At 40.9% G+C, this 144,179-nt stretch overlaps 1 protein-coding gene across 2 annotated transcripts; it reads left to right on the top strand.

Moving 5' to 3' along the window:
• The first annotated feature begins 31,416 nt into the window (after nucleotides 1–31,416).
• LOC133005357 (metabotropic glutamate receptor 4-like) lies at nucleotides 31,417–141,880 on the top strand. Of its 2 annotated transcripts, none has more exons than XM_061075013.1 (10): nucleotides 31,417–31,950; nucleotides 95,179–95,395; nucleotides 113,898–114,033; nucleotides 117,083–117,237; nucleotides 117,333–117,473; nucleotides 127,453–127,653; nucleotides 131,797–131,933; nucleotides 133,412–134,347; nucleotides 138,349–138,595; nucleotides 141,831–141,880. In XM_061075013.1, the coding sequence occupies exons 1-10, from the start codon at nucleotides 31,417–31,419 to the stop codon at nucleotides 141,878–141,880; spliced, it is 2,754 nt and encodes a 917-aa protein (XP_060930996.1). The 2 variants fall into 2 exon arrangements, with proteins under 2 accessions (XP_060930996.1, XP_060930997.1); XM_061075014.1 differs by having other exon boundaries at nucleotides 31,516–31,950; nucleotides 131,797–131,939.
• The last annotated feature ends 2,299 nt before the right edge of the window (nucleotides 141,881–144,179 follow it).

Raw genomic sequence — 144,179 nt, 5'->3', positions numbered from 1 at the left:
GAACCCAGAAAGATGGAATCAGATCAGAACTTGAGGAAGTTTACTTTACCCACACATGGGCTCTTCAGCTTTTTTCAAATGCGGTGTTACTCCCCTTAGACCGGTAAACAGACTTTGATGCATTGACCTTTAACTCTACAGACGTTTCTTTACTCACAGTATTTAACGGGGACAGGATACATAAACTCACCCTGAAACACAGTCTTAGTCTCAGTTGGAGCACTGACAGTTGGGATCTGTCGCTTTTAATGACTTATACAGTAGTTTATGTTCTTGCTGGTCTATATGTTTCCCAAATGAGGGAATAAAAAGAAGATTTAAAGTATATTTCATTTACAGACCGGGAATCGATAGAAGAGAAAGTCGTCATTTTGACAAAAGAGAGAAAAATAATTTTGATAATCAATTCATTATTTCAAAACATTTTCTGCTTCCATTGTTTTATAAAAGAGAATAAACCGATGGCTCATCAGATCCAGATGAGGAATGAGGAGAGGATGATGAAGATGGTGAAATGGGTTAAAAGTAAGAACATTAACAGCAGCAGCATCAAGAGAGACGGTAATGACAGGGATGTTATTCAAAGGAGGAAATTCAAAGCTTAATTTCTTGGACAAATGTTATGGTGAATTCATTTAGAATTGTAAAGATATATAAAGATTTGTTCTAATATTTTATCCCAAATTGTAATTATTCACAGATGACAATAATTTGAATTTAACTTTTTCATTCATACTTTGGGAAGAAAGTACATAATAAATTTAGGTTTTATGGATCCTAATGATTTGTAAGATAAAAATAACAACAGTTGTCCACCTAGGGTTTACGATCAATACATTCTTATATGATGTGGACTGTTGGTAAAAGCGTGACATTGACCCTTCTGCTATCTGACTGCTTTCCTTTTTAAAATCCCATTCTCTTTGGTAAACACCGACCTCAGCAGATTAACACCAAGAACTGCAACTTTTGACAAACATTTCACGCATTCGTACAGTCGACATCCTGTAGCATTTTCCACTTATCATCAGGACCCCGATGCTGCACTCTGGTCTCAGCGCCGCTCACAACAACCATGATTGTTGTAAAGAAACACAGACAAGACACAGTGTTATTCCCCCTATAGCGGAATGATAATGTGAGCAGCCGGAGAATTCTCCAGCGCTGACACAGGGCTGTGAAGATAAGTGTGGCTCTGCGAGACCAAATTCAATTTGATGTAAATGTGCTGAATGTTGCCAAAAGGCTAATTTTCATCTGCAGGTTGATGTTTTGCAGCAAATGGAACAAACAAGCAAAAAGAGAAAAAGCAGCACAGCGTCAACGGTGCTGCTAAGTCACATCTTCACAATGCTGCACGACTGTTTAACCGTCTCTCACCGTTTCAAACCATATCTCGCTCAACGCTCGGTTTCTAAGTATATATGTCATGCCTGGCGTACCAACGACTATATTTCATTACAGGGATAGCTTTTTGAACATTTGCTGCACACTTCACTTTCTGCCAGTAATGAGGCTTGTCGCCCGGGGTTGTGCCGACACAAGGGAGCGTGCTCTCTGCTCAGAGTATAAGTGCCAGGAGAGGGAACCTGGGGTTGTAAGGAGGAGGCACAGAGTGTAAATGCCTGCGCTCTAAATCCCGAAAGCTTTATACAAGATTGAATGATCAAGAGTGGATATAGCCTCCAAACAAAAGTGAGAGACACTGACGTTTTAGGAGATTTGTGAAGAGCTGCTTCAAAACCCTCCATACGGTTTTTAAAAGAAAGTTTATGATGTACGATGTGAAGTGCTTGTCTATTCTCCGCTGACCTTTATCACAAAGAGCCGCGGAAGTGAGTGAAGTTCGGTGGATTCTTGTGGGCGGGCGGGCTGCGGTTTTCAGGGAAACATATCAGCCTGGCACAGTGACACTTGTCATCTTGAATGGTCGGCCGGGAGCAGGGACGGGGCAAAGTGAGCCCCAGCTAGTCTGTCACCTGTCTCCGCCGGGCCGCCCACAGTGATTAAAAATGGCAGGGCAGTTCAAACCCTCAACCACAAGCGCCCGTCAGAGTTCCGTGTCATGTTCGTTCGGCTGCGTATTGAAAAGGAATAGAAAAACCTTGAGTTGCCTTTGATTGTTCTCACACTTTAAATAGAATCTGTGTTTTAGATTAACACAGAATGATCTGCTGTCAACTAGGTGATTATGTCGATGTCTCTTTATTAATTCATATTCTGGTTAAAGAATCTGGCTATGCCGAAGAATTACTAAAACCAGAGTTAACCAGAGTTTAACCCATGCACAACACATGCAAATCCTCTGTGTTATTCAGCTGGGTGCAGCAGACAGAAGCAGGAAGTGACGTATTAACTCCACTGTGTAGATCACATGGTTTCATTGACAGCACTCCAAGGCCGTTGTCAGCTCTTATCACCACAGACTCCCTTTAGAATTGCGCCTGTGTGTTCTTCATTTGTGTCGCTGGCTATTCCCCGCAGTGAATCCAGCGGAGGACCCCCTGCTGTGTTCACACATCGACTTCTCCTGGATTTGTACGGACTTTATACCAGGAGCTCAGGTGGAAAGAAACTTTACGGAACCTCTCACTCTGATATTTGCGTTCACACATGGACCTCCTTTGGGGGAAAAAAATTGAGGATAAGTGGATATTAAAACTAAAATGTAGTTGTGTGGTTGTAGCAGCAGCATCTTCAGCTTCCTCAGAGTCTCTTCAAATGAAGTGCAGCTTCTGGCCTCAGGACGGGATCAGAGCCTTGAGGGACATCAGAATGAATCTTCTGTATTGAGGCTCGGCAGCACCGAGTTCACCCAAGTGCCAGTTTAAAGGATTGAGTCAGACTTTCCCAACGTGCCAGAGACACAGCGAGTTGCCTTGTTGGTTGAAAGTTCGAAAGATGGAGAAGAGGTTGCTTTGTTCCCTGTCCATTTCTGTCTCTCTCTCTCTCTCTTTCAATCCCGTTATCAGTTCACTCCATTTACTGCTCGGCTGATAGATTCATTTATTCACCACGAGACAAGTAAACAAAAAAGGAGATTTAAAATACTGTAGCTGTCACTCAATTCAACATGTAGTTGGTCCTGGTGAGCGTGAAGTCAATACTGCATAAATTAGCACATCTAACTTTCTGATTTTTCTTTGTCTTAGATTTCATAGTCATGAATTTATACATTTTCAAACACAATTTAATACCCTGAGGAGATCCAGCTGAGGAAACCCTCCATCGACTAAATTACTAAATGACATCACAGTACAGTGAATTTCATTATGCAGATTAAATATTACAGAGAGTTCGATAAAGAATTACATATTTATCAACGACAACATTTCTAAACATCAATAGTAGTAGTAGTAATAGCAGTGTTTGGTGCAAAACCATTAAACTGCACAGTTACTGAAATGGGAAGAAAATAATAATTTAAACAGCAGATGAAAAACGTCTTTAAGAATGAGTCCGAAGCTCATGCAGATGATTCAAATGAAAGTGAAAACCAGATTCAGGTGCGTCAGCAAGTCACAGCAACGTGAACGCAAAACTAGCCATGACGTCAAATGCTAAATATACCAAACTGGGAAGAAGATTTATTTTAATTGGAACAGATTACTACGGAACAAATATTTAATTAAGCCATGTTCAAATGGTAGTTTGAATCTCTAATAAGCAAAAGAATCACAGCACTGCTGCACACGCTGTAATTAAAACTAATATTGTGCCTTTGGCGAACGGCAAACCTAGAGAAACTGTTTCACTAAAAAGGAGCAGTTGTCTTACGGCTTGTTGAATCAACAGGAGACATTACGGAGCCTGGTTTAAATATCACACAATCGGAACTACACTTCTGTGTCGTGGTGTAAACAAACGTCACATATTACCAAAAGACAGAATTGTGGCATAAAAAGAGAGGCAGCCATTAGGAATCTGCTCAACAACCAGTGTGAGTGGTTGATTGAGATTAAAGCACATTGGGATCATTCAACAGTGGAAAAAACCCACTAATCACAGTGGGTTCAGCTTTTCGTTTTAAAACCAGTGCCTAGAATGGCCTGGGTCGCCATTTGGTCGCCCCGACTGTTTGCAGCACAGCAGCCAAACATTGTGAGACTTGTTTTAACAGCACCGAGTTGCAAAAGTCACAATGTTCCGGATATTAGGAGAACACACTGTCACCTCGCACACAGCAAGACGGATCCAGCAGCAACACTTCACAAGTCAAACTGCTTCCACATGAACCCTGAACGAGATGTGGTGGAGACCCACCCGCCTCAACCCACAAACAGCTGGAGGCTCTCCCTCCAAAGGTAGGTCACTGCCACACAGCTCTGCAGGGAAAAAGAATCCTTCACTACTTTCCAGATATGTCAGTATTTTGTCTTAACTTTAGAAAGAACTTTCCCAGAGCTGTAACTTAATAAAAATAGAAGAAACTGCTGAAATCTGTGGATTTCGTCAACAGATAAAATGTGTAGAATAATATCCCATAACGGTTTAATTATGAAGAAAAGTTGACATGCACCTGCTATAATTTGACATGTGTTCATGACTGAAAAAGCACAAAGTGTCTTTAACGTAACGCGATGAGGAGATGAAGAGAATAAGGTTTGATCAGGAGCTAAGTGAAATTTAATGAACAATTTATTTGTCCTCTTAAATATCATCTCATAATAAAACCACTTTATAACAAATTTCTGAAATCACATTGAGTTTTGGGAATTCAGGTGATGAGGTGCTTTAACAACCATCTTCCTGTTTGTAGCTACATCTAATGTAACTGAAGAAACATGGACCCTTACAACCAGTGCACTTCATTTTATGTTTTGCAGGAAATGCTGCACTGACAAAGACCTTTATTCGAATCTCACGATACAGTAAAACAGGAGGAGAACACCCCAGTTCACAAATTGTGTGTCAATATGTGCAAATGAACCCTCTTTTAACAGAAGGTAAAAGGAAAACTCAACCCCATGAGTAAGTGCTTTGAGGATGTAAAGTGTCTGGGAAGTGTCTGTTTCTAAAGAAAAGGGAAGGAGGACAGACGAGTCTTTTAAATTGGCTCCACAGCGAAAACACAACATGCTGCCTCGTCGCTTATAATAGAACTCAAAAGCGAGGCCTAACAGTTTTAATTAGTTGTCAGGATGGGGACTGGGGTTGTGAATCTTGCCTCCACCCCTCCTCTCTCAGTTCGGTCTCCCTCTGTTCCCCCCCCTTTAGCCTACTTTCTCTCATTGATACGCTCTGCGTGTAAATTGACGGAGGCATTTCAAGGTTGTCTCCATCTTTGATCGTCACACAGCGGAGCCCATAGGAAATATCAAATATTAAAGCAACACAGCTCCTCAGGAGTGCACACGTTGGGACGCGGCACGCCAGGAGAGCGCATGGCGTGATGTGGAAATGCAAAGCAGGAGTGTAACAGACTCTTCAACGCAGATCCCAAGAGAACTTCTTTCCACCTCTTTGAACAGTTTGAGCGCACGAAACATTCCTGGAGCCAGGAGCAGGATGACAAAGAGCCTAATCCAGGTTTGTCAAATCATGTGTCGAGAAGGGCAGAGAGTTTTCAGATTAGACTTGGTGATCTCACTAAGAGGATGAGGAGAGAGGAGGAAGTAATTAGTCAAAATCATATGGGGTCATGTTCACAAACAGTCGGGAAAGTCTCGAGAAAAGCTGTTTAGCATGAAAACTTCCAGCAGACAGTTGCAGTTTAGATGGGATTTTTTGCAGGAGATGAAAACTTTTCTTAGGGAGGAGCCGTGCACGTCTGTAAAGTATGAGCTGGCACTTCCAAAACTCCCAAATCTCATCATACAAGGCAAGACAAGGCATTTATTTCTGTAGCACATTATCATATATAGAGGTATTTCAATATGTTGGGGGAAAAAAGTACAGATAAGCATAGAGATTAGACAAAAACTGTTAAAAGTACAGAAACAGTAGAAAAGCACAAACAGCAGAGGGAGGAAGTAACGTGTTAAAACCAGAGATCATGTGATTCTCTGATCACACAGACATTGTGATTTGATTTCAGCAGCTTAGTGGAACAGGGCAGTACTTTACTATTTTATCATCTTGACTGGAATCATTCTTTTCTGAAGATGCCTCCAAAACACACGTCTCTCCCAAGTCCTCTTTTAGGATGAGGGTCACAAATGTGACAGAAAAAAAGGACGTAAACATTAAACTCATTAACATGGATGAGATTCAACAGACACTTCCCATCAGAGACTCAAACGTACTCTTCACTTCATCTTGGATCACTGCAGAATATCAAAAAAAAGGATATTAAAAGGGAAAATGCATCAGGGAAATGTTCAAGATGGACTGGAAGCTGATTGCTTGCCAGATTAAAAAAAAAAGGTCTATATGCATTTGTCTCCTGAAGACGTACATTGTAATGCTCACTCCTCCCAAGTATTACTTTGTCAGCAAGCGGTCTGTGGAAATAACTGCTCACTGGTCGGTCCCCTGTGATAATGGCAGCTGAAGTGACTCTGAAATTACACTGAAATCTGCCTTTTCTTCCTCTCAGCTTGAAAGCGTCAGGGAAAAGCGGCTCTGTCAATTCTAGACACATTTGGTGTCACAGAGAAACTGCTGCAAACTGTTGAGGAGTTTATTCGATCGCTGGTTCAGGGGAACGATCTGTGTGGGCGTCTTCCTTGTTGTCCACAAATGCAAATTATCCATGTGTTAATGTTGGTTGAGAGCTTATTAATGAGCTGGTTGAACTGTGAGTGTTACGATACACAGGACTAAAGAGGGAGCTGGACTGACAGGACGGATTTTCATTTGCATTAAAACAAAAGCAGTTACATTTTCTTCCCTTTGATGGAGAGATTTTCGGTTTGTTTGATTGTGCACAAACGGATTTCCATGAAACTTTGTGGAACACGGGGCCAAGTAAAGAATCCATTAAATTTTGGCGTTGAGCCGGACAACTTTCTACAACAACACTGAATGAAGGTTATTGGTAGTTTGAGCCTTTTTCCCAGGGAATCCTTCATGGATCCTGATGAAAAACCAGACACATTTATAAACCTGATATCTATGAGTGTTTGAAATGTGGAGCTGCTTGATTGAGTTTAACAGTTGGGCCTTGGCTGAGGTATAGACACTCTTGAGGGTTACTGATGTTGTAAATAGGGCCGACATGTGTATTTCTGTATAAAAGATATTTTTTTACATCCTGCCATAAAATCATATCTCGATTATTAACCTGATTTTCTTATAGTTTTGCATTAAAACCTACATCTCTGGGTTAATTGTGTGATTCATTACACTTCCTTGACAAAGACTCATATCAGGGGGGTGGTGAACATGAGTCACAGCTTTGACTTTATCTTTTATTTCTCGCCTGAAGTAAAGCGTCAGCCCGATAAAAATAAGTTCATAGTTGGTTCGTCTGGTGACGCAGTCGTGTCTGATATATCCACGAATGCGTCTTCGCTGGCTCACAAGGGGCAGACGTCCTCTGGTAATGACATTTACTAAAGCTGTGAATTCCTAATGGAGTCAGAGCATTGATTTATGAACATATCAAAACAAATGTGGCTCTAATTAGACGGAGATCAAACACAGATATCAACTGTGTACGATCTAATTTGAAGGACCTTCCAGACTTTTTGTTACTCGGGGTCTGAGATTATTCTTTACGCTCATTAAAAGACTCACAGATCAATGCAAGTCCTTCTTCCCACTGTTAAGGTTTTTCTTTATCATCCGTATAAAAAGCTTTATATTTACTAAGATTTCACCTTTTGTCTCAGAAATTCCCTACAGCCTGAACTCACTTTGAAAGCCTTGTGAATACAGACTGTGATGCAGAGATGGTTCAAATGAAACCTGCCACTTGCCGGTACCGATCACATGACTTCACACCCCTGTTGGAACCTGTGATGTCGCCCAAAGACGGTGCTTTCACCGGGGTGTGGATATTCCATTTTTTCTGGGTCAAAGCTCCTCAGTGAAACTTACACTCTGAGTTTTCGCTTTGTTGCCGACAGAGAACTTCTCCAAGGAGTAACTTGAGCAAATCGCTTTTTCTGTTGAGACAGTCGCTGTGAATAGGAAGCAGCATTATTTGCGCCTCCGACTGAAATCCTTTGAAAGTCATCGAGCAAAACATCACCGTAGATCCGCAGGAACTCGCTGTGAAGACCCGGAGCAGAAAAACCCTTCTCTTGTTTACCAGTTTCCATCCTGTGCGACAGATAAGGAAGAAGTGACCTGACCCCCCGCTCCAGCAGCACTCGAGAAGATGAGAAAAGCTGAAGGGGTTGACAGAGTTCATCTGATGGTTCCACAGGGAAATGACACTGTGAGCACATTAGCTCTCTGCTCCTCTCACTTCTGATGTCAGATGTCAAAGTGCTAATAACCACAAATCTACGTCAATAAAGCTCTCAATACATTAGCCAATAGTATGCGTGCTTGGCTTAGTATCAGCGCTTCTGCAGCATTGTAACACCGAACCTCCTCAGTATTCCCATGTGCATGTGGTTTCCCTACAGCACATGCAAAGGCAGATTGGATCTGAAGAAACATTAAAGTTTCAGAGAGGGTTCCTGGTCTCTGTGGAGAAGCAGCAGATGCTGGATGTATGTTCTGTGGTTTTAAATCACATTTACAAACCCCCCCGGGCTCCACCTAAGTGAGGGGATTGTGCAATTGTTGGAAATGGAGGCCCGAGCAGGATGCAGTTCCCTTATGGATATAGCTGCAATTCATGAAGTGAGAATATGTATTCACCATTTTTTTTTCTATATTCAATTATAAAAGAGGTTCTTGTGACTTTAAATCAGAATAAGAAGCCCAGGTGTTTGTTACTTGACAAGGAGGTTATGTTTTTGCCTCCGTTTGTTTGTTGTTTGGATTATTTGTAAACATGATCACACAAAATCTAAACAAATTTTGAATTTTAGGACTGAACCAGACCAAGAGGTGGTCTTGGGAATTTCTTGATCACTTTCTTTAACATTACGAGACTGAACAATTCTTTTTTTTTACATTTTCACAGATTTATCAAGGACTTAGACATGGATATTGATGAAAAAATGCAGGCACATTTAGGGAACTGATATCTATGAGTGTGTACCGGTGCAGCTTGATTGAATATAAGTAGAGTGGTGGGGGAAGTATTGGCTCCACTGAGTTCCATTACTTTCGAAAATGGATGTTTTGTTTGTATATTATCTGCCTTTAGCAGAACTACACATAAATGAATGTGATGATTACCAGAAAACTTGGTGGAAGATGCGGTTTGAGTCAGGAAAGAACCCATTAAATACTTTGGTGTGCCACTGGATCACCGGTTGGATCCAGGATTTTTTTTCTCACTTTCAATCAAATTTCTTTGATTTCTCAGGAAATATTTGGGGAAATTATATCAATGAGTGTGTGAAATTTGGCACAGATCCATTTACAAATGTGGATCTAGCTGATTTAGATGTGGTTCCCAGGGAGGACTGTCTGCTGTGTCGAAGGTCCCAGCTCTACCGAGAACCAGTCTGGTTTGATGAAGTGACAGCGTGTCAGACAGGCACAGATTTAAGACAACCATGAACACACACATTTCCACACATAAACGATAAATCTTACTACTGTATGTTTAAGGACCCTGAAGGTGGAATTTAATAACAGCCATTTAGTGGAAACTTTGATCCAAAATGCCATTTCATACCATGAAGGGATTACATTAAAGTATGGCTCCAACCCAGCCCTCGTAGTCACATGATTGACCCCGTGAGATCTGCTATATTTATAAGCTCAGGGTGTCAGGAACTCAACTCCCGCGAAAACTGGTCGAGCCAGAGATCATGCTACATCAATGCAGAACAATGGATTCAAGCCAAATTACACATGGAAATTAAGAAAAAAATTCTATATTGATATGATCCTTCCCGTATGAAACTTTTCTCTTCTCCACAGCGCAGTGCTTCTTGCTAAAGTGCCACCTTGTTTAATTATACATCTGCTTCCAACCATGGCAACGTTCCATCTGCAGCTTCGAATTGCACTTTGCCAAACATGCAACAATAGTCTGCAACATGCAACCTGTGATTTCCATTCCGTTCATTTCCACCTGCCTCGGTTTCGATTTTTCGTACATCAAAACAGATTCCATCTCTGTGTCAGATAATGGACTGTATCCAAACGAGAACTGAAAAAGGCAGTGGGAGGGATAAAAGCATCCAACATATGCACATACTGATTCACACACACTGATATACACACACGCACACAAAGTCTCCTATACCTGGGATTCTATCAGTGGGGCTGGTTGACTGGCCAAGCGTTAGGTGTTTGTGTGTGTCTACCACAGCATGGTTTGTCCATCTGCTGCAGTCGCGAAGATTGATGCTGAGATTCCCGTGTCCAGTGGAAAGTGAAACAAAAGCAAAAATAATTGCGGCCCATATGCTTAAGGACAAGAGGAACCATTAAGAGCAGAGAATCAACCTCACTTCAAAGAGACAAACAGCCGCGCTCTGAGCGTTTTCCTCTTCTTCTCGTCTCAGACATTCCCCGCCATCACCAGACCATTAATAAAGTGGCAGAGAACAATGCAAGAAGTGAGACTTTTATCGAAACAAGAACACGGAGGGAGCTGCTGCTGTCTATGAATTTAGATATCCAGCATATCTGATTGTGTATTCAGCGAGTGTCGATGCTGAACCGTATCAACGACAAAGAACTGCTCGACTCTGGGGGAGGTCGTCTTCTTCTTCAACCCCGTTGCACACAAACTAAAGACGCCTCTGATTATGTATGGAAATGAAGGTGATTACTGTAATGTGGAAACCTTTGTGGCCCTCTCATCTGTAACAACAGCACAGACCTTTAATAGGAGCACCGCAGATAGAACAGCTTTATTCCTTGTAGTAATTAAAGCTCTTCAGAAGTGTGGCCTTGTCTTTCAGGAGAATGTTTCCTAATTGCTACGTTTGTCGCGACATTGCTGCTGTTTGAATGGAGGATAAAGGCCAGTCGGGGTAATTGTTGCTTTATGAACTCATTTGTTGGAACTGTGCGGGAATGTTTCTCCCAAGAAACAGATTATTGTTCCGCACTGAAAAGCTGCTGCTTCCGTGCACAGGTGCTGCCAAATATTCTGCTTGGCAAAAACAAATATGCTGAGAAATTGGGATCGTGTGAAGAATTGATTGAATAATTTGCGAGGAGGCGATTGGGATTCCAGAAGCTAGGACAAAAATACTTGGAAAAGAGTCTGGACCATCTGTGAGGATTAAACAACGCAGTGATGTTTGTGAGAAAGTGTAGATCTTTAAGTTTCATCTATAAAGGCAAGTAGAGACCTGCACCATGGCCTCTGGAATTGATATGCTGGTCAGTGAAGGTGATTACTGTGCCCGAGGTTCTCCCTCCCACTCGGTTCCTGCCAGCACTTCACAGATAATGAGACAGCACACATTATTTGGCCTTGTTGTGATCAATTCAATAACTTAAGACAAGGAAAGATAACCGAGGTATTTCAATTGTCCTGTGCCGTCAGAAAACTGTGATACACCCACCACCTTGCTGTAAGTCAAACATGACGAAAGACACGTCATCGTCTAAAGACTCTAATCTATCTTGTTATTATCAGTGGGAAATTGATTGCTACAGATGCAAAAACATTGCAAAGTCTGGGTGAAAGCTGCAAATGTGTGAGTGTGCACATGCAAACTCTACATATAAATATTTTCTATTTGACATGTAGAGAATCATGAATATTCACATTTATTATTCTGCCCACTCCCATTTCAAAAACAGCTCATGTGCCCTTTTCACTGAAGATGTGATTGTTGAATTAGCATGGAATATTTCAAGTGTATGATAAGAAAAATAAAAAGATGGGAAAATAACCATCCATGTCACCGTGCTCCATTAACATTAATCATATATGAAGGATCTAAAAATATCTACAAAGGAGTAAAGAACTGACGTGTGGCTTATAGAGGTAAAAATAGTTTTAACCTTTTAATATAACACGTCACATGTTGTAAGATTTCCTCTGAAAGTGTATTTTCAATTCCTTGATCTATTCGGGATCAAAGAGTTGAAGAAACGACAGGTGACGTGGCTGCGCGATGCAAATTTCACTTTTACCTCAAATGGACTCAGGTATATTCACGTAGCAGCATTGGTATTTTAATTTGACCTGTTCTCTCATTATTTTGTTTTCCTCAGAGAAAAGGAGCATAATGAATGTCAAAGAATGAACTGAATGTCACATTTATGAGACGAGAATCAACAGGACGCAGACACACACACAACCAAATGTAAACACAACCCAGACACCGACTACAATAGCTGTGATTAAATTTGTTTAGTGTTGAAGTCTGACATTACGAGAAATGCACTATTCTCTTTCTTTCAAAGAGTTGGATGAGAAAATCAACAGCAATCTCATAATTGCTGGTTAAACATAAAGCTTCTTTTTTGAATTTATATTTCCTATCATTATTATTTGTATTATCGCGGACACCATTGTTTTCACTATAGGATTATCATGGTTAGTTCAGTTGATTTTGAGTTGTCGTTGATTCCTTTATTGGACAGGGACTCACTGACAGGTATCAGAGCTTATGAGCAAGAGAGACACCTTTACCCTTTGGTTCATTGTTTGCTTCCCGAATGGTTAAATAAATAACACAAAGGTGCAATTAACCTCTTTGGAATTTGACCTCTTTCCCTACGATTTCCCTCCAGGACGAGTTTTATGATTTCCTACTTTTAAATAGCCACGACACTACTGCACTAAACTTAAACTGAACAAAACGTTAAACCTACATGCTGTGGTTTCAGTGGAGACTTGATGACCTAAGTCTTTGTCACGATTCAACAAATAACATTTAACATTCTAATAAAACCTCTTTACGAGTGGAGTTCTCTAGCCTCTCCCTGTTTCCAATCCAAAGCAAAGATAAGCTACTGTATGCTTAGCTGAGCAGCTTTACCACATATAAATCTACAGGGAATATTGAACTTCTGACAAGACAGCAATAATATTTACATCTGAATAAAATCTAAGTTAATGAGGCGTCCTCGGGACATCAATCACATGTCAACCCTTTGGATTTGTCCTTTGTCGCAAACTTTGGTGGACAAAAATGAAAATACCAGAAGACATAAAGCAGCCAGAAACACAAAAGCAAAACACGTAATCCCCTAAAAAGGTGAAACACGGAGAAGGGCGGGCCTTTACACGCGTTGCATGCCTAATCAACATCCACTGAGTGAGTTCTGGCTCATTAAACAGGCTCTTTGTGCCGGCATTAATAATGCAGAGGCAACGTGAGAGTCATGATGTGTTCAAAGACCTGCCGCCTCCTCGATGCTCCATTAATCACACAGGTTAAGACAACAGCCTCGAGGGCAGTTGACCCCCATCTCTCTTTAGGGGGCGGGGTCAGAAAACCAGGGCGCGTGTTCCCCTTGTCATAGAATTCACCTGGCACCCCCCCCCCCCCTCGGACGACTCGCTGGGCGACCCAACAAGGAACCAAATGAATTCAAATAAGAGAGGCAATCAAATGTGACACTTAAAATGTCGTGCAGTAATTTAAAAACATATTTTTCACAACACGCCTCACCTTGTTTTTTTGTTTGAATCTTGCAGTGGCAAAATAACAAGGTGGCAGAATCTGGGTAGAAAAATGGCACAAGAGGAGAGAGAGAAGAGCGCTTTAATTTAGGAAGCTCTAAATTTAATCCGTCCTTCTCTCTGAATATATTTTACCTGCTTAATCCTCATGTAACTGGAGAGGAAAATACTGGAAGATTGAATTTAGGCAAAAGAAAAAAGTAAAAATACTAAAATGTTCTCATAAAACTACTAAGTCAGACTCTTGAAAAACAGCAGAAACAAGGACCACAGATGTGTCTTAATGTTGGTTTTCGCTGATTTCAATATATGAAGTGTGAGGATGAAAGAAGGAGCAGAAGTCGTCTTCAGGGACCAGAACGTGACCTAAATCTCCTCGGCCTCAGCCCCACACGGACACTACCACACTTTATCTGACTACAGTTCCCTCGGCCAGGGGTGCGCTTCTCCTTTAACGGCTTTTCTGACTCGCTCCTGCTCCCTATTCCTCCCACCTGCTTCTCCAACTGGAATCAATGTTCCAGCTCCTTCATCCTCTCTGCAGATTGCTCCAACCAGAGCGGAGTCTATCAGCCACCACCAGGCTGACATGTCCCTCAAGCCTCAGCACCAACGGAGGAGGAGGGGGGAGGGGGGCTTCATAACGGACTCAGCCCCCCCTAGGACAGATAATCCCAGGCTAAAACCCACAGATTCTGTGATTAATGATATGTCTAGTGGTTGTGACCCTTGTTCTCTCGCTGTGATGCCTCATGTCGGGTCCGGGGAGCTTTGCAGCGCTGACAGGGGAGACCTGCACAATTATGCACTGGCAGAGCCAAGCAGCCCCCTGGCAAACACAGTCCCGGCCTGACGGACCTTTATTAACAACAAGACATACGGCGCATATACTGTACAGTGTAATAAGAAACAAAGCCGGGATGTAGCGAACGGTTCTTTATGGGACTGGTCTGCGGCGTCAACACACAGCGCAAATTTATTCAAAATGTGAACTTGTGTGTGGTTCAATTCTCTGATGTACAACACAAATGTATTCCGCAAATGATCACCCATATTTTAGAGGCACCTTGTGGAGTTTTATTTCAGATCAGATGCATTGTGTTGCGGTGCATCCTTGAGGCACAAGAACTGCGATGAATGAATCGACTCCCTCATGAAACATTTGTAAGGCAGATTTTTGTTTTTAATATTTTCAAGCCCGCATTGTTTGCATTCACATTTACATCACCTTCGGCACGTGCATTTTATTACAATTTTTTTAAAGCATTACTGCCACCAGCAATCAGTCAGTGTAATACATGTCATACAGATTGTATACAAGTAATACTGCAGTGATGTGCATCGCCTGCTTGTGCATGTGTGCATCCTAATGTAAAAAACAGCTCCATGTTGCTTCAAGTGGTCATAACTCCTTAATAACTGCATCTTTAATGACCCCTGTCGAAGAGGTTCTGTTTTCACCCGTTGTTTCTTTGTGCGTTTATTGTTGTTTTTGTTCGTCAGCAGGATTTCGTAAAAACTCCTAAAATGATTTCCACGAAACTTGCTTTTTAAGGACTGGACATGGGTCAAGAATGAATCCGTCACATTTGGGTGGATGCAGGAATATTTTTCACTTTGTTAAACAATGCAGTTTTCACTCTACTGAATGCCATCCTGGTTTACTCTGGACTCGTGGTGTCGTTGTTGATGCTGCTTCTGTTTGGTCTGCAGAGACACAGGTTAGCTGAACTGGAAAGCTGAAACTGCCTCAGGTCTCAGTTTCAGTCTGAGTGTGTTTGTCTGGTGTGTCTATTCAGAACTAGTGATCTGTCCACTGAACTCCTGGTGCACTGCATGCTAGAATACACACCACTACAACACTGGTGGTCGGTGCACTGGCTGTTTTACATTCAGGCACCAGGAGGTTTGAAGGATGTATTTCCTTCTGTGGGAATTTTGTAAATGTTTCACTTTCATCACTCGCATCAAAAGCAGTAAGTCGGAGGCAGCAGCTCCGGTGGGGCTTCTCAGTGACCTGCAGATAAAACTGTGAGACGACTCTGCTGCCTCCCGCTGTGACTGTGTGCAGTAGGCCACAGGTGAAACAGAGCATTCACGCACAACTAACCTACACACTCACTGAGAATTTCCTTCATTTTTCACAGATCTACAACAACTGGTACATACTGGGTCCAGATGTAAGTCTTTATGGCTGAAACTACAGTTACTACTTAGTTACATCAAGTCTCTGCATCCCTGCTTCATTTGCTTCTGACTTGGCTCAATAAAACACAACTATTGGAAAACCAGTGGGGGGTCATGTCCTGGAAATTGGTTTGGTCAATAGGACCCAGTAAACTTATGCCTACACCCATCCCACACTAACATTGATCCTTAGAACTAAAAACCCCACACTGTAGAACAATATTTCTAAACATTGACTGATAATGTTGTTGTTTAAAGGCATTTTTCAAATATTTGAGGTTCATCACTGGTGCAGATTGAAGAAATAGTATCATATTTACAACTAAGCAGTGTAAAAATGTCAAATCTCACTCAGAAGGAGAGTTTGCAGGCAGACACATAAGTTGACAGGAACATGATAAATGTTTGAGAGACACTCTGGAGATAGTGCCACTGAAATCCTGTATGAATATGGATACTTGTCTGCTCTAAAGTGGAAAAATGAAAGTGCTCGTTTCAAGTGTCACCATTTCACTCTTTAGCAGCTAATCTCCTAAATACATTGGCTTCAGTTGTAAGTGGGACCAATAAGCTGATATGCAATAAATCTATTTCAAATGCACACTGACATAACCCTCATGGGCTTAGTGGTGGGCTTTTGTTTTCTGATCCTGACGCAGATCAGCGTATCACAGGAAGTGACGTGATACTTCCATATAATCTGCATCACAGCATCGCACAGGATCCGGTATAAACATACTCGTACAAAATCTTCTAAAGTCTTTTTCAAAGCTCCCCTCTCCAAGAATCCCGATTGCTCAATCAGACACCTACTTCTGCTGAGGAGCCTGGAGTTAATGACCCCGTTTCTTATCTGGGCTCCTCCCTGTTTTCCTCTGGCGATGAGGGTGAATGCTTAATCTTCAGGGGGAGCTGTCAGAACATGATGAATGCTCGCCGAAGACAGGCTCTCAAAACGTGCATTAATTTTTAAGCACAATTAGTAGAACAAAAGTTTTTAATTCAGCTACGCCAGATGACTGCAGAGGCAGAGGGAAGGCCTGGAGTCTCACACAGGGGAATATCTAAACTGTATTTTCTTTGCATCTTTGAAGACAATCAAGCAGGTTTTGTTGTCGTGGAACAGGAACATGGAACTGAGAGTTTTCACCTTGTTCTCTTGGCTTAGATGGAGGTTTTGTGGGGTTGCTAACTCATCTATGTCCCGACTACAAGCTGTGGTTTGGAGTCAATGTCCCACGAGTGCTCTGCCACATCTCTTCTGATCCAAGAATCAACAACACAGATGAAAGAAACTATTTATCACGTTCAACGCTTCACTTAAAGGTTGACACAGTAACACTAGTGGTTAGTGGTGGGAACAGCAAATGTGGTTTAACACTACAGATCACAACAGAACAAACTGCTGTTGTTTTCATAAAGAAATCCAAAATGGACTTTGCTCATCCCAGGCTGGAGTCTGTGCACAGCAGGGTGCAGCGACACAAGTTGTGTTACCTGGCAGAGAAGTTGGAGGAGTGAAGCATGTTGCCTGAAGCTCTTCATCTAACAGCTCCGTGTGGCTGCTCCATTACTCACTGCACTATTTCAAACTGACCCGCTGTTGAAAAATGGGGGGAAAATGACCGTTGACTTGTTTTGTAGACGCGTGTTTGATGAACGACAGCGCCGAGCTCACTGGCAAGAAAAACATCCACACCTCTATGTTTTACTTTTAAATGCATCACTGTTACTACATTCTCACCTTCAGTCCATACTACTCTAGTATCTCCACACTAAGTTTTCTACTTAAAATTGAGTAAGCAGTGTTTCCCGACTTCTCTGTCTGGGGCTGCCTTGTAGTATGAACGTACAAACACGGAGACGTTTGGAAACAATGACGAAGTAACAAGCATTCCCTTCCTGATGGGTTCTTATCAGTCACGACTTGACAAGCAGCAGTGAAGGCTGAATGTTGTAAACACAGTTCCACGTTGTTGGCGATGAAAGAAAAGAAAATCCCTCGTCTACATTTCTTGTTCGTTATATTTTCTGCAAGTGAGCAACCAGCTCCAGAGAAGAGAATCTGCTTCCTGTTTACACCAGCACGCACACGCCCAGTGAATGATCACGTGATACGCATTCTCAGGTGTGTTAGTGTGGATGGTGATCAATGAAGTAGCCTGTGACTTCTTCAGAATAAAAGCCAACTAGCGGTTTGCCAGTTAAACGCTTTAAATGTGAAGCTGCAGATGTAGAAAATGTGCAGTTTGCAATTTGCATTTCTAATAATGTTGCCACTGAAGCCCAGTTCTTTACATTGCAGATATCACAGGAAAAGGCTTATTCACCGTCGTGTTCAGCAGGAGCGACTTCGACGACATGTACTCAAATACAAATCTTCGAGGTTGCCACTTACAACACTGCCTTACACCAAGTTAACCTGGCTTATGCTAAGCTTTGCTACAGGCTGAGGTTTGTATCCTCTCACTATGTGCTGCTGAGGTTTTAACAAAAGAGACTGAGGGGAGAGATAAAGAGAACTAAGGAGGCTGTGAAAATCACAAAATAAAGCAGAGCTGGGCTGAATAATTAATAGGTTGTATTCAATTGCAAACACCCAAAGATGCTTTCAATAAGCCTTTAAATATGAATATTGTAAAGAGAGAGAGCGAGAAGGAGAATCAGCATTTCAACAGTCCTAGTGTGTCATGAGTCAAGACCCTGGATTTAAAGGTGCCGTCTTTTATCCCAGTGAATATTATGTTCATGAGGCACAGACCTTGAAGTTCAGACACAGGGATTTAACAGGAAGAACCCTGGATTCAAGTGTGTTTGCTGCTCAAAGCCACAGAGGAGGCACAAGGCCGTGCTCAGAATATCTGCTGTTGCTGTGCATCGACATGTTGTATCTTATTAAAGTCTGCAGAGGAGAGCCACAGCCATTTGTCTGCTTTATTATACTGTGGCCGTTTTCTAACGCATGCAACAATACAAGGATAATCAAGGTGTTGATATGTAAGTGCAACAAATTATTATTTTCATTCTTGATTAATCTGCCAATTCTTACCAACGTCAAGGAGTTTACGTTTTCATCCATGGTTTGCTGAGGAATGAGTCCTGAGAAGAACATATTAAATGTTGGTGCACATTTGGAGTATAGGGCAGATCATGAATACTTTTTCACTTTCTCTTTCATATTTCTAAGGTTCTAGTATAGTTCTACAGGTCTTCATTTAGCATTCTAGCTTTTGGATTAATCCTTTGGATCAGAAAAGGTCAGACAGGGGACATCTTCAAACTGCTTTTTTTGTCCACGAGTCCAAATCTTGAAGTTATTCAATCTGCCATACATTTTTAAGGTTTTGAAAATTGTTGAAATGATTCATCAAAACCATGATTCCCGTTTTTTTCCTATGATAAACGCTAAAGTAAGATATGCAAATATTTCAGCTTTGTGCCACGTTATGGCTACAATCTATGTTTTGACATTGTTAATTAAGTGTAAAAAACAATACTGGATGCATTATAGTTTGTTTCGAGAACGCAGCATATGGACAGTGTTGGCTGTGGACACTGAGCTCTGCTGAGATTGATGGACAGCTGGACATCACGTCTCATTTGGCCATTAACTCCTTCAGAGGCTGTAGATCAGCGCCACTGATTCAAAGCTCCTTGAAAGGTTCCTTTCAGTGTAAATACTTAGGGCAAACTAAAATACTTCTCTGAAGCAGAACGGGTCAGAGGCTCCTGACAGAAGCCGAGCTTTAGTGGAGGAGCCCTGTGGCTAAGCTCCGGGCCATTGACCCGAAGCCATGTGCTGGACCTTCTCTAAGGGATGGATTTGTGTATCGTCTTCTGAATCACTGTTTCCTCGACTGAGCAGCTGCTGTCAAATTTCCGATTTTCTGTTCACAAAGTCATATGAAATGTAGTTGCATTGGCCGATAATCTCGGTTATGGCCCTGGAAGACAACAGCAGGGGTAATAAAACAGTAAATGAAAAGGACAGACCCTTCACACCGACATCAAACTGTCAACGGAGAACAGAAAATAACTGCTTTGCAAACATAAAGTGGACAGAAAATGGTGTCAGAGACGACAACAGCAGTCATTAAGCACCGGCAAGATCTCAAACTGCCATTTAATACTGTTTCTAGGCTGCTGCAGCGTTTGTTTGACTCTAACAATCACCATGCACTGTTTGCCTGCAGTGCTCAACTGTACGTCTCTGATGGTTTGCAACACACTCCGCCAAGAATCACAGAATATGAAAGGGAACAAAAAGTGGCACATTTTAAAAGGGCTGCACTGGCGTTCCATTTAGCAACAATGGTAAGCTTACAACCTTATAGCCTTTGATTCACTGTTTGTGTTCCTGCACTTAGCTCCCAGTACCACTCCTCTTGGCAGACTCACAACACGGCCTTTCAGCCACACTCCAGCTGCCCAGCGTGCACATTTGACAAGATGAAGAGGGGCAACACTTTTATTCAATCTTTAGTCTGGGGATTAAATCCATGTCATCAGACCAAAGGCGGACTGGGAACCCTTTGAAGCTGGATAGTTCCTTGTAAGAAGAGATGAATGGCAAAGTAGAGGAGAGGTTTCAGTGTTGGCAGATAGCATTAAGTAAGCTGAGCTCCGCTACTGCACTTTCTTTTCAGTAATGATCCCGCTAATAAGAGAAGATGACAGCACAAGGAAGCGAGTGTGCCTGGTTGTGATCATGACAGGGAGCTTTGATAGGAGCTGAGGAGCGCGTGGCCTGATGCTCCGGCAGCAGAACACCAGCACTCAGCAGCACAACATCCAGCATCATCGAGTTACTGTAAGAAAACACAGTCTGGGAAATTGGGTCAATTATCTTCGGAGGACATACACTGGTTTTATTGGTTTTGGAACAATGTCTGCAGTGGTGGGTTAAGACATCGGCAACTGCTGGGTGCACACACAACCCCCCCTCCAGCAAAACAAATGGAATGGTTACATTCCCACGTTTGGTTTCCTGGCGCTCATTGGTCACGTTAATGATATAATGTCACTGTCAGTTATCCCTGTTGGAGTGGGTGCCCTGGTCTGGTCATGTCAGCCATCATCTGTTTCTCCGCGGTCAAACCTTCCTAAATTTAGAGTGCAAGTGTATTCTGCCCCGGAGCGATCTGACATGAGCAACTTTTTTTTTTTTTTTTGCAGACCACAAACTTCTCTTACCTGCACGACACAAAAGTAGAATGTTGGGATTATTCTTAAAACAAAGAATAGAGAAAAAAACTGCGAGCTCTGTCTGAAAGGTAACAAACTCCACTGAGCACCACCTCTAGGGCTTTTTTAATTAACCTTATATCTCATTTATTTAATCTGTACAAAGTGTGGGACTATTTCTTGGTTGGGATCAGTTGCCTGGCAACCAGTAGGGACTCCAGGAGGTCCTTTAACGTTTAATGGAGAAAAGATCCATGATGATGGATTCAGGATAAAAACGTTTGCAACTTTGTGGAAATGTTCGCTACTGAAAATGTAATGTAAATAGCAGAATTTAATTCAAAACATAACTCTTGCAAATACAGTGTATGAATATAATGTCCAAGAACATGAAGAGGACTTTAGCTTTAAGTTTGATTATAGTAATTTACCTTGCCTTACGACAATAGCTATAGTGTCTAAATGGAAGTCGCTACGAGCAGCTCAACAACCTAATTTGTAGTTTTATTGTCCCCACTAGGGGTGATTACATTTTCGGCAAAGGTCACATCGCTAAACGCTGCTGACAACAAGAGCAGGTATTCTAGAAGCACTAAAATGGATATAATAGAACATTACAAATCTATAAAATCTTGAAGGTATGATTGTAGTGAAAAAGGAAACATTAAAACTGATAGATTTGGCAATAAAGAAATGAGCATAACCGGGGAAAAAAGAGCACAACAGATTAAAATCCCAGAGAGTTCATCTGAACTCTTGTATAGAAGACTAATGAAACACTGGCCTCGGTGCTTTGTTCTGTGCACGGAGAGAGAAACATATTATTAAGGTCCTGCTGCTGTGACCTCCTGACACTCGGGGAAATCGCTCAGGATGTGCTCCGGTTGGCCCTGCCAGCCTGCCACATGCCGGGCAGTGACAAAGGTGGAGAAACCTGCTCCTGAGTAAATGGTTTAACATGAAAGCCCAATCAGCTGAAGATCAACCGATGTGATTAAACAGCTAAAGCTACAGCAAGACGTCTTAAAGGGAAACAAGTTGCATGATTGGATAAATGTCATAAGTATCAGGAAGGAAGGAACTGTCCTGAACAGTTCCAGGCAGCCGTGATCCGGAGCATTTCAAGGCACGTTGAGCCCCAGCTTTTACAAAATGAATAATGAAACCCAAACTGTACATACACATAAATAAGTGTAAACCTAAGTGTAAACCTCTAAAAGTTTGGAAAAGGGCTTCTTGCATTGGGCCTTGTTAGGGGTTTCTCGACTTTAGTGTCAGAGCAGTGTCTTTTACTTGGTTAGTTAGAGACTTCTCATGAAATTGTTGTTTCTGTGGACTGACGTATCCGCCCCCTCTCGGCTCGGGCCCCCAGGCAATCACATGTCTTGCCTTCCCTGTTGCAATGCCCCTGGCCATGATTGATGTCAAAGTGCACATTCATGTTTGGGCATCTTGCAAATGTCGATAATTAAAAAATTTCACACTAAACCGTGGGAATCAATTGTGTTTACCAGTCTCTGGAGTTTTCCATTGTTTGCCTCTCGTGGAAGCCTGTTTGCCTGTTGTCAGGCCATCACATACAACGCCTGTCATCATGTGAGCCAAATGTAAATGGTGTGGAAAACACACCGATCTGGCACAAACCGGCGCCGTGCCGCTCGCGTTCGGAGCTCACCCCTGTGTTCCCGGAAAAACACAGCATCTCAGAAAGTGATGTATGATTATCTCCATCGGTGTCTGTGCCGGTGAAAATGAGCACCAGGTGTTCAGCAGGGATGTAGAGCTGCGCCTCGCTCTCCACTGATGGAACTCAGTTTGCCTGCTCGTTCCCAGGCCTTGGAAGTAAGTGTTTGGTCCAAAGACTAAAGTAGAAACAACAACTGATCCCCAGCAGGTAAAACAGGCACAGACATTGGAAACAGAGCAGCTCCCACTCCAGTTCCCCCCATCTAACACTCAGACCTCATTTTAAACTGGGACTCCGGCTGCTGGAGACCCACATACACCACTTCCTGTTGAATAGAGATATTTAGGAAAGATACGGGAGCTTCTGATGCTCTTGTTCTACCTTTAACTTTTCAAACAGGATGTTGCCTTTGAGCCCTTCAGGAACAGTCACCACTCACATCGGTATGTAAGGGGAATGCACGAGAGAAGTGAATGGGGATGTTCTCATGATAGAAATTCCACTTTATCCATTGAAGCATGCCTCAACACTGAAACCCTTTTTGACAGGGTGACAGCAACCATAGGGATGCAGTATTTATGACCTCTGTCTCCAGGAGCGCAGATCAACCACAGCTATACTTAGAAGCTCAATGTGTGATTTGAAATATGTGATTCCTCACAAATACGCCCTTGCCCCCCTGGTTTTCACTGCTGAGAAAGGTGCGCTTATGGCATTTGGTTTCTGTGGCACAACTATCTCCCCTGCACACTGTAAAATGGGCTCAGTCCTGTTAGCCAGCTGTTACTTGAACTGCGGGAGGGAGAGATTTCCTGGATCCAGAGCAAGTTTTACACGGCAGCTACTGGGGCTGCGTGATATCAGGAAAACGTTTGCATTGCCATTAGGTTGAATATCTCGACGAAGATATGACTTGCGATAAAGAAAACGTATATATATAAAAGTATATTGGGTTAAAGTCTTTCTGCATTTTTCTCCCAAACTGAGCGTGACCCGCTCAGATCTCCATTGTCTAAGTTTACAAATTCTGTTGTTTTTACCTAGTCGGAGTTTACACGTGTCTAATGACCCTGTTTGTGTGTGTGTGTGTGTGATTGTGTGTGTCTGGATTACTCAGTGTGTCAGTGAGAGAGGAAGAGAGCGAGCGGGACAGGCTGATGAATGCGCACACTGCTCTGATGAAACATTTAACTTATTCAACAAAAGTATCGATTGTTTTGTGATGATCAGTGTTGAAATTTTGGTGTAATTGCAAAGAACTCAACGTTTTAACTGCAGCGAGTCAGAGAAGTCAGCTGTGTCTGTGAGAGAGAGAGAGAGAAGTGAGCAGTGGAGTCAGTGTGTGTGTGTGTGTGTGTGTGTGTGTGTGTGTGTGTGTGTGTGTGTGTGTGTGTGTGTTAATGTCGGCCGTTACCGTTCCCTTAGGTTCTGGGACTATAATAAAGAAGCTACGCAATTTTCAGTTATCAACCGCTGATAGATATCTATTTGACCCGGGGCAAACGTGATCGATAGCAGTTCCAACTGTACTAGACTTTTGTAAGCAGGCGGTGGCAGCATGAAATTTGACGGCTTCTTGCAATTCTCTATGTAGGAAAAACCCCAGACCGGCTTGTCAATGATCTGAATGTCTTTATCTTATTATCTAAGGCAGCAGGGCTCCATCTGATTGGTCATATATATTGGCATGCAGGGTGTGAATGCATGGAACATAGAATGTAATTTATCACAGTCTTTTGCGATAAGGATCAGTGATGAAGGTACATTTTCTATATATCGTGCAGCCCAAGCAGTTACCTGTCTCCCTTTGATTATTTTCTGTGGAGCAGACAAGAAATACCAAAATTAATTTCTAAATTTGATTCCTCCGCTTATAGATAACATGCTATGAGTCAACTCTGTGTCTTTGATGCTTCATCCCGACATGTATGACCCAAGTCTATCGATCTGAAGGATCAAAGCGTCACAGCATCGTCCGGCTCGACCATCGATCTCTTCGACCAGTAGAATTCTTTCATAATCAGTGGGAAACAAAGCCAAATCAAGAGCAGCATGTGGAGCCGCTGGGATGTTCAGCTACGTTATTGTTCCACTAATACAGGGTTTAGACCGGTGGATCTATATCAGGATTTGTTTCTGAGTCATGGTTCACCGTACAGCGAACAAGCAGCACTCTACATGGATCCTCGTACTGTTCCCTGTCTCATTTGGCACATTTAGGACACCGTGAGTCAAGCATTTAAAGAACTGCTGCACTTGGCTCCTCAGCAGCTGGGCTCAAAGGCTGCTTTTTGTGTGTTGATGTTGTAAACTGTACTGTGACATGAAAAATTAGTTCAAGCAAAGTGGGACACACACAAAGCCTCAGCCGGCGCCCCTCGTTCATTGCTTCACTGCCTCTCAAACGCACATTTCCTCCCTCGCAACACTAATCTGTCTTGAATTAGATATAAAGGAAAACACCAGGACAAAGTCTAATCTCTCCTCCGCCCATAAAATCTCTCCACACTTGATAAATGCAGCTACCCTCAGATTTAAGATACGATAGGTGGAGGCGTGAGAATGTTTAATATCATTATTATGCCTCTATGACCCCTTTAAAGGTTTTTTGTCTTTGTCTGGATCTGCATTTTCACAGTTCTGTTCTCCACAGAAGTATTGAATCATTCTCTCCCTGGGCCCAGGGCAGCAGCACCGACTGTTTGTTAATGGAATCTACATTTTGCATGAATAAAGTGTTAATGAGCCCTAATATCTTCGGCACTGGTGGAGTTTGCTAATGGACACTGTCCTGCAGAGGGAGCGAGGCTAATGGAGAAAAGGGGGAATTACCTTACAGGGGGGTGTCTGAAGTCTGTTATTGAAATGGAATGAATGCGGATCGCCTGGTATGTAGAGTAACAATCCACGTAATGAAGCTCTGTGCACGTTCCCCTCTGCTTTACATTTCTTTCAGCCACTCTCAGAGTCCCTGCACCCTTGTTTTTGTCCTCGCTACCTTGAATATGACTCATCATACAAGGAACATTTCACACAGAGCTAAGGTGACTCTGACTCGGAATATGATGCATTATTTGTCATTTTGGAGTTGCCTGTCCTTGTAACCGAATCACAGTTTGTCCTAAAGTCACCTGCTGCCTGTCAGATTTTAAGATGCTTTTATTGATTGGTGTTCGAAGGAATCTGTGGATTGGTGCATGAATAACTTCATAAAAGCTTTTAATATATATTCACTCAGGTCCTCTATCACTTGTCTTTTATTTGTTCTCAGGGCGAGTGCAGTGAAAGAAATGGAGACAGCGTTTAACATGATTGTCCTCAGGCATCACAATCTGTAGACACATACAATATAAATCATTAATCATCATTTTAGATTTGCATTCTTTTAATGTATGTGCCGGTCTTATGACTGTATTGCAGCTTCGTGTGAAAAGCATTTTGTAAAAGTTTTATTTGATTTGTTCGCACATTGTCCCTGAGGCCATTCTGAGTCATAACTAAATCTGAACACACAGAGCTGTTAAGATCTTTTTTTTATTAATTGTGTCTTAGGCTCTTGAACTCCACGATTACAATGTTCATAAACATCCCTAAATCCGCTGAGTGACGTAACTACAACATAAAAATAGCCTCAGAATTATCGCCTTTATACATATTTTCAGAATTATACTAATCCACTAACAGTTGTGTGTGTATGTCCATGGACACACTGCAAACAGAATTTGCCAAATGTAAATAAATATTATCCCAAAACATCCTGCAGGTTGAAGTACAAGGTAATTAAAGGTTTTGTCATGAAGCAAGATCGATCGATCAAACCCCGACATACATATACATAGCAGCTTATGTGTGTTATGTAACTCCATGCATGTGATTAAGTGTTTGTATAGATCACAAATCTTAAGAAATGTCAAGACACACATATAAACATGAAATGAAGACATTGTCTAACATGCTGTAGACTGCATCAAATTACAACTGGATTCTTCTAAAATGCCATAACCAGTGAGTCACTGCTTTCAATAGATGTCATTATTCTTCCTGGCAATGAGAACAATGTCTTTACTTTGAAAACCAACGGTCACAGTTTTAAGTCTGACAGCAACAATAATTAAGCTCCTGTTTCTTTTCTGGCAGATCCTGACACACAATGTGTCAAAAAAAAAGACACAGAGGTGACTTCATTTTAGAATTTCGCATCACGGATGGACGTCTGGGCTTTTTTAAACGATGTTGGAATCATGTCTGTGCAGATTCTCAGTCATTCAGGTCACGTGTCACAGGCGACTGGACACAAGCAAGCAAGTCCAGTTGCCTATGTGCCCTTGTACAACTTCTGAAGATGTTAGAATCCCAGGTTTGGTTCGGTTCTGACCCAGCCCTTTGCTGAACGTCTTCCCTGCTCTCTCTCCCCCTTTCATACTTTACTCTGCCCTGTCCAATAAAAGCTTAACGGCAAAAAATATTTAAAAAAAAGAATCACTATTTAAAAAACAGCTGCGTTCTTCACCCTTCCTTTTTTTTCTTTTTTGTTTCACAGGCAGGTAAATTCTTGATCATGCACAAACAATAAGATGCACTGAGTGAGCAAGATGTAAAAATGAGTCAACAACAAATCTGACGCTATAAGCCCCAGCAGTATTTTTAGCAGAGCAGCAGATAGACACGCAGGCGGTGTAGCTCCCCTTCTGCAGAGGACTTTCTCTCCCTTCTCCCTTTGGGCCCAAGTATCTCCTCCGCTGAAGCACAACGGCCAAAACAGCAGTTCCCCGTCGGATTAGGACATCACTGTCAGACGGGCGCTCAGCTCCACTCTGATGGACCTATTAGCTCCATGCGTGTCATTGTGAGGCTTCAGAGAGATGACAGGGTGGGAAAAGAGGGGCGTGTCTTCATGCATTTTACAGAGAACAATGAAAAATGGCAAAACATGATACAAAGAAAACAAAAAGGTGCACACTGTCCGGTATTTTCTGTAGTTATTGCTCAGTATATCTGAGTTTAAAATCCCATTAGTTGGCCTGGTTGTATGGCTTTGCACATGGTGATACGTAGATGCAGATGTCAAACGTTTCAAATATTCAAGCTTTTGAAAATATGTGTCGTGAAGGAGACACTGACTGTTACTGCTTCTGTGAATTTAAACCTTAAAGATGCTTCGAGGCTTTAAACAATAAGTGAGATTCGGTTCACATGATTAACAGCAGCTTATTTCCTCTGAAGGTTCAGAGTGGGAGGATGTTGCTGAATGAGACTGATGTTATCACTGTGATGTCATACATACAGCGTGAAGAGAATCTCAATCGGCCTCAGAAGCCGTCTGGCTCGGTGGGAGTTTGCTTGTTTGCTGGCTGGCGAGTTGCCATCGCCTGATTCAAAATTTAGAATCGCTGTCGGCAATTTTCGATCATTTGGAAGTGACTTCTACTTTTCTAACCATTTCAGCAGTTCTTTTTTGTGTCTTAAAAGTTTTTTTGCTGCTCTGCTCGGTCAATCCCAGGGCAACCCGACAGATGAATGGTTACATTAAACCACATCGGCTTTAATGCCCTCAGCAGCAGATCCCTGGTTCAACTCCTGGTCAGCCAACAGTTTTTCTGAACTGCATGTCATACCCTCACACACACACACACACACACATATATATATATAAATACTTTGTAATATACAAACTTAGTGTAATCCCCATGTGGCCAATAAACTTTCCTATGCTGGTAACAAATCCAAGTAAAATTGCTCCAAATTAAGATTTCAGAAGACAAAGTGTGTGTGGGGTTCCTAAAAAGAGCCTAAATGAAAGAAAGAAACTTTCTACAAATTGCTTTGGATATAATTAGCGAGACAGATCATATAAAAATATTAAAGAGCATGTCAAGTGCTCCTTCTCCACAAATGTCATAAAATATATTTTCACTATCAAATATAGACGTCAAGAGAGAATTGAATTACCCTGTTGTTAAGTCTTTGTTCAGGCCCCATGTTTAGCTTCACTTTCTTTAACACCAGTTTAAAGTGTAAAACAATGTTTACTGGTGAGACGGCTTTATTGGCTCTTTACGGCTACAAAGTCGGATTAATTTGTTGTAGAATTTAAAGAGACAGATTTTAATAGTGATTAATTCTGCTTTGATGAATGGCTCCCACTCAACCGTGTGAACGTGCACAAATGCTGATGAGAGACACTTCTTTGCCTCTCAACTCTTAGACCCACTCCAGTTAATATTGTATTCAAGTTTATCTATAGCAATGAGTCATGCCATGTTAGAGAAGCCTTTGCCTGAGTAAAGCTGTTAGCTCTGCCAGGCATCAGTGTGGCAGCGCACACAGCAGCAGGGGAATGTGGTCGAGTGCAGAGGATGCTGGAGTTCCTCCTCATTGCAGTGAGGGGGGGGGGGGGTGGGGTTGCTCTGAGGATTCTGCCATTTCCCCCAACTCCCACTCCTCTGCAGACAGCTGATGTTTATCTGCTCTGCCCATCTGGGCCTTATGACTAAACATCTGGTAAAGCTGCCACTGTGCACGCAGTGTTTCACAGAGCGATGACAACCAAGGGGCACTGCTGTCCCCCCCCCATCCAAAAAGATCTCCTGAGGCAGGGAGGACTTTATCTGGGAGATGTCAAAGCAAAAACTCGACTCAGTTACCAGAGGATTGTCCAGCTAGACACACAACACATTCATCTGCTTGTTTTGTCTTATTGTTGCTTTATCTGCAGCTCCTCTCTTTAATTTTAAGGCTTGTAGTAAGATCTCATGGAAAATGATCTTTGTGGTCATTACTGCCTACGAAGACAAAACGCAACCAAGGCTGCAAAGCTTGCTCTGGAGTATTACTTTGCTCCATGCAACATAAACCGTTTTGCTCTATATGTTGTTCTTGTACAAAACAAAATGCCTGTTTCTGGTGGATAAAAAAGTGTCACTCTGGTAGTTTGCTTTCCAACCGTTTTCTACTCTTCTACAAACGAGCGAGCCTGTGTAGCCGGTGTTTCCTCTTCCCTCTCTTCTAGGCTTCCCCCTAGAACGAGATTCGCAGTGACTTGTAAGCCTTCATCCATTATGGATGCTGTGTTTTAAGGGGATGATCTGTGCAGGATGATATAAATATCTACTTTTGGTTCCCAGCAGAATGGGAGAAGCAGCACAAGACAGGCGACTGTGTGGTGGAAGAGGAGGGCATCTTTACTATTTGATTTGATGTCCACAGTAAGAAAGTAAAGACACACACGTGACTTAGCAGATGGCAAAGCTGTGTGTATAATTCATGAGTTGTGGCAAATCTCCTGACACCTCACAGAGATGGTTCTCCAAATGTGTATTCAACGTTAGAGAAGAAGATGAAGTGAGATGGAGAAAAAGAGTCATTACTGCCAGCGCTGCACCTCCAGCCGCATTAAAATAATTGCAAAATATCACGGCTCCACAGCTGCTGCAATGTTGCACAACTTTCCGATCATTTGTGAGTTTTTCGCCCTTCATGTCCTCCTGCTACAAAACGGCGGGGGGGGGGGTCTGCATGTTGACATACAGAAGCAATAAAGGCTGAGAGAGAGAGAGTGAGAGAGAGAGCTGCAGGGCTCTCTCGATGTGGCCATATCCACCCCTCTGTTCATCTGGCACTATGGATGAAGCCGGCCTACTGTTGAGAGAACCCACATGTGCATGCATGCACCACACAAGGACACACACAGACACACACTGTGGGTATGGTACAGAGAGCAGATGGGGTTCACTCGAGGAATCGTTCGTCTCTGATTATCAGAATCCCATGCTCTTAATTTACTACTATATTATTTCATACTTTTTTGGGGGTAAAACCCTCTGGAGACGATCTACTTGAGCAGAACAGTGAGTGGCTGTGAAGTCGGTGGAACGGTGCCAAGCAGCAGCGAATCAGTTATGCTCAAGGCACATAGAAATAATTCATTGCAGTGCTCTGAAAGCAGTTGAGGCATGGGCGCAACACAGAACAGATTTCCTGTGTGGAGTGCTCGGTCTACATATTATTTATGCTGGAATTTTAGGGTTCAGAGACTGGACTGGAACTCTGACCGTCCAATGCAAATGTGGTGTGATGTTTTGGAATAGGATGTCGATTAAAATATTGAGAGCATGACAGCAGCTTATATTATATCCACTGACATAAGTGGGAATTTGTGGGAGATTACACAAGGGACTATATCTCAACTATGTTGTACATTAATATCTTTCAATTTCCTATATTTCCAGTGGATGCTCTGACTGCTGTTTCTTCAGTGTCTCACAAACCTCTCTTCTCTTTTTTCAGGAGCCTGCTGTAGAGCCCACTGGCTCGTCCCTTGGCATTCTGCCTGCTTGAAGAAGGACTAAATGCACGGAGTAGTTCAGGAGAAGGAGAGAAGAGAAGCAAACCCCAGCATTGTTCCTGTCTTCTGAGTGACTCTCTGTGGACTCTGGTCTCAGCTCACCCGGCACTGTTTAGTTTCTCCATGCAGCCACGACTCACAGGTGCAGGAAAAGACTTAAACACAAAGAGTAGAGAAGAAAGGGTTAAAGACAAAGAGAGCGAGGCTGCATAATTAGTATAACAGAGTTTGTGTCAAAGCTAGAGACCATGAGAAGAAGCTTCTGAAGACGACTGTGCTCTGAAAAACATTGCAGCTAACCTTCCGGACATCTGCATGAGCGGCCGTTATATGCGTGCATTCCTCTTTCATTTTCAAAGGACTTGAATTTGTATTTGGATGCGGATTTAGTCTTTCATTATGACTCTGCGAGGAGGCTTTGAGAGAACGTGGATTGGCTGCTGTAGAGGTGCCTGCTGCTGGGTGTTGCTGCTGGCTTGTTATTTCCTGATGGCCTTGGCAGCCAAGCCGAAAATGCCAGGCCACACACACCTCAATTCAATACGCATTGATGGGGAGATATCCCTGGGCGGACTGTTCCCAGTGCATGCGAGAGGGAACGACGGCAAAGCCTGCGGGGAGCTTAAGAAGGAGAAAGGGATCCACAGGCTGGAGGCCATGTTATTTGCCCTGGATCGAATCAATAATGACAATGAGCTGCTGCCTAATATCACTCTGGGGGCCCGCATCCTGGACACCTGCTCCCGGGACACTCACGCTCTGGAGCAGTCACTGACATTTGTTCAGGCGCTGATTGAGAAAGACTCCACGGATGTCAAATGTCTCAGCGGGGGGCCGCCCATCATCACTAAGCCGGAGAGAGTGGTGGGAGTGATCGGTGCATCTGCCAGCTCCGTGTCAATCATGGTAGCCAACATATTGCGTCTCTTCAAGGTCAGTTTCTCCACCATCATATACTTTGTAATGAATACACCTTTTTTCCTGTCATGGCTGCAGAGAGTGAATATTTCCTGTAATCCTCTACAGTGAAGATATATTCTGGAGTTCATACTTTCAGATTGTATCTGATTAATTTACACAATATATAATACAAAAAGGGCAAAGTATGAGTTTAAATCTTATATCATCTTACATTTACACACAAACCACACATACTCACATACATAGGTTACCCTTGTGTTCGATATTTCCCAGTTCATGTTCTCATTGCCTTTCTTTTGACCTTTTTATTTTCCTCATAGGCTCAAATCACATTCGTTCCAGACACGTTCTCCCACTGTCCAGAAAACTAGGCGCTGATCATTGCACCATAATTCTCCCCACTAATGACATTCATTTGCCAGAAGTCCTTAGTGTTTCCTTCCCCTAATTAATTCAGGGAAGCCATGCATGGCACCGTCTGGCTCATTGTGCTGCTACGGAATGTGGTGTGTCTATATGAGCTGGCTCACCATATGCAAATGTGATGTGCAAATGAGTGCAAAACATAAACAATAAATGACAGGACTTTATTAATACCTGCTCGGTGCTGTACAGGACACAACCGAACTAATGAGCATAAGGACTGTGTCAAAACAGGTTGTCTTTTATTTTGTGCTTCCCCGCCACTGGTGGCAGAATGAAGCAGTATAAAAGCCTCTGGTAATACTGCATATTGTAACCATTCAACGCTCTACAAACACAAGTGAGGACCTCATCTTTGTATTTTTATGAACCTACTGACTAACATTTTGCATGAACAGTCAAGTTTGGTTGAGTCCTATTTTATTTATAAAGCTCAATTCCATATTTTCCTCAAGGGACAACTTTCCCAAAAAACTCTTTAATGGGATAAAAATGGAGGAAACCGAAGGGTTAGTAACAGATGGGATGCCACATGTTCAGTGAAAAGAATAGAGCAAGATATTAGATGACATTATAGATTATAAACATTCATGAAAAAATATGATGGATGATGGAACAACTTCCATGTGCTGCCACCAGGTAAGGAACATGACATCCATTCAACATGACTGATTTATATAAACATACAAGAGACAAAAACCCAATTCTAGAAGACAAACTGACAGAAAGGGAAACAGGGAGCCTGGGACTCCTGAAGGGCAAAGATCCACATCCAAAACATCTGGAATAAGAGACTAACAGCCAAGAGAGAGAGGAGAGAGGTTCTAGGTTGGCCGATCAACCGGCAAAGTGAGCATTAGGGAAAAGAAAGAACTGAGAGACGAGAATAGAGAGGTTTAATGTACATTCTAGGTTTAATGGATTCATTCTAGCTGAGAAGGATTTGCTTATAGGAGAAAGGAAAGAGCTACCTGGGCTGAAGTAAGAGCGTAAGCCACTAAGTGAAATTGAAGCTGAGTTTTAATTTGGGATTTACACACCTCAGTGAAGTCAGGCAGGCTGATTTCAGCAGAGAGGTTGTTCCAGAAGAAGGAGGCATTATAGGGAAAGGTCCTAATGTTGATTGGCGTCTGTGGGGACAGACAAGCGCCCTGTATTTGGAGAAAGAGCATAGGACAGAGAAATATGACGGGTCCCGCCCATTAAGATTTTGTTTGTTACTTTGTCAAACTGGTTTTCATGTTCAGCTCTGACAACGACCAGCATCGAAGTTGTATCTGAGTTCTGGAACAGGGACAGAGTAGAACTGCAGGCTTCGAAATTTGGATAAGCCAAGAAGGAGCTTTTACAGGAAAATAAAGATCATCAGAGTAACAATGGAAATTAATTTTAATTTAATGAATTCCATGTGTGCATTTGATTTAGCCAAGACATAAAACAGAGAGAAAAGCAGAAGACCAATAATATAGCCCTGGGGCACTCCATATTTTAAATCAGATAATACTGATGTAGGAAATCCTGAGGTAAAGTAGGTTCAGAAAGATTATTGCCAGATGTGTGGGATGAAAGCTGATGGTACACAGCTGTTTCTATTAGTTTTAAGAACTAGTCAATAGTTATCTAATGACCCTGGATCTATGAGTGTTAGAGATCAAACATAATGGATTTATTGGGGGAGACACTAAAAGCATAGGTATGTGATCAATATGAATCTATTTACCTTTATAGACACTAGGCATGTGATAGCTTTACTTTCTCTGTCAGTAACCCATTCAGTATGTAGTGACTAGGCAGTCAACATGGTTACAGCCTCCAAATGGCAAAGAAAACCATATGGGGACTTTGCTCTGTTTACACAAACTACATCTTTTAAAAAGGGAATTTCATGATGAGGCCTGTATCCCCTCCTGTGGCATTGATTCAACAATGTCTCACCCCCCTGTTGCTATTCAAGGGCTGACTAAGTGCTCAGCAGAGGACGAGAGGTTTAATAGCACAATACATCACATCACAAGCCCGACTGACATGTCACAAGTCAACCAGAATAAATGCTGCTCCTACCCCATCACTGCGTTTCTAGATGAACTGTCTGACACAAGGCTGACATCTGTATCCAGGCATCACAAACACCACCATTTTTCTTGTGCGATTTAGAGAATGGTTGCTTGGTCCTCACAATCATGCCAATCAATCACGTATTCTTATTATTCTTCCCTCTGAGCTAATAGGAGGTTGGTGACACACCTCCCACAAGAACTGCCTCTTTGCATTACACTCCAAGCGAAGCAGTGGTTTGCCTACAACCATGCACTGACCGTCTCTCCTTATGCTATTCCTCAACTCTCTAATCCAAGATTGGGTTAATGCTGCCGGAAACCTTTGGAAGGCTACATGGACGCCAGAGGAGGGTCGGTCCACTCACAAACCTTTGAGAAGTCTTCACGCAGCTAATTGTGATCTGTACATTCTTGGTTCGCACGGGATCTAGCCAATGACTTGTTGTGGGTTCCAAGCAGTATGCCATATCCTGCAGTGGTAATACATTATTTAGGTTTTTACTCTGTTTCTTCTCTAAAGGGCTGCACCATTCAATACCCGGTGTTCCTAGGCAAAGAAAAGGTTTCGTGAGCGTAGAGCAACTCAGATTTGATATGTCTTTGATGAACCGAAGCAGGAATGCTTTTTTGATGGACATTGGCCTTAAAGTGATCTGCCCTGTGGGCTTGAACAGCCTCCTTGACAGGGCCTTGAGCACAACTGGCAAATCCTACTGAGAGACGGAGTAGAATGTTAAAAGATGCTGCCACTTCACTCCAAGCAGGAAACACTACATTTCAAGAGGTGGTTGGTTAAAAAAAGCATCTCGAGCTGACACACTTTGATATGTGGTACTGAAGTACAAGCCTAGCAGACGGAGTAGGACTATTCTTGGGCTAGACACACAATGGATGGTCTTTTCCTGTTCTGTATAAAATCCTACAATCTCCAGTCAGTCCTTGACATGATACAAGCATTGAGAGATTTGGGGAGAGACCATTAGGAGGTTCTGCATATCACAGCACTGCTCCACAATGAGCAGATCCTGTCTGAGTCGTTTCCTCAGCAGTGGGATCAGATGGAAGCAGACAAGAGGCTTTTAGGTATTGGAGCATGTGCATCCACTTGTATTCGTGGATAACAGGGAGGGGAAAACATTCAGGTCATAAAAGCTCAGGCAAAATCCTGTCAACATTTCCGGTTTGTTTTGAACCAACAAAATGACCCAACAGCACAACTTCTTACAAGGATTTGACAGCACATACTGTCCTGTTCATGTCCAATCAGGTATATAGACAGTGAGTGTTTGTACAGCTAAAATCTGAAAGAAAGACTCTTTATGTCTGACTGAACACAAGCGTGTATTGAACAGACCCAAATAATAAAAAATCTGTTACAACAACAGAAAACCTTTCTTGAAACATTGTTCTTCAGATATTTATTGATGCAGCATTTCAAATAAATGTCAAAGAACCAGGAAGCTTTAAAAGCATTTAATCCACTTATCTTCTGTTTTGGACTCAACAGGCGGAACGTCTTTTCATGAATCACATTGACGGAGAAACAAGAAGCCATGTAAATGTGATTTGTATGGGGCCCAGCAGTGGCCCCAGGTGAAAAGAATAATAAAGGGTTTAATATTTTTAATAGCATTAACAGAAGAGCAGGTCACACGATGACATTGCACATGGATTACATAGATCCTCTGCAATGCCTTTACACTTCCTGAAGTGCACTAGATGCATATCACTCATTGTGTGAATGTCATTGTGTCCTTGTTCCATCATTTATCTTTAATCTTCATGCAAACAACTGTATTTTCATGATAAAGGTTCCCTGTGTGCTAAACTTAACTCTAATCTACCATCCACCATCCTCAATGTTTTACTTACTTGTATTATATTTGACTTTACTTCATTGTATTGTTTGGTTTTGTATAATTTCCCTGGATTCGGTTTAGTAACGTGATTCTTTGTAGAATAGTCTTAGGAGGTAAAAACTCGATTTGTTGATTGCATTTTACTTAAGGTATAAAACTTAATTGTTTCACGGTTGACAATTATGCTGGCAGTGCTATTGCACAAAAAACAAACAGCCTAAAAAAAACAATTACCCACAATATTTATGGAGAGCCTCAGCTGCTGTTAAAATGCAAACTAGGAGGGGCTGTTTTTCGTGCAATTGGTCATTTAGCTGGCTGAGTTTTTCATTTTCTCTCAGCTCTGGTGCTTGAATGTCTGGTGGCTTGGGAAAGAAATTATGCTCATTCTCTGGCAGTTGTCCAAAGGCATTGTGGGAAATGCAGGTAATTACTCACTGAAGTAGAAGATGAGTCAGGTGGACGAAGAGCAGGTATACTCAAAGACATTCCGTTCAATACACAATCTAACAATAACAGCAAAGAATATCCCAGGGCAGATTTTTAGTTTCAATAAATGTTATGATGAGCTTTCACAGTGGCCTTTTTGAACAAACGTCCCACTGTGGACCCATCAGAAACTCTTCCACTGCAATTAAAGGCAACCCTCTGCACTTGCTGTGAGGATATTGACTAATAATTAAAGGTTGGACTCTCACATGGATCGGCTCAGAAGGTTCTGGTTCTTTCTTAATGATTAAAGGCATGCAACAAAAAAACAGTGGGACTCCCTTGAGTGGCAGTGGAGGCTCTTACTACTCACCACTTCCAATTACTCCAGGAGTTAGGCCTTACTTCTTTCAACTTATTTCTTTCCCTAACCTGAGCTGTTGGATTGAAGCTAAACTGAGGATGGTGAGTTTTTATTTTTGCATATAACACAGTTTCTATATTGGTGTTTGAGCCATTATGTGCAAGGTGGCTTGATGTCTGCAGGATTGTTCTTTTTTTTTTACCCCAGTGTTTTTTGAGTGTTCCTTCATAAAATTTTCATATTTACTTGATGATTTGATAAAAAGAGTCCACGCATGAGGTCATGCAAACTTAACACAATATGCATTAACTATTATTTCAGAAATGATGCTGCTTTCCATCCTCATGCAGCAGGAATCTGTTTTCTGACTATATTGTAATTGGATTCACGCTTGCAATTGTTTGTCAGCTCCTTACTTTGAGCTTCTCCTTATCCTGCTCACATTCTGAGAGTGGCTGAGGGCAAAGTGTTTGCTCAGCACTTCAGAGCAGGCAAGATTCCGTCCCCATGGTGTGTCATGAATATTTTACTATATTGTTATGTAATTTACGCCCAGGGATTGGGGTTGAAAGCTCCCTCTCTGAATCCCCTCATCACTGGGTCCGGCTCTTGGTCTGTTTTCATCAGCTGGGCCTTTATACTGCTATATAAGCAGGAGCAAAGTGCACCAGCACTTGAGGTAATTAGTGGCTGGTTGCTTATGATACTCAGGACGGAGTGTAATTAATGTCCCAGGCTTTGGATTGAGTCTCCCGCACAGCGATGAACACAGCTACAGCGGCCGGCTTGAGGGACATTACTGCAGCAGACAGAAACTGCAGGAGCATGCACTGTTTCAGGTGTTGAAGCTGACTTGCTGAGACAATCATAAGCTTTCAGACAAAGAGCTCGGGCAACTTGCACTCAGCAGCTCTTTAAATTAGGTACAGGCAGCCACAGTATGTGAGCAGGACTAAGTCTCTCCTCTGTGGAGGAGGGAGTTGGAACAGTGGAGACAGGTGGAGGAAGCAGAGATGGTAGATGTATGTGCTCTGCAGGAGAGAGAGGAGGGTTATCTCATGGCCTGTTGTGCTGGCTGTGAAGCAGAGACCTTGTATCCGACTTTTCTCTTCCCTCATTAGAAGCAGAGGCAGAGGCCCTCAGGCACACACAGTGCCTTACTCCCCCTCAGCATTTCACTGTGTTGAGGCGGGGATCTCGTTGGATTATCCCATCAGCCTGCGGTGAAGATACCCTGAAAGCTGAAGAGGCTCTCAAAAAAAATATGCACACGGCCGCAATTTACTTGCACTTGTTAATGGTCGATCTTTTCAATCTCGTCATTTCTATCACCATCAGAATAAAAGTGGAGAAAAACACAGCAGCATTAAAAAAAATGGTTGCTTGTTGCTGTGAAGCTTCAGAGATGTGTTTCAAAGGGAACAAATAAAAAAAATCTTTTTGAGTAATGATTTTGATTAATAAAACTAGGCCAATTAAGGGGACTGATATCTATGAGTGATTGGAATTTGGTGTTGCTTGATTGATTTTAGGAGATTGTTGGACATTGGGGGAGATATGTGCTCTAGTGAATGTCATTCTAGTTTTAAAGCTTTGTTTACAGGCGACCAGAAGTCCAATATTCCTCTTCCTTTAGCTCAGACCTTTAAACTTTGTATCTGATTTAATGATCGTGCGGATTCCTGACCTTTTAAAAAGTTGGCATGGTCAGGCTTATATTGATAATAACATTATTTATAGTTATTGCTCTGTTCCATTCCTCAGAGTGTAGCGTTGGCTGTATTCTGCCTTGTTAGTGCTTGGTCACACCTGGCCAGGGCTCCCAAGGTGTGCCCTGTCACCTTCACAGAGCCTCAGCACCCTGGACCTGGGCGGTAATTGAGGAGAGAGAGAGGTCTGGGCTGGAGAATTGATTCTGACTGAGCTCACTCCCATTCCGTGCAAAGTGTAATTTGGTGCACAGTACGCTACATTAGTTAATTCACGAAGCCCGTTCCCCGAGATCAACCCAACCACCCAGGCTCAACAAAACGCCATGTAGCCGCTGGAATCCCTGCTCCCACACAGTCCGACCGATGCAAACAAACAGGGAAGCCAATCAAATATAAATGCCGTAGAAACAAGCAATTGTTTTCAGCGTGTTCACAGGCCAGTGGGCTTTCTGCGGGTTTTATCTGTGGCCCTCAACTTGACTTTTACAAGCAAGCCGACCAAATCCATGAAGCTGTGTCTCTCGGGCGCCGATTGCAGACGACCCCCCCCCCCCATATCTACCATGCTCCCGCTACAGAGCAGCAGCTCCTTTAGTTCAGGATTAGTTCTGACTCGACTCACTTTGCCCACCCAAGCTCAAGCGGTCAATTCCCAGGACAGTTATGAGTGAGGGCTGCCCAGAACCTTAGGCTCTCTTACTTTTAATTTTTTGTGTATTCTTGGCAGCATTTCATCCTCTTTCTCCTGCTGTTTTCAAATCCCTCTGTAGGCAACTCGAACCACTGCTGCTAATCACCAAGCAGAGTTCCCAAAAACGACTGTGTGGCTGTCTCCCCTAGTGCGTTCTCTTTCTCAGTATGTTAAGTTTCACTCAAACTAATTTCTGGCGTTTAATTAGTGTGCACTAACAGGCCTACAGAGGAAAAGCTGGCAAGTGGGGGGAAAACTGTCTTTTCTTTTTCAAATGCTGAACATCGCTGTGAAATTCTCAAAGCCAAGAGGCACAGGGAGGAAAACAACTTGAATACCAACCAGGTTTGCTTGTGTCCTCTGTTTTCTGCTGTGAAACTTTAAGATACTGACGTCTTCACAACAGACTTTTTACAAACACACCACAGCCGTCACAACGTTTCCTTGAAGAGAGCTTGGACTTAAAGGCTCGGAGCCGTCTCACATGAATAATCTCACCATCAACCCACAGATCCATCACTGTCCCGATGCCTCAGCTTGAAGCATCGGAAGAGAAAACAATGAGTAGCTCAAACACATTTGAATTAAATGTAGTCCGTGGTGCTGTGACAGATTCCATATCGATTGGGAGTGAGTGATATTTATTGTGTATTTTTGAGGGCTTAGTTATTCATCTTATTCAGAATCAGAGTCGTGTTTTGTGCAAAGGAGGTTTTCACCTACATGGAATTTGCTTCGATGATTTGGGGCATAACAAACAGAGTAAGTAGAAACACAAGCGAGATAAAGCAAATTATAAAAACAAGCGATGTGACAGGAACTTACAGCACAAGTGTGCAAAATATACAATAGAATTAAATCAAAATATGAAAATATGTGCATTATGTCACTCAGAGTTACAACTGCACGGATTTTGCAGCTTCCGTGCGCTCTTGTAGACTGATAAATCCAAAACAAGCATGAATAGGTCATCATAACAACATTTTCCGTACAGCCACAGTAAATTTTGCCTGAGATCTTAAAAGGATTTTTTTCCCCCTGTCAGCCTAATGCCAGCGAATCCACTCAGCCTCCCCTGCAGCAGGGACAGCCACAGAAAGCTGGGCCGCCTTCAGGCTAAGCAGCTTGGACATCATCCAGCTTCCAGCACACGAGAAGACACCGAGGCTCCCATGAGTCACTGCTGTGTCACACAAAGGGCCTCGCTCTCTGGTCAGAGGCAGTTTGGGATTTACCACGACAAACACAGTGTTTCAGCCATAACTCTGAAACAGGGGCAAGTTCATTACAAACTTTCAACATTGTGGTCGTGACTGGGACAGTGCTGAGACGTTGACATTCAGCAAATACAATGACAACCATGTTAGCATATGAGCAGGATCATGTTTGGTCATTTGCACGAAACACAACGAGCTGAGGCTGATATTTAGTGATAACCTGCTTTGTCCAGATCCAGTACAGATCATCCTGCAGGGAACAGGAACCTGCATCAAATACAACTGGAATCTGCTGTTACAACCGATAGATGCTGAGCATATTTCACTGGATATCTGGAATCTTATCCTGCTGGGGGCACAGTAGGGAAACCAGATGAAACCAGCTGGACAGATTTGTTGGGAAATTGGTTTTTCTCACTGGGCATTTCCACGCACCAACACAACAAAAACATCAACGGACATAACCAACAGTTACAAGACATACTTTGCACCTTTTAGCAACTCTGGATTCGAGGGGCACTTTTTTTTATCTGTTTATTTTAAACACATATAGCCAAAAGTGTCTGTAGTTACTGTTTGTCTCTTTCTGAGCTTCAGTAGCAACAGATGAAACACAACTCAAATGTCAAGTGTGAGACGCTGCAGGGAAGCCACAGAACAGCATCTCCATGATTCCAACTCAAAGGCATTAGGATTCTTCCTCTGAGGAGCATGATTGTCATGGTGATTCATCCAATACGTCTAAACTGGACCAAAGAGGGAATTCTTCCAGGATATTAAGGGATTCTGACTTTAATAGCAACCGGGCTGCTGCTTATCGACTAGTACTCATAATTGACAGTTAATCCCATTAAACAAGATAAATTAAATGGTACCAAGCTCTGGGCCCCCGAGATATAATTTGCTTTAAGTGACGTTTAATAAAAATGCCATATGTGGATTCAACTTTTGATTAGGAAAATATAAACTCTGTGAAATGCAAGAGCCAACATAATCATTATTTCCCAAAACTGAATGCATCACTGTGCAGTAATTTACTAGTTGTGGCATCGTAAAAGATCTAATGAGGACAGCGCTGGTGCCAAGGAGTTCTACTAATGAATTCTACATTAATTCCATTGATTTCCTCAGCAGAAATAATTTCAAATTGATTAATCTAATCTCACCCAAAACATGCACTGGAGACACATTTTTTTTTTCCAAAAAGCTGGAGATTCATGGGATGAACAGGATATTGATCAGGTCGAGAATATTTGGTTCCTTTATTTTACAAACATCTTGATTTTTGGAGACATGTCCGGATATTCAATAACTGGACTGTTTTGCTTATTTAAAATATTGATGGCTATAAAAATAGGCTGACACGAAACAGCATTAATGAAATGGTCTCAGTGACTCTGACAGCTGATGTTACATATGCAGAAAATTACTTAGCGTGCCTGAACTGGTTTTAGGCTGTAGCTCCAGTATAAAGTACTTTGCTAATGTTGCACCAGAGACTCCGGCTTGTGAATTTGATTCTTCACTTCCACTGTTTCCACAAAGCAACGGTTGAGCCTCACATCTCAGAAGAAGAGATATTTCCATGACTTCACAGTGGCACTCCTTGTTATGCAAAGTGTTCGAATCTAAATTTAGTTTCCACCGAGACTAGCTGCTAACGTAGAGACCCAACACACACAGGCCAATAATTCACACTCTCCAAATATTTGTACACATTCACAATACCAGCAGAGATAGGAGGATCAATTTTAATTTACAGGCTAATTATGATCTCTGGTGTTTCCTCACTCTGTCAAAACATGATGAATCCTGACAGAGCCGTGTATGTATTAACCCCCCCACCACCACCTTGTGTCTTTAACCTGCGATCAATGCATTATCATGACCCGACGACCTTCCATCACAAACACACACATGGATATTGACACAGCGTCTTCAAGCTGCAGTAAACTAATGTTAATCTCGTCCTTCTGTTTGTGAGTTCTTATAAAAGATATAATCAAAAAAACAATAACAATACGATTACTCAGAGATTACAGTGCAGAACCATATAAAGTAGACTACAATGTAGTAAATAAAAGCACAACAACAAATAATTAGGTTTAAAATAAAGAGATAAAACTAAAAGTACAAGTGTATTGTAAAGGAAATAAAATCGAGTGGATACCGAGAGGAGAGGAGCAGCTTCTCTGTGCATGGCCACCTCGCTAACGTCTGCAGATACCCTGCAAGCGAGCCATTTAGGGAGCAAACTACAAATTGAAGTGTGTACATGTGAGGCATTCAGGAGACATCTATAAATCATAGCTACAGAAAATACCCTGGGTTAGACTGCCCCCCCTGCATGACCATCTGTCACCCACCACCACCACCACAAGTAAATTCTTACCTCTGAGCAGCAAACTGTCAACATCTTTATTCTCTGACTCCATTTCTGAGGATAATATCCTAGATTTGTGTTGTTAAATGAGTTATTAATAATAATTGTGGACAGTGGACAGTTTGATTATAATACTGAATGTACAGTGTAATGTCCCTATAGCAGTGAATCTGACATATATAGGAATATAAAATAGAATTAGTCATCTCTCATGAGAGGCTTTACAAACAGCATTTTGTATAACATGTTTCAATTTGTGTTTATATCCTGCGGTGCTTTGTATGAATCACGTCTATTCTGTCTCATATCATATAATTTGTTACAGTTAAACGTGCTTCGTATGCAACATACGGTATCATGTAGGTTATTATAGCTGATGGTTCCACGCTCCTGGCTACGCCTGAAGTATTTAAGCACTTTATGTGTGAATGCGGATTTCCACATTAATAATAATTATGTAAACTGGATGAGTGTTTCTGTTTCACTGGACATGGTTAGAGATTTTAATACTTCACACTCAATGGGACTTTACAATACCCAAAACCATTAGACCTTGTTTTCATGTAAACATCTGGTTTCAACATTTTGGTTGAATTGCATTCCTGGATGTTTGTTCTGAGGATTATCAATTTATTTTGTTGAACTTGCTGAACTAAATCTAAATGAGCCTGAAGTGTTCATATTTAACTCTATGGTGAAATAAGAATGACTTATTATATTATTATATTTACAGCATATTTAATTACAATATACTTGCTACTGGCTCAGATGTACAGATGCAGACAATGTGAACACAAACACTTTTAAATTTAAAATCACCCTCTCTAGACTAAGCTATATGGGGATAATCTGATCTCACTCTCATATAGAAGGTCAACATCGATAACCAGGATTTAAATGTTTTACAACTTATTATTACAAACTGTAAACACACAGTTTAGATTGTGGAACAGCCACGATCAAAGACCTACTCAGTTTAGGAAGAGACCTTAGTGATCTGAAGGTACCTGATGTAAAGTAGTGGAGTGGTTTTTGATAAAAGAAGCAACAGTGATTATTGTTCTTCTGGGTCCTTTGTTCTGTCGGCTCATCCATTCTCACTGCACCTCCTCTGAAAGAAGACATTTTATGCAGTTCTGCACCTGACTTCCTCCTCTGGTCCCGGCACACTACGGTCACCTGAGGTCACCGAACAATAAACCGGGACTATGGGTCGTAACAATCTCCTGGTGCGGATGATGTATGAGGTCATTACACTATTTGCTGTATTGTTTTCTGTAGATGCTGTTCTTCTTGAAAGAGGAGTCTCCTTTCTAAAACAGACAAAAATCTTAAGATTTGACTTGATGACATGAGAAATCTTGCTCAGATAATATATTTTTTACAACTTCTGCTGGTTTTACAGATGTCACTCCAGGAGCCCTGTTGTCATTGTAATGGATGCTGTGCTTTCCCATATCAAAGCCACATTTAGACCTTTTACATAACGTTATATCGTCTCAGGGCGGTGGTCACTACCCTGTTGGGCTCCCGGGTGAAATTCTATAAAGCTGAGATGGGATCCACAGCCTCAGCGGTTTTGTGACTCGCTGCTGATTTGTAGTAAATGAAATGTCAACAGAGTCGCGGTTTGACCACATAAACAAAGTCACATTCATAATTCTCTAATTCAGATAGAGGATTTACTTCTCTTAATATCACCACCTCCTGTGTTTCGTGTGACCCCAGATTTATTGTCCTATGTGTCTTCAAAGACACGGCAGAGTCGACAGTGTAGACGTTAAATCTGCACGACCCCGTTGACCCCTGCTAGAGCCTGAGCGTTACTTACAGCTCGAGCAGTATCGACACGAGGAGGAATACAGTGAGTGGATGGACTGGTTCCAAAGTCATTCAGAGGCGCTGTGCCATTACATCGGAATGATACGGCAGCTTGTGTGAGAGGAATCAATATCCGTGAATGAGCATAGCAAAAATTAACATTTCTATTAATTCTGTCATTGATATGTGAAGAATAACAATACTGCTGATACACATAGTTTGTGTCTGTTGAATGCATCAGGGGGAAATGCCACTTTGGGTTTTTTTTTTGTGTTTGAAATATTCAAAGTTGGGTTTGTAAGTTGTTTCTCAAACCCTAAGTCATCGGAATAGAAGAAGAGAGATAGACAGTTTTCAGGCCCTCGTAGAAATTTTATAATCACAACCCATCTGGACCGAATGGCTGCCGTACCTGTCCCGTCACGAAGCGACCTGCCTGCCTGCAGCCTGTCTGCTGTCTTACTGTGCGTGACCGCAGAGACATGCACCGCTGAAGCAGAGCTGATAGCCAGAAGTTAACAAGCACATCGCAGAATCGTTGGTTTCCAGCAGTGGGATGTACCGACCTTATTTCCAAAGTGTAGCTTGCTCTTGTTTGCTTTTCCAAGATTACCAACCCCGGCTTTAAGAGATGACAATTCTTGCAGTGCAGATTTATCTTTAATTTATATCTATCTAATATTGTCAATTTCTCCTCTTCTACTATTCAGAATAAAATCAATATATATGTATATAAGGTATACATGCAAAACCAAAATGCAGTACATCACAGATTTTCTGTTAGCAAGCATGATATCTCTCACGGAGAAAGGAAGACACACTTATTACTTTAAGCAACTTAGCAGCCTAAGGCACAAACTGTATATAATTATATTCAATTAAAGGCAGCAGGTAATTATGCGCACCGTGAGACGGAAGCTTTGTTTGATAAATGTGTCTCATATGGTTGATATATGGTCGGATGAAGACAATAACGTGGTTCAGATCAATTATCCAAGTTGAAGCCATGAAATGATATGTTAAAGAAGCTGCAGTTTGATCCATTTAATGGGGAAAATGCTTTTTATGAACAAAATATCATGCATCCTTCCCGTCTCTCGTCTCCTAACAGCGTGTGTCTCCTCGAAAACAGATTACCTGTGCAGACAGTGACACTCTCATGTAAAAGCCATTACCATCGACTGGATGAATACATTACCTGCCAGTGTACTGTTCTCACAGTTAATCAACTGGTCAGTGTTAATGGAGGCATCAGATCGTGACCTAGACACCTTCACTGATTATGCAGCTGCAGTCGTGCTTTTTCCATCTCCTCTGATACACTTTAGTTAAATGTTTTCTAAAAGCAGCTCTGGTCTGACCAAATGGGAGTAATGTTGTGTCTACTGGAAAAAAAACATGATGGGAAAACAGTTTTTCAAAGCAGCCCGGAGTCCCTCAGGAAAAGATGACATTTTTAATGAGTACACAACAAGAAGTAGCTGACTACCTGTTTTAGCAAAATGCTCTGCACATCCATCACATGTGCTTCACGCATGAATGCATCCTCCTACTGGTAATTTAATTCTACAAACAGGCTAATGAACAATATAGATTGCATGTGACAGAGAGACACACACTCCAGTCATGATACCGACAATAAAGGGAGTTTTTAAGCATTGAAAAACGACACCTCGCAAGAGAGATAAATGAAACCTACCAACGAAACTAACAAGACAATTCAACAGGAAGATCTGTGAATGATCCTGAATCACGAAGAAACTCCAGTTCTCTATAGAAATTGCCAAAGGGGGGGAAATGGATATACTGTATATGTTTTAGCTACAGGTAAATCAGAGGAAAGTATATGTGCATTTGCAGCTGTAGTTAATGATACAAATTGGGAACTGGTTCCAATAGAGAATAGTCGGAAGCATCAGAGTTGTATAACTCCAAACTTATCAATTCCTTCCATTGATGCGGGCTTGTAAAAGAATGATGTCAAACAGCGTCTGCTCTGCTGGAAACTGGTAACAACACGGAGTCCTGGTGGAGAGGAAGACACGGTTCAAAGTGTGGGTCTGTTCTCAAACAGAAGGAAGATGCAAGTGTGAGCTGTAATGTCTGTGGAATGGAAATAAGTCAAGATAAAGTAAAGATGGAAACAACTGAAAATCAGCTTAACATGCAGGGAGGCTGAGTTTTCCACACTTTGCCCACGAGTGCCACAGTTTCTCCACCTAACAAGCGATGGGCCTCATGAGTTACTTGAACAGGTGCATAAAATCACTCAGTCTTAACTTTAACATTAACACTTGCAAATATATTCTCACACCTGTCCAAGCTACCTGCAAAGCAGGCATTCAGGGAAAATCTGTAAATAGTAGTGAAAGAAAATGATCATGTGTTAAACTCTCCCACGCTGAACTGCATGCACCTGTCACCTGCCATGTCACTCAGCCCCTCAAGTTTATTTCTACACTGTGTTTAGAGAAATTAACAGGAGAACCAGTGTAAAACATACTTTACTTCCATTTGATCAGTAAAGAATTGGATTGATAACCAGAATCACTAATGTCATTGGTATCAATAAAATAATTGCACCTGCACCAGGATTTAACCATGAATTTTGACAAAGTAATGAACCAGTGTCACCTGTGCTTCCACAGTTTGTAGAGTTTTATGATTTTCAGCAAATTTACTTACTGTTCTGAATATTTCATGCTGCCGTCAGTCTTTGGAAAAGCAACATCAACAGCATTACGCCGATATTTCGCCCGGATTTCCTTTTGCAGGTCCTAAAACTTCAAAGATCTGCCTCGGGTGAAAAGCCCAGTTTGCTTACACATGGAGAAGTTAACTGTCTGTTGGCATCAGTGTCAAAGCGCGCACAGGAATGACTAGATTGAAACACTCAGGCAATAAGCCCGCACTGCTCACACACATTAGCCAGGCACAGTTTGATTTTGAGCAGGAGAAAATCTACAGGCACTCACTCAACCCACTCTGTTGTCTCATAACTGCTGCACGCTGAATCTGCTATCAATGCTTTTCACCGCCCCACTTCTCTTTTCTGCAAGTTAAGCGGGAAAAGGAGGAGTTATAAAATATTTAAAAACAACTATTGGGGTTTGCAGAGCAGCGCCTTTCTTTCTGTCAGCTGCACATGTAGGTGTCGGCCCAACTTGATGAAATTCCCAAAGAAGAAACACAACTTTTAGAAGGGGGAGGAGGCATGGAGAAGATTGAAAATGAGTCGAGACTCAGTTTAGATCGATTGACTCTGGTAATATGAGTCGAGCCAATGAGAGTGGGCCGTCTCACTTGTTTACCTTGTGTTGAGAGAATTCTGCTAAAAGATTCTATTGGACTGGTCTCTGTGGAATGGACTTTAATTCGATTAAGCAATCTATGCAAATTAAATGTAATTTGCGTGACCCTTTGTGCAGCACAGTTGGTTATCAATGATTAAAATTCAGAACACGGCAGATTAGGACACGCTGGACACCACAGGGAGACGGCTTTCATAATTCTGAGTCAACGCCTAAAGCGTAGGAACATTTAGAGACACTTTAATTTGTCATTAGTCGATGTTGCAAACATCTTTTTTTATTCATTCGACTCTAAAGAGCAGTTTCAGAAAGTTTTTTGAAATTTAAAGAATATTTTCCATTAGTGTCAGACTTATTATTTTTTATGGTCTGTCACAGAAAAGAAAGAAATAACCCTGTTACCTCTTTTTTGGTTGTATTAAGAGGTTCTTAATAGCTTTAAAATGGATTAAGTGGTCCTAAGGGCTTTTCAGAGGGGACTCAAATCCCATGATATTAAAAGGACATTTAAAAGTTACCCTAGATCCATTTCAGAGCCGCTGAATGACAAGAGACGTTCTACTTAAGTTTGTGTTGAGAAACTTGACAATGGAACCTGGGCCTTTAAGGATATTGTGATATGTTTTTTTCCCACTTGTATTAGTTAAACACCTTAAAACTTTTGAGGGGACTGATCTTGTTCATTTGATTTTCGTCATTCAATACACATCCGAAGGGGGGGAGCCAGAGCACACAGATCAATATTGCAGTCAAAGACTTTAAGAGCTGGCAGGATGAATAGATGCCAGAGAGCTTTGAATTATTCAGTGGCGCTGTGGATTTGTCAGTCTCTCTTTTGCGCTGACCGGCGTGTTTACACGGCTACAAAATTTGAAGAGCAGCAGCCAAGATGTAAAATATCAGAACCGACACGCTTCCCTCATAACTTTTAATCTGTGTGAGGTTAATACTTGATATGGAAATATCAGAAAAAGGGAATAACATGAATGTCTAACTAAATCCCTGTTTAAAACAAACGGGATCTTTGAGCCTCGTGTGCCCGCGGCTACACTGCATCGTGGTCTATTACAGAAATCACTCGGTACATTTGGCCTCCTGATGAGAGAAAAGAGTAAAACACACCATCAAACGGGACCCAGGTCTTATTTATGAGGGTTTAAATAATGTTTAAAGTGGGGTTTACGTGAACATGGTTTAAACGACCACGAGCTACATGAATGAGCCCACTTTGCACATTATGCATTCATCGATTGGTCAGTTATCCCGTCATGAAGTGTGTGATTTACTTAACGCTTAAACCCCGACACTCCTCAGGCCCCTTCCCACTCCCAGATCACTCAGATCCTCTGATCACCTGCTCCAGTCCTTCAGAAGCGTTACAACAGTTTACCTTTTTTTTTTTTAAAAGTGCTCCAATTCTGTAGATACATTTAAGACTAAGCTGAAGACTCTGAAGGGTTCTTGCAGACTTTCAAGTGTCATTAAGTATGTTTATATTCTCTTTATACATTTTGATCATTTTTGAAACTTTAATTTTATGTTATTTAATCGTTAGAGGTTAGGATAAGAATAATAACAACCATATTTTAAGTTAATTTATTTGATCTTTATCACTTGTGTGTCTTCTTTCATTTAAAAGCACTTTGATCAACTGCAGATTTTTTTTTAATGTGCTAAACTTGGATTAACTTGACCCACCCTAAGGAACACATGTGGGTGTCCCTTCAAAATGGACCTAAAGTGCCTAAGTCAGGCATTAAGTCATTACCCAGTCACATTTAGTCAACACCCAGTAATCATTGCTTTAGATATGGAAAACTACACAACTCCACTGAGCTGAAGTGGAAGTAAACAAGCTGCAGGTCGAGAGAAAACAAGCTGCTTCCCACCAGGTTGCCACTTATTATCAGTCCTGACAACACTCTGCATGTTAGGGTGTCTTCACTGCTCAAGGCTCTGCGTGTCAGCATTAAGATGAGCTAGTGAATGTTGATAAGGTCGGGCAGGACGACGTGCTGCAGGGATCCTGCTGGACGTGACAAATTTCTGCAAACAACAGGAGGAACAGGGGGAGTGGATGCTTTTCTACTTCCACCAAGAAGGGGATGTTGTCAGCCCTGTGTGAGAGATGGTTTGTTGGTTGGTTTGCAAGCAAGATTGCACCAAAACAACTGAGCGTATCCACAGGTGGAAGAATGAGCTACGGGTCAGGGAAGAACCTATTCTATTTGGTGCAGATCTGGATCTGGGGACTATCAAGGACTTTTTTTTTTTTTTTCATAAGTCCTGGATATAGGGAACTGATGGTGCAACTCAATTGAATTTAAGGACCTAGAGGGAGGTATGTGCTCTGCTGACGGCCATTCTAGAGCTATAAGTTTTTGACAAATAAAGATGAATATTAGCTGTGTGAAAGTTCAGTTGCTTCCCAGATGTTGGCTATTAGCTTACCTTGCTTTTTCGTGGTTAAAAAATAGTTAACACGTGAGCCACAAGATCAGGCTTCGTGATTTCATACTTAGTTACGTGACTATGGAATGTATACTACTTATTATCCTCAAACAGTCAATCAGATCTCCATTTTATTCCTTTGTTAACAATAGTTTGTGTCATGAACATCTGCGAATCATTTTTTCCAGTTCGGAGAAATAGGAAAAAGTTAAGTACTCTATGTTGACGAGGGAAACTCATTTGTTTTTAAGTGTGTTGTTGAGTGCAGCAGAGAGAATCTGAAAGAATCTAAGAATCTGAACAGAATAAAAGGAAATTGGAGTTAAAAAACGCAAAAGCTCAAAGAAAGTTCAAACAACGGTGAATCCAAAGTTCTGAAACATTAAATGAGCTCTGCGTCAACTTTAATAAGACCCAAATGTTGGATGTGTTTACAGCTGGTACTCAAGGCTCTGCAGTAAAATGAGCCACATTAGAAAAGATGTCTGCCAATCCCAGACAGTGATAATTTTTTCTGCTAAATCCTAAAATCCTAAAATACAAAAATAATCTCCTCAAAGAGGACGCCGCGAGAACATCTGCACCTGTTCATGAGTCAGTGTTTACAACTTTCTATTTCTGAATTCTATTCATGCATCGTTAAGGAAGGATCTGCAGCTTGATAGAAAACACAGCTCCACTTTCTTTCTTTCTTGTTTAGAACAAGAACTTGTTTTGCAAAGTTGTCAGTCAACAGCTGTAACATTTCACAGATCTCAATTGTGATTGTGTTACCATGTGGAGCCTCCACAATTCAGCTGCTCTTTAAAGAATTAAGTACAAGTTGGTCACATGAGCTTCTTTTGTTTTCTTGCAGCAAAGGTTGTTAATAATGATGACCACATGGAGCATGTCAGACAAAGGCTCAGTTAACAAACCCTCCGTTGTTTCCCCTGCTCTCTCTCAGAGTGAATGAAACATTGGAAATTCTGAAACTGCATGGAAACGTCTCATATTCAAAAATAATACAAGAGCGACCTTGTATCAGAGAGAATGAAAAAATAAAATGTCATGGCAACTGCTTGACAGTTAGGTTGTTTCCTGGAAATAATTATAAACCCCAAACTGCGACAGAAAATATGTTTTGTAGGAAATGCGATCGCTGACTGGATTATATATAGACACTTTGTTTAAATGAATGATGCTTTGATTCGTTAACTTTAGCACAGTCAGAGATGTGGTGGATGGGAGGCAGTAAGTTCCTGTCACAACAGACTGGGACTCACATCCAGGTTTAGGATCAAGATTGTTGTTAAATCTCAAAAGGGATAAAAACTAATAACATTTAAGTGTGAGATATTATGTTTAAATACAGCAAATAGCAACATTTAATATGTTTTAAGGGGGAATTATCACACAGAATACATTTTCTATCAAAGTAATGGGTAAAAGTAGTTCATTTACACATTATTCATACATATGCTAATATTAAATATATTGGTAAAACCTAAACAGAAAAGTTATTTGTTTCCCCCAAAATATCAGATTTTGCAGTTCAACACTTGGTTGTGACTTTAACTTGATTAAACTTTTCATGGTTCTGTCTATGTCTTGTTATAATTCAGAACAAGTTCACAGCCATTTGTGTTGAATTACATTTAATCAGAGCCATGATCTTTACCCTCTGTATTAAGTGTTTTAAAGGTCCTGCTGACTCCATATGATTAATACAACAGTGGATTGAAACTGCTTTGAGAGGTGAGAGACTAGATGAGTGGACGCTACAAAAAAACCCACTCTCAGCTCTCATTGAGTCGACACCTGTTCCCATTTACTCCACGAGACTGAGACACTCAAACCTGTCGGCCGCCGCTCGGGGAGACCAGATCTAATTAGCTTCTGTTCCTGAGGCTGGAGCTCCAGTCCTCTTCTCCTGACTCCGAACCGCAACTATCGTTCATTTCCTGACACTGCAGTAATTATCAACTGGCAATTTTATTAGCCATTTGTACCGGCTCTTGACCAATTATGAGGTGGTCGGATAATTAGTCGCCTCGGAGAATGGGGAGGGGGAGGGAGGACTCTCAGACTTTGAGGAATTATTCGTTAGAAAAGAGGCGAGAGAAATAAAACCTCCTCAAAAGTAGGGGAACAAAAGTGAACAGGTTTAAAGAGGAGGAGAGGCGGTGTCGGTTGCCCGAAACCGTCTCTGAGAGCTGACGCCGCCCGGAAACGGCTTCCGAGGGTCGTGCAACCCCAGATTGTTCTGGGCAAAAAAAAGAGGTTGTATATAATGGCATGTATTTTACCTCCTCCTACAAAGCCACTGAGCGATAATGGCAGGGAAAACATACAGTAAAAAATGTGGGCAGAGTCTTCAGGCTTTGTTTCCGTTTGTGTTTATCAGGCAGCCACAGATCCCTTCCAGTGTGGGCGTCGAGGGTAATGGATTAGAGTGCTGGTGCCAGTGATATCATGGTTGAGAGAGAACTGCATATTTTAGAGTTTCTTTGTCTCCCCGTGTGGGGCCTGTGTATTTCAACGGCGAGTCAGACTGCTGCTGATATGCCTTCTGGCGTGGCAGTCCAGCGTGAGTGTAATTTAGTGCAACAACACTGGCCAACCCGAGGGTGTGGACAATGGTGGAGTGACAGTTTGGCCGTGGAGGATTTAACATTAGCCGGAGTTTGTGGCTGCAGGATTACGGAGACGTTTTGCAATACAAACATGTCCAGGTGCACTAGCACTGAATAAACAATAACACTGGAAGGTTTTTACCTGCCGACTTTTCAGTGGTGCATGACTTCAGTTCATGGTGTAAACATAGTTTGCATCATATTTCGGAGCTTGAAGTGGCATTCATGCAAACAACTCCCTGTGAACAACAATGACAAGCAAGTTCCTCCTCCTCATGTCAGGGTCATTTCTGCTTTCTCACTTAAGAGACCCTACACCCTATTTAAAGTGTAAAACACCATTTTCAGGTACATGTCAGAGGATTTTTCGAACAACAACATAAAAAACTGAAATATGCAGGATTTCCGCAGCTTCCCTGAAGTGCACGATCTGTCACAAGCATTCCCTCATAACCTTCGTCATCTTTCAGAGCCATCAATTTTAAAATGGGTCTTTATGGAAAGAACAGACGCAAAGATGAAACAATAACAAGATGCTTCCTGACGTCTTATTCTCATTGATGCCTCCTGGAATCCCGAGATGCATAAATGGTTCCTGTGTCTCTAATGGAAAGTTGCACTGCCTCATTTAATATGTGAAGTTGTCAACTCGCATTCTGTGCCGTTCTTGAAGAACTCTCGTTTCTCATCAATAACATGTGAGTATTTATGGGAGTTTTTCTTACATTCTGGGCACAGAGGATGCATTAAAGAGTGACTTCAACCCAAACTTTTGGATGGATCTCCCTGGAAATTCAAAATGTCTCCAGTAACAGCACAAACACTTTTGCAACGGAGGCAGAGGCTTGTAGCCTTTGGAGTTTCCTGAGGGGCAAAAACCACATTCGTCCCAAGCTGTTTGCGTGTCCATATATATTTTATAAATATTTACATTCTTATAAACATTTACTAAGTTGAAGAAGAATCTATACCTTTGGAAATGTGGTGTTTTTCGTAAAAAATAAGTTTTTGGGGCTGGCATTTACTATACCTCATCGTGATTACTCCAAGGGCAGTGGTTCACTCAGCAGGGGGCCTCCTGATGTACTCACAGGACACATTCACCTTCAGCTTGTGGCTGATTGCTCACATGCCGCTCTGATACAGTAGCTCATGTTGTAAGTATTCCTGACCCACACAGAGCACATAAATTGGGGAGCTGAAGAATTTTTGTGAGCACTATTTGGGTGGCCGAAATACACCACCAGAAATCCTAGTGGAGCAGAGAGTTTGTCTTCAAAATTGCATATGTGTGCCTTAATATTTCACAAGTTTCACATTTTACAATAGAATATTGGTGCCATATTTGTAACCATCTTAGTAATTAGTTGTATCCCACATTTCAAAAACATTGTTCTCTGTTTTGGTTTTTCCTGAGGGAAGCATCTGTCTCTTAAGCTTCAAAATTGAGAGTCAAACCAAAGTTAGAGGCTGTAAAATACTAAATAATGAGCTGAAAGTTCTGTAGGGCTGAAGGGAACTGATGCCCCTTACTAGGGTTTATCACTATGAGCGATCCTTGATCCACTGTTAATAAAAACATTTAGTTTATAGCTGCTTTTAATTTGCACTGACAAAGGTTACAGACAGCAAAACTGTATCATGCTTTGCTTATTATTTTAAACTTTAAATAAGGGTTGTTCTTTCAAGTTTAGTTCAAGAGAAGTAAAACTAAATGTTTGGGGATTCTGGTTTCTGGCTGTATAAGAAGACTTATACATATGTGATTATTGTAACTCCATTGAATGAGAAGAGGAAGCCGACCAACACTATGCTGGTGCTTGGATGCAGATTTGTTAGGGTGGATGTTCAAGGTAAAACAGTAAATGGAGGGTTCAGGGATTCAGGCCTTGTTGATATAATTAATAAAACGGAAGCCTTGCAAAGCCCAACTGACTGAAGAGGCTGTGATCCACAGACTCCCTTGACCATGTGCATAATCTGGAGCTAAGCAAATGGAAAGCTACCATCTAAATGCTGAACTAATGAACATGACAGGAAGGTGGCTCACTGCTCGGGAGTTGACTAGGATCAGTATTGAAGGAAGTGAGATAAGAAATCACTACCGACATTAACTCTTAGTTAAACCAGCAGCTGTGCCACTGGATACATGAGTCAGTTGATCAGTGTCAGGTGACACAAACAGTCACCAATCACCCGATTCAATTAAACCAGTGAGATTGTCTTAAAAATGTGACATGTGACAAACATTAAATCTGCTGATGCTTAATGCTTGCACAAGTCTCTCTCTGGTTTTCCTCTTTACTACTTACACTGTATCTCATTAAGCTGCTGCCAGTGTTGGTCACTGAACTCGCTAAGAAGCCAAAGGTCTAATCTTGGATTGATTTAGGCCAAGGGCCTTTCATTATATCAAGGCCTCACACAGTCATAAATTCCTGCTTGAGACGTTGCAAGCGGCTCATTATCCGGCTGCCTCCATCAGCAGCCACACATGCACTGGATCTCAGACACTGGAGCTCATAGAAAACACTTTCCCTTGAACTCATTAGACGCCTTAGCCTTCACTTCCAAACACATTGTGGAGACAAAGATGTTCTCTTATATGAAAATACTTCTTAAGTACGCTGTTAACGAAAACTTGAGCGTCAGCGTTATCTGAAGAAGAAGAGGAAGACACCCCACAGTCACAGCCCGAGGCTCGAAAGACGAGGACATTCTGAAAGGAAGAGTCCAAGGAATTTGGGAGTGGGGAGATATTTTCGCTATTCAAAGTCAGACAAGAAGCAGAGTAGCATGCACACGCTCCCACAAAAATGGGTGATAGCATTAATCTTTTTTACCATCTGAAGCACAAATGACAGAAATAGTGATTTTTCATATCGTGATATATATATTGATGTTGAAAAACTTATTGCAATAAGCTTTTTTCCCCAATATCGCACGGCCCTAGCTACAGTAACATCTGAGGAGTTTCAGTCTGACTCACCCACATTTATCAATAATCTTGCACAAGTCTCTGAACAATGCATTTGACATTGCATTCAGTCTACAGCAGAAGTATAGAGGAAAGTTATAAAATATACTCATGGTTGTCTGCAGCTGGAGAACATCGTCTGCACTTTGCTTAAATTATGCTGATGACAATTATAAACACTTTTGATACAGAAATAAAAAGGCATTGAAAAATTATGCTGATTAAAAATGCAAGACAATTCGATCCCAGTCTGGATGAACAACAGAGTTGTGTATGAATACAAACCAACTACCTTCACTTAGACTCAAATTCAACTTTAGTAAGCCATCATTCTTGCATAGAATATCTTAAAGTACAAGTTGTGCCTGAGACATTTGTCATTCTGTGCAGCACCGTGGTTCGTCTCCATCACTTGAGGACTTCCAGTATGTTTCTGCAGCTCACACCTCAAGTGGAAAATAAATATATTCATAAACAGCCACGTAGAATTATAGCGTTCGCTCACATTGGCTGAATATTAACTAGCGGGAAAACTGTTGTCGTGTCGGCTCTGTTGTCACCGCTGTTTCCAGGCTGCTCTTTGAGAAATCAGGAGGCAGAACATTGCTTGGGTTCATTGTGGAAACATTTTCAACAATAGGGCAAATGGAGGATTGCGTGTGTTCAGGGAAGAACGCTGCAATCATTCCACTCCATAAGTAAGACCTCACACCCACCAATCCCATTGAAATAAGGCATTGATGCAGTCCTCATCATTGACAGCATCAAGTGTCTTCTCCCATCAGTCAAGCCATTACAGCACAGCCACTTGCTATTCATGTTGAAGAGAGGAATCAGTCGCTCCACGGCCACAGTCTCAACCCTGTGTATTATCTAGAAGTTCGTTTCCACACCAGGTTTCTGCTTTTCCAAACATTAGCGTCATTGTGGACACACAAAATGGCTGCATCTCATTAATTCCACATATTAAGCCCCTTTAGAAAATAACAGCTTTGATGACACTGTCACCTCACAGACACAGAAATGCAGGTACTTGACTTTGTGGTAAATCGGTTTCCTTTGGGATGTGAAACAGTGAAAAACCCTGACAGCACAAAGGTAAACGTCAAGGCATAATTAGCCATTTTCTCCAAATTAGCATTGACACCCTTGTCAGCAACAACACAACAAAACACTTTGTCGATCCAACAAACAAGCTGTGTTGTGTCATTGTGAATTGTGTCATATAGAAATGAAGCATTCACTCACAGCACAAAATGAACATCATCATTCACACACATTATTTGATTATTATTAGGAGGTAATTTCTTGGCATTAACCTCGACCATGTTCAATTATAGGTTTAATACACTTGCAATCTGTTTTGAAGCAGAAACTGAAATGACTGTCATCTCATGAATATAAGATCCTGTTATAAACACCACATGCTTCTCCATTTATCAGCAGGTGTCTATACGTTTCAGGGAATTCTGCTTCCACTAATGTATTTTATGGGGTTTTGGGACAAACAGTTGCATTCTGGGAGTGAAATCTGCCTGTTAAATGTGTGAGCTGTGGAGGAAATTGCACAGAGACTCAGTGGAATGACTGCAGGAGGTGAATGGGGATTAGACTGAGTGTGGCTCGCTGAGTGTCGATAGACTTTCAACAGACAAAAGGAAGGGATACCCTGTTTGATGAATCAGATGTGCTTATCCACAGAGGAAGTATAATACATTCAAATCTCTCCGGTGCTTACCAAACAGAATTGATGTTTTTAAATCCAGGAAGGAGGCATTTTGTTGTGTGTTTTCCATCCGAATGCAATTATTTTTCAGTTTCATGATTATAAAAAAACAGAACACAACATAGACTGTGGTCCAGGTGTGCATTACTGCAGGTGGGATAGTGATGCCTCTAAATCAGATGGAAAACAGATGGTGTGAAGATGACAAGAAATATTTCACTCTTGTTCACCAGAGAGATGTTTGACTTAGTTTGAATGGTGTCAAACCGCGGGATCCAAAGCTTTTTTTTTAATAATACATTTCAGATTGACATTATGATCTCATGTGATGAATATGAGCAGAACTTCAGTCATTTTGTATTTCCAATTCCAAAAGAATCTGCAGGAGACAGAGAGTGTGCAGCCGTGCTGGAGGCTCCATGAGGCAGCCCTGAGGCACACTGGTGCTGTGAGCAGAATGCTAACACAGGCATGCTAACACTTCACAATGATACTGATATTCACTTGCTTGGATTTTCTGAATTTTATTAAACAAAGAAAATCAAAAACTTGCGGGAGCAGTAAATGTTTTCATTGTTTTTTAGACGTTTAAATTTCAAAATACCAATTTGTGACTCAGACTTTGGTTAATGTATTGCAGTCAAGAAAAGAGATGGTCTGATAATCTTGTTAACTCAGGATATTGGTATTCTCTCTGCAGATATGGCAGAAAATCCAAATTAAAATTATTTTTTCATGGCTCAATTTATTTTTCATCTGTAAATTTAAGGGATTCATAGCAAAAAAGCTAATGTAACAATAAACTGCCCGATATCATTTATGAATATGTAATCAGCATATTATCAACACAACATCATTAATCTACGTCATTCAGGTTGTTCTCGTGAAGTCTAATCCCAGATTAACTTGGACTATATTGTCAGACTTAATAGAATTCCCTCCGAAACAACAGAAGACATGAAACAACAGTTTCCTGTGGTAGAACACGCCCACAATGAGGCAACTAATAAAGTTGCAGTAATCATGATAATTCATTCTATTGACTAATATGAAGTTTTGTTTATCTTGATGTAATATTTGTCTGAGTCCCTGGAGCCTGTTGACATGTGAATGGTGATACTATGACAATTGTCGACTATGGGAGAGGGTTTTCATTACAAATCTGCACCAAATGCTCTGAAGCAGTCGTGTCACAACCGTGAAAACTGGTTTTCTTTCAGTAGCTTCTACTTTCATCAGCTGCTACTTTCATCCGTCAGTCCAGTGACTTAATTACCTTCAAGTTTAGAGAAGTGGAGTGTGAATGAAAGGAGAGAAAGGACACGGGAACAGCTGTGCACTGACACCGGAGCTCTTCATCCAGCTTGTGGAAATTAATGACATTCATCATTGAATGTGAACAGATAATGTGTCATTTATCATGTTTTGATGCTGCTTGTCATCTTTCTCATTTTTATCATCATAACTCTAAAATATACCTGTGGTTATCTCTGGGCATCTGTTGGCATGGCAGCACACATGCACACAAACACACACAAACACACACCACCTTTGTGGCACTTGCGGCACTGGCAGCCAAGCTAATGTTTGCTATAGGGCTCATTAAGCTGAGCTGCCGAGTGAATACTGTTAGCAGCAGTTTATTCTGTGATGAAAAAAGTTGGCAGGAAGGCTTTAACTTATCTTTTTGTTGCAGGCTTTTTATTACTTTTTTAATGAAATAGCAATGAAAAACAATTTAGAAGCACTATGTTTTTTTATAATAGTTCTATATTTGTTTGTGAACTATAATATAATGTTTTATGAAGAACACATTTGAATTAGTTCTAGTCCTGTAACTAAAATAGCTGATGTCACAATTTTCACATCATTGTTCTAGTTAAACGTTAAGTTAAGTTTGTCCATACAGTTTAATTTTATATTATATTTTATATGATAACTTCTCTCTTTTAAAATTGTTTCCCTCTGCATAAGGCAGTAATGAGTGGTGCAGTTTAATATCTTTCAGTATGAGACTGACAATCTCTATATCCAAATAAGGGGGGGTCTCTATTAGACTGACTTTACTGTATATAGACGATTAAACTGTATAATAATAACACCCTGCCAACCACACAAAGTGTCTCGTGTATATAAGTGTTATCATTTAGAAACAAACATGTTACTGAATTTCTTATGCATAAACAGTATAGAGTACTGATTACTTATGTTACTTAAATGTTGAGTAAGTAACCTCTGGGTTTGCGTCATTGAAAGAACACAGCGGGAGACTAGGACATCTTTTTGATCCAAATACTGAGTCAAAAATATAAAGCTTACTAAACCTGTATAAAATAGAAATCATGTAACCTGTTTGTTTTAAGATCAGTGTTTCGCAAAAACCTCCTACAGAGCCTTTCATGGGCGACTCAGCGGAGGGTTCACACATCAGAAAACATTTACTATAAATGCCTGGTAGACAGAGCAGGCTCTCAACTTGGCGGTCTGAGTGTTTCAGTGGGTGAAGGAATGGTACAGAAGTTATTTCACAAAATTAGAAAGAATTTCATCACTGTTTACACACCTAGGGCAGAGACGAGCTTTAAAATTCAGAATGAGGAGTCAGACATACAGTAAGTAGCATGATGCACAGCCTTAGAGGGAAATCAGCTTTGTCAGACTGTGTAGTTTGCAGGGGGGGAAAAAATAATGTTATTATTCTTCCATGCAAATATGGATTGGCAGACTTTTCGTAAGAATTTGTCACGAAAAAACACACATTTTGTGTTCGCACATGAAAGTAACTGCAGCGTTTGTAACCCACGTTTCCACTTTCATCTTTACTGATGTGAAGAAAAACAGAAGTCCCACGATTTCTCTTTGGATTTGGACCGACGCCCAGAAAAGCTTAGAAGACGACACAGATCAGTCGACATCACTCACCTGTGAGGTCCGATGACAGACAAGGAAAGATATTTCTGACAGCCGAAGTCAAGTTCAGGAACAAACGACAAAATAGAGGGGAGTGCAACAAAGGTCAAGGCACCGAATCCCACAACGCAAAAGCTGTCAGGAGGTAATTGAGAAAAATCCACCTGCAAGGTTTGAGTAGATTCACTAATCACGACACAGTAATGACTTGTTCTTACACAGATAATCAGCTCATTTCCATACATTTATGTTCCCGTTAGCATTATTGATGAGGGGCACGGTGATGTTCAACAAATGTAGGCAGTGTTGAGTTATGATTTGAAATAAATGCGCAGTCATGCATTCCTCGGAAAGGGATTTATGTTCTCTGCCCTTCAGCAGAAATGTCAGTGGAGGCATTGCTTGTTTTCCCCCCCTCCCCAGCGCACTATTTACCAGCTGGAGGATGTAAATCTCTTCATCTAAATCAATTAATCAAACAACAGACCACACATTACTGAAGAAAGATGAAGCCTTCATAATCACATGAGAGCCACCAACCATGAATGCAGTGGAAAACCGAATTAGCCTATAGGTTAACTAGTGTAACCTTAAACTGACAAACATTAAATTGTAACCCCCTAACCCATGACTGACACATGTTCCATGTTTTCATTTTTCTAAACAATACGTTCTATACAAGTTACGTTTTTTACCCAATCTGTTTAAAACAGATTCACTGTTCGGTCGCACAAATAATTAGCAAAAAATATCTATTGTCATACATGCACCAGGAACAGCTGGGAAGTGTTTGTCGACTGTGTCCTCGGCTCAGGACAAACTCTTTCAACCCTGCCAGTTCTCCATCTAGTTGCAATTCATATGTTTGTTGGCAAAACACACCGAGGCAGCGGTTCAACATTTCAACACAGCTGAAAGACACAACCTGAATATTAATCCCCGGATTTACAACATAATTCAAAAGATGAACAAAATAAATAAATAGACTCCACTGAGTCCACCATGATTACGGGCGGGAGCTCCTGCTCACCTCGACAAGCTAACATCCCTGAAGAGTGATGTGACTCGTCAAGCACAAAATTGAAGGATAAGCTTTTGCTATAATTGTCCACATTTAGACTCAAAGGCGTTTTTTCCCGGCAGATGTCTACATGTCGCATTAAGACACGCTCAGGTAATAATGATGATAGCTGGATTTCGCCGCTTTCAGTTTCACGGTTCTGGTTTGACACCTGCACGTGTTTGTGTCTTACTGGGACTCGTGGAGCGAACAGAGGTATTGTTAATGTTTTCACCAACACTTGTGCTTCTCCTCCTCTGCTGGGTAAAAGGCCTTAAATGGTTTGTATTTATATAACATCTAGTTTTTATGCATTCACCCATTCATACAGCGCTTCTCTCTATCACACACCATTCATACATCCTCGACACAACCATCAGGAGTTGGGTCAAGTATCTTGACCAAGGACTCTGCGGCCTGTAGAAAGCGGGAGTTGGAGATCGAACCCCCGACCTTCTGGGTAATGGTCAAACCGCTCGTGAGCCACAGCCACCCCCTTTTGACATGAATTCATCTGAACACTAAACAAAGATCTATATACATTCAGACTTATCAACAGACTAAGCGAGGTGCCTTAGTTTCTGTTGAAGGCTTCTCTATTGTACTAAATTCTATACAAGTTAACACTGACTAGTGAGACAAGCACAAGTAAGCAATTCAATCTGATGATCAATTGTTCACTTCTCAGTCTGCTTACATCTGTTTCTGACATTTGCTCCTACATTATGAGTAAGGTTGCATTAAACCGTGGCATTAAAGAGGGCTGTTAATGACATGGTGGATTATTCTGCTGGAGGTATCCCTTTTAAAATCTTGGACTGTAGCCATGAAGTGGGTGAATCGAGCAAGCATACTCGGAGTGCTATGAGACTGTAGGAGACTGTGCATCTGCGAACATGGTCCATATTCAAAAAGAAGAGCGGTCGTCCTCCAACCAGGAGGCCGGCGGTTCGATTCCAGTCCTTTCCTGTACGTATGGCAAAGTGTCCTTGGGCAAGATACCTAACCCCAAATTGCCCCTTCTCATAGAGAAAGTGCTGCACATAGATGCACTGTATGAATGTGTGTGTGAAAGGGCTTTGAGTGGTCATCAGGACAATAGAAGTGCTTTATGAATAGATTCTTGAAGTAGTACACAACTCCCACTTTTTAATCGAAGTAAATACTTGCATGCTTTGTGCCTATGTCTTATAACGTTAGAGAAAACCCTGGACATATCAACAACCATTTCTTGATCCTTATCGTCACTCCAACGGTCCTGATAACAAAGGTCATGTCCCGTGACCTCTCTCAACCGGACGATAGATGCTATTGGGTCATCACACATTACTTGAGACCTAAAACTGTGACCAAACTCCACAAAGCATTTCTGAGATGTATTTTGTTTTAAATGTTAAGTTATCTGCTGTCCCTCTCTACTCCACACTTAGTATTCATGTGAAGTTGTTAATTCCACAGAGACGAGTAGGCCAATAATAACAGCGACGAATCCAAAGGCCGAGGGGCGAGAGAGCATGAGAACTACAAGGGAATCAGCCGCGGACAACGCTGTATGTCACGCGTATCATTTCCTCCACCCGCAGTACTTCCCTCTAACAACGGGATCTGTCAGTGAGATAGACGCACGGATGGCGTATCCAAAAAGGACCGAACGCAGGCTCTTCCTTTTGTCTGCCCCAGGGAAGCTCTTATCTTAACATTCTGCTGTTACAGAACTTATGATACACAGTGTGAGGAGCAAATGTAAAAAAAAATTGAAGATACATTTTAAGTTCACAGTCACAGGGGTATTACCAAAGTTCAGATAACAGCAACTGCTACTGAGGCAATTCTTTGACTCAGCATGCTGCCGTTGCTGGAATTTAAATCTCTGGTGGCAGAGCTGAGATCTAAAGGCGGCAGAGCCATGGCCCTGCTTTCTCCGATCATTTAGAGATTCTCCAACTCGCAGGATTCTATCTGGTAAGTCCCATTAGCTCGGCTGTCCTCGGGATGTGTGGCTGAGTCGACGGGTTTCCTGGAGTCCAGTCTGACACACTTTGATCCGGCGGCCAGGCTTTCTAACCCTGGGCGCCGCTGTGTGAAGTGTCCATCCCACATAGAGGAGCTGTGAGGTCCGGGCGGCAGGAAACAAAGGCAGAAATCTTTAGAGGACATCGAGGATCGCGCCGAAGTTCAACAAACCAATCGTTCCCCATTCTTTATCCCAGCATTGTGTTGAGAGCACTCTCGCAGCTTGGTGCAGACCAGTGGGAACAACCATCGAGACTAAATGCATCATACAACTATTTATTTACCCAGTGTTTTCTACTTTCTCCGAACTGGGCAGTTGAAGTCCAAAATATTTGAAAAAGAATAATGACAAAGCAACATTATTATAATTCAGTTTCATCCTTATTCATAATTTCCACCCACACACTGGCTTCTGTTGCCTAAGAGACAGGCTCCCGTTCTGCTGTCATTACCAACAGGTCGGAACAGGCCACTGTCACTGAACTCTCGCATGGACCGTCCGTCTCTGTTGAGATACTTACATCGTAAATGGTTTAAATTAATGGGTAATGGCAATCTGTAAAACCTGTTAACAACTAAAATACTGCATTTTAAAATACACGCAACAGGTCATTCACAACCACCCGCGTATTGCGGAGTGAGGCTGAGGTTCACCCTCTTTAACATTATGAGATGGAGGTTTGATTCTGAATGTAAATGTATGTAATTTGGTGTTAATCCAAATGAAAATCTGGATCTAGTGAATTACAATGTGGTTTAATAAGGGGACTGTTTGGCCTTGGCGGAGTAATACACTCTACTGAGTGAATTTAGTTTAGCAAATGCGAAATTTAAAATCACATAAAAACCAGGGATCAAAAGCAACTTACAACAATCTATTGAAAAATGAATAAACATTATTGGCTATGTAAGCTGAACAGATTTTAAAAAACAAACTGTATGAATAAATAAAATAGACAGCATATTTAAAACAATAGTTAAGTTTAATCCCAATTCTTTTCAACACAGAATAGTGTGACTTCTAATACATTATAAACCCATTTTTTTCAATGGCACAAACTGTATGTTTGGAGTACCATAGCTTACACCCCATTTTTTAAACTGAAGTTCATATTATTCTTTAAAACAATGAAAATCAATGATTCCAGTTTCGGCTGCAGATCCTGTGATGGAGACTCCCACACAGAAGGACTGTGTAGCCTGGGCTGCAACCCCCAAATGATGTTCAAAGTATACATCTCTTCTTTCCTCTTGATCTCAATGAAAAAGCTATTTTCACATCATCTTTTCAAAATACTCCCTTCAAAGTTTTCACTCTAGTTTTGTGTCTCCCTCTGAATCTCTGCTTTCTTTGTCCGTGGCATCATTAAGCAATACGTCAGTAACCACATACAATATTAAACTGGACTCCTGTATTGTAATTACAGTTTGTGTCAATTGTGTTTGTGGTCTTTAAAAAATAAATAATACAGCCGCAGTGAAAAAGAAAACACGATGCCGGTAAGCATGCACCATTTTTGTTTAAATGTTAGCTGCTCTTTTTCTCCTCCTCCACTAATGGCTCCAAAACAAGTGGCACATTTAAATACGCTGAGCCAGAGAGGTCCTGCTTAATCATTTAGGAAAAAAGAAGAGTACTTTCATGTTTGTAAGAATGATAATGAAGTGCAAAATCCTCTTTTACAGGGAGTGTCTAATGAGAGAGGTGCCCTACTTTTGCAAAGACTATCTTTTGCAGCGCACACACAAAATCCAGACAAGACAAATATAGATAACATAATTAAATCAAACAATGTGCAAGGAAAGTAGGAGCTCCGTTAGAGGAGAAGCTCAAAACGGTGAACTGGATACTGAACAGCAAAGCCCCGGAGACATCGGAGACACATACAGTTAGGAGGATTTCTGGGTGAATGGCGGAGTGTTATTCTTGTGGTCTGTGCTGGATGTGATGCTCTGAGAGATTCAAATGTGGGTTTGACAAAGACAGTTCTTAATTATTGCTCAATTAAATAAAAAAAGGAAGGTACGCTTCTTCTGTTTTACCTTCTAGAATGTGGAAGTTCACTGACTGTTAATTAGATTAGTTCAAGGATTTTCCTATGTGCGAATTATCAGGTGATTTTTAACATTTCCGTGGGAAACATACTGACAGCAAACACTCACTGGTGAAGCAGGCTTGTTTAAATAATACATTTTTCACTTTTCCATGTGAACTAATCAAAATCTATATGCCGATAAAGGCCATCGTGACATTAGGTAGAAATTAATTTTGGCTCAGACGGCAAAGTGGAAGTTCACTAATTAGATTTGATCCAAAACTCTTGTAGTTTGCATTTCCGAAGTGCCCTTGGGCAAGACAAAAGCCCAAATTGCCCCTGATGGCTGTGCCGGCAGTGTATGAATGTTGTGTGAAAGCAAAAGTGCTGAATATAGAAGCGCTGTATGAATTTGAGCATGTATGGTTGATTGCGTGAATCACTGAGTGTTCTGTCAGACTGGAAAAACTTTATATCAATATAATCCATTTACCGAATGTCTTTATTTCAAACTTGGATCGGCTTCTCCACTGTCCATAGAGTTGTGATTTTATTCCACCTATATTATCAATGGGACAAAGAGAGACATGCTGAACAAACATGTAAGTTCCATGACCTTGATCACTGCTTCTTTGTGGCAGGTGCCATCATAGCTGTTATAAATATATTTATATAATAGCTGCTGACAGACCCCCAGCAGGTCGTCCATGTCGGAGGTTTTCACAGGCTCTGATCGCTGCAAACTAATGGCTTTCATTTGGCTCTGACAGCTTGGTATTTGCAGGTCCCTCTTGAATTGATAGATTGCATAATTTAGAGTCATTTGTTTACCGAGCTTGTCTTGTGTGTGTTATTTCTCCTCTGCAGAAATGTAAAATAACAAAACAGGAATTGGATATGATTAATAGGACGACTTATAATGTGAGAGCCACTTCTTGTAAACTAATACTTCAGTGGGCTCTGTTTTCTCCTAGTTTTTACAACATGTTATTTAGGTGTAAAGGCAGATTTGTTAAAAGTCTTTACACGAGTGTGAACATCACATGTCAGCTGTGGTGTAAACATTGACCCGCTGGATATGAGCCGTGTCTGACTTCTCAATGATGTCAGGTAATGCAGACATCTTCAGACTCCAGGTTTGCTGCTGCACTGGGGCATAATCAAACCAACTTGCACGGCAGCCTTCACACTGATAAAAAGCCAATCAAATCCACTGCCCAAGGAGTCTGGAGGGAGTTTGTATATGATGGAAATCTGCGAGCATCTCTAGCGGAGAGCCAAGGAGCCTGAGCTGAGACGTGATCAAAGCAGCCAGACTGTGTTTCGCTGTAGGGAGGCAGAAGATCTGCACTAAACACTACAAAAACCTCACTAGTCAACAGTGCTGAGATTGGACACTGATCAGTAATCACACAATATGAAGTGTCTATTTGAAAAGAGGCTCATCATCTATCTAATAATTCCAGAAGTCCCTGTATGTGGAACACATAGCTTGATACCTGCAGGTCACTTTTACATTGACAGAAATAAAACATCAAGCAGCCTCACCTAAGGTCGAGCACACAAACCCATTCAGTGTGTAGAACAGGCACAGCACTGGTACAACAGCATTTTAATGATAATTATTATTTGGATGAAATATTATTTTTCATTCTTTTCATCCATGTGAAGAAAATCTTTAGAGAATAAATGTCAAAATGATTTCTACACTACCCACGATAGCACACATAGGAGATTCCCATAACCCGGACTAATGTGTTTTTTATGTATGATATGTCCTTCATGTCAAGGTAACCAACATCGTGGAGCTTTATGGCTGGAGGGAGACCCATCAGAGTAGAGTGAACACGGTGGAGTAAGGCCTGGCTACAGAGCCAAGAGAACATGTAGGTCCACAGATATCAGCTACGATCCTCAAATCTCAAATTCTGTTAATCTCACATCGCCTTCATTTTCCCTCTAGTATGTATTTAAAACCTTCTTTTTTTTAAAGAATGTGCCATGATCAGCATACCTACACACCTGCTTTCACAGCAGGCAGAGACATTTCCAGTTTCAGTTTGAGTGACAACGTCAAAGACAGATTTTTGTTTTTCTTGAGATTTTCCCCAGAGTTTAAATCTTTCATGTTTAATTAGTAGCCTATTAAGCCTCAAAATAACTCTGCATCAGCAGCCATTAAAGCGGATGTGATTAACATTTTCCGTCCACAAGTGAGAGTAATTAAATGTGCACGCTGCGACCAAAACATGCAGCGCGATAACATAACAACGCACATATGGGCCGATAAATTATATCTAGACGTAAATTATCAATTAAATGGTCGTTATGGTACCAAAGGCACGCCAGAGTGTAGTAGCGGAGGGTGATGATTTAATAGATCCTCTTGTGTCGTGGGGGGGGGTGATGTTGCCAAAGTGAGATCGAGCCAAATCCACACAGTGCTGACTGTGAAGTCAATGATGATGGGTGTGTTGAAATCCACTCATGGCTCCTTGTGCTTGTTGACATTATACAAACACTATTCAGCACCATGATGAAAACAGGGGGAGAATCAATGTTTGCGTGAGAGCAGGTTTCAGTAAATGATAAAGAACCTTTCCTTCATGTTCTTGCACAGTCGTGTGCTAGTGTCCTCCAATCTGCAGCCATGTGATGACACACGGAAGTCTGCGATAAGGGCGACAGATCGAGAGCAGTTTGTACAGCCTGATGCAATCAAAGGTAATATTTGTCTTTCAACTTCGACTCGCTCCCTTCTCTTCACGTTGCAAAAATCAAACGAAAGTCGTCCGGACAAAAATTACAAAGAACAAACAAAGCTAAACAAATATATGATCTTAGATTCCCTGAGTGGCAGGTGGTATATCTCTCCAATTGCTGGGAGTAGGGTGCCACATTCGAGCTGTGACACATTGCTGCTACACACTATAGGAAGTAATGTATTACTGCAACCCAGCCGCGTGCATTTATGTTGCGGTGTAAATAATTAAAGAGCTGTGTTTGTTCTGCGGCGTTCAAGAACACGTGGAGAGTTGGTTTCCCAGCACGAGGCTGCTTGAAGGATTTCATTGACTTTCCAGGAGTGTAATCACCATTCGGGTCGTGGTGGATTATGTTGGTCATACGAGTGCAATGTGTGGGAGAGGAGGTGAGGCTGATGGGATCTGTAAAATTGGCAAAGTGGTAAACGGTATGGGACCCTGATGGATGGCCTGGAAGAGAGATGCAGGGTAATATTTTGGGAGGGGAAATCTAATTTTCTCCAAGCTAGCTTTAGGGAGCACTAAACTCAATCAAACCTAAATGTAATCAAACATGTCATCGCTCTTTGTAGCCTGAGTGGGATCTCTCCGGCCACAGACTCTCAGTTCTCTCTCTCTCCTAACTCTGTATTCCTCCCTCGTTCTCCCATTCATCAGTCCATAAACAAAGACAGAACAGTGTCAGTCGTGTGGTTAAGGTCGCTGTGAGGTTACATTGAAAGTGCACGAGGGAAACATTTCACTGCCTCCGTTTGATAAAATAATCCTGTTTCATCTCACAAACTGCAGCTCACATTGCATGAGAGGCCCGGACAGATGCAGTTCTCAAACAAGCAGAGACCAAGGCCGGCGATAATGTGCTTGACTTAAAACTACAAGTTAGCGTGGGCATGATTCCTGCCTCACGTATCTTGCACGCATTTGGAGCATCAGAAAACTACACTAAGCGTCTTCAAGATGCAATATGCACCTGGATGATAGGGGCCGTGTGGGAGCAGTGTAATAATGTGACAGGATGGACGAGTCAGCAGTTTGGAGGACAAGCTAATAGACAAAGAGGAAAACAGACTCACCCTATTCACACCGTACCTGATGTTCTGTGATCTTATTGTTTTCACGATTTGCTGGGATTTGGACACACAATACGTTCAATTTTTATGAACTCTGCATACATGGCCGCCCGGCGCTCTGTAGCAGTGGCGGCTGGAACTCATCAACGACTGGTTCTCTTTGTATTGCATCGAGCTTCACTGGACTTTGAAGAAACAGGTGAACGGGTCTTTGTGCAGCAGCGGTGCTGCAGTGTCATGGTTCTGAGTCCAGAGCTGCACCCAGCATCGCCACAGAGCAACAAAAAAACAGCCCATTCCAAACAGTCATGTTTAGAACGTGCACTACACTGGTATGATCCGTTCCATTCACTATATAAACAGTTGTATAACAAAGCGTATCGGTGGTTTTATTGTTCAAGACTGAAGAAAAGTTAAATGAAGTAGAGTATTTCAAACTGGGTCTTTTCTGTTACACTGCACACAGGAAAATATGTGTATTTCCCTCTTCAGAGGCCAAGGACGGCATCACCGGCTGCCTGACAGAACTCCGACAGGCCACTGCTGTCGATATCTCCGACACGTGCAACGCTTTGAGCACCTCAGCACCAGGCATACATTATGTCTCAAGGGAAAACAGAACCATGGGAGTGTATTGATTAATGGGCCCTCCATTTGGAAGATTGCACGAGTACTGGAGCAGTGTTCAACATTCTGAGTAGCTGCAGGTGTAATGTGTAATGAGACAGTGGGGGTTGAACCTTGTATACATCCACCACTGTATCCTCAGGCTCATAGTTACAGCAGTTGGCACAGGACTGGCTTTGAATGTGTGTGTTTGAAAGAATGTGTGTAAAACATGCATTATTTTACATGTATTGATATGGAGGAGATGTATTATGAAAGCTAATTGGCAGGAGGAAGGGTAGTGGTAGGACATTGGGTCTCGATCCATCATCAGAACTAGTCAGGGTGGTGCATCTTAAGCAGCAAAGTTTCTTTCCCCCAGTACAACACACCCCTGTAGAAAATGCTGTATCCTTCCAGTCAGGTTTGGAAGAAAAACCATGGAAAATACTTCTTAGGATTACAGGGAGAGGGAAAACATGTGTTTATCCTTCGGTTGCAATAATGTTTGAAAGAGACTCCGAAAAGCACAAGCCTTCACAAAACTGGTATAGACCACTGCTTTGTGGAAATGAAAGGGATGTGTTCCATCACACAGATGTGATATGGAAGTGCAGGTAGAAGGCATAAAGAGACTTGAATGTAACAGCTGGCTCGAAGCGGTAATATTGGAATATTAATTGGGTTTTCCCTGAATAACTTACATAACTAATTAGAGCCTCCGTCGGTTTGCTAAAGGAAAAGACTTAATTTCAGTACACAGGCTGCTGTGTGCATGTGACATGTCAATTCATCAAGATTTAATTTTTTATTTGTTTAACAGCCACTACAGGAAACAAGCTCAGGCTTTTGGTTGCGGCCGTTGAATTCGAGCCAGATTTCTATAGGGACCGAAATGCATTTTTGTTTCAACCAGCTGTTATTTATATTTTCCACATGAAACTTTGTAAATTATGCTGGGTTAAACTTCTTTGCACCTTCTTCAAAGTTTCCCTTTTCAGCACAGAGACAAACTCTCACCTCGGTTTCAGTCTAAACAGCAGCACATCGCTTGTAAGACAAATGAAACTGTGCTTTAAGAGGATATTTCCAACAAAGCCTCAGTGAGAAAGACAGAGACGAGTCTGTGTTGTCCTCAGATCAAACAGATGCAGCAGGCCCTGGTTTGAACTCAAGAGCTGCATCAGATATTTTTAAGAGAAGGATTTGCTCCAGTTGCAATTTCCTAATGCAGCTGCTTGATAAATAATGTTTACCACTGGTCAATTACCATATCAAGGCCCATTAGCAGCTGAAGTGTAGTTGTGTGGAATGAATTGAAGAGGAAACTGCTCAGACGTTCACACAAAGGTCTCTTTCATTTAGGGATCAACGCGTTCTGTTGCATTTTTTTCCGTCTAAGTCTGTTTTTGACGCATTTCCAAATAAGATTACTTCTGGTCCATCCAGGTTTAATAGCCCTACTTTTAAAAATGATAGATTTCATGAAGTAAAACAACTCGCTGTACCTCGGCCCACGAGCTCTGGATTACATGTTATCACTGACAGTTCTCCCAAAACCAAGGGAGGACTCCGCTTTGTTTTCTTGACTCTTGCCAATAACATATGGAGCTTTCCTTTGTGCTTTTCTTTACATCACCCACCTACTACAGCACAGCAATGAAAGGCATTATTTAAATGATTCTTTGGTGAATAGCTCTGATCTCTGCAAGACGACAAAGGCTCCTTATCGGACGGCTCATTTCATTTGCTTAAAGTATTGATAAGCCGGGGCAGTGACTTTGAGGCGATTGATTTTGGTTTGAAGAAAGAAAAGGTCACGTTTAATGACTTGCAAGTGATTCCGTCAGCCGTGATCCGTTTCGATATTAGAAAAGTAAACAGTGCAATGTTTAATCAAAGTCAACAAGGATTTAATTAGTGTTTTTCCCTGTTAAGAGCTTCTACTGTAGGTACAAGGGGCGAGGGATTCACAAAATTCTAGGTTCGGTTCGTTCCACAGTCACTGTTGTCAGATCGGCTCCCTACATTTTCGGTTTCATTCAATTTGCTTTTTAATTATCCTGTAAAAAAAGTCTAAAACTTTTTCTTCAGTGTCAAATCTTGAATTAATGTTAAAATAATAATTCCAATTAGTGCAAATGTGGCCATCAACATCAAGGCAGCAACACACAGGGGCTGCATACCCTTCACACTAAAAACCCACGGTGCTTTCATTATGGATTTTCCACTGAGTCTGTCTCTGCATGAAGAGGCTGTTTAAATGCTGCAGGGAGCAGGAGCTGCTCTTCCCTGCCCGGCTCTCTCCTCCTTGTCAACGGACACAGTGCAGAGATGTCCTCTTAAACGGTTCATCATCACGGAAGTGCCGCTGCTAGCTTAAGCCACGCGTGCTGCACAGGGCTCGTCACTTTTTTTTAAACGTCCCTGTCAAATAGATATAAAACGCTAAATCCGCAATGCACAGTCGACCAAAACAATGGGATTCCTGAGACTGACTGGCAGCTGCGAGCTGGGATGTTTCACCCAGTTACTCTTTCTGCACAGACCTCATGATCTGTTTCAAATGATCCGAACAATGCATGCTTTCCCCCGAAGTGCGACCAGCGAACCAAATAGATCCGGTTTTCTGAGAACGTACAGATAATACACTTTCCTCCAAGAGCACATGAAATATAAGTTGACAAGCCGACTTATGCTGCATAAGACAAAGGCCTGCAGGGTAACAGGTTTATAGAATGTGACGTGTCAGGGGCACCTGGCTTGTGTCTGCATGTTTGGACTCAAAAAGTAATTCCAAACCCTCCAAAACCATCAGAAACTTGTATGTGAAGGAACTACGCGAGAAAGACAACCCCATTTCTCTCTCTGACACCCCGGGATTAAATAAACGACACCCTAGTCATATCAATCTCCATCTCTTGCTCTAACTTGACTCTGATTTCCATTGAGCCATTTCGGTTCAAATAGGGACAGACAAGTGACTCCAGCAGAAAATTATTTCATAGGGCAAATAATGAATTCACCAGACAAGAACTAAAGAAAGGAGGCTGAACAGATTTTTCCAAGCATGTTTCCCTTTTCTACAATTAAAACTATCCTTTGAATCCATTTATATTATATCATCAGTTTGATGATTTTAATTTGTTTTTGCGTCCTGCCAGAATTAATATCAGTGAGAGTCCAAATTGCAACGAAAGCCTCGAAGACCCGAGAGGCAACATGTCTTTATTTGACATCTTTACAAACACAAATCAAAGCATGCACTCAGTTTGGTTGTTTCTCTCTAATGAATGCAGACCCTTTAGTCAGTGAGCGACATACTGTGTACACACGTTAATGATGGCTGGAGGATATCGGGAAAAAATCTTGAGCTGTTATCCGTCAAAAAGTTGATGTGGTAACTTTTCTCTAGAGACCACTTTCGTCTTTTCGTGCACTCAGGGTACAGAGGTACTTAGGAAGACTCTCATTTGACTTTCCTATTTACTGCCCGTCCCCTGGTCTCTGCGCTCCCCCCTCAAGTATATTGATTTGAGTCGGTCCTCAGACTAGACTAAAACTGCTTAGGCTTAAATTCTAGACTTTTTTAAGCCCCTGAGTTGAAGGGGGACAGTTTTGTTTATGACGTGGCACAAATCATCAAAATACACCAAACAAAATTAAAACTGGATGTGTGTTGTGTTTTGTGAGTCCACACAATCTCAGATATGGGTCAGAGCATATCAAAAAAATGGAGATTGGTCTTAAACAACTAGTTTTTAATAAACTTGAAACTTGGAAAATGGATATATCAGCCTATTATATATATTATTATAGATATTTAAGATTTTTGATTTTTTTACTTTAAATTATAAAAGGGGGGGGTCATAAAAAGTTTTAGAATCAGTAAAAAATAAATGTGTTCCACATTGGAACTAAGGATCTTTCTAGTGTTTACGGTTCCAGCCAGCTGTTACTGTTTGTGAAAGTCAGACATTAACAATGCGAGTTTAAAAAAATTCTGAAATGAGCACTGAAGGCACCGATCCATAAACACCAACTTCAGTTTGCCCTCCAGCTGTAAGCTGAGCTGCGATGGGCTCACAGGCTGTTGTGCTGCCAGCAGTGGAGTTGCAGATCTCTTTTGGACAAACAATGCAACAGTGACACCAACAATAAAAAAAGCTATGCTTAAAAAAACGTGATTAGCATATATCGGCCACTACTCTACTCCTGTATCATAACTGTGTGAAAGAAATTCCCCATATGGAGACAGGTGTTTACACTAAAACCGCTGAAGATAAATAAAGATGTAATGGAGAGATATGTGGTCTGCAGGCCAAATTTTAAATTGAATTCAAAACAGCATTTGCCAGGATGCACCAGTCAATTCACCGATTGTATGGATTCTGTTGAGATGAATGGACTTTGTCACTTTGTAATGGTACACTCTGGCTCAGTGATGTTGTGGGTTCTGTAAATGTGTCATGTCTTTGTTTCAGTCTTGGTGGGTCATCCGGAATCAGCGGGAGCCACACGCAGATATCACAGACTTTCCATCATATCAATGCTCTATTAATAAGCCTCCCTGTACACCAGGGCCGCTCTCCGGGGAGGTCATTAATTTGCCTCTCAGCCAGTGGTATGCCCCACAAAAAAGTCCATCAAAACTTATCGGCTGCTTATCTTGTACGGCTATGTTTGCTATACTGGAAATGATAGCAGTGTTCTTTCTCATTAGAAAAGAGGGTTGTGTAATTACGTGTCATGGCAACTGCTGTGAAGAAGCCGAGGAGACGACGGCTCTGCTATTTTGGTTTCTTGTGTTTTGGCTTCAGACGATATTGAATTATCCCGCGGCGGCGTACCACAGTGATATAACAGGTTAGATCTGACTGCTGTGGAAAATTGGATAAAACCATTTATCTTTGCGGCCCAGTCCACCACCACTCACTCACTCACTCACTCACTGCCCTGGAGAAAGAAACCTCCTTAGTGCTGCCCACACACTCCGCATCGTTGCCACTCTTTTAATATTCTTTTTTCATTACTTTCCTTCGGTCCAAGTGAACAGTGATAAGATACCGGGGACAGGAACAAGGTGCACGACCAGATGTTTTCCAGTGGAGATAAAGTACTCTCCAGATAAATGTGATACAGGCTCTGATAGCCTTGTGCCTGGTGTCTGGCTGTTGACTCCCGGCTCCTGACTCAGCATTTATCAGTGGACCCCTATTGCAGCTTGACCCTGTGACCAGCAGGAGCTTATATCATGGTTTTCATTCCGGGCACGCTGCCACGGTGGCGGTGAAAGGTGTTTAATGAACTGTCTTGTAAGAAGGTTGCGCTTGCCCATTAGCGCCCATCCATCCTCCCTGTTTCTGCATCACTTTCTTATTTACAGCCATATCTCAGATGCTTTTTGCTGAGCCAGTGCATTTCACCCCACCGAACTGGAGAGCCCCCGGAGGTGTGAAGAGTTCATCTGGAGAGAGATACATCATTCCTTGGGATTTGCATCTTACAGGAGTGTGAGGGGGGGAAAGAAAAAGAGTGTTTGAACGGAAGGCAGCAGGGATACTTGTTCATTCCATTCACTTGATGTGTAAATGCACATGATGAAACTTCCCTGTGATAGAGGAAATTATTTGTTTGCTAAATGCCAAATATAAAATAATTTTTCGGGGGAAAATGCATAATTGAATCTTTTGGACTACAACACCAGCCAGTGGTCAATGGATCTTTGCTGGAAGCTGCTGGGAGTGTGTTAGATCAAAGGCTGTGTTGATTCATTGAATATTGATCAGTCTGCACATGAATAGGAGCCTTTTTTATTTGTTCACTGCTGAATTATTGTATATTTTGAGTATTCTTTTTCAAACTTACTGATTTTTGTTGTCCCCCATAGAGACACCACTACTCGTTTCAGTTATAGGCAAAGCATATAAAAGCATCACCTGTTTTTGTCGCCTAATGCTGTCAAGTATATGACTACAATAATAACTCAAGCACAACAGGCTGAGGAACAGAAAACTGCACTTACAGGAAGAGTTTCACTAAAGTACAATATTACACACACTGGACTACACTGTAGGAAAGACAAAACATAGGATTCAACCTAGAAAACTGGAATATGTTGGGCCAGACCTGACTTTTGTAATGTTTTTCACTTGAACATATACTCGAGTCCACTCCCAGAATCTGAGTAATGTGTTTTCCTTCAGTTATGAAAGCTGACCACCTGCTGAGCTCCTTAGCAACGTGCACTCACTATAAGTTTATTTATGCAAAGGAGCCTAACATATCAAATAGCAGGAGCCATCGCCAGAATATAACACTATAATATATATATAGGACCAGCTGTCATGAGATGGAGCCCAGAGTGGTGATGGGTGAAACGTATCGAAACGTCTCTCTTCATCCTCGACTCAGTTATTGTAGACATTTACATTCTCATCTTATTTTCCAATGATCCAGAGCTTCCCTTTGAGGGGATGCTTGTATAAGGCTTTGTCATTGAAGGCAAATATGATATTTAGAAAGCTTCTTAAGCTTAAAACATATATTAGATTGGTACCTCCACCAAGGAGGTTATGTTTTCATCAGTGCTAATATGAACAGATGTAATTTTGTGAGGATATGGATAAGGATCTTCATTTTTGTAGTTCAAAATAAGTATTTTTAGATGTGTAATAAATATTCAGTTACTATACCGTAACAAATATTCTCTTTAATCAGACAATGGATACTTTGCCCATGTGAAGGTTTACTTGGTTCATATGTATCTGAAGCAATACATGTATCTGAATATGGTGATAAAGTGGCCAGTCAGCCTTGGTAGAGGTATGAGAGCTCTGCAGTCTCTTAGTTTTGGTGATTTTTCTTTTCTTGTCCAGGATCAAACCTCTATATAAAGCTGTTTTATAATTGAGTTGAATCATAGCTGACTTTGTACTGAGAATTATGAATTGCTATGCAACCATGATCCTGCGATAATATTCTGGCTTACAGAAATAAATATTTCAGTCAATGCCAACTGACAATCTGTGATGTTCTCTTCATCACGGAGGCAAACTGATTATATTTCTCTGAGGCCATTCATGTTGGCCAACCATACTGTAACAGTATACACACTGATCATCAGCAACAACACAGAGTCAGTACACAGCCTCGGGGGAAGTGACCAAACATCCAGTCATCACTCTACTCATCACTCTGTATAGATAAGAGAGAACATGACCCACAGATTGAAAAGACAGCTTTTGAACATGGTGTTTTGGGTTTTGTTCTCCAGTGGAGCCGTTAGTGGCTGTGGTTCTAATAGACAGCTCTCAAGTTAGAACCGTATCCTCCCAGTATAATGACCAATTATAACAAATGGTTTGACTGCTACTATTCAGTTTCCCAATGAATCTGATTCGCAATACTGATTCTGATAAACTATGAATCTTCTAATCTAAATCAAAATCTTATTAAAGAAACAACAGGAAACTGAGCCCATAAGGAAATCCCATCATCATGTTATGATTCTGTCTGTCAACTGGTAACAGTGTGCAGTGGGATTGGGGAAAAACACTTTGATCACTTTTTGCATTGAACACAATCACATAATCCAGAAGTTTTGTATTTGTTCATTATAACATTCTGTCTAGATACAGGCTTTACAGAGGAGGTCTGGTATGTACATTTCAACAGAGTGATAGTAAGAGGCGCTCTACATATGCATGAAGGTGATTGGATGTTATTGGTCAGCTGGTAGCCAAACCGCTGAAGAATAAGCCACCACTGGTGAAGCATGACTGGAATGCAACTGCTGTGCTCTGCTAGATGCCAAATGCTAAATGCTACTTATAAAGGAGCACAGTATTGTTCCTGTCTTCTGTGAAGTATGTAGGGGGCGAGATATAGTTACAGCTGAGGTTTAAATCTGACATTTAAACAGACATATCACAACTCTGGTGAAACCATTTCCTCGAAAGACTTCAGTGTTTTTGCCTTTAAATTTAAATTATTATTTCTATCTTACGTTGGAGCTGTTTTATATGTAGACAAAAGAAAAGGGAGAAAGAAAATAAGGGGAATAACATCATGAATACATAATAGCCACTCTACTGTTGTTAAGCCTTGTGCACTGCGCTCCTTCCTAAGCATTTGGCTAAGAATCATAAAACATGTACAGTAAAAACCATTTGTTAACGATTTATAGCAACTAACTACATGTCTTTGGGATAATTTAATGTTTTATAGAGATTTTCTTTATTCTCTTCCACTCGACAACAGGTCATAACTCCCGTGGGGACTTGCTCAAAATTACAGAGTGACCCATATTGTCTAAACATATGTACACTTAACTGATTCACCAAGCACAGGCGCAGCATTTCTTCAACAAACTCCCAAATCACTCAAGGTTTTAGGCTAATTCAGTGCAAAACAAACACAATTAATGTAACACTTAAAAGAAGCAGGAAGCTGCCGGGAGTAAGTGTTCCCACATCTATGGAACTAAATTAGATCGAAGCTGTGTTTGTTCCTTTACAGATCTGAAAGATGCAGCGTAAGTCACGCAGGCTGCATTAATCTTTGATGAGATTAACATAGAGAATATAGTGGCCTGCAAGCCCCCCCGTCATCTATCATCCTCAGCACTATGTTCTGAAACAGAGAGCGGTAGAAGTGTGTGAGTTTAGTTGAGCTTTTGACACGAATAGAGAATAAGAAATTCAAAGCCCACCCCCCTGTTTATTAGATTATTCAGTTTTTTTGTTGTGTTGGTTTTATATTTCCCTGCTGATACAGATTTATTAAAAGGTACTTGACGTCTGATGGCTTCGCCAGTTTAAAGGAGTGAGCAAGAATCTTTTGCTCTTCACACCAACAACAATACTTGTTTACCTTGTTCACCCAGGGAGCCGTCTTCATATCACACCCTGGATTCAATTCTGTTTGGCTTTTCAGTTTGTTTGTGAACAAAGCAGCTGGGCAGCAGTGGTCCCTGTGACCTCTACCTGTCTTTAGTCCTCTTTCTGAAATGAGCCTTTCTATCCCCGACAGATTCTTTATTCCTCCATGAAAATTGCTCTCAGACACATTTTTAGTTGTTTACCCAGTTGGGAAAAAAAGCCCTGAAAAACTCAAACTGTGTTCTAGAAACTTAATGAACAGAATTTGTCGTCTTAGACAAACACAGATGTTTGCACCATATACTTTCTGGTCATTAGCTCGGTTTGAGCACATGAGTTAATTGTTTATATAGTTTGTGCATATCTCTATCAAATGCAAAATGCTGTAAAGCAGCTGTACTGAAATGAGGAGACAGCTGACAAAGATGTCTTACATGTACGTGGACTGAAAATAAGTTTAGTCAAGGTTGTACAGCTACTGGAAATTAAATTAAAATAGTTTACTAGACTAGAAGTTTGTGGACACGCTCTGCAGTTGAGGTCTGGCAGCGTGGCCTAGCCTGGCAGAGATAATTTTCTCACATATGCGGATTCACACCCACTCAAACCATTGGTTATTTTTTTAGCAACTGTTATAATGATTGAAATTAAAAGGGAGAAACCAAGCTACAACCTTGAATTCCTTTATTTGGATTCTGTATTACTTCTTTATTCGACACGGCGGAGGCAGATGTATTCATGAAGAACCTTTTGTAGCAGTTTGTTTATCGAGATAGGAAGTAAAACAAATACAGTTCTTTTGAAAATACTTTCAATCTGTAGCCACAATGTCAAACTATCAATGATCAGTGACTTAAAGGTTAAACCTAATATGCCATTTCTTTCATGTATAGGCTCTTCAGAAGCACAGTGTATGTCTCATCTTGTTTTTTATCTTCAAGCCACTGAGTTTGCATGGTTTCTACCGTCGTGCTTTGTTTTGTCTCGCCTGACAAGATTGCTGAAGTGGAATAAGTAGTCATGAGGGACGGGGGGGGAAGGAGCCGTGGTGAAACTATTTGGGACGCTCCCTCTGTAAATGGAGCTGATGATGACTAATTTAGGAAGTGGCTCCCTGTGGTCCACCTGCTGGGGATACTCATCTGAACTCCCTTTAAACACTAAACACAGTGTATTTTCCATCCTAAATAAATGTTGTCACACAAGGAGTAATTCTGAATAATTTATGAGTCCATCTTTCCATGATAACAGATGGCTTTTGGGGAAGGAAAACCCTGAGGGCCACCAAAGCCAAACTTTTTCTACGTTGACAAGCATTGGGTTTAAAGCCTGAAAACTATTTCTTTTGAATATGTCAGAGTATTTACGGTTTTGCTACACCCATAATTATTTAGGTCACGCAACAAGAGTTAATTATCAAATAATATCCTGTTGAGTTGAGATGAGTAACTTTACTGCCATTACGATAAATGTTAGCAATTTGCCTCTGATGTCTGACCTGCCTCCAAACGGGCATTTCCCCAAAGATGAGAAATGCGAGGTGAAAAGTATCCAATTCATACATTCATATGTACATTATATGATGTGTATGTTCAAATGCGCATATACTTTTAAAGTAAAAACGCTAAGAGTGATGATATCCAGTCTTAGTCCAATGTTCTGATGATCTTAGTCCTACAAAACAACTTTCTTAGCAATAGTGTGAAATATGATACATGCCTTTATCCTAAAGATGAATCAACAAACAATTGCTTTATTATTTTGTTACTGTTAAAACGTTTGTCTTCACTGAGTAGTATTAAAATATGGGTAAGTTGGCTATACATGTTACTGATGTTTAGAAACATCACTGTATGTGCATCCCTGCAGAATAACCAGAAATAATCATCTGAAATAAATGTCACACTTATTAAAGTAGGGGGGGAAATGGAGCTGGTTGAATAGACCACATTTGGAATGGAGTATCCTAAATGAGCCAATCTGAATGCGTATGAGATTAGTTTCTTTATTTTTAACATGATATTTCCCATCAGGTTAGGGTGCACGCTCAGGAAAATGTGATTTGTTGTGAGCTCATTATTTTTAATTAGCTCCATCTCCTCAGTCGGTTATAGCCAGTTTTACCGATAACTCCGCTGTCTGTCAACACATGTTTGTGCCTGCTGATAGTGCCGACGGCCACTGCCGGCAAACTAAGGGAGGAAATAACAAAAGCTTTAATGAACTGGCCCGGGCTGCATTTCTTTAAGGTCGAGAATCAGTGACGCAGAAGAATGAATCAGGCGTGTAATTACACAAAGAAGTTATGAAGTGGCCAGAAGAAAAAACAAGAAGTCGCTGTGACTCCATCAAACAAAACTGTCCGTGCTCGTTGATGTGACGCATCCAGTGTTAAACACTTCTGGACTTTTATGGCTCCTATGCACAAACAACCGGAAGCTCCACACTGCACGACTGACCTCATGATGTTTTCTTTGAAGAGGATGGGCTGGATCAATAAATAAAGAATGAGTCCGACACTGGATCTGAATCTTCCCAGGGATATTAAACCCATTCATATCCCAAGGCCCTGGGAGAATCTCCCTTGTTTACTTTGTTGACTCCTCTTGAACCACTACGCTGAGCAAAGGCTGTTGCCCGTAGGGACGAGGCAGCGGGGGGGAACCTGTGCATAACATAACATCCATCGTGTTACTGCAAATACATCCAAATATTTCACTGTAATTCACATGTTCACATTTTGTTTTGTGTAAATTATTTAATGGTATTTTTAATTTACGTTTCCACCTTTTTGTCTTGTTTTCAATGTTACATCAGTGTTCCATCCTTTGCATTGATTGCACCCTTTACAACTTCCTTACAGATGTTGTGGTGTTTTTGCAGTGACTCATTAATCAAAAATGTCGTTGAGTTCAAATCTCACAACACTCTGAACCTTTAGTTGAGATGATTTGCATTTTTTTAACGCATCTAATAATTCAATTTGTAATGAGATGATTAATCACACTTGCCAGTGGCTAAATTAATGATTGCCAGCTTAACAAACCAAAGAAGTCTGTAGAAACAGCAGCGAGTGGCTTTCAGAGGAGAAGATAAACACTAAGTGCCGGGGCTCATCAAATATTTATTTCAGCTGCAATGTTTTTTTTGTTTTTGCTTTTTCTTTTTTTGGGGGGCCAAAGCAAAGTATGAAAAATGAACTACCTATTTGTGACAAAAGGTTAAAATGAAATGGAACAAGCCGACCTAGGAGGGAACGACACATAAATTCTTATCTAGTACGGCCTGTCTGTTCTCTTTTACCAGCGATGCAGAGATTTATGCAAACTGAAACAATGCACAACTGGCTGCTGGCTACTGCATTTGTCTGCACTGCGTTTGGTAGGTGTATGTGAGAGACTGAACAATTGAATAAACAAAGGAAGAGGAAAAAAAAGGTGTGCAGACCGGTTTGTGCGTCATATTGGACTTTCATAAATCAGGAGCACTAAAGTGGAAGATACTTGAGGAAACTTACTTTTGAAAACAATGCAGCGCTAACACAACTTCACCCGATTAATCAATTAAGCTCCAACCGTTAAACCTGAGTATGCATTGTATGAAGGAACACCAAGTGCTAGTATGTTTCGATATCCTTTTTTTCTTCTGCTAAAGTAAAAGCCTATTCCCACCACCCCATCAATAAAGTAATGAACAAACTAGTAAATTGTAGTAATGCAATGAGACCCTTTTTGAATTAATGAGGCCCATTTGCCTGAGAGATAGATATTCAAACATATAAAACAACAAGAAAGCAATAACAATATAATAAACAAAACAAATGCATTACTGGTAAAGACATGTCTCCAAAAACCTGCATATTGTGATTTATTTAACAAATAAGTTCTGTTCACATAAGCTGCAGTTTTCTACTTTTGTTCTTCTCACAACTTAAACTGTGACCCAAAGTTTCTTGGCAGTTATATATCCATCCAAAGCTCACATTGCCCATTTCCATGTAAAATAAAGATTTAAATTACTGCCAGAGTTATTGAGCAGTGAACCTAATCGACAGACAATGGAAAAACACCCGGCTCTGACGAAAGCAATAAGAACACGGGAAAATTCAATGAATGTAAGACACCAGTGGCTTTTAGCTTTTATTTTAATCTAGTTTTCTTTAAAACAACCTAAATGAATTCCCACAAAGTTCAGTGCGACACAGGACTAATCAAAACCTGGTTAGATAAAACCCGTAGATGTAACAAATTGGTGTTACAGAGATGTAACACATTATATTTAGTATTCATGAATGAGGCGGTCACTAAGATTGGCTTGTTGGCTTTTAGATTGTTTCTGTCTTGGATTTCTGCGAAGAGGAAAGTGAGTCTTAGGTTATCCTGTCTTTTATGCCTTGTTTGGGAATCTTGTTTCCTATAAATCGTAATTTCTAATAAACGTGTTAGATATTTGAACACAGAGACATAAAAGCATGATGTGAATGCACCATGGTTAAGTGATGAACCCGCTCAGGGAAAGGATTTTGTAGAAAAAAAAAACACTTCTCATTTGTTCTGCAGGCAACTTGTTGTAATTGCAGCAGAGTCTCACAGAATCCGATTAATATGATAATAGGTTGACCAACAACCCCATTTAGGTGGTGGTTATTTGTTTATCAAAGGCTATAAACATTCATTATTCTTGCAGTGGAGAACCATCAGCACCTCAGGGCAGCGTATGCACATCTTTAATTTTTTTGGGGAAGTCAGCCTACGGCGAAAGAAAAGGATATTCGAACACTGAGTAAATATTCTTGAGAGAGAGCAATTTGAATAAAAATACAATATTCAGACTTAAAGTCCTGCAAATAATAACTTGACTATTGTATCTTGATGGGCGTTTCGTCAGGGAATTTGATTGCGCCCCCAGTGGTGGATATGCACATTATAACATAACAAGATGTCTGTTGTGATGTGTGGTCAGTATTATTGTGAAATACACATTGCGTGTGTATTTCTGTTGGATTCCTACCAAGCTAGGAAGGAAGGGACATGAAGCATCCGGGCAGGGGTGTAAATACAGATATTTCCCTTTTAATTTCAACCATTTTCCAAGGAATAATTCATGAATTAAATCTGTTATTCTTCTGCAATAGAGATTAAGATTTATTGGGACATGATGGTGGTTTTCCCTCTACAAAGTGCCCTTCTAGCTTTGGAAGTATTTATTCAATGTACAGTTGTTTTTTTGCTTCATAGACTGCATCAATTGTATCACTTCCTCTATATAGTATATACAGACTCACGTTCTTCATCTATGCAATTAAATTAAACCGCCTTCTCGTACCAAGAGAATAGTATAGAGTAGATATTGGCTGTCTAATGTATGTACTATAGAGAATAACACCAGCACTATTAATTATTCACAGTGATGGAGGGTCATTATAGTGCACTAGGTAGCGAGCAGGGAGGAATTTCAGACTCTTTAACATTCATTTAAATGCACACAAAGCGTCCACATCATGAAAGACGCTGCCCGGCTCTGAGAGACGTGTCCGTGGACGCTCGCTGTGCAGCTGAAGTCAAAGTGTTTCTACACGGCTTTTAATGTCTCCGCTTCACTTCCATCCTCCGAGAACAATAAGTGCATTTGTTGACAGGAACATCTGACACTTTCTGTGCGTCTTGGGCTTTTTCAGTCTCTTGAATCTATAAACAACTGGATTTTATTAAGAACACTAAATTTGTGGGATCCACACACATGATGTTGCCAGCGAGACACTCTGCTGACTGCAGGGAGTTCAGTCTTGCTTCAGTTACCCTTATGTTGATTTGACTATTTTTAGCCTGGCACAGTGGCTGTCCTGAGCCCAATTACAGTGTAAACAGCAGAGCAGAATGTTCAAACTGTTGGAGGAGTTAACAGAATAATACATGTTAATCTAAATGCAAAGTATTTCACTTAATTTTCGAACTCATAATTTTTCTTTATTACACTAATCCTGTGCGCCGTAGAAAGAGTGCGTTTAATGACAGCTCTCCCAGAACCAGTGCGGTGAGATAACAATCTGCCGCAGCTCGATGTAATGCAGCCAGGATCAGTGATTACAGCCCAGACGTTTTACACAGTGCACTCAAGTCAGCACATTACCGATCAATAATCACATTACAGTTATCAGCATAAATTCTGTCCGATACACAATGTTCTGTATTATCAGGATGGTGCGGTTTAGTGAAAGTACGGTTATAGGTTCCTGCGTTTTCTCAGCATACGGATTCTCTCCTTGAGGCTAAAAGGTTATCACACATTTAATACATCTGCAAATTATGGAGCACTGTGTGTGCAGATTGCTGTAACATTACAGACAGTGAGGGGTCTGGAAACTTTCTGAATCCTCTGAATCCTCTGCACACATGAGACTGTGGCTATAACAACCAAAGAAAAATGTCAAATCCAGCCGTCATCCCTTTCAAAGTGGAAACACACTGTGCAGCAATGCACCACTGGCTGCCACGCTCGGGACTCTGGCAGGAAGTCTCATTCGGCATCAAGCAAGCACGTCAGGCACCATCTGCAGAGCACGCTGGACGTCCTCCACTGTGTCAAAACGCTGACCCTACAGCTTGAGTTTTTATTCCGGGGAAGAGGAGGAAGTCACAGGGAGCCAAATCTCTGTGAGCAGGTGCATTGCAATTACGGAACACCCGAGTGCGATTGCGCCACAGTTCAGGTTGTGTTCACCAGATGTCTTCTTTAGACACTTTAAAACAGTCAGTATGAGTCTGACCACGGGGGACGGATTCAAACCCTGCCATTGTCAAAACAAATTGACAAACATGCTCTAGGCCGATGCTCAGTTTGGGGTTTTGGAGAGTTTGGACTCTTCCACTGAGGAGGTTGCTGTTTGGTCTCAGGGTTGAAGCTGCAGACTCAAGTCTCATCATCGGTAATGACCTGATTTTGACTCAGAATTTGATGAATATGCTGACAATGTAAATGTGCAACTGGAAGTGGTGTCAATGACGTGTTTAACACAGTTACTGATGTCTATCACGCATCATAAAGAATACTGACTCATGACGGTTACAGCTGTGCATAATTCCATGTTGTGCTTTTTGCATCCGTGCTCTACAGGAACAGTCTCTTAGTATTTTGATTGCACTTTTCTCTCCGTCTCTCTCTCTCTCTCACACACACACACAAACACACAAACAGTCAAAGAGGTCAAAGTCAAAAGTGCTCGATGGGACTAACTCTCAAAAAGATGTTAATCTTTTAGTGGGAAAAATATTTGCGATTCTTGCAAACAGGGAATGCAGAAAAATAAGCACCTGCGGTACTCGACAGAAAAGCCGATCAGACTTTGAATCTTGGCCCAGGCGTCTGTGTGGAGTTTGCATTGTTCACTTGCGAGTCTCATATTGATCTTGGTAACAATGGGTGGAGAGATCTCAATGTGCTCTATGACTCAGCAGATTGGTGCTGCAGCTAGTCACAGGGTGAAGCCAGGCTAGAGAGATTGCAATCGTTTTTTTACTCGGCAAAAGAGATGCGTCTTAATGACAACACTGAAACTGTTGAGTAGTTGAAAATAAGAAACCACATAAAAACTGTCTGCAAGACAATGGCTAGATCAATCCGTATGCCAAGAGGAGAATTGTTTAATTTATCACTCAGTAAGAGTGGAAATCTACACTGTGGGGACTCGCTGACAAAAGGCTTCACCTTGGATTACATCCACCCGCAGCTCCCTCTTAATGGAACGGTGAAGGCTCCGGGGTTTGTGGGCCAGTCGCCTCTCGGGGCCTCAGGAGAGAACAAACATAACTACACTTGCCTCCGTCTGAACATAAAAAGCAGGTGTGAAACTGTTCTGTGAATTCCAAGCTACAGTGCAATTATTAGGACTAATTGAACCGTTTCCCTGAAGGACATTGAGGTGAAAGGGTTCGGGGAGTCGATTGTGAAGTTAAGTCACTGCTGCTCTGCAAGTCGAGCTTTCCATTCTAGCACAGAACACCTGCAGTTCACAGCTGCAAAATCATTTACCATTCAAAAGCTCTTGATTTCACAACTAATGGCTGTAATTTTCACTATAATGGCAACTGCAGAACTTTACCAGCAGCTAGAAAGTTAGTTAGCTCGTGAATTATAAACCTAAACTTAGTTTTAAATTTAAAGGATTAGGTCTTAAAGTAAATTAGGCCACACGTCCCAGGCAGAAGGCCACAATAAGACTTTCACTGTTTGTGTACCACACAATGAAGCTGTTTAGCCCTGATATTATGTTATAGTTTTGAAAATAAAAAAATGTAATTAAAATGCCATGAGATGCTTTGTTATAGTTCAATGTTCTCTGGACCCAAGTGCAGAAAATCACACAAAGGCAAGAATGTGCAGTGAAGACACTTTTAATTAAAGGAACCTGGCTTCCACACAGACGGATGAAATAAACTGGAGAACAAGCTGCCAGGCAAACAAACTGCACATGTCCAAACTCTGTTAATCCAACAACTAAGGCAGGGGAAAAAAACGAAGCTGGAGACTGGATGCATGAGTTTAGAACGAGTGAAGTGGAAAACAGACTTAAATACTGAGGGACACAATGAGACATAGGTGAAGCAAATCATGGTTTTGCAGACAATCACAAAGGCAAGAAGAAACTGATGAAACCACAACGGACGCACAAGAGGAGTAATTTAAAAAAGAACAGATATACCACAAACAAATGATGAAATGCCAACTAGAGAAAAATATTTGTTCATCAATGCAGAGTTTAGATTTATCCTTTATTGTTTGTAGGGGAAATGGGTTTTAAGTTTTAGAACTGACGAGGCGCAAGAAAACTATTTATGTTCAAGCACTCGTGATTCAGAGAAGAAAGTAAAATGTATACGTTGTTGAACAAAACAAAGTCTTCGATTAAATCTAATGTTAAAACTCACCTGTTCAAAAAAGGCTTGAAAACACAAGTTTATAATTCACCAGCGAGCATTTCTAGGATTATACTCTGTGGTGTGTTTCACGTTTTTGTTTCCCTAACTTTAACACAACATTGAGTACTTAGAGCTATTATTTTGTATTATAATGATGTATAAGTATGCATATAGTCAAACTTTTACCTCATCATACTTTATACTAAGATGAAATATCAACACCACAATAGCAGCCTCCTACACATGTGTCAGTAAGACTAAACATCAAGTTACTTCATTCAAAACATATTTATTTGAGGTCAAAAATATTCAGTAAACTTACTGTACGTGCGGGAAGTATTTACGGAATCATTTAACGAGCCCGACCGAAGCTTTTCATTTTCCTTCCCCAGCAAACAGTGCAGATGTATAATATTTCTGTTCAGTTCTAATGAGCATCATTACTCCTGCATTGATGCGGTGCAAAATGAGCTCATTGAAAAAAATAAATAAAAAGGAAGTTATTTAAAGAAAGTGATTTGAGCATTAAATCTGTATCAAAAATCTGCTTGAAACTCACATCACAGCAATTAAGCAGATTTCCAAAGCCCATTAGCAATTAAATAGATAGTTCTGGGGTGAGTGGGTACAGATTAAAGTAGTTCTATAAACTTAAAGGGGGGTGGGGGAGCATACTGTATTGGTATACTCTCTATGAAGTAATTAGGTCACAAAGCGCTTGCATCACAGGAGAGGAAGCTCCCAGCCTGAGCAGACGGTAACAGATCACTAAAATGGAGCCCCCCCCCCCCCGAACAACCTACAGGGATCTTCAACGCTCGATCTAGAATGCGAGTATAGTGAGCCATCTTGAAATCAGCTGCAGTTTTCATATATCAAACCCCTGACAAGATATCCATCCTCTCTTTGCAGCTCACAACACATTCTCCCCTTTACAACACATCACATCTTTACTTTCTCAACCCTCACAATCCCAGTTTCTTTTCATCCCCTGGGGGAAGGATCGGAGGAAGGAGGCCCTCAAAGAGGAATTAAATTTCTGAGAAATGATTGTGTTCTATTAGAGGAAGCAAACTGTTCAAGACTATCGCTCTAGTCCAGTGAGCAAGAAATCTTGCCAACACAAACATGATAAGCTCTGCCTGCTTTGGTTCTTGACAGAATGCTGGAAGTGTGTGATTGTTAGAGCCGTGAAAATCCCTCAGGTAAAAAACAAACAAAAAAACACTGGGTACCTTCGCTGCAGCCCCGACTTATTTGGCAGATATGGGACGAGACACGTGACTGTGGCCCCACAATACATGACCACAGCGAAACTGTAGAAATTCGAACAAGGGACGGAAATATTTATATGGATATTCGTACTGTGCAAAAAGACATAAAATCATATCAGAAGTTCACTAAGCGATTAGCATGGCCAAAAATAACCACATTACCAAAACATCTATGGATGATGATAATAGATAACAATACTATCAGTCAGTTTCATCTTTAACTTTGTTTATTGTGATTTAAATCACATCTTTGGTGATTGAAACATTCTCACAGTACTTAAAAAAATCTGACATCTAATAAAGCTGCACAGATAGAAAATGACTAACATGATTTTTTTTTTTATTGTTATTATCGTCAATACTTATCAGAACTTCTAATTCACATGGATACTGGTTGCTCTGACTTTTCTTTGTACATTTGGTATGTCTTTTCATAGCTGCCATCTTCTCCTTTATTTTTGTAGTTATTCACCATCTTTGTGCTCTTCCACACTTATACTCGTGTTATCAGCTTGTATTCTATTCTTAAAAACAGAGAGTATTTGCAAAAATAACCAAACAAGAGCGTCTATCACTCGGATGCAGGAGCTGGGTGAGCTGTAGGTGCAAATTGCTAAAAAGGCAGATTTTCACTCTTCTGCTGTGTGTTAGAACAATCAGACTAATCTAAAAGCAGACATCATTAACACCTTCCCAACACCTTTGCACAACACTTTAAATTCAGTTTGCTTGATCCCCCATCGTCCCTGTGACGTCAAAGAAGTGTGAGAAGAAAACTGGCTTCAAATAGGGAGAAAGAAACTGATGTACGAAAGAAAAGTTCAACCCAGCGTCAGAGCAGACACAGTGTGGCAGCTTGGGGGATCAGGTGGGCATTAGTCGGCTATTACTGCCAAGTGTGAGAACGATAAGCCAGCTCCACCGGTTTTGCAGGATCCAGATTCAGATCCTGTCAAGGTCTGCGTCTCCGAGAGAATCCCAGAGGAAGACGAGCTGGAAACATGTCTGCCTCCAACGCTGATGTCGGTCTGTGCTCACAGTTTGATGAATCAATGCAATTTGCACAAGCAACTACAGCTCAAAACAAGCCAACTAACACAAAGAGAGACCGTGTGGAGACAGCCCAGTGTGACGGGTGGGGACAACTGAAAAGCCGTCGGTCCAGGTTCTGACATGCAGCGTGCACGTCGTCCATTTCCACACACACACACAGGTTTTCCCTTTCCTGCCTCTTCTCTCCTTTGAAAGGAAATCAAGTTAACAAGGCAGCCTCTGATCGGCATGTTTGTAGCATTTCAAATCACCACCTATAAAGCCGAGCCTGCACCGGAGCACCGTCGATGCACAGGGAGTTTCGAACACCGGATATTATTACATCAGGTACATTACAAATTCTGCACTTGCAATCCTCTGTTCCGGCTTCACGGAGCAGCTCCTGAAAACACAAAGCCGGTGTGAGGTTAGGAGTGGTGAGGAGCTGTAGGTCATTGGTACCGACTGAACAGCTGTGCTCCTCACACAGGCTGTGGTGAGGAGAGGAGAGGAGCAGGGAGCACAGCAGAGGCAGGATGAGTGCAGGGCTACAGCTGACCACATCAAAAGCCTCCACTGGGAGGTGAGGGAGCAAGGAGAGGATGATATCTCTCCCCCCCAGCAGCCTGTCTGCAGGTACTGGAGCAAATATTGGGAAAGTAGGACTGCTGTTAGATAAAGTTTACTTTGATGCAGAGCGATGCAAGTACGGTAAATGGGTTGGTAGGTAACCTGGATTTCCCTGGAAACGCTCCATTCCTATGTTGAAATGTAGGAAGATAAAAAAAATAAATAAAAAATAGATGGATAAAAGGCTTCATCTTCTAAGCTGCAACAAATTAATGTTGTTGCAACATAGTGCAGGTTTCAAAATGTTTTCCGGTGTCATATCCAGTTTATCCGTCCGTCCACACGTCCCTTCATCTCAGCGTGGATTCCTCAAAGACGACAGCATTTGTAAAAATCCCCCCGGGGCAAGCTGAGGTGCCATGACAAACAGCATTCGGAAAGGATGAGTAACATCTCATTCGCACGTCAGTCATTACGAGACGTCACAGCACAAGCCGACTATTTTGGTCTTTGAATTTATCCTGAGAAAAACATGGTTATTTATTCCATTAGCCTTTTATTAAAGTAATTTCTGGAACAAATTACAGCAAGTTATAGATATAGTCACCCGCTATAGCAAATTGTGTTGAGAGCATTGACTGTAAAGAGGGACGACATTAAAGCTGCTGTATAAGTTGTAAATCCCACTTACTCCATGAAAATGGATGAGAGACGTCAAATATATTTTTCTCAACAGTGTTTTCTGTCATTTGATGCAATACAAATGGGGTGAACATATCTCAAAATGCTACAAAATGACTGAAATGCTGTCAAACTATATATCATTATATCAAAGCAGCATCTGCCTCCACTTCTACTGCCTTTATTCATCAACTCTTCGGGAACAGGACAAAATAAAAAACTTGCATCGGCATAAAATATGTGTCCATATTTGAAGTAAAACCCCCGAAACACATTATTGAATATCGTAAAATCTGGTCAGTTAAGTTCCCAACTGTGCAGCACGGAAGCTGTAGAGTGGGGGATCACAGACGCTAACGGCAGTCATAAATCTGAAATAACTTGAGAAAGCAAAAGTTCAGATTAGCAGCTCAGAATTTTATCCCAGAAGCGGCTTCTGTGACACTTGTGTCGGGAAACAGAGGGATTTAAACCTTTCGGAGGAGCCGGGCACAAGAGCAAACAGAGGGATGAGAACTGGACTCATCAACTTGAGCCGTTTTTTTGTCAACCTCAATGTTTTTTAAAGGTTCAGAGTTACTGTTGTTGTGCAATACTAGGTAGACTTGACGTTGGCTAATTATTAATAATCATGAAATATGATTATTAAAATAATAAAATATTATTTATTAAAAATGATAAGTCCATAACTTATCGTAGAGGGGCACCACCCTGGTTTCCAGGGACCAACGAGTCAAACTATAATTATCAGTCTCATAATGATAAATGTCAAATTAACAATCTCAATATTTTAATATTAATGATTATTTAATAACGATGAAGGCTTTGAAGTTCGAGCACAGGCAATCATAATCCAGCTGTATTCACACACTTATGCACAAATAATCACAGACTACAGATACTTTAATTACAAAAGCATTTATTAAAAAGGGGAAATAAAGTTAAAATGTTATTCAATGATTCATCATTTTAACAAGCTCCGATATTTCAAAGATAAACACAGCAGCAGCACTTATCACAATTCAGAAAATACAGGTAAAAACCTGCGGTCTACCTATGTATGTCTGTCTCGGTGTGTGTGTGTGCCTGTGTCAAAGTGTCTCTGTGTGTGTGTATCTGTGTGTGCATGTGAAATAAAGTTAGTGTTATTTAATGATTCATCATTTTAACAAACTCCGATATTTCAAAGATAACAACAGCAGCAACTTATCACCATTTAGAAAACACATGTATTCATCTATGTGTATCTGTGTGTGTGTATCTGTCTGTGTCAATGTATCAATGTGTCTGTGTGGGTGTGTGTGTGTGGGTGTGTGGGTGTGTGTGTGTGTGAGAGAGAGCGAGAGAGAGAGAGAGAAAAAGAAGGGGGCGTGGCGATGACGCAGTCACGTAGTGACGTCACATCTAAGATGGAGGCCGACAATGTTAGGCTTAAAACTACAAAACAAAATGGCGGGTTCGTTATGAATTTAGAGCCAGAATTGAGGGCGGGTCAAGAGATGAATAACCTCCAATGGCCGCCGGACCACGTGTGAGACACAAAGGAGGAGGTGGAACAAAGGATTCTTTGTTCTAGTTAAGCTTTGGCTTCAAAATGGCGGCCAGATGCGTTCAGGCCCTTTAAATATAGATTTAACTATGTTACATGAACTGTATTCTAAATACAGATCGGAACGGATGTATAGGTCGGTTCAGAAGGAGAGAGAGAGAGAGAAACATGCGAGGAGAGAACAAACTCTTAAAAATACGCCTGAGATGAGTTAACAGTGGTTCACCCCTCAGCCCTCAAGCGAACGTTGTGGGCCGAGGTTCTGATCGGTGAAATCACTGCAGACTCACACAGACGTTAACAGTGCGGGCGGAGGCGCTTCCCGCGGCCCTATTCACTGTAACACAAAACATTGCCATCAAACCGGAAACCGGAAGTAGCGGCTCGGAGTAGCCGGCTAAAACAATGAAACACGGAGGTTCCACCAACAAAAATACACTCAAGTTTTAAAACAAACGCTACGTATTAAAACTAACATCTGCCCAGACAAAATAGCCTCTTACTGTACAACCCTTGCGGTGTGCCTGCGCCTCGGCGCGAATGTGTCGGGGGCCAGTGAATCACGTGGTCTCTCTCACGAGCGGAGCTCCGGAGCTCGGCCGCTGGACCGGACAAGGAGCGGATTTTCTCGTGCTCCGTGACGGGATGAACGTCGTCCTTCTTCTTCAGTGATGTGAAGCTCGTGCTCCTCAGCGGAATGAATCTCGCGCTTCTGCAGGGGACGGCTGGTTTGAAGCCGTTTGTAGATCGTTGGAAAAACAAAAGTAAAGTCCGTGGGGAAAATGAAACAGTCTGAGATCGTCCAGCGAGCAATTTCCTGTTCGGTCTTTCCAAGTTAAAACAGGAAAAGTCCTTTTCAAAAAAAAAACGTCGACTAAGATAAAAGAATAAATGAATGAAATGAATTGAAACAAACATCTTATTGCCTCCTTAAGCAACGGGAACCTCTGGTCAGACCCGGAGGGCCTGGTGGGGACCTCTGTGCTGGAGTGAAAAAGAGCAGTTAAGAGAAAAGTAGTTCCCTCCTTAAGCTTGCTGGAACCTCTGGTCAGACCCGAAAGGGCCTGGTGGGAACGTCAGCATCGGAGGAAAGAGGGAGGTTTCTGTGAGTCCAGGGGTTTTGTACCCCTGGGAGGAGGCCGGCCTCCTTGGAGGAGGGGTCAGGGGTCAGTTTGGTCTTCGGCCAATTGAAAGGTCAGAAGTCAAGTCTCAGGGAGCGGTTTACAGTGGGGGACCCAGGAAGTGATTTGCTCTCACATGGCGATCTTATCTCCATGTGGTTTTTTTTGATGTGAGGGGTTTCCCTGGGCTAGTCTCACGCTTTATGACCATTGTTGAAAACTCAGATTACTGGGGCCTCTTCCCCAACACTGTGTACTGTTATTTTCTTGAATTGTTCTCTGAAGATTATGTGTCAGTTTCCATCAGGTCAATAAGTTTCTTTCAACCTCTTCCATAAAATTTGATCTTATTGTATTCCTCTCCCATTCAAATCTGAGAAAGACAATACCTTTATATATTATATTTATTGTTTTCTAATTCTACCATATTGGGTAAGTGTGAATACATGAAAACATTAGTGTTGCTTGACTGGTGTGGGAAATACTTCTCAGAAGGTAAATCTGTGATCATAGGAACAATTTAAAGCAACAGACAAATGTAGTTGATGAAAACCACTGGAGAGCAGAGGAGGGATTTCAGGAGATGTTCGGTGTTGTAATCAGGTTTTTCTACATGAAACTGCAACAAACGTTCCCACTTTATATATAATTTACTTTGACAACGCACGTCTTTATACATTTCATCACATGTAACCACATCTCTCTTTCTTCCTCTCCTAGATCCCTCAAGTGAGCTACGCCTCCACGGCTCCAGAACTGAGTGACAACACCCGCTATGACTTCTTCTCCCGGGTGGTGCCCCCGGACACCTACCAGGCCCAGGCCATGGTGGACATCGTCAAGGCCATGGCCTGGAACTACGTCTCCACTGTGGCTTCAGAGGGAAACTACGGAGAAAGCGGTGTCGACGCGTTCATTCAAAAGTCTCGAGAGGACGGTGAGTCTTTCCTCCAACGTGTCTTCATGGATCCGTGTTTGTTCAGACGGACGTGAAAGTGTTTCTCACAATGTGAATCTCATTCTGTGTGCTGAGAAACACACCCAAAGTGTTTCCCTGTGAGTGGACAAGCTTTTGGGTGTGTTGGAGGTAGAGTAAGCTATTATAATCCAATACACTTACCGTCAAATTCAGTGAGTATCTCCTCACGGTCCGCTAGATGTCCCTTCTGTGTGTGTGTGTGCTAAAAGAAACAAACAGCCCCGACTCTGGAAAAGGGAAGTAAACAAATTGGCCTGCACCAAGGCAGACAACACTACACCGGCAGCGTGAAGCATAAAGAGAAAGGAAGGGGGGGTGTGGGAAAGGAAGGGAGACACTGTAAATCTGACACGTGCCAGCAGATTGTGATAATTAAATGATTAACAGGGGAAGCAGCCTCCAGCAGTGTATACCAGTGGCACTACACAACATAAACACGGTGTCATGAGGGAGAGATGGCAGAAGAACAGCCAAAGAGGGTCAGAGGATCAAAATCAAAAGAAAAGCTATGATGAGACAACGGTGGAGAGACCTTTGAGAATCGAGAGGCAGGGAAACGACTGCAGAGATTGTTGTTTTTGCTTGATGGAGGCAACAACAGTTTTGCAAACACACAAATTTTTTGTTTAGTCTCTCCTGCTTAACAGTGCGATAACTACTCCTGTCCAGTTAGTAACAAAACAACCACTTTAGTACTTACCAACAGACAGTTGCAATACTTTATCATATGCTTAGCGGTTTTGTGGGTGTTGTGTTAGCTGTAGTGGACGTGAAGTTGTGAGTATCCCTGTCGGGAGCTAATGTGCTCGCTATGGGAAACTAGTTTTGCCTTCTCTGAATATTTGCTTTGCAGCAGCAGCTCTAGTTGCAGTTTGTGGTCTTGTTGTTTGTGGTCTTGCTTTATCATGGTATCTCTCCATCCAACATGTGTCACAAGGCCCTAATAACAGATGTTTGCTTGCACAGTGGATTTGGTTGTATGCATAATTCAAAATGATGTTCCAGGTAACGTTGCCTTTGTCGTCAGCTTAGACACAAACCTACTGTCTTCTATTCGCAGCAGTTTAGTAAAATCATTCTGAACAACCATCCTTCCTAGTTTTCCAACCTCCACCATGTTTGTTTGATGACATTTAATATACACTGTTTGCTTTGCTTCATCTTTAGTAGCGTATCAAACTCCACACTGTGAAGATAGTCCAGATTCTGACATTGTGTTAATGCCTTGCTGCGGGTCCATGACTTTGTGGTGGGGAGCTTCTAGTGGAGGGTTTGTTAATGTTTGAACTCAACAGCAAAACAATCTTCTTCGAAAAGTTCTTACTGGAGCTTCAAATATTTATTTTCAGCAGGCTTCAAAAGAAATGTGACACATCCACTTCATGGTGCATCCAAGAGTAAAAGCTATTTTTTGGAAAAGACCTGCAAATGTTTACAGTTTATGTTTTTATAAAACACAGACTCTTGGTTTTGACTTATACTGAAACCTAAATTTGTAGCCTGAAACCAAACTTGACAGAAAGCTTACCTTAGCTGTGGGAAATATCTGCTGCACAGGTGCATTCAGTGGATGCAATGATGGAATTGAATTGGATTCTCATGCTGAGAAGACCTGACAGTGTGAGAGGGATGCTGCAGAGCTAGCCCGGAGCAACATAAGAAGATGTTATCGTACAGTCACTTCGGTGCAGGAAGCTGCTGGCACATGCTCACTCTGACCCCTGACCCCTTCTGAAGCAGAATGTAATCACTACCGACATTTCCAGTACTCGCTGTGCCACTGCGTCCCTTTCTCTCCACCAGCTCTAAGCTGCTGCCCGTCATCAGTCATCCTCCAGCAGCACCAGCAGCAGATTACTCCTGCCGAGCCCTGCAGTCAGTCCAGCTCAGCTGCCTATTTGCCTAACAATACATATAAAGGGGATTCAGAACCAAACACGACAGCTCCAGCATGATTTGAGCTTTTGCTCATTTATTTTGAAAATAATCTTTTAGTATTTTCTCTATATTTATGAAATGAAGCCTAAACTTCCATGTATTATTCAAATATTCTTAATATGAGCCTTTGAAAACCCATCAGTTCCGAATTCCTAATTACCATAAAAAGTCATGTAGAGATTGTAGAGAAATCAATCCCCTACAAATTGTGGTGTAACTGTTTTAAGGATATAATATGTAACACTCTCCTAAAAGATTCGAGTTTTTTTTTATATATATTTTTTTTTATCTGCTATTTTTTCTTTTCACTGTCACTTGTAAGTCAACATGATTATTCACTGCCATTTGCTGCATATAATGTGAATGAATCTTCAACACTATCTCATTTCTGAACATGATTTACGCCAGATTCATTACAGGTAGAATTTCTATCAGCTATGGTGAAGACAACTTGGTTAAACTAAGTGTGAATCCTTATTTCATTGTGTATAAACCTCTCTCCATTTGGCATTGCAATAAAGTTTTATATAAAGGTTATTATCTGTGAGATGTTGGAAGTTGATGGCCTTTATGTACTAAAGAACAGCAGAAGATAGTTTAAACAACTCTGGAATTTCAAAAACAACAACAACAAAAAGCTTTATATGACAGAGGAAACCTATTCAAAGGTTATGTTATGCCTTCAGGGTAGATACGCATACTTAGCATTTTTATGATAAATACATGTATTTTTGTTTCTTTTTCAAAAGAAAACTCTAAAGGGTATAGCGCAGTTTTAAGACACCCAACTACACTGTGGATGTTTTTGTATCTGCTGTTTTGTTTTGCTCACTTGGAGTCAGGTGGAGAACCCCTGAAGTGAACCCCAACTTATTTTGATCCAAACTCAGCCTTTCATTACATTGAACCTACACTGAGTTATGAATGCTTCGAGCCCTGCAAACTTCAATTTCCAGCTGCAGAGACTTTATTCCTTCTGAGGGGTTTTACTCCTTTAGTGATATCATGTCACAGCCCAGTGGGCCTCCCGAGGTCACACCTTAATTACAGAGGTTTTATAAGGCGAATTCCAACATGCTTGGTACATTAGGTGAGGCTCATGTATTACTAGTATGATGGTCTTGTGCTGGGATTCAGGGCCGGGTCTAGGCAGGGGCAAGAGGGGGCCTGGCCCCCTCAAATAAATGTTGTGCCCCCTCAAACTAAATCCCAATTTATAATAATAATAATATAATAAAGCACAATGCCCCCTCAAGATTTGTGGCTGCCCCCTCATACATGCCTGTCTAGACCCGGCCCTGCTGGGATTAATTCTGTTTAGGGGACCTCACTTGTTACACTCCCAAAAAAGAGTTCCCAAACAAAAGCTAGACAGCTATTTGTTGAAATTAATAATCTAATTTTCTTTAATTACGGTCTGTCAGACATTATCTGAAATCGTTTTCTAATGACGTGTTTCATATATCTGAGTTGTAACAATGCCTATTTAGATGATCAATTAGCAAATTTCTGCAGAAAAAAAACCATTTACAACATTTCTGCATCAATACAACCACAAAACCTTTGTAATAAAAGGATTAAACATCATTATGAGAGATGGTAACTAGTAGCAGTGAGGTTTAATATATATAATACAGTATAATATAGTATATACAACATGTATCCAAAAGAGCAAACAAACAAGGCAACCATAAGAGTGATGATCTTAGGTCCCTTCATAACTTGATATGTACATCCACATGTACTTTACATCCTCTAACGCTTCCATTTGTGATGATTGTCCAAAAAGCATATTTAAAGTATGAGGTCTGGTCGAATGCCTCGAAGCTTTGACTGTGACCATTGCAATCGACATCCAAAACCCTATTTAAATGTTTTTATATTATTATAATTACATATCCATTACCAGACAAATCACAAGCAGATCATAAAGTAATCAATCCAAAGTGTTTCATTATGCTTCAGTAATATGTATCATTGGTTATTCTTAGACAAGGACAATTCATCTTAAGGACAGTTTTGTGCGTCACAGCTCTTATCAAATGCTACCAGCACCAACACTAAGACAATAAAGTGACAATGTGACAAAAAAGTTTGGAGTAACTTTCACATTTGGGAAGGTGACATCCAAAAAGTAACTTTGCCGTCTCTGATATGCGACTTCCAGGCTGAAGTTAGACTTTTTGTCCTTGAGTAATTCTCTCCGAAGCTTCCATGGGCCTTCACAGTTAAAAGGCTTAGTTTTACACATTCATTAAGTACTTCAACAGTTAATTAAAGAAATGTAGAATTGTAGAAATGATTAATGCTTTTAGTAAGTAATCCTTTGCTGGTCACATGTAGAAGTGCAGTAGAATGGCTTGAGAGCATATGTGACTGATGCCTCAAGTCTTCTTTCTGCCAGAAGAAATGGACATTTATCATGGCTGGATTTGAAAATATCAACACAAAGTTGGCAGTTGCTTTTCTAAGAAGTAATGTTTACTACTGGACCTGTTCGGGAAACTTAAGGGGGCACAAAGAGGGAAAGACTTTTCGTTTCGACAAAAGATTTGTTTGTCTCTCAAACATCTCTGTCACTCGATTTAACCACCTGACAATAAAAAGGCAACATTTCAGACACAAACTGTCAAACACGCGAGCAAATCACTGCTCAGAGACAAACACGGCACCGTCTTCACCGCTCTTCAATTATGAACAAGAATCCAGACAAAACATCTGTCATGTCGGCTGCTGCTGCTTTCAGTCTGATGTGACTGGTAAACATTTACATGTCACATGCTGAAATACTGTTTAGATTCCAACCTACTGCCCATCAACCAGGCTTTGATTGATTCTGTCGCAGCAAGAGACGCAGAGGACAACTCTGTCAAGAAAGCAGAGCCACAGGTATTTGGCTGCTCAATGGGATCCACAGTTGTCTGTTCACATAATATAACGGCTGGATCAGAACTGGCCAAGCGTTCTATCACATTAAGCAGCCAAAGGCCGAGAGCAGCAGTCTCACCCACCTAACGTCAGAGTGGCCTCGTTCTCACTCAGCCAAGAAGCTTTGCATGGCAGAGCCGTGCAATGTGATATCGGTAAAAAATACAATACAACCTCCAGTCTATTAAATAGTCGCCCATTTATTTTCTTTTGTGTTGAATTCATGTTGTGAAAGACAGCAATTATTGACATGACTGCTCTGCTAGAGTCGGTGAACCTCAGTTTTATTAATTAAGGTCTTGCTTGTTGATATTAAATGCAGTCATATTTCTAGTTTAGTCCACAGCTTGTCTCAAACTCAATATTTAGCTGTTTCCTCACAGAATCCTGCAGCTTAATGTTTCTGTTGAAGGCTCATTGGAGGACACATGTAAATAATTGTCCGTAATCAGTAAAAATGACAGACTAATTTAAATATCAAAAGTAGTCTGGACATTAAATAAGCATGTTGTATAACTGTAGGTACACGTGCTGCCTTGCAGATAGCAATATAATGAAATACATTTATTATATTTTTAAAAAGGCCCTTAGTTATAGAATAAGTTTTTATTTTATATTTAACACTTTTAGAAAGTACCAGTGGGTGTGTTCGTGGTTTGGGGGCATGTGGGGGCTGGTATAGGTGTTCAAGTGCCTGCTGGCGAGAGAATCTGATATCATTTGATCCCAGCTTACTGAGCTATCGTGTGGAACGAGAATGAAACTGGAAACTCACAGAGCATTTGATCCCACACTGGCTGGACTCGGGTGTCAGCACCGTGGAGCGGAATCAGTCTTAAGGCTGCGGAATAAGTGTTTCTGTGAAAGCAAGCGTGAGCTCGAGCTGAAATGGGTAAGACCAATTGAGACCACTAAGGGGGCGGGGGGGTATATGCTCCCTAGATGATTCTATGTCTTGTACCTTAAATCTCGAGTAAGTTCAAGAACAGTTAGAATGTCCTTAATAGACAATGCTATTAAAATATGAACAGGTTTTGTATTCTCTGAACACAACAAACCTGAAGCATCCAAGAACGTTCGAACCTGAAACAAATACAATATGTTCTTGTCTGTCGTGAAATTGCAGACGGTGTTTCTGACTAAGGGTCTTCTGCAGTAGCAGCAGTTGGATATTTTATTCTTCTGCCAGAGTCGAATAAGAGCAGGAATGTTGAATCATTCACTCTCAGCTGTGAACTTTTCACACCTCATCTACAGCCGGTTTTCTTAAAACATGCATGAGGCTCCTCAACCCAACTGTAAGATCTCTTTTACAAATCTGGATGATAAGAATGCTGCGATGCATGGACGTCATCATACATCGTTCTGTTGTTAAAACGTAGGCTGAACATTTGATGTAACATTTGAACCTGCTGGTGGTGCAACCAATCAACAGGTCGACCATCCAACCAATTAACCAACAATCCAACCGACCGACCAACCAGCCAGAAAACTGACCAACCAACCAACATTGCCATTCTGAAAGCCATTACACTAAAGAAGCCAAACTACGATAATAACCTTTTAGAAATCATGATAATTTTAGCACTGGATATCTGCATTATTTCAAAGTTCTAGCAATATCAAGATGATTCAAAACAATTAGTAAATGAGACGTTACAGAAAACAGTTTAATCATTCTGCATTCTTGAAAGCATTTGCCTATTGGTTTAAAAGAAGAGGGACAAAGAAGATGCTGTAGAAGAATTCTCAGTATTTCCATTTCAGAGCAGGGGAAAAAAAGAGGCATAAATATTTAATGTTAGACCATATGAGCTTCACATACAGAACCTGTTTACATAGGTCTCTTGGATGTGTTTGCCCCCCCCGAGAATGAGCATGTGGAGGAGTGTCATCATCGGGACTTTTTTGTCAAATGGCAATACGAAGGTCATCACTTTTGTCTGCAGCTGCTGAGGATTGTTTCTGAAGCGTTCCATCTTTGGGGCGCAGAGCTCTTTTCACCGGGGGTTTTCCCCCATCGGGTAACATCTATCAAGCTGCCCCTTGAGATTAAGGCTGGAGCGTCATTATGGAAGATGATCACGACAGAAGAAAGATGAAACTGTTTTTCACTGTGATGTTGTCACCCTTTGAAATGCAAGACCTGCCTCGATGCACGGTGCTCTGCTCTCCCTCTGGAGATTTATTTCTGTTTGTTCCTCCAGTCTCCTTATTAGAGAGCAGGCCTCTGCAGCAATGGAGGTGGACACACCATGTCACTTGATCCTCACCTCATGAAAGGTAGTGCAATTTTCTCTCAGTGGGAATTGTGCACTCGTTTTTTTTTATGGTCTAATTTGTGGATTCTATTGCGTCAGGTGGTGACATTCTTTGGGAATGAAAGCATTAAGAATTTATTTCAGGCAGGCATATAAAATGAAACTCTAAATATCTATACAACCATTTTTAGAGGTCTCTTGGTTTGCCTAACTTTTCCCCAAATGTGGACACTAACCCTCCTCTGAGATTATTTGGGTAGATACTTTGAAATTGTAATGTATCTTTTATTTTTTCCCCTTAAATGACAGTTGAAGCAGAGGAGAAGGAGGAGGGCAAAGACAGCAGCACAGAGACGACAGGGAGATTATGCAAATGTTGGAAATGATGGTTGCATACTGCGCCCTTTGTCATGAGGGAAATGTCATGAGGGACGATTTGAATACTCATTAAACGTAGAGTAAAAAATATTCTCTGAAGAAGAGTTTCTCTCTAATATTTTCTGATGTTTGTGTAACCAATGCACACAAGGACGTTACTTATTATGTTAACACACTTTATGAGATACGGATTATACAACAATTAGGACAAAACACGAGAGACAGTGTAATAAATATATTTCTTGTTTTTGGGGTTCATTATGTCACGATCAAAAAAATTAGCAGCTGAGCATTTGAACAAATAAAGAGTTAGCATCATGAAAATCTGTAGCTTCCACAGTATTCCCTGCTAAATGTAAAAGTGTTATTCTAATTATAATTTTGTGGAGAAAATAAAAGAAATGAGCAGAGGAAGAAAGGTGGGAGTTCCTGTTCTCTCGGCTGATCCTCCTGCTTTACTGTGTTCGGCTTTGAAAGGGTTAAAAGAGACATTAGGGGAAATTTCTTTTGACGGTGAAACCCTGACATTATTTTTAATACTGTTTTGCTTTCCAGGGGAATAGGACAGCAGAGAAGTGATGAGCAATATGGAAAAGCTGCAGTATATACACAATTCACATTCAACTTAAATTATGAAAAAGACAACGTAGGCTAATAAACTAAAACCGCAGATTTGAGTCGTTTTGTTCAAAGTGTAAAGTTTTGGATATTGTTTAATGCAGTTCTGGGAATTCTCTGTGACTCGATAGAGATAAAGCACATTATTAAAAAAGTAGATCTGTGACGATCTCGACGATCTCTCTCTCTCTGTTCACCTGCAGCTGAAACCCTCCATTGATTTTCAAACTGTCTGAGGAACCATGTTCCAGGTGGTTGAAAGAAGCATGAAGCAGAGCTCGAAAGTGTAGCTGTGGCAGTTTTGAAGAAATGAAACCATTTGCAAACTGTTAGTCAAACAAAGTAATGGACAGTGGAAAAAGTGCTGAATGGGCAGAGCAGCATAACAATGGAACTGATATAACTTCAAAAGAAGAAGAAATATAATCGAAATGTTATTGTTTGGATGAAGTAAACTCGTCTTTTCTATTTTTGTTCAATCTGTTGGAGTAGAAAGTATTGTCTTCAGAATGTGTAACAAAGAATATGAGAAGTTTTGTGTCTGTACATGAACAATTCAGTTGATGAGCTACTGCAGGAAACGCCAGATGCTCTTGTGGATATTTAACCTTGTTTAATATGAGGGCAGAAGCATTTAGAACAATAAATTGGCTCAATAACAATTCAACACAAAAGGAAAATCCATCCGAGGCTTGTTCATTATCGTATTTTGGAGAAGCTGATTGCCCAGCTCGGCTCCTCTGGCCTCCGAGAAGAGGCTGTCCTGGGGCCTGCCAGAGGCAATATTAAAGGTGAAGGCACTATATCACAAAATGGATGAACCTTCAGGAAACTGGATTCTGCTTCAGCTGTGGGGGGGGGGGGGGGGGGATCTGTTAACCTTGGTGTAGTCTGATGCTGCAGCACACAGTGGAAAGAAGCAGAGGCAAGCAGTATTTTCATTACATTGATATACTATTTTAAAAACAATATTCCAAAGTTTGTAATGAGTCACTGTGCCAGTAAAAAAAAAAAATCCATTACCTTCTTTTTTTATAATGCCACTGTGCATCGCTTTCAGGCGTCTCTAAGCACTTAAAAATCTATTCTCTCACAAAAGATGACCTCCTCGGTCATTCACAGTGTGTTGATGTTCCATCAAACTGCCCCATTGAGTCCAATGGTAACCGAGCCTGGCAAATCAGGAGGAAACAGAGAGAGGGATCTTTTTAAATCACTGTCTCTCCCACACATTTGACACCACAGACTCAGATATAGCAGAGTCTCCTCTCAAATAAAGCTCTAGGTCTAAAGGTCCTTTCTTACACGTACTCCTGCAAAGTAGCACATAGTTTCAGACTGATGATGTTGTCATATTCTTGTCCATATTGTTTAAACAGTAGATGCACTTCTGTCCATCTGAGTGCACTTAGGGGGGCTGGGTTTTAAAACGAGCCATGGTCAGATGAATTGTTGGTGAACAGTTGTTTTGAGGCAGAGCTACTTTAGACCCACAGACACCTGGTTACACCCAAACTGCACTGAAAAGTACTTTCAGAGGTCATTAACACTAGAACAGCTCCATCTATGTTAAAGCCTAAAATAATGAGCAGGTTCAGACTGAGCATTGGAAACTGAATCTACTAACGACACATTAAAACGTTAATATTTCATCCACTTTCCGTCACTAAACGACTGCTATGTAGGTGGAGAGTGCCAGTAAAGCCCAGAAGCTATTCATCACCTGTGAAGCACCGAGAAAGAAACGATTGTGATGTTCAACAGGATAGGGGGAAAAAGGGGCAGAAAGAAATTTAGAGTGTGAACCGTCAGTTCACTCGTCTGTCATTAGAAATGAATGCTACCTGCTGATGCTATCGTATCAGCCGCTAGACGCCGACAATCAAATGTAGTGGCTCTCCTTCTGTGCCCACGCCTGATTATACAGCACCATTACCGTTTGCTCTGAGCAGACCCGGCATATACTTTTAAACTCTTCAGTGACGCTTTAATACCATTTTAATCTTAAGAGGCTTGCTATGTGAATTCTCCTTGGTAAGAGGAACGTCCCATGGTTGTCAGGTGAGTTATTTTACCACAGTGCAGAAAAAGCTCATTTCACAGTGCTCAGAGGCCCGTCTTTGATTTATAAATCATTTGCACTGCGAAGGGAAATGTCATTCACTCTTTTTGAAATCTAATTTACAGTTGCCCCGGAACCTGTTATCATGTAGTATTTTCTCATTCAGGATCTGGGAACAGAAGTGACAGTGTGCTCTCCAGCTAGACTGCTGCTCAATGGCTGACAATGACACTATTGTCTCCTGATGAATATAAAAATGCATTAAGAGAATTTCTGTATACGAAGCGTGGATCCTCCGGTCAATTTTCCACAATTGAACCCGCCCAAAAAAAGAACTTGGCTATTTAAAGACGGTTCAGGAACATCAGAGTTGCTGAAAAATGGGGCAGTGTCATTTCTCAAGCTCCGGCAGACGCAGTTGAAATTATATCTCCGTTTGTACTAACAACGATATTTCTGATTTATTATTTATTTATTTTTTCACACGTAATTTTACCTAAAACTAGCTATATGCACCTTTTCTTTTTGTACCTCTGCAAAGGGTCGTCGTGGGGCCTGGGCTAAAAAGGAACACATTCAATTTTCGGGCAAATTTGAGCAAAGGATTTTTTCTGATCATGACGAAAACAATCTGGCACATTCAGTGGACAGAAATCTCTGAGTGCATTTAACTCCATGCAGCTTGATTGAATTTAAGGGATCTATTGGACGTGGGCTGGTATGCAGTGTTTTTATATTGAACTGTGACATTAAGTATAGTATGAAGTATCCAATCACAGTGTGACAAGAGCGTTCACTTTGATTAATCATTTTCATCAAAAAGCGCCATTGATTAAACACCTACACAGAATAGAATCAAAGTTCATCACATTCACATTGTTGCCTGAAAACCAGCCACTGTCTATATTTTAATATTTGTCAACGCTTCCTTAAAATAAAGTGCTTCCAGTCAAATGTGTTACAGTGATGGGAATGCATTGTTACAGCATGCATCAAAGTGAAAGAACAGTGTGGGGTGAATAATAGGAACAAGATAACATGTTCTGTCAGTGCTGCCCTCTTGCCCTCCATGAGCTCCCCCCTTCACTGGGAGGATGAATAGCGAGCGGCTCTATTTCCTCCCGGGACTTACAGTGGGCTGATATCGAGCAGAGTTGCTGACGGATGTAATTACGCGACTGGTAGCCATTTGGCTTAAGAACATAGCCATGCCAACAAATACTTTGAGTTGATCCATCAACTTTGAGGCCAGAGTGTAACTACAGTTCCACTTCTGGGGTCTCGTATATACACTTCCACCGATTGTTTGCAGAGTCATCAATACAAGCCTGAGTGGGTGATTCTTTCTCGTTCCAGGGACCAAAGATTAGACCCCTGCACTTCATAACACTCAATTTAACAGCTAGTCAAGATAACAGCACCTGTTGTGGCAGTGCTGTCGCATCACCGCTCCCTTTCTTCACATTTATCATCATAAATCATCCGTTTGAATTAATCCAATCAGGTAAATGAGGCGAGAAATGATTTCACAACAATAAGAGCACGTCTGGGAAACTATCTGCAGTCAAAAAGTGTTCATTTTCAGTGAAATTATCTTATTTACAAAAATAGAAACACACAAAATATAACAAACAAAATAAAGCATTGTTGTTCATGTTTTTTAAATTATAATATGACAATTTTAAAATGATATTTTAACAAATAGAATCAATATGATGAGCAATATATCCTTTAATCAGAATCTTCTGTCACATCATGCCCATATATACATTGACAGTTGGTTTTTGAAATAACATCATTGACACCATTTTAGGGAAGAGGAAATGTAAAGAGAACAAGACTGAATATGTGTTAGAGATTTAGGTAAAAACTGTTGTTTTTTTTAGTCACAATGACAGATGCAGCCAATGTTGTAGATGATTAAAGAACATGCTTTCATTTTAGATAATCTTTTGTACAAGCGGTGGAACACTCCTTTTACAGAAACCATACATGAAGCACACATGAAGATGCATCAGAGTAATCGCATCCCTCTTTAATCCTATCTGATTTCACACACACCACCATGTACATGCATTTCTTATTAACATCAGAGCATCTCCGCCTTGAGTACATTGGAAACCAATTATGAGCTGGAAGCTGGAAAATTGCAAATTGCTTCCTATCATTTGGTTTCATCTCCTGCTCCTTTGAAACCCAAATATTCAGCAACACCACTTTGTTTCAATGACACAGAACAAGCCAGGCTGCAGAGGCACTGTACGGTGGTTATCAAAAGAAAAAATAAACTAATAAAGCCTCAGAAGTCGTCCATGCTATCTGCTCTGATTACTGAGAAGGACACAGCAAATCAGCCCAATAAGAAAGATGATATCATAAACTTAAAACATATTATATGGAGATACTTTGGAGAATTAATGATTTGCTTTGAAACATTGCTGCACGGATGTTTTCATTGTTATATTTGTTATTGAATTACAGGGACGTGATGGAACATAATCTGTCTATAAGAAGTAATAACTGCCACGGAAAAACAAAGACAGATTTATATTTGTGATATTGACATTTATTGCCAGTTATATCTCAAACACATTGTGTTAAGCTGAAAGGTATAATGGACAATTTAATTTGATAGACTTTTGTGCTGTGAATTCATTTCTTTTGAAAAACAGTGTTTTAGATCTCTTCACATTTTATCATCTGACATATTTTCTTTATTTCTTCCTGAGATGTCTTCATCTCCAAATGGAAAAAATTATAACAATTTAAGCATGCAGCATTTCCCTCTTGATTCTTTCAAATACAATTTTTTTTTTTTCAAATTAAACATCACAATATGCATCAATGAATACATTAATGACATCATATGTAATATATATATCACAGTGGTGGAATATTGTACTTAATCATACATCCAAATATTGGCTCTATCTGGCTGCTCAATAAACAGTGTCCAACAGTTCTTCACTACACATATATATATTTACACTAGCAGAGTGAATGCTGAACCTGAGTACACATGAGCTTGAGAGATCTGAGTGGGAGAGCTTGACTCCTGACCAACCTCACATTAAGCCATTCAGCAGCAGTTCAGCCTCACTCTCCCAGTAGAACACACTGGTAAAACCCAAGACTCATCAAATCCAGCCCAAAGCTGCTCCCGGATATTAACCTACTGCCTGATAAGCTGTGGGCTGCGAAGAAAGTGCACTCAGACGCATCCTTGTGTTTGATACAGTGAACACACACACACACACACACACACACACACACACACACACACACACACACACACACACACACACACACACACACACACACACACACACACACACACACACACACACACACACACACACACACACACACACACACAACCAAACACACACACACACACACGATTTACACACATGATTATGGGTATAATAAAGATAAACTGCAAGGATATGTCGGTGAAATTGGGGTCATTCATCTTCTCCGATCTAATACAAGAACAATTACTGGTTCAAATCAAATTCAATCTCTACAAAAATATTGATGTTATTTGTCCATTTGTGTTGTTTTCCCCATGTTGCAGGTGAGATTGATCCAAGCCGTTCTCATAATGTTGCTGTAATAAATAAAGTTTTGTAGTTTGGGGAATGTTGGGGGTCTACATGCAACTGCACAATCCTCCGCCAAGGCCCGATAGTCCTGTTCAATTCAATCAAGCTGCCTCACACTTCACACACTCTCAGGAATCAGTTCCCTTAATGTGCCTGACTTTCTGTCATCAAGATCCATGAATTATTTCCTGGGAAAAAATGAAAAATACCCAATTTTGGCAATGTTCAAGAAAGTGAAAAAATTCCGAACCGCACCAACATTTAATGGGTTCTCCACCGATCCGTACTGGATCGTTCCAGGAAGATTTGTGGAAATCAGTTCAGTCGATTTGGTCTAATCTTGCTCACAAACAAACAAACAAACAAACAACTCCAGCTCCACTGTTTACCTGTCTTCATTAAGTTTTGTTACTGGAATTTGAGTAAAAAGATGTTTCAGCAAACTGCAGGTTTTTCCAGCCTCCATTGGTCTTACCATTTCACAGACCTTACCACTAACACCACTATCATCTTTTTTCCCATTAAATGACGCCACGCTGTGTCTTCCTCTTGTTTTAAGTCTCCATTGATGTGGGAATTGTTAAGCTCTGAGAAACACGATTTCGATAGGCCGGACACTTCCCGCTCCAAACTGGAACCAGCTCTCAATTCCGAATGCCCTATTTGTGACTCAGCAGTCTATAATAACTATAATGGGATATTATACAGTAATTGAACCCCTGAGGAGGATTTCATTACATCTTATCCTCTTAACCCAGCACAGCGCACAGCGGCAGTGACAGAAAAGTGCCTCTGGGACTGTGGGGGATTTAGTTTCTTGCTCCGGGACAAGTTAGCAGGGTGGGTGATGAAACAGGGGACTGAACCTGGGTCTCTTCCGTTCAGGGTCAGTCTGCCCCAACGATTTCTCTCTCACTCTCTCCTCCAAGAATTTCACTCCCACTCCCTTTTGGCTGTATTCCCGCAAAGAGGAGGAACACACAATAAGTAAAAAAAATATATATTATGTTCCAATATTAAAAGACACCGCTCCTCCAATTCCATCTAAGGTAATATTTTGCTAGCAGGGATGGTCGGGGTTTTACCTCTAACTGTTGTTTTTCTTGCCTAAAATCAATTCCCCCCCACACCCATCCATTTTCCCTCCCTCTCGGGGGCCTAAACGTGTCCCAGCATGCATTGGATGAAAAGGAGAAAAACATCGGACAGGTTGCCATTTGATGGCGTGGCGCTGATCGACTGATTTCCATAAATCACTGCATATGCAGTTTCCTTTAATCAGAAGTGGAGAGTCACTTATCTCGCTATTTAGCTCCATCCCCATCACCCTGTTTCATTTTGATATTCTAAGAATATTGGTATAATATGAGCCACTGTGATCAGCTTTGACTGAGCGTAGCTGCTGTGAACGTCTGACGGCTGTTCAGCAGCCAGAGAGTATATATGCTACCATCAGGTGATTGATGGAACTACATTAAAGGTCAAAGCAGATGGGAAATTTAAAGTTGCCTAATAAATATACTGTAACACTACGAGTAACAGCTACAGTGTGAAGTTTTCATAAAAAAAGAAAGAAAGAGACATTATTATTATAATTATATACACTTATATACTATTAACATTATCCAGCAGATTAAACCTGCTTGTGTAGGTATTTCTGTGAAAGGTGTCCCAATAAAGAGGCTATTTTTTATCCCTGGAACTTTCACCACCACAACTCCCACTTGGGTGCATTTTGTGTGCATCTGAAATACTGTTCACCGAGCGCAGGGAGCTGTGCCACAGTGGCAGCAAATATTTTAACGTTTCCGACAGCAGTGTCACTCTCACAGGCATCGAAAGAGAAGGAATATTAGTGTTCAGAGCTATTAGGAGCGCAGAGACTGGGCTGACAATGGGAGACGCAGGAGAGGAGGCTCACAGTCTCCTCAGCAACGGATATTTTTAGAGGTGCTTTTTAGACACGGCTCGGATGTTAAGAGTCGTACAGGGTGAGTGTTGGGAGGAGAATACACGGCTTGTGAAGTTTCCAGCAGAATAAAGGAGGCTTTGGTTTGACTTTGCACTTCCCCACTTGGCTTAAACACAACACACAGGTCGTCAGAGAGATTAATGAATTACGACACGTTTACTCTTTGCCAGACTTTAAGCACAGCCCAGTACTTCAGTTTGGTTTGACACAAGCCACTGGTTATTAATCTGCATAGATCCTTTTTAGGCCACTTTAATGCATGTACTGTAATTAATGAGCACAAGATGCTGTATGAGTATGGAGACAGAAACATTCAGGCGAATGGTGTTTTTTTTTTCCTCAGCTGCCACACGATGGTGAACAATTGCTTTTTAATTGTCTCTCTGTATGTTCCTGTGTTGACAGTGTAACAGGAGATGGTGATCATCCATTAAATCTGAAGGAAGCCTTAAAGTCCTTAAGTGGATTGTGTCCAGTGGCAAAATGTAATCTAGCCACGCGTGATATTTAAATGTGATTTGTGTAAAGGAAATTATTTAGTTAGCTAAAATTAATATAATATATATGTAATGAGCAAGGGCTGCAATTACCAAGACCAATTAAAAGCCACTTAGGCCATATTAACAGCTTTCACAGCTGAACGTCACAGGTATCACAGCATGCAAACAATCGACTGTGAGAGGAAATAAAATCATATTTATTAGCTCTGTGCAGATATGATGAAATTATATGATATAGTGAACATTGTAGTGGAAAGGTGCAGGATCAGCTCCAGTGCTTGGAGCAGGTGCAGGAATTGAGTGTCTGGTTCAGTCAAAGGGTTTGAATCAGGGTCCTCCAGACAGGATACTGTGTGTTTGACCATCCTACTCATAGAACTAATAGACAGCTGCAACGAAACAAATAGCTTTGTCTACCCTTCAACTAACAGAGTTACTACACAGGGGCCCCCTGGAGAGCCTTGTTGAATGTGCTTCATCTCCCAGAGGTTAGGTTCTCATCCCCTGGTTCCCTCCCTGTAGGTTCAGCAACACAGCCGACTGCTGCCGCTGATGAGAGGAGAGAAGAGAAGTGAGGGATGAGTGCTCTGCTCCCACGTAGCAGATGTTGGGGGAGGGAGGGGGTATGGGGTATGAAGTAGCAGTGATGCAAAGACATCGTATCTAATGTTTGAGGGAGTCGCTTGGAGCAGAGAGCCGAAGCTGATAAATTTCCCAAGTGCCTGTGTTGGTCGTGGCAGTAGAACTGAGAGGGACGCAGATAAAACTCTGCTTCAGTTTAATCAAAGAGTCAACAATCAGGAGCATGTAGGTGTTTGAACTGTGAAAAGCTGATGCTGCATATTATTATACATTCCATTTCACTTATTCTTTAGTAAAACACATAAGACCGAAAATAAAAGAGTAAATGTACAAATAAAAAATTAGATAAAAAAATGCAAGAAGTTCTTAATTGGTGTAATTGTATCTATCTAAAATCAAATTTCTGAGTCTCAAATCTGGGATGTACACTTATTTCACCTTTCTGGGGGAGATATCTTTGCTCTAAATAAGTCCTGCCTGAGTTCAGAGGAAAACAACCCCCCACAACAACAAGACAAAGGCCAGTAAACACAAACAAATTAGTCTCTCCACTCTACGGCCCTTGAAGGAACTGCTATAACCAGCCTGTTGTGAATGTTTAAATCACAACGGTCGAGCTGCGTGACCAGACGAAACTTAAAGCTGCAGTGAAACAGAGAACCCACTGCCTTGAATAAAAAAAAAACGCGATTAAATTCTCCCACAGAACAATAAAAAAACAAGGCCAGTGACTGAAGCCCCTCACTGAACTAACCGGAAGTGACTCTTTACACCCATGAGCAACGAAGCCGGTTAATTTAATGGCATCCGCTTTTCTTTACTCGTATTGCCAGTTTCCCAAACTCTATTCATATCTGAGCTGAGGCCAGGCTTTGTTTTGTGGTGAGAGTCCAGTTATCATGGGGTATTATTCCTGCACTGGCTGCTCTTTGGACGGCTTTGCTCTGGGTCACGAGGGGAAATTCATTAGCATGAACGTACTCTCTGTGGCATTTTGGTAGAGCGACAAAACGATTATCCTGAAATGTTGCCCAGAGAATTAAAAAGGCTTCACTTGTGGGTAACCATGGGGACGCTGCCTAAAGAATTATACCAGAGGTTCTTTAATGGTTGAGGACGCTCTTTAGACACAAGCATGAGAAATAGAGTAAACAGTTTGCAGGCTGGAACCAAATTAAACAAGTCTGTGTAATAAGAAAAAATGGCTCAGTACAAATGGAACCAGTTTTCAATTACAAAGTTTATGTACTTCCAAATGCTACCAAATTCCCCCGGTCTCACTGACAGCACCGTAAACTGAATTGATGGGTCTCCAGGTCTTAAAACTGCCCCTTGTGGTCCAAGGAAAGATTTTTTTTAATACCTCACATCGCTCATGCTGTGAAATACTGCACCTGTACACATTTAATGCTGCATCTATCACCAAAAAGTCCAAAGGATTGAAAAGGTGTTAAAAAAAAGAAGACAGATGTTTCCGGGTAAACGAGACCTTGAAAAACACTAATGAGGAATCACACTTAAAATGTCTGTTAATGAGATCCGTCCAGATGTATTATAGAAAATATGAGGTTTTTTAAAGTCCTTTTAACTTTGTTTTTCTTTTGTCTTCCCATTAGGTGGCCTGTGCATTTCACAGTCGGTGAAGATTCCACGTGAGCCGAGAACTGGAGAGTTTGACAAGATAATTCGCAGGTTGAGTGAGAACCCGAACGCCCGAGTGGTCATTATCTTCGCCAGTGAGGATGACATCAGGTGAGCAACGTGGGATTCTAATTGCTGCCAATTAAACATCACTGTTAACATCACTTTTTTCCCACTTCTCTTGTTGGATACTTGCGTTATAACAGTTACCTGCCAGATATTGTCAATGTTCCTCTGATAAGTTGAAGTGACGCAGTTTGCAAATCTTACAAATGTCTAACGTGATAAATGTTGTTTAGTGACGTCTTTACCAGAGGCTGTTTTTTAAATGTCGTACATGTCACCTGTGTGTATAACAAAATGAAATTGCCCTTTTCTCCTAAAATACAGTCTGCTACCCGTAAGTTAATATTTATAAGTTATAAATGGCAAATATGTTTATATTTGGGTGTATCCACATTTACTTAACCTCGTTGCTGAAGAATTTGGTAAATACAGAGACGAGAGACAAATAGTAGGACCCGATGGTAGCGAAGGGAAAAGCCCTCGTTAGAGCAAAAGTATACGTGTTTTATTTTTCAGGCTCTGTCCTTCAACATAATTATAATAATTAGACTAAAGCCCAAGTTCGGTGTCGCCAGCTCCGCAGCCAGACACCTTGGATCAGCAGACATTTGTTTCTAGTTCACCCAAAAGTGCCGACCTGTGCGTTACAGCAGAACCAGGATGACAGAATGCAACGTCTGCAATGCAAACAACAGTTATTCCACAATTTTCCCTGATGGTGCTGCCTTCAGGTGCTTTAAAAAAAAAAAAAAATGGAACACGACACAGAGTGCAACCGGGATCAAGTCTCCTGGTTTACAAAGTTTGCCCATTTACTAAAACATTTTTTACGTGTTTAAAATGAATTAAAATTGTAACAGTGTCGTCCGCTCACAGACTCATTTCCTTCTGAAGTACTGGAACTCATAACTGAAGTGTGTGAAGCAACCAGGGAAAATACATAGCGTCTGCTGATGTCTCCAAGATTTCCGACTTCAGTCATCACCTGCAGAAGATTCTCAACTGACTTTACTTTGATCCGTCCGAAACGTACTTACTCAATACTTCCATGCGAAACAAAGACTTAAATGTCAGCTGCAACATTAAAATACAGCCTGCCTGTTAAATGTATAAAATATACATGATTACATAAAACTAAATAATTGATCCCGGATAATGAATTCCTTTGCTACTTGATGTGTATTTTGCTTAAGAAAAATATGAATGCTTTTACTAAATTAGTATATTTACTGTGGTATTAATATATAACTGCTATGTTTCATTGAGGCTGTGTCAGAGAAGTGTTGACTGGTCTATTCTGAAGCCATATTTTATCATTGTGTTGTTGTACTATATTGAGCTGCGTCATATTCGAGAGGATCCACCCCCCCGATGTCCTTCCTATCCGACTAATAGCTTCATCCTCCTCCGTTTGACACCGTCTTCTGTCCCCATTTATTTAAATTTGAACACATTTTACGACAGAACAGTGTCCCTGCTTTCCACGTGAGGACAAAAATGTATCAATTTAAATCCATTATCTCCTGTTCAGACAGATCGTCTATATTAAGAATTAATGAATTGGCTGCTGCCTGAATCCACACATTAAGCACTGTTGTGGCTTTGCGGGGGGGTTTCCAAGGAACCCAGTTAGTAGGCCAGTGTATTCCTGGTGGAAGGAAGCAGAGATTTGGGTCGGCCTGGTGATGAGGACCAGGGCAGAAGGCCCAGTGCTCATTGACATAATCCGGTCCTGATAACGGCTAATAGTGTGGATATAGTAATTACCGAAATCCTGGGGGGTTTCAGCGCTGCAGAGCTGTTTCAATAGAACCTCTTAACGTAATACCCAAATAGTAATACAAATATAAAGCCTCACTACGTGAAATTATGTTGCTGGAGTTAACTAGTAGGTTTTCTAGTAAGTAACATTTTATTCATCTGAAAGATTGATTTACAAATTCTAAAGTCAAAGGTATAAATTGTGTTATCATAAATACAGACGCTTTAATGAGTATTTTACATTAACATTGGATGTGAGAAAGTCAAGTGGCAAAGTAACACATCTGTGTAAGCTTGAGCTTTTACTGTAGGATAATTACAATTTCACTATAAGAGCCGAGAACCAAATGTGTGTCAGGAGCTGAACTCTCAAACTCTGGTTGTTAAGTCTCAGAGAATCATCCAACCATGAACCATCCGCAACCCCGACACCTTCACTTCACTACTTCTCACCAAGTTATTTTTGTACCAGACTTGTCAGACTATCTAGTCATGTCTGCGTTATTTAATCTCCTGACGGTGGGAAAAATCTATTCCTCTCATTTTTCCTAAATGGAGCGCATAATTGCATCTTAAGACATTCTCATTTCGCTAAATTTCTCAGGAGCAGAAAGGTGGGGGGGGAATCATTACCAATCCAACATAAATCCTCGGGGTCATAAAATAAGGTAAAGAGGCATAAAGTTTGTCGGCTGACTCACTGTGAGCCCGCTACACATTTTACAAAAATCGGTGGTAATTATTTTACAAGGTTATAACGTCCTTTTTTTATGCAAATGCAAAGTTTTATATAAGATGTTAAAAAATCTACCACGTAAGAAAAAGCTGATGTGGTGTACAACACAATATGACGCTTAATATTTATTGCTCTGGCATCTTTGGGGCCATATAATGTCTGGTAATGCTTCACGTGCCAGGTGGTCGGGTTTAGATTTGATGTTGCTGTGCTCCAGACTCCTTGATGTTACACTGCTGCTGTAGCAGAGCTCGCTGGCAGTTTTTTTTTTCTTTACGACTCCCCAAACTTACTCCAACTGGCAACAAGCCTGGACAAATGTGGCAAGGGTCTAATTCTGCCACAGCAAAGAGAAACTTCCCTGCACTGGGAATAACTTGGCGTTTAAAATCAACTTAAGTAGCTACCTGAGTACGACTTTGTCCATATTAATTGTCAGGAAATCAACTGCTCTTCCATTTTTTGAGTGCATAGGTAGAAACCCTCTGTTAAAGATGATATTTTACTGAATGTGCAATGATTTATATTAGAAAATAATTGAAAACGCAATATTATTAAAGGTCCAATTATTCACCCTTCTCCATTCCTGTCCCATAGACGTCTCCTTCAAGCTGCTAAGAAGGCCAATCAAACAGGACATTTCATCTGGGTGGGCTCGGACAGCTGGGGCTCAAAGATCACCCCCATCCTGAACCAGGAGGAAATGGCTGAGGGCGCCGTCACCATCCTCCCCAAACGACAATCCATCAAAGGTATTCATGACAAGAGCCGGACCGAATGCGCACGACTATTTTATTTGTTACTTTTGACAACAAATACAGTTACATCTGTCCTCAATTCCTTTCAGGTTTCGATCGCTATTTCATCAGCCGAACATTGGAGAACAACCGGAGGAACATCTGGTTTGCAGAGTACTGGGAGAACAACTTCCAGTGCAAGCTGAGTCGACATGCGGCGAAGAAAGGATCCGGCATCAAAAAATGCACAAGTGAGTAAACCCTGAAAAGATGTCAGATTCAGAATCAGAATTATTTTTATTTCCACGTATATTTGCATATATTGGAAATGGCCATGGTGTGGTTGGTGCACTGTACAATGCACAATGGAAAGCAATCAGTCAATGACTGGTAGAATTAAGGGGTCTCCTGTGAATACATCATGTGTGTGTGTACTTGGTTATAGGTAAACAATCACACTCCACAATCTCATCTGGGTAAAATGTTCCCTAGGGCTGCTTCTAACCGCTATTTGGATAATCTATAATCTTTGATAAACTATTTTAATAACCACTTAATCCTTTCCAACAGTTGATTAAAAAAGCAACTTTGTCTTCTCGTACAATGCTCATTCCATATGTATAACAGACATATGCAACTGAATTATGACCATAATTCTAGTTTTAGATATCTACAATTTAATTATGACTAGTCATAATTTAAGTTCAATATATATATATATATATATATATATTCCATTTGCCCCAATTCAAGATCCCTTAAATTTAGTTTGAACGATTCAGAATGGTGTTGCAGATATCATGAACTTGAATCAGAATTGAACATACAGTATATGAAACTGGAATTAAATAATTGAAAGGAATCGTTGATCTCTGCTTAAAAGATGCACACAAGAAAGTAGTTTGAATAGTACTTGTTAAATTACAATTTAATTAAGTATGTTGAAAATTTTAGTTGTGAGTAGGTTATTTATCAGAATTAATTATACTGTTTTGACGAGTCAGAATGATGTTATAAATATCTAACATACAATTGTTTGTAGTCACAATTAGAGTACCACTACTGGAAATTATTTTGTTGATATCTATAAAATTAAGATGTCTCTGGAGACGTAGCTACAGTGTGAGCCGTGTATTAAAACAGACCCAGCTAAATGACTACTGAATTAGTCGCCATTAAAATCGATTATAATCAATTAAATCAATTACCTGTTGCAGCCCGGGTGTTCTCGTTATTTGTCTGTTAACTGCTTCAATTTGCAGTTGACGACAACAGCAATCAAAACACTGCGCCACTTGAAAACCTAATCAATAGTGAATCCAATCAGCACAACAGATACAAGCTTTAAGGTCATTAAAATGAGTCATCTCCCAAGGTCTGTCTGCCCCCCCACACGGCAGAGGAACACTGCATGTACAGTAGTCCTGATTTAAGCTTGTGACTGTAAAGTATCCAGGAGAAGCTTTCCTCTGATATCTGTGAGTGTTGTGCAACACAAACATCAGCCTGTGTTACTCATCTGTAAACTGCTCGTGTTAAAGTCTAGTCCACAAAGATTAACTTCCTTTTACAAAACGCATTTTCATGTCCATTATTAGAAAATATCCGACGATTATACACCAACTATGAAACCTACCATTGTAATTTAAATTCTACTAAATATTAAGTCATAAAATAACTACTAAGTGATCAACACTTTCTGTCAAGTAAACGTTATAAGCCCACAGTTTGGGATAACGTTAAGCATAAGCACTGTGAATAACAAAGACACTTAAAATGTTAATTACCAAAACAAGTTTGCAATTAACCGACAGTTTATTATCTGCAGTAACCTGGTATCTACTGAGAGGCAACTTCAGCTAAACAGCTTTTAGAAGCATCAGGATGAGAGCACATTAGTTTGGGGAAAGCTCCCGTAGTTTTATTGGTCTTTTCTTATTTTTTAGGAAAAATGACAAGATTTATTCCTCTGCAGTGGCAATAAAAACAACACATGGGCACGCCGTTAACTGGGTTATATTCACAGATTAACAAGCTATTTAGGGCTGACAAAGAGTTGCGTTAATCACAATAAAACACATGGCCATGAGCTCACACTCAACCCCGCCTCCACACACACGCACAGCAGGAGAGCCTATCACAGTAAAGCTGCTAACCCAGCGCAGGTATCCACAGAGAGACACTGATGGCAGCTGCTCTGATCTGTTCACTCCGAATACCAACTCGACATGGTTGCTCACGCTGAACTGAGACCTGGTCGTGCAACGTCTCCTCCTGAACCCTCACACACCCTCTGATGAAGCCACGCCCCCTACAGCTCCGACCACTGCCTTATTGAATGTCTTAATATTAACTCTAAGGCAACCGTGGTGTAACAGTGTTTTAAAATGTGCTACACCCTGGATAGGTCACCAGTCAATAACATTATTAAATGATTCCCTTCAGACTTCATTAGATATTTTGTTTTTTCTGCAACATTTTAAGTTAAAGGATTTAAAATGAATTTTTAGATTGACTGCAACATACCAGGCACAATAATAATAGTAATAATTTAGGAAAACTCACCAGAGAAATACTTTAACTTGCTGACACAAAGCAAGGAATATGTTAAAATACAATTAAATGCAAACATTTGAGAAACTAATTCTCCTTTAGTAATTTTGCCCGTGCACCTTTAATCATTTCCTCAAACTCCATTGAGTATTGTTGAAATATAATGGTGATAATTTAATGTTATATGGTTCATATGAGATGAATTTACTGCTGTTTGAGGGGTTTAGAACTGACGCTGTACTTGCAGCACATTAGTTGTGACTGACTCTTTTTTGGTCATCGTGACACAGAATAGAGAGAATGAGGCTCTCTGCGTTGACAGCTCTGTAAATAATGAATTATTTATTAATCACAAAACTCTCTAACCCAGTCGATCACATATTATTCTATCTCCCGACTTTGTGATCTCGCTGATGTAAGATAAAATGTCCACAAATACCATCTAGGAAGCACTAAATTGGTAGAATGGAAAGCTCACCAATTAAGCAGAGATTTATTGCCAACTCTCTCTACAACAATGTGTCCCTTGGTAGAACAGAGATGTTTGCAACAATCAACACTTGCTGGTTTCAGGACAACACATAATCCTGAATGATTTCTGCATCCATCAGTTGTCATGGTGGCTGCTCTTGAGCTAAATTGTTGCAGCGCCTCCAGGGCACAGTAAATCTTTACAGGCACGAGATGCAAACACATCACTCAAAGCTTTCTGTGACTTTCCTCCCATTATTCCTCATTCAAGCACAATCCTTCCCTGTCGCCACAAATGGTCCTTTCTAGTCACATTACTACTGTATAAACCATGTAAAGTGGATCAGGTAATGTGCGACAAACACATTTCGAGGCAAAACCCATTTTTAATAAGACAAGTAATTTTTTTTAATAATATAAGTATTCTAAGGAAGACTAATCAAACACTATGGAGCTTAGAGTAATATTCTAACATGATGAGATGGGCATGTAATTATTTTGTTTGAGTGAAATCAAAGCTTTTTATCACACGTTACAAGTCACTGGCCTTTGATTTATGTGCTTTTACAACCAGGTAGTAACAGATCGTCTTCCAGAACTGAGATATTAAAGAGTATCTGACTCAGATAGCAAGAAAAAACAACACTGAGTGCAGATGTATAATTCACATCCCATTCCTGCACCCTTTCCCTTGGTATTGTGTTTGCTGCCCTAGAGGACAAGGTGGACTTTGTAGTTTCAGACTGAAATCGTCCTACGTACCCGACTCACACGTCATGATCGTACTCTATGGATTTTCCCAGAATGTAGCGAAAAACGCTCTGAGGAGTAACTGAACGAAGGTCATAACATACTTTAATTCTTCACACATACAGTATACATCACTTAAAAGTCCTCTCTTGAGTCGGCTTCATAGAGAAACACATGGGGGCGGGGCAGCTTCAAAAGTGACACAGCAGCGCTCAGGCTGTTATAAATAACTTACAGAAACATTGCGTGCAGTAGGTGTTGTGTTAGAAGTAAGTCGAGGCTGATATCCTCCCCTCCTTCACCTCGCTCTCTCTCTTTCTCAGAGCCACACACACACACACACACACACTCACACACACACAAACAGCAGGTGCTTTAATGTGCTTGTGGTCAATAATCCACCACATTACCAAAAAATATAAAGTAGCCCTGAACAGATCTAAGCACCCAGACTTTGATTTGTAATATAAGCCCGGCCTGTCTCATCAGAAGCTTTATTATCAATTCGGTTTTGGTCGATATCCGTGTTTTAGAGTGTTGATGAGGGTTCACCTCAAGTTTTTAACTCAGAAAGAGGAGGCTGTGAATGTTGATGTGAAAGACTCTTTTAGAGAAAAGTTCAAGGAATAAATTATATTTTAAAGCAGGAGTAGCAGGTCAGGCTCGTAGATTAAGGCATGTCTTTGGGGGTCGAATATTATGGGTTGACAATCACAACAAATCGCTGAGAGCGGGTGATAAAAAACTTTGACCTGGGCATCAGTACTGAGTTTGATTTCCGGCCTGGTAGGAACTGCAGAAAAACCAGGATATTTATGAGGACAGGTGGACACAAATCCAGCAGCGAGCCAGCCAGCAGACAAAATCTAACTCATCCTGGTATGGCAGCGCTGCAGAGCTGTGAGTGAGCAGGAAACTACTGACAATGAATTATGACAATATCAGCTGAGCTGAGGGAAGAAAGATTTAACAAGTTGGAGAACAAATAAGACAAAATACTTGACATGCAATGAAACACAATCCTGATAAATCGTTTTGTGGTGTGGCCTTACCCATAAAATTATGAAATTCAGGCCTGTAAAAGCCACTGCCTTTGTTTTATAATGGCAGAATAAGTGAGAACACCAGAAATTCCAGGTTACAGGGACTGATATGACAAAGGTGTATTAGAAATTCAGTTGAATGAATCTTGAATGTGGGCTGCTTAAAATCTATTAAATCTTAAATCTGAGAGACAAGAGACAAACCGGTAATAAGAAAGATATTGCACATTATCATGAGATTCTCATTAATAGAGTTATCTTATCTTGTCTTTTGTAATTAGTGAACAGAGCGGACACATCAGTCACAATTATTTTGGCTTTAACTGACAAACACAACTCTTCAAATGCACCATGTCGAGAATGTTGTTCCACAAGAACATGACACAGCTTTAATCTTCTTTTCCGCAAAAAATATTTCCAAAAGCATTATTTTAATTTGCCTCCTAAAATATGAAGCATAACAGGGAATAGATTACTGACAAGAGGGTTTGACAACAGTCATTTCATGCAGTATTTAGTGGAATTTGCTGTCTTCCTGCGCCGCTGGCAAAGACCAGATCCTCAGCAGACGCGATGCTTCTTGTTGACGTCACTCCAGCGCACGTCGAGGCTCGGCTGGAGTGAAGCAAACCGGCTTGAGTCACTCCGGTGCTTTGCGTCTCTGCAGACATGAGTCATCAAGGCTACCACACACGAGCAAATGCCTGCTCGATTGTCTGACGCCCACTGCTCACTGAAAACATCAAGGACACCACGTGCAATTAAGCAGTGTTCGACAGCTCTTTGATTCCCTGGAGAGACGACGCAATGAAAAGAACAAAAGGATGTTTCCTCCTCTGAGCAGAAATTATTATTGACCTGCAATGGTTTGGAATAATTACTCTGTATGAAAGCGGAGGGGGGTGTCCCATTTAAAAGTAATTTGCTATCCCCAGTTTCTTACCTAGACGTACATGCATGTTTCCTTTAGATCATTTTAGTTACAGCAAGAAAAACTGAATTGTTTTCCACAGCTCACGGCTGCAACAGTGGGTTTATTTCATCTGATCGACCGTGTCTGATGACAGGCGATGTCAAGCACTGTGGTCTATTCCCGTCTCCTGAGTTATATTAATCAAACTTCTTAATTAGATGAAGACAATGGGTGGTGGGGGGGGGGGGTGCAGTGGTTGTCAGACAAGGTTTGAGCTGTTACTTTAGAAACTGTTACTGTTACTTTAGAAACACTACATTACTGTATGTTTTCCGCTATTTAGACAAGATACAATGAGTTTAAAAGAAAAATAATTATATATAACTTTGTTTCAAATTTACTTGCAACAATACGTCTACAAAACTGGCATTTATATACATGAAAATACTCAAATATTTTCCTATAGCTTTCATTTTGATGTACATTACATTGTTTTCCATGGATTCATAATTTAGAGCACTAATAATGAGTAAAAGATATGCATATATGTTAACATATGTACTTATTTCTGGATATATATATATATATTATATAAATATATAGGCAACATTAGGAAAACGGAGAAGGGGGTAACATGAAAAAAACAGTGAATATTGGAAGCTAATAATTTGTGAACACTGCATCATGCATTGTTCTAAAATGTGGGTCAACTGTTTTGTTCCATTGAATTAAGCCTAATCCAGACTAACAGAACCATCCAGTGTACTCTATCATCAAAGCACATTATTGGGCAGGTAACCTATCATTTTTAGCACCGTAAAGAAAGAAGTCACAGTGTGCTCGAATTATTACTATATTACTTTATATTACTATAACTATTACTTTGCACCTGAGGCCAAAACGAAACAATTTTCCTCCATTCAAAGGAATATTGAGCCGAGAACATACAGCCTTCTTGATCAGTGCATTCTTTCAGGATCTCAAGGTTGCCCTGATGAAAACTCCTGGAGTCCTTATAAATAGATACAGTGGCAAGGTTTCATCTTCATTCAGTTCAATGCTTGTTTTGCACTGTTGACTAACCTTCCTGCAGCCTTCAATTACTGTGCTTTCTCTATTGATCAGCCAATGGAGCCAGGTTGGGGAAAAAGTCATTAAACATACAGTATATGTATGAGGTGGAATGTTGGAAACAAGTCATGTTACCCTCCGTTTCAATCTCCCAAGTTTTTATGAGAAACAGGGGAAGGTCCAGTTACCACTTTGCTGTTTTGTGCCTCTGCCAAACTGTCGAACTACACAAGAGAATTGCCACAGTCTCCACATTTGGTAAATAATGGCAAGAAAAATTAGGATGTCAGAGAGAATTCGACCTTTGACCTTTTGGATATCAAATATTTATCAAACTAGATAGAAATTTGTCAGTGCTGAAAGGGTTCGGAACCCTCTGATCTGCAGGAGTTGCAGGATTTGGACTATGTGGGGAAACTGGAGCTATAAATGAAACCTGCATCTACACAGGCCTTCTGGCTGGCAGCCCGCTGAGCTTCATCCTTTCATTAATTAGACAAATGTGTGTGTGAAATAGATTAAAAGAGAAAAAAATACCGCGGCCTTTCTATTCAAGCTTTTCTTTGCCTGTAGCACACATTTGTAGAATAACTGTCAATATTGAAGCTCTTTAAATCCTTCAGAGTTGTGTCACTGATGTTGAATTGCTTCTTAGAAGTGAGAAAATACTGAGGAGTACATACAGTAGATAACAACAACACAAATACTATTCATCTGTTTAAAGCCAGCACTTGTTAAAACCTAGTCTCTCTGTCGAGATAAGAAATTCCTGCATCGGACATTTTACAAAACACTATTCTCCTTTATCAACTACTCCATGTTGTGTGTTTTTGTTATCTGATCTTGAGTCACTCTTCACATTGCCTTGTGTAGTGCTTCTCTTTACACAAGCTGAAGTTATTAGGAAACCGCCTGAAAAACACCTTTTTCTCCTTTTGAACCTCGTGTTATTGACATTACCTACTGTTCAGAATGACATTCAAGTCATTTCCAAAGGGATAGTGCACGTAAACATTTGAAATACACTCATTATCTACTCACCACTATGCCGATGGAGGGGTGGCTGAAGTGTTTGAGTCCACAAACAGTGTTTCAGCCAAAGTGACCTCTTCTTCAGAAGTAATAAAACAGAAATATTGCTTGTGTGGTGTCATCCAAGTGTCCGAACGGCGTCAAATACACAAAGTTTTAAGCCTAATAGTCCGCTAACGTAAGTGGCGATGCTAGCGGATGTAGCCACACGAACACGCACCCAATCTGTGCACTTGGGCCAGAGTGTGTGTGGTGTTCCGAGGTGGCCGGTGATACATAAACACGCCACCGAGATGGCTAATAGAAAACATTCAGGCTACCACATAAAAAAAACATATGAAAACATACTTGCTCAAATGGAGAGGAGAAAGAGGGCACATATGATTACATAAACTCCTAGTCTTGCATTACTTTCGCAAACATGCAATGTGTCCTTCTTCCATACTGTTCAATAGTTAACCATCAAATTTCAAGGCCACTGGTCGCCAATCCAAATAGAGGATTACGGCAGGAGTTGTGACTTTAACTCTGAACAAGGCTAAGAGGACCTGCTTTTCTACAACAGTTGCAAACGGCTGAGATAACCCCAGAGTCATTTCACAAACCATCAATAAGCTACTTCAACCGGCTAAACAATTTTGAAGCCTCTATAAAACTCTGCTATGAGTTTTATGGTTACATGACAAATCCATAAAAATGTACATTATCACCAGCCCCTCTCCCCTCTGTGTAAGCTCGTTTTCCACCTTCTCTCCTGTCACTGAACAGTTTGACCTAGCCACAAATCCAGGGTCGACCATAATGCATCTTGACCTCATGCCCTCTCCTTTCTTATGAAATCCTCTTCAGACACAAATCATTTAAGTGTCTTTTGTCTGGGTTGTTTACCTCCAGTCCTAAAAAAAACCCTGTTGATCTAGAGGAAGTTAACATCACCAAACTACAATCTCCAATTTACTGCCAATCCAAAACCACTTGGTGTTAGACCACTAATTTCAGATTGTAAGACTCAGTCTGGAATCTTTTGTTTCATTCATAAAGCAAGAGGGAAATTAGCAGCACACAAGAATTAAGAATGGCAGTGTTGAAATGGGTTATAAATAAAAAATGCTCAAAGCAGCGCGCATGTGGAGTGTTTACTCAACCCTCTCCATCACAGCTGTACCACCACTGAAGTCTGTGATAAAACAAAGTCAGAAATCTGTGAAAAGTTGGTCTGTTCACGTTTTGCTAATGCTCTTAACTTTTTGGGTATTTCGAGATCAAATAATGAAATTAAAAAACTCAAATTAGTTTTTTAAGGACACAGGAAGCTGTCGTTGCATACTAATTAAAGTTATTTGTTACGTTCATCTGCTTGTTCTATTGGCAAATAACTCAAGGACAATTCCTTAATTATCAGCAGTTCCTAAGTTAAAAAGCAAAGCGAACAAGCTGCCGTCAACAGATTTTACTTAAAGCAGTTAAAGTGTCTTTCTGCTCAGCTTATCTGTTCGGGAATTGGCAAATAAAAGAGATAAGGCTGCTAATTGAAACCTGGATTGGCAATTAACACATTTTCAAAGCATTAGATCAACCTCAGCCACAATTAATGTACACCTGTCATAACTAATTACATTAATGCTGCGGAATGATTGGGCCTGTCTTGTTGTGTCTTCCACTCCTCCTCCCCCGGTCCATCACACTCTCTGCCCTTGATTGATGAATGAGCACGTGACTTACTCAAGGAGATCATACAAACGAGACCCGAGCGCACTCATAAGACTGTTCCTAAGCAACATCGCCAATCTACGTTTGCATTGACAGACCGATTTCCTGGTTTCATGGAGCCATGTGGTGCTATCAGGCATTTTAGAATACATGAACCAAAAGAATCGTGCTGAACAATCTTGTGTCTAATCTGTGATCTGTGCACTATAATGAGAGGGGCTGCACATGAGGCCATTTTGTATTTTGTAGAGAGAGATTCTGTGATTGATGTCTACAAGAAATAGCTTATAATTAGCAGATATAATGGTGCAGATAACAGGCACCATGCAATGTCTCAATCAGTAAATAAATTAAATATGGTGGGTGAAAAAAGAGTTCACAATTGAGTAATCATGTCTCTTGAAAGGCTATGATTTGCTTGATTTTACACACGTCTTTTATTTCTTAAATTTTTTACTGATTGTGGAACAGCTTTTTTGTTGTGAGGGTTATTATATTGTCTTCCATTTCAAAAATATTCTGGTTGTGATTGCCAGTGAAAAACAGCGTGTGATTACATATGAGTTTTACCAAATAAGCGATCATATGTCCTCAAGTGTTTATGGATTAGTCATGTCAGTGCTTTGTGGGAGAATCTTCATCATTTCTAATATTCATGTTGGATTATGTTTATTTAATTTTTTTCAGATCACGAGCGGATCGGGAAAGATTCGTCTTATGAGCAGGAGGGGAAGGTCCAGTTTGTGATTGACGCTGTGTATTCCATGGCCCACGCTCTACACAACATGCACAAAGACCTCTGTCCTGGAAAAGTGGGCCTCTGCTCCAAGATGGATTCCATAAATGGCACACTGCTGCTCAAGTACATCCGCGATGTCAACTTCACAGGTTGGTATATCACAGGCTCATAGCCGCATGTGTCTATTTACCCTATATGAAGTACAAGTTGTTCATCTGTGTGGTGTTATCTGAAGCTGCTTGTGTATCCTATTTTGGACTCGCAACCCATGCAGAGGCTTTGTCAGTGTACAATGGTCTCCAATTATCAGCCTACTGAATGTAAAGTACTCCCAGCAAGTATAGGGCGCTGAGATCTGTAGGAGGGGTTGACAATCAGCAGCAGAACAGCGTGGTTTATCATCACTGATGATGTGCAGGAACTGGGCTTTGTGAGATTTCCCGCCTTATCTTGTCAGCATTGAATTGCCCACGCAAAAGATCATCTGCTTTAAGTGTGCTGGCTGCCGAGTTAAAAAATTGATCATGGGAAAGAGAGGAAGAAGATACAAGACAGCAGCAGCAAAAGGCATCAGTAGTTTGCCAGTAGTTATCCAATGTAAACTGAAATTCAATCCTTTAGTGTTGACAGAGAGAGTTTGCAGTTATACAAGGTCCCATAACTGTGACACTTGTATTCTCTAAGTCAACTGTATAAAGAGGACCTTATTCCATCAAACTAACAGAGAAAGACTAATGGGACTCTTTCTGCATGTAAATAAAGCACTGATGTGGTGTATATATATTCTGACCAGATAATATACTTTTTCAGCAATTTGTCTAAGTGTATATGCTTTTGCTACTTACTTCTGGAGAGCATCATAAATGATAAAGTGTTGAAGGTAATGAACATGATAGAATATTCAGAAAGGGTAAAAAAAACCTGATATTTATAATCATTAGGCTTAAGTCTAAAAATACATGATTTTACAAAAGCGACATAACATACAATAGCAGGAAGTAAGATGCACATGAAACTTAATTACAGGCTTATATGTACAAGAAAAGATCCATACATAAGGAGCCCATGGGTATGAATTTAATCATCTGGCTAGAACACGTAATGAGAATGTACGCCACACAGGGTTTGACATAGGTCAGTATTAGCAGATATAATTGTACGTCAGAGGAGTAGAGGGTCATAGTGTCCAAATAATCAAGCAGAATGCAACAAGAGGAGTTACACAGTCTTACCCCTGCTCCACCATCACAGATGATTATACAGCATTTAATTGTACGGCAGTTACACAGTGGGATATCGTGTGAGGGAAAGTTGCAAGTACATGGTGGGAGTAACTGACAGTAAATGAGGGAAAGAACGGGAGCTTTAGGATAAACAAATACTTTCCCACTGCTGCAAGTGCTGGAGTGTTGGAAAGAAAGAAACGTTCCAGACTAACAACAGCTACTGGTTGGTCAGAGTTGGTCTGGTTGGTCAACGTTTAAGGGGAAAGCATCTCTGATGATAACTGTTACTGTCAGACAAATCCCTGTGTTATTAAATCCAGATACTTTATCACAAGACAATAACAAACACTATATTGTGATGCCTAGTTGGGTGGACTTGATATTCAGTAAAGGGCTGTGCCTCTGCAGAGCCACAGTAGGGGTGGGCAGCTGCAGAACATTGCAAACAATACTATCAGGATGTTTTTAATGTACTCAACATAACCTTTCTTTTTGGGGATAATAAAGGTAGACTTGACACTAAGGTCTGCAGCACATCCTCTTTATAGCGAATAGATATTGAAAGAAAAATTGCAGCGCTAGTGTTCTACTGAAGGCCACATCTCCAAAGTCTTAACATTGTTTACCTGTTCCTGGGCGAGCTTATTACTATGTAAACGGGTCAGTTATCATTTGTGTTAAATAAAAGGGAAAAGTTTGGAGTTGTTTTCCAGTCATATCTGCTTTGGTTTGACAATTTGGATCAATTTAATATGAGTAAAGCTTTAATCTGAAAACACTGTATAAACACTTTATCTTATAGAGTTAAAGTCTTTATGCATTCCCCTTTTTCATGTTCAAGCCTTATTTTACTGGAAGGCTCGTCAGCAGTGAAGCCATTGGGGTTACAACAGGGATGGCTAGAAAATCAATGCTACACATTACCGGCATAGTCGTGCTTTTAAGAGTCGTTTGGCTCAAAGGGGATGGAGAATTTAAAAGGTTCATAGGAAAACAGCAGGAAACTCGACATGATCCCAGTGTATTCTGGGAATTGTCTATAGTATGTCCATGCTGAGTAAAGGAAAGAGGACACCCAAGCACTCCAGATATTGTAGATGACATTGCATGGTGCCATTTTCTCCTGAGTTTGTTTTACGAAGAATTTAGTCAGTACAGCAATTATTGATAGCCTAAACCATTCTTTAGATCAGTAACATAAAACTTTGATATTTAATCAACCCCAGAAATGGCTCTCAACTCTTCCCTATTGAATCACTGATAACCATGTAAGGCTCAGCCTCCATTCATAGTATAAATGAAATACAATGTCTGAAATCTCCGAACCTTTATTTTAAATGAATGCTTTACATTTATCGAGACAGTTTTGTAATTGTATTTTCTTTAAGCAAATTCCCTCAGCCAGATAACTGAAGCCACCCACACTTTTTAAGTTCAGCATTAAAAATCAGTGTCTTATTTTGATCAGTTTTCATTCAACATGTGTAAATTCATCACATTTCTCATCGCTTTCGGGAAGTGCTTAATGGAGTGTAATGAATATTCATGTTTATCTGCAACAGTGACATCCTGAAAATTACTGTTTTGTTTAAACAAGTTACAAATTCTTAAGAGAAGCAAAGCACAGCTTCAAATGTGAGTCAGTCTTCAACAAACAAGCCATCAAATCAAGAGATGCATGGACAGGTTTGGAATGAGCAGACTATTTACTAAAACCGAAGATTTAATACCATGAAGAATGTTATATACTTAGTTTTAATATGGAGATAACATAGTATTCTGATGTGACCCCATCGTCTTCAGAACATTTGCGAAGAGCTGAAGTCATCAGATCTTTATTTTTCATGGCCGAGCGTTCTTATGCAACATTTATTACAAAAATATGAACTGGTTATTAAACAGGCAGTTTCTTAATATCCGCCGAGTGTGCATGAAAACAGAAATGCTTTCCTGCAAGTTAAGGAGGTGAAACTAATCAATTAAGGCAATCAAATTAGTTGGGAAATACATCCCACTCGATTCTCTGTATTGCTGAGATAGGCGAGAAAATCTTCATAATTACACGACTGCCTGTTGTTGTCTTGACGTGCCCTCTAGATAATGCAGCAGGATTGTGCTCAAGCAATTATCTCCTATGGGTTTTAATCAGACCTTTGACACACACACACACACACACACAAAGAAGTTTTCGGAGGAGAAAAATAAGTATGGTCTTAAAGTCTGACGCACACGTTCTCAACTCCGACTCACGGGTTAAAAAAATGAACATTAATTTATACTGTGAACAATTAAAGAGAATAAATAATTCTGTTCATTCTCATACAGTGGAGAGAGAGAGTTGTCATTATGTGTAAAATATGTGCAACTCTCTCCTGAAGTGCAAGAGGTTGAAAACACCAAGTAAAGTTTATGGGCGTGATGCATATCTTCTTTCTGTTGCAGTAAAACAGAGTCTTATACATTTGATGGAGCAGCAGAATCCATTCAACACTACATCAACTTAACTTCCCCCCCGCACACACTTCAACAAGCCTCAGAATTGCTGAATATTAGGGGATTGCATTAAGGAAGCGAAAGCAAATTTGTTAAAAGCAAACACTATGGTAGCCTCCCATCACTAAATCTGCAAAACCCCTCACACCACAATTTTAAACCAAGCTGTGCAGCGGAGGAGGGGGAGTTGTGGGTCGTCTCTGAATCAGACAGAAACAGGAAGCAGAGGGATGAGAGAGACCTCAAAGTGGTCATCAAAACCAATGCCGTCATTCGTTAGCACTCTGAGTGGGGGACCTTGCGGATAACAAGCAATGAGGCAATAAGCACAATGAAGGAGTGTGAAATGATGTGGGAACAGGAACAGACAGCTGCCCTGGCCCGCCTCAAAGGACCAGGACGACATGGCTGTCAACATCTATTCGGCTAACATCATTAACACTAACAGCATTGGCTTGAGGTCCCTTCTGCAGCCTTGTTTCATCTCAGGGCATTGTGAGAATAAGAGAGGGAGTTTTTACTAGGTTTTAGATTTAGACATTTCTAACCTCTTTTTCTTGTTTTTGTCTCTAGGAATTGCCGGCACACCAGTGGTCTTCAACGTGAATGGAGACGCTCCGGGTCGCTATGAGATCTTCCAGTACCAGATGGAAAATAACAACACAGAGTACAAGACCATCGGCCGGTGGACGGATAAGCTCTACTTAGACGTACGGGTTTTTCTAAGTATTAGTTCAAATGTGTGTGGAGGGTTAAACTTTGGGGTTTTCATCGAGAGCAAAAAAAATGTTTATATTGGTCCTATATTTGGACATTAAGCATTTTGTTAGTAATTAATTTAACATGCAAGAAAGACAAGGAACGCTTGTCACACGTAATCACAAGAACAAACTACAACTAAGTTCACCATACATGAGTTTCAAAATATACTTTACATTTGAATTTATCTTCCTTCTACAGCGCCAAAGCCATCTGTTGATGGGCAACAGTTATGTGACATTTACAGCTAAGCTTATACTGCTACACACAGTAGAGGGTATTCACCTTCTCAAAACTTATCACTGTTATCAAACATTATGCAGAATGCATCTTCCTTATGTCGGGTTTTACAGGGCAGCAGCCGACAGCATTATATTAATAATAAATCCTCCTCTGCCTCGTCGCCTTTACAATGTGTAAACACACAGGCCAACAAAAGCTTTAGGTCAATGCAGAAAGTGTCGGAGAGTATTTCAAAGCATTTCCACTGAAAATGCATATTTAGTCAACAATGGAATTGCTGCATTAACCTTATTTATACATTAGGAGTAGATTTAAGCAGTTTCCTCTTAAACATATCCGCATGGAAAACAGAATCTGCAGCGTTGCATGTGTTACCATCAAAACTGCTTAGTTTCCAACTTTGTGAGAAGCAATGTTTGAAACAATGTTGAGAAACAAAGCTCATGTATTATTTTCATTGTTAGCATCATTTATACATGAACCCCGGGCATTTCTTATTTTGTTAATGCGCATACTGCAGGTACAGTAATAGGTTATTGTAGACGTGAAGGTCCTGAGTTACTGCTGCACTCAGATCCACTGACCTCAACATGCATGGCACTGACGTCAAGAAATACATATGAAGATATTTTAAACCACAAAAGTTATCATCCAGAAATTGGTTTGAATAACAAATACTCCATATCTAGACCTAATTCATTTAATAAGGTCTTCAGCTAACTATTTTGTAATGACAATTAATAGGCTCCATGCAACAGCACAAGCACATGATACCAGATTGCACTGTGTTGACACTGCAGAGCCATAATGCTCGACTCTATTTACCCAACGTTGTGAAACATTCAAAGCAATTAAACAGCAGTTATCTCCTGTTGAGCTATAATTCAGTGAGCTGTATTACCAAAGAAAACTCCACTTTCATTAGGTGGATATGCTATTTACAGTTTGTTCATTCCCTTCTAACAAGTCTTAATTGAATTGGATTTATTATGTTTTGAATTGTGTATACATAACACAACAATATGCAACAAAGTGAGTTACTACACCGGCCCTTGGAGGTTTGTTTGATGCTTTTTTAATTGTGCTTTTTAATTTTGATTAGTTTTTTTCAGGTTTTACTTTAGTAATGTTGTTGATATGTTGAAATTCCACAAAACCATGTCCTGTCTCATAATTTCCCCTGCAGACCAGTAGGATGCAGTGGCCGGGTGGAACACAAGAAGTCCCCTCCTCTGTTTGCAGCCAACCTTGCCGTGCTGGCCAGCGCAAGAAGACAGTCAAGGGAATTCCATGTTGTTGGCACTGCGAGAATTGTGACGGGTACCAGTACCAGGCCGACACTTACACATGCAAGATGTGCCGTTTTGATTTGCGGCCTAACAACAACCACACTGGCTGTGATCCCATTCCCATTGTTAAGCTGGAGTGGAGCTCCCCCTGGGCAGTCATCCCTGTCCTAATCTCCGTCTTCGGCATCATGGCCACGATGTTTGTGGTCGCCACCTTTATACGCTACAATGACACACCCATTGTTAAGGCATCGGGTCGAGAGCTGAGCTACGTGCTGCTGACGGGTATTTTTCTGTGCTACGCCACAACATTCCTCATGATCTCCACTCCTGATGTGGTAATATGCTCACTGCGAAGGATTTTCCTCGGCCTGGGTATGAGTATAAGCTATGCAGCACTGCTTACCAAGACAAATCGGATCTACAGGATTTTTGAGCAGGGCAAGATGTCGGTCAGTGCCCCTCGATTCATCTCCCCGGCGTCCCAGTTAGTCATCACTTTCAGCCTGATATCAGTGCAGCTCCTCGGAGTGTGCATCTGGTTCGGTGTTGACCCGTCACAAGCCATCATCGACTACCAGGACCAGCGTACCACCAATCCTGTAATGGCCCGTGGTCTTCTGAAATGTGATATATCCGACCTGTCCCTCATCTGTCTGCTGGCTTTCAGCATGCTGCTGATGGTCACCTGCACGGTTTACGCCATCAAAACCAGAGGGGTTCCCGAGACATTCAACGAGGCCAAGCCCATCGGCTTCACCATGTACACCACCTGCATCGTGTGGCTTGCCTTCATCCCCATCTTCTTCGGGACCTCACAATCAGCAGAAAAGGTACTGGCTGATACTCCCACACCAATATGCTGTCACATGACATAACAATGCTCAACATTTGCACATCCCATGCATAATGAACCCTGACACAAATGAGAAAGCAGGAGCAGAGGCCGACATCTTCTACATGCACTGGAATCAGTTTACCAGTCTCAGCAGTGTGGGCCGACTGGTCAATCAGAGCCGACTGGGATTAATCGAGGAGGTTCTTAAAGAGACAGGAGCTAAAGTTATGCCTTTACTGATCAATAGAACATGTAAACCTTTTAAAGAGATAACCCAAATTATGAACTAAAATATTATAACAGTATGCAATTAAATAACCAACCTAGTTTGACCAGTTCTTACAATTTATTTTGGTGGTCTGTGTTTTCCAAAGCCAACACACACGTAAGGTTTCATCAGTTTCATGTTATTTACAAAAAGTAAAGTGGCAGCATGTGATTTAAATCCACGTGTGCCTGTAGGGAGCCAGTTTTTCATTTAGACTATTTATACCTTCTGTGTCTCTCATTGTGAAGAAACTGGCCACTCAAATTATGTTTGTTGAATAGCATCAGCCGGTATTCATCATGAAACGATGGGCTTTGTGCTCCACCGTGGGGCTAACAAGGCTTTTAGAGTCGACTTGTGAGGATAATTGATTGACCTAACGTTTCTTGGATATGTTTGCTTTAATTGTATTTGTGTGTGCGTCTGATTCAGCTTCACTGGGTGGAGTTACTGAGCAGTTAATCACTGCACATTCATTCACACATAGCAGGTAGTTTGTGAAGTAGCATACAATTACAGTATTTATTTCCTTTGTAAAGTCAAATCACAAATTACCTCCAATAGTGTTAATTTTGAGTTGGTTCTACACAGTTGCACATTAAAGACCAGACAGCTTCGACAGCTCTCTTCCTGACGACTATTTTTACTACCACAGACCATTAACATCTTTTGATGAGTGGCCTTTTTGTGCTTTTAGCCTGCCAAGTAAAACTGTTTCTAGCATTAATCATGTTTTTAAGTTTGAAATCCTTTACTCCATGTACAGAACGACAGCTTAAAACTCTATATTTAGTAACACAAGAATAAATGTGGAATTACCCTGTGGCAGAATCCAGAATCCACTCGTCCCTCATTGCCAGATGTGTTTTTAGTCGATTGGGTCAAATTCCTTTAGCATCAGCAGACAGCAAGGCTGCTGGCTAATGCTACATGACTACAAGCTGGTGACTTGGTTTAATCTTTTCTGTAACCTATAGTTAAGCTGTTGGCAGGACACCATAGGCAGAAGGAATATTCTTTCAACTGGTTTATCATTTTCCATCAAAAGCCAGAGTTAGTGTTATCGGGAGGCTTTCCCAGCTGCTCAGTAACAAAGTAAGAACATCTTTCATCTAGATTTATTTCTATATTTCTAAATGGAGTTCAGAAATCACTGTTAATCTAATAATGTTCCAATAAAATCTACTTGGGAAAACAGGGAATTTAGGTAGTTTGAAGACTTGAAGGTCATTTATCTACAAAAGAAAAAAAATCATAATAAAATCACAAACTTTTAATCTATGTATTGTGTGCATGTTTGGAACCAACTACATTTGATTCAACAGGCCTTTGTAGGGCAGAAAGCTACAGCCCAGGTGATGCATATCCCATTAATAATGGCCGAGTTAAATTAAGTTTTTTCACTATTTTTCAAATTCACTATTAAAAATTATCAAATTTATTAAATTCACTATTAAAAAAATGACAAGCATCCTGGCTGGAATACAGTCATATGCAATGTAATGTTATTCTTTTCAAATTTGCGTTTAATGCCATGACATGAAAAATATGCAGTGAACAGAGTCTACGGGCGTTTCTCACAGCTCATATTTTGACCTGTCATAGTAGGAAAAGCACAGGCGCTACTAATTACCGACATTAATGACGGCTTCATAATTCTCACGTGTCCCAGAAAGTGAACGAGCCTGAAACCAAAGTAGCCACATGCGATACATTAATCTTATTATTTACAACTTCTCTTTTTAACGATGACGTGTCTTCTGTGAAAAGCCATATGGTGTCCTTGGGCCAACAAGAAAAAGCACATGATAAAATATCTCTCGAGTAATTTATTCTATGTTCAGAAAACCTTAAGCCCAAATAATTGGATACGAGAACGTGGAGTAGATGTGGATGTGCGTTGCTGCTGTCGAGTTTTGCGTACGAATTGGGACAGCTCTGTGGCAGCTGTCTGCACGTGAGGTCTGATGCCTAATGACAAAAAGGAGCAATCCAGCTTCACATAAACTTCATAATGGTTCGGCTCGCTGAGGTAGCTGTTCCCGGCCCGGTTCCTTGTGCCCTACCGATGGAGCAGATTGGCAATCATATCGGCATGTCAGGGAAAATTTATGTCAACGGGGCCGATAGAAGTGGACAAGGGTCCTGGCTCCCCTCACAGAGTGACTCCACTCTGTACTCCAGAGGGGTAACAATATTGTTCTGTACTCACCCCAGGCCACATGTAATCTTCTCAGGAGATTACAGCACTCCCCCCTCTGTCACAGAGAAAGGCTCCTGTGCCGCTGGCTGTACCGACAGAATACAAAGCCCCATCCCTTTCAGTTAGCACTGACATTATTTTTCTCAACTAACACGATATTAGGATGCTTAATTATCGCAAAAGTTTTAAAACACATCAACATCATAGTCACTCTATGAGAGATTATGGTATTTATTTATTTTCTTAGGTGCTTTCTCAAAAAAACAATGTCCTACATTTGCAAAATATTGTGTGGCTACACATTGCCCTTTCGAAAACATAGGTAATATGATATATTATAACTCAATCCTGACATTTACCTCAAACGCTTAAACGTTCATGATGGTAAAAAAAAAAAAGGTACTAAAATTAATAATGCTGAAGCGTCGAAAAACTCATATACTAACAACATATGTCATAGTCCCATATCGGGAAACATCATCCATTACTGTTGACATGCTGGCATGGTGCAGAGCGCTACGGGCTATTCCCATGCCAAACGACTCAGTCATTTGTGATGTCTGAGAATGTAATGTCAGACCAAACCTCAGGCAAAACTCCATGAGGGATGTCTGCCAGCTGGGTTTCCACTGTACACCATTCGCCCCTTGTTCACCGGGCAGCAATTTCAACCAAGAGGTGTAATCAGTTGTTCTCTTCTTCTTCCCGTTTCTCTAATGAATGTTTTTGAAACTTTAGTACTGGGGAAAGAAGGAGGGTGAGCTTCAGATTCTTTATTTGCTACTGAAATGACAACTTCAACCAATATATTACTTTCTGTATTTGCTCTATGCAGCTTGTCAATATCAAAGTGTCATGATTCAATTTTAAATATGATCTAGCAGGTTTTATTTTTACAGCCACTGTGCTGACTCATCTCAATCCCTGCATCAACAAATCAGAGATAGACTCTGTATGAGCACAGGAGATATTATCATAAATAAAAAATCATTGGCAGACACTTTTAATGTGCTTTAGGATGTATTTTTTCTGCTCCATCATTGTTGCCTGTGGCTGTGTATCTGTTACCCAGCTGTGAGATGCAGCTGTCACAGACCTCAGAGATAAAATCCTTATGCTGTTGTATAAAACCTCAGGGTAAGAAAACATTTATCTGCAGAAAACTTAGACTCCCATAACAAGGAAAGAGGTTCTTCTATTAGTTGTATGTCATAAATTAACAAGCACAGCAATGAAAGTGGAATTTAGAAGTGAAGAAACTCGCATAAAAGAATAAAAGAGTTTGAATAAAGGGCACATTTAAGTGCTTTGTTTGTGAAACTGCAGTTACGTGCAAGTATTTTCCTCTACTATCCACATGATGACTTGTTATATCTTTCCTGCATGAAATTTTTTTCAAATTGCTGGCTCACCCTTCATTACCGTGTACTCAGCTTAACCTTTCCATCTAATACATCAAAAAACACTGCCTATCACTCAGTTTAACCTCAACAAATGATTCTGTTGTGTCTCTCACACGATACAGATGTATATCCAGACCACAACCTTGACCATCTCCGTGAGCCTCAGTGCTTCTGTCTCGCTGGGAATGCTCTACATGCCCAAGGTCTACGTGGTTCTCTTTCATCCGGAGCAGAACGTACCCAAGCGCAAGCGCAGCCTGAAGGCTGTAGTCACTGCAGCCACCATGTCCAACAAGTTCAACCCTAAAGGTGGCCTGAGGCCCAATGGAGAGGCCAAGTCTGAACTCTGTGAAAGTCTCGAAACACAAGGTTAGTATCACGACTGATGGAGCAATAAAAAGAAGGAGGCACAAATGTAGCAGCAAAAAAACAACCTCAACCGTCAATTGATTTATATAATGTAATGAGCTGTTTGTGACAAATGGTTGCAGATAAGGTTTAATATATATAACACAATACAGTACACCATTTAAAAAATAATTGACTAATTTTAGGTGACAACATAATTGATGACAATATTACTTTGCGCTTCAGCTTTTGTAATATGGCTTCTTTTTGAACCATGAACCATTGCCAGGGACTTAAACAGAACTGTGTCTACAATCTGGACTGAAGTGTTTCTCATTAATTACCTGTAGGTGGCAGACAGACATAGTCTAATTTGTCCTGTCACAGTTTCATAATGATCTCGAATATTTCTACACTTCTCATTATGACGGTGTGCATGTTCTGCCTCACAGTTTCTTCCTGCAGTCCAAAGACATGCAGAATGGGGTTTGGTTCATTTGAGACTCTAAACTGACTGTGATAGTGTAAATGGTTATTTGTTTTTGTTTGATGGCTCTCTGATGGGCTGGAAACCTGTCGGAGTGTTTTAAGGATAAGTGGTATAGATATGTCTCTCTCACATATATATTAACCCATCTTGTGGAATATCTAAACGTCCACACAGTTTTTAATATCATCTGCAGGCAGGCAAATCTCAGCATAACTTGTGTACCCGTCATTAGATTCTATCTGTAGCTAAATCCACAGATAAAATCTAAATATATTTGACTAGAGTACTGTTGGATAAATAGCCTACAGGTTAATATTTGCAATATATATTTTTTTAAACATCCAAGATGCAATACTACTGTAAATATGTTCCTAACTGAAAATATAAGAGATTATATAAAGGCAGAAAGCCACTGTTCTCTTTCACCGGGATAATCCAGCTTTTTCAATACATGGGAAAGAATAATGGTTTCATTGTGGCTTACTCTCGCCACAGTGGATTTGTAATTGTGACGTGTGACAGGGTGCCCACACTTCTTGATTTTGAAAGGGACGAAGGAGACGCTTCGCTCAGTGTTGAAAAGGAGACTATTTCAATCACCGAGATAGAGTGTGTGAGCAGGCAGCCCCTCTGTGTGGGTGCAGGTTTGGATCCAATCAAGCAACCCCACATGTTCTAATTACTAGAGGTCCTGATGTTACACTCTGACAAGCTGAACACTATACAATGATGTGTATTACGACTACGGCGCCTGTGGCTTCACTTGCAAGCATGTCTTCTTTTTTGACGTGAGAATGGAGTTGTAATACCCCATCCTATTAAAGAGCCCTTTTACAGGTGCAGAATCTCACCCTCTGGTTTGACCTGTGAATCTAACAAATGTTCTTTGTGCTTATGTGTCAGACTGTGTTGGGGGAGGGGAGCCTTGTGAGGGACTTTAGGCTCTCAGGTAACCCAATTAGATAATGATTTTTGCCCTTTTATTATCTGTGACCACTTTTTCTTTTACCCGGTTAATTTCTGCTAATGTTCACCACAACACCCATGCCTGCATATACTATGCACAAAGCATCACAGTGGGCCCCCCCGGCCAAAATACAGCACCCTGAATGACACATCACAGTAATCACGCCCCCGCAAATCCATCTCTGACCAACAGACATTGACTTGAATGGACAATATTGGCGTGTGGCGCTGTAAAATGGCCAATCGGCATGGTAGGGCCTGTTAATGTGGGAAGATGACACCACTCTGCCTGAGTGCAGGAGACAAGCGATAGCCATGTGTCCCCTGTAATTTGTATCCCTGTTGACAAAAGGAGGAATATGTGGTAATGGGACGACAACAACAATAAGAGTGAACAGGAAAAGACAGATGGGTCTGCCAGCTCCAATTCTTTCTGGACCATCTATTCTTTATCTTGGCCTCGCAGCACATAAATATTCAAATAAGGTTCATTTATCAATGCTTCTCTTGGAAGAGATGCTTTGGATGAAATGGCGAGGAACACCGCCCCCCATTCACACAGCCAACGTGGCACTGACAAATATACGGAAACATTTACCATTACAGAGCTCCACTCCACAGCACTTTTGCCCTAACTCTGGCTTCCTTCTGATTGGATTCATCCCCTCTGACATATTCAATCAGACAAGGCTGCTGTGGGCAGATTGGCAGATTGGTAGTGTGATTACCTCCATGGAGCATGCTCGCTGAGGACAATCTTATTTAAAAAAAAAAAAAATGACAAACAGGTACAAGCTGACACTTGCACACAGACATGTGTGCAGACAAGCATGACTGCACACATACACACAGGTAGTGTATGATATGACAGCGCTGTTTGACCAGCAGTTTGAGCCTCGTATGGTCTCTGTGGTCTGCCCTCTGTTTATCTGTCTCGTGTGTTTTATTCACAGCCGATATAAAATTCCATGATACATGAAAACATTAAAGAATAATGAGCACGGTTATCAAAAATTGATGACACCACTTGTAGTGCCAGGACAGATCACATATTGTCTCAGTATCATTTTTACATCTAATAAGCTGTACAATTCAAAAGAGCATCACACTGACTGCTGCTGCATGCTTTGCTTGGTGCACAGAGACATCACAGGTCTTTGCATGTGGTAAAAGACTTGCATATGAATGAGCACTAATGCATTTTATACTAATGTTGTGATCTGCTTGGTGATTTTGAGACGATTTCATGATATAATCAGCTGTGAGGAAAACATTGTGACAGTTTCCCTTAATTCCATGAATAGCAGGTATCTATGACCATTAGCACAGCCATGGATTCTGAATCTACATATTAATGTGCTTTAGCAGTGGGTCAATCTCAGCATTCATTATTTTACAATATTATAAATTCATCAGCAAAAAAGCAAAATGGCCATTTCTACAACTTGTTCATGTTACAAATATCACAAATATTGTGTAGTTCTTTTAAATGTGGGGATTTGTTTGTTTCAGTTTTGGTTCAGACAAAACAATACTTTTTTGGGGGGATTTATATAGTTATTTGATAACTTGAAAAACATATTTGCCAGCTGATGATCATAATGATTAAAAACAATATTTGTAGCCCAGTTAATTCCTGAGTCTTCATCTTCACAAATGACAGATTTCAGTGTAAATGCAGTCGAACCAAAGACGACACGTGACAACCCACTTGAAAAGATTTCAGTTTCACGGCCATTTGAATCTCACCCGTTGCACTTCTAACCTTCTTTCTCTGTCTGCGACACTTCTCCCTTTCAGTGCTGGCCTCCAAGCAGACTTACATAAGCTACAGTAACCATGCCATCTAAGACAGAGACGAACCGTAAAAGTGGAGCAAGGGCCTGCTGGAGGAGAAATCACCTGATTCTGGGGAATAGTGGAGAAACACTGGAGGACTTCAACACTTCTACAGCGCAGAGGACCGGGGTGGAAAGATGGGAATTTGTCACTCCATAAATAGAGAGGATGTCATATTTTTCTAGAGAATCAGGTAAAGGCTCGGATGCCAAAATTTATGAGATAGCGAAATTATCCGCAGGAGGGAGTTGGGGAGACGTCGGGGGGGAGATTGGACAGTTAATTTTCCTCTTCCCACCCTTTCTGAGATGCGACCGAGAGGCGAACAGTGACGTTTCCCAGACGCAGGCTGAGTGAACACCTGGAGCCGACAGTTCCGTTCTCCTTCTGAAATGTATAGCACACAATTCCAGTTCTCTCCGAGGCTGATCCATTTTTCCCTCATTCCAACAAAAACAGGGGGAAAAATAGAGTTCTGTTTTTGCTCTAGTCAAATGCAGTTTACAAGATGAAAGAGTACAAAAAATATATATTCATTATTTTTGGTTACTGGTATAATTGTCTGCTGAAAGCTGCAGTACTCTCCAAACTGCCTTACTATAGCACATTCAGTATTCCCACCCGAACTGACCACATGTGAAACACCTAAAAATAAAGCAGCGGGTCATCCCAGCGTTTTTTTTTTTTTATATAAATGTTTCATAATAATGATGATGATGATGATGACGCCACCATCCTGGCAAACCTAGTGTACAGTCCCAGAGCATGCGTGTGGGAGCATCACGTGTACTGTGCTGTGTTGTCAAACGTCTATGGAATGCAACATTTGTCATGGTTGTCATTCACAGTGGAGATGTCATTTTGAAACCATTACCCACTGGGTTACCCTCTGCTGAAAAAAATTAAATAAAATTAAAAAAAGAGTCACAAAAAGGGAGCCAAACCTTTATGGCTCCCACCGCACTCTATAAATGTCAGCCGGGACTTGGAGACTTGGCGATGCATACTTTAATCATCCAAGATTTATTGGCCCTTATTTATCATGCGCTTGTTGAAGCCTCCTGAAAGTCAAGCAGTCGACACTACAGATGCTTTTCTTGAAAACAACAAAGCACCAAGGTTGTTTCCATAGTACGCCAGGTTTTTTTTGTATTTGTGTGTGTTTGTCTGATTTTTTCTATTGCAGAGGGTCGAGATTAATATGGTTGAGGGAGATTCGGTCAGTGAGTGCAGTGCTTGATAATTTTCACAGGAATAATATACCACAGCAGTCTGTTGTCATATTCCTTTCAAAGCTTGAAGGTAAGGAATGGGAGCTATTACACTAAGACCCGCTGTGATTTGTGGTAGGTGCACAGATCACCTTGGCCTCTTGCAAAGTTTTTCTTTCCACAGAAGTTCTCCTTCTCCTCTGAGTCATGAATTTTGATGCTGCAGTAGAAATGATTCATGAGAGGTTTGATGGTAATTTTAGTGCAAAATTAGACTCATGTGGCTTCTCAGCAGGAAGACCCATTTGGAGAAGTTGCAATCGCAGTTTCATCAAAGAGCAAAAAGATGACTAGGTGGATGACATACTGTACCGCAGCATGTGTGTGAGAATATTCACTTTTAACCGACTCGGTGCAGCCTGTGTTCGTTTAAATTTAAAGAGTCTCCACAGTCCTTGAGAATTAGATTTTTGGAAATTGAGAACTCCTCATATGAACGTTAATTTAACAGTCACTTCATTAAACCTAATACTTTGTATTACATCTACATAAGACCAGTGTTAAGTAACAGTGTCGATGATAGTGTGGATTAAGTCCGAAGCTTTACACAGGTTTCAACCTCATTATTTGTTTGTTTCTTTATATGTCTATGTGGTAAAGTTGTGAGGATGTCAACAGCAAACCCCTGTTGGGCTCTTACATCTTTTTTAGTAGCCCACTGCCATTCCTAAATCCAAAACAAAATACAGACCTAGAAATACAATTAGGTTCCTTGTTATTTTTCAAAGAAATTACAATAACTCATCTCTTTTTTAAACATTAAGCAAACACTATGCAGTGTGTAAGACCAAGGTGCAAGGTTACTTAATAAGGAGATTGCAAAAGAATTCTGGAGCAAGAAATAAAGCTGTAAAACATGGAAACTAACAAAGGATCTGTTTTGCTGTGTGTTTCAATAATTCAAACAGGGTAGAGTCTATTAAGAAATTAATCACTAAGGTTTTCATTGGAAGTACAGTTTCGACCTCTGCTGTGTCGCCGATGCTGTGTGCGTTCGTGTTTGTGTGTGTGTATGTGTGTGTGTAGGGGCGCTGTCAAA

Source organism: Limanda limanda, chromosome 7, assembly GCF_963576545.1.
Source record: "Limanda limanda chromosome 7, fLimLim1.1, whole genome shotgun sequence".
Lineage (NCBI taxonomy): Eukaryota > Metazoa > Chordata > Actinopteri > Pleuronectiformes > Pleuronectidae > Limanda > Limanda limanda.
Note: the sequence above shows the minus strand (reverse complement) of the source record. Positions and strands in the feature narration are given on the sequence as shown.

Bases quoted from the DNA above. Each gene is read 5' to 3' on its own strand.
- LOC133005357 (XM_061075013.1), top strand. From the start codon at position 31,417: ATGACTCTGCGAGGAGGCTTTGAGAGAACGTGGATTGGCTGCTGTAGA. The intron at 114,034-117,082 runs GTGAGCAACGTG...CCTGTCCCATAG, and splicing joins GCCAGTGAGGATGACATCAG to ACGTCTCCTTCAAGCTGCTA. The intron at 138,596-141,830 runs GTTAGTATCACG...TCTCCCTTTCAG, and splicing joins TGAAAGTCTCGAAACACAAG to TGCTGGCCTCCAAGCAGACT.